Source organism: Patiria miniata, unplaced genomic scaffold (assembly GCF_015706575.1).
Source record: "Patiria miniata isolate m_02_andy unplaced genomic scaffold, ASM1570657v1 HiC_scaffold_8, whole genome shotgun sequence".
Taxonomy (NCBI): domain Eukaryota; kingdom Metazoa; phylum Echinodermata; class Asteroidea; order Valvatida; family Asterinidae; genus Patiria; species Patiria miniata.
The window spans coordinates 11,737,847-11,857,779 of record NW_024037075.1 but is presented as its reverse complement, the minus strand read 5'-3'; the positions used below and the strand labels follow the sequence as shown (position 1 = coordinate 11,857,779).

The 119,933-nt window shown below is 40.8% G+C and overlaps 4 protein-coding genes and 1 non-coding gene across 17 annotated transcripts; 3 read left to right on the top strand and 2 right to left on the bottom strand.

Moving 5' to 3' along the window:
- Positions 1 to 27,852: 27,852 nt before the first annotated feature.
- LOC119719169 (histone deacetylase 4-like) lies at positions 27,853 to 97,360 on the top strand. 8 transcript variants are annotated; one of them, XM_038188511.1, is made up of 27 exons: positions 27,853 to 28,136; positions 56,149 to 56,358; positions 68,661 to 68,753; positions 71,916 to 71,984; positions 73,082 to 73,287; positions 74,390 to 74,546; positions 76,676 to 76,921; positions 77,896 to 78,021; positions 78,397 to 78,497; positions 81,008 to 81,148; positions 82,722 to 82,824; positions 84,095 to 84,209; positions 86,310 to 86,478; positions 86,645 to 86,800; positions 87,452 to 87,509; positions 88,623 to 88,826; positions 89,534 to 89,667; positions 90,042 to 90,091; positions 90,302 to 90,369; positions 90,495 to 90,598; positions 91,151 to 91,348; positions 91,791 to 91,910; positions 92,192 to 92,289; positions 93,019 to 93,137; positions 93,684 to 93,902; positions 94,013 to 94,154; positions 94,520 to 97,360. In XM_038188511.1, exons 2-27 carry the CDS (start codon positions 56,343 to 56,345, stop codon positions 94,557 to 94,559), a joined length of 3,252 nt encoding a protein of 1,083 aa, XP_038044439.1. In that variant the 5' UTR covers positions 27,853 to 28,136; positions 56,149 to 56,342; the 3' UTR covers positions 94,560 to 97,360. The 8 variants fall into 8 exon arrangements, with proteins under 8 accessions (XP_038044439.1, XP_038044440.1, XP_038044438.1 ...); XM_038188512.1 differs by having other exon boundaries at positions 27,854 to 28,136; positions 74,417 to 74,546; positions 86,298 to 86,478; XM_038188510.1 differs by having other exon boundaries at positions 27,854 to 28,136; positions 86,298 to 86,478; positions 86,648 to 86,800.
- Positions 97,361 to 99,513: 2,153 nt separating this feature from the next.
- LOC119719276 (RNA-binding protein 45-like) lies at positions 99,514 to 106,179 on the bottom strand. Of its 2 annotated transcripts, XM_038188666.1 has the most exons (11): positions 105,849 to 106,179; positions 104,981 to 105,197; positions 104,579 to 104,705; positions 103,809 to 103,934; positions 103,136 to 103,333; positions 102,736 to 102,879; positions 102,479 to 102,614; positions 102,273 to 102,374; positions 101,723 to 101,865; positions 101,472 to 101,617; positions 99,514 to 100,987 (listed from the first exon to the last, which is right to left on the bottom strand). In XM_038188666.1, the coding sequence occupies exons 1-10, from the start codon at positions 106,025 to 106,027 to the stop codon at positions 101,493 to 101,495; spliced, it is 1,497 nt and encodes a 498-aa protein (XP_038044594.1). In that variant the 5' UTR covers positions 106,028 to 106,179; the 3' UTR covers positions 99,514 to 100,987; positions 101,472 to 101,492. The 2 variants fall into 2 exon arrangements, with proteins under 2 accessions (XP_038044594.1, XP_038044593.1); XM_038188665.1 differs by having other exon boundaries at positions 99,514 to 101,617.
- LOC119719277 (tRNA N(3)-methylcytidine methyltransferase METTL2-like) lies at positions 102,299 to 113,240 on the top strand. Of its 3 annotated transcripts, XM_038188667.1 has the most exons (9): positions 106,297 to 106,434; positions 107,629 to 107,792; positions 110,238 to 110,329; positions 110,539 to 111,175; positions 111,270 to 111,330; positions 111,515 to 111,654; positions 112,058 to 112,164; positions 112,332 to 112,397; positions 112,754 to 113,240. In XM_038188667.1, exons 2-9 carry the CDS (start codon positions 107,650 to 107,652, stop codon positions 112,933 to 112,935), a joined length of 1,428 nt encoding a protein of 475 aa, XP_038044595.1. In that variant the 5' UTR covers positions 106,297 to 106,434; positions 107,629 to 107,649; the 3' UTR covers positions 112,936 to 113,240. The 3 variants fall into 3 exon arrangements, with proteins under 3 accessions (XP_038044598.1, XP_038044596.1, XP_038044595.1); XM_038188670.1 differs by lacking the exons at positions 106,297 to 106,434; positions 107,629 to 107,792 and adding an exon at positions 102,299 to 102,385; XM_038188668.1 differs by lacking the exon at positions 107,629 to 107,792 and having other exon boundaries at positions 106,264 to 106,434.
- Positions 113,241 to 113,937: 697 nt separating this feature from the next.
- Positions 113,938 to 114,010, top strand: Trnas-aga. Its single transcript has one exon. It is a non-coding gene; the product is annotated as a tRNA-Ser (tRNA).
- A 51-nt stretch (positions 114,011 to 114,061) lies between these two features.
- Positions 114,062 to 119,693, bottom strand: LOC119719550. 3 transcript variants are annotated; one of them, XM_038189018.1, is made up of 7 exons: positions 119,655 to 119,693; positions 118,029 to 118,234; positions 117,546 to 117,926; positions 117,062 to 117,179; positions 116,829 to 116,943; positions 116,491 to 116,586; positions 114,062 to 116,301 (listed from the first exon to the last, which is right to left on the bottom strand). In XM_038189018.1, exons 2-7 carry the CDS (start codon positions 118,195 to 118,197, stop codon positions 115,009 to 115,011), a joined length of 2,172 nt encoding a protein of 723 aa, XP_038044946.1. In that variant the 5' UTR covers positions 118,198 to 118,234; positions 119,655 to 119,693; the 3' UTR covers positions 114,062 to 115,008. The 3 variants fall into 3 exon arrangements, with proteins under 3 accessions (XP_038044946.1, XP_038044945.1, XP_038044947.1); XM_038189017.1 differs by lacking the exon at positions 119,655 to 119,693 and adding an exon at positions 119,426 to 119,543; XM_038189019.1 differs by lacking the exon at positions 119,655 to 119,693 and adding an exon at positions 119,437 to 119,543.
- Positions 119,694 to 119,933: the final 240 nt, after the last annotated feature.

Sequence of the window (119,933 nt, the reverse complement as noted above, 5' to 3'; positions counted from 1 at the left end):
ACAACCAACTCATTCACGTACCTCGACGCGAGCATACAAATTGAAAGTGGAAATAAATCCATTAGCAGTATTCCCTTGTCCAATTATTAGCTTTAGAATTAAAATAAACCAGCAGTAAAGAGTTCATTGTACTGAGAAAAAAAGGTTGTTTTCGCATGTGCATTTCCCATCTTTTAACAAAGAAAGCATACTTCATATCCGGTTACGCGTGCATTCGGTTTCTAAGAATCATACTCTATTGAACTTCAGGTGCAATCATTAAAAATTCATCCCTGTCCCGTATACAGTTATTCTCTCGATCAACTTTACACAAATATTATCATTTTTCCAGTGTCCAGTTGCATGGCCTGCTCTGAACTGAAGAGGTCGCTTTTGTCTTCCTTGAGCAGTGATGCGGTGCATTTTGTGTTACCAACGCTCACTGTCCAGGCATGTTCATTGGGCGTTCATTATCAGCACTGATCTTTTGCAGAAGTCCCATTGATTAGTAATTTGTGTGCGTGTGTTGTGAGACGTTAGATTGATTAGATCCGGACGACAGAGGGCGTCGTCTGCTTTGCCGGTAGTCTCGACCCGGACGGACACGCACGGTTCGTTGCGTTGTGTAGTATTGCGCTCATTTTATACCTAATGCGGCGTGAAATTAAAAAACCCCCATTAATCTCATATCATTTTCCGAACCTGGATGATTTTGGAATGAAAAATGACATAATTGTCCTTCGTGGTACTTGGTTATAATATTAACTAACATTTCTGGGGGAAACAGACTAGGCTAAGTAATAAGAGTTGATTTCCTTGCTACATATTCGATGCACTTTAATTGAAATTGTTGTAATAGCCTATGCTAATAACTGAAAACAAATATGGAATAAAAGGCTATTCAAGGGAGAATAATTTAAACACTTTTTTTCTAACATGGACACATCTTAGGTATTTTTTAATTCCATAACTGTTTTGATTCAAAACAGGATATCACAAAAGAATCATTTTCTTCCCATTTAGTCACTGATACGTATAAAACATCCACCACAACCATACCTTAATTCTCTTTTTTTCCCTATTTTTTTTGGGGGGTGAAAACAAATATTGTTGAAATTGCTGATGCAAGCGCACGTACACATATAGCGGCGATTAAATCGATACTCCCCCGCATCCGGCATAACGGGAACTGCGCGAATTGCGCCGGCATTGAGCCTCGCTAACAAACTGGAAAGGAATCAATTTTTAATTTTGCATAATTATATTAATTTCTCTCGCGTGAACTATTTAACACCTCAAGAACACACATTTGTCCGGTAGTATTCTGGCAATTCGCTTTCTTCGACACGACCTGGATTTATCTTTCTTTTTTTGAAGGATTGTTTTTGTTAGGTTTTCATGCTGTGTAAATATTGTGTAAAGTAGTTCGAGTTTCGATATTAATTCCGCCATTTTGTTTTACACGTCATTGGCAATTGGCATGCTCCGTTCATAGCAAATGCTTCATTTTGGTTGCTTCAGCACGATCTGGATTATTGTTTTTGGAAAGATTGTTTTTGTTGGGTTTTCCTGCTGTGTACGTTTTGTGTAAGATATAGTTCGGGTTTCGATATTAATTCCGCCATTTTGTTTTACACGTCATGGGCAATTGGCATGCTCCGGTCAAGATGTGTTTTTAATTTCTCGTCATTTCTGGCAGTTTCATTTTGGTTACTTCAGCACGACCTGGATTATTGTTTTTGGAAAGATTGTTTTTGTTGGGTTTTCCTGCTGTGTACGTTTTGTGTAAGATATAGTTCGGGTGTCGATATAAATTCCGCCATTTTGTTTTACACGTCATTGGCAATTGGCATGCTCCGTTCAAGATGTGTTATTAATTTCTCGTCATTTCTGGCAGTTTCATTTTGGTTACTTCAGCGCGATCTGGATTATTGTTTTTGGAAAGATTGTTTTTGTTGGGTTTTCCTGCTGTGTACGTATTGTGTAAGATATAGTTCGGGTTTCGATATTAATTCCGCCATTTTGTTTTACACGTCATTGGCAATGGGCATGCTCCGTTCAAGATGTGTTTTTAATTTCTCGCCATTTCTGGCAGTTTCATTTTGGTTATTGCAGCACGATCTGGATTATTGTTTTTGGAAAGATTGTTTTTCTTGGGTTTTCCTGCTGTGTATATTGTGTAAGATTCAGTTCGGGTTTCGATATTAATTCCGCCATTTTGTTTTACACGTCATTGGCAATGGGCATGCTCCGTTCAAGATGTGTTTTTAATATTTCGCCTTTTCTGGCAGTTTCATTTTGGTTACTTCAGCACGACCTGGATTATTGTTTTTGGAAAGATTGTTTTTGTTGGGTTTTCCTGCTGTGTACGTATTGTGTAAGATATAGTTCGGGTGTCGATATCAATTCCGCCATTTTGTTTTACACGTCATTGGCAATTGGCATGCTCCGTTCAAGATGTGTTTTTAATTTCTCGTCATTTCTGGCAGTTTCATTTTGGTTACTTCAGCGCGATCTGGATTATTGTTTTTGGAAAGATTGTTTTTGTTGGGTTTTCCTGCTGTGTACATATTGTGTAAGATATAGTTCGGGTGTCGATATTAATTCCGCCATTTTGTTTTACACGTCAGTGGCAATTGGCATGCTCCGTTCAAGATGTGTTATTAATTTCTCGTCATTTCTAGCAAATGCTTCATTTTGGTTGCTTCAGCACGACCTGGATTATTGTTTTGGGAAAGATTGTTTTTGTTGGGTTTTCCTGCTGTGTACGTATTGTGTAAGATATAGTTCGGGTTTCGATATTAATTCCGCCATTTTGTTTTACACGTCAGTGGCAATTGGCATGCTCCGTTCAAGATGTGTTATTAATTTCTCGTCATTTTTAGCAAATGCTTAAAACATGCACACGTGCCCTGTGACGTCATACTGCCAACCGACAGGCAACCAAACATCTATAAGCATCTTTGCATGCTATTTGGCCCACATTAAACATTGTGTGGAAACACTCTTAAACCACTCATATTTCAAGAGATATACATGCAGTGCGGAAGAGACCATTGGCTGAAAGATGGCATCACGTGACCACAACATCGCATTTGTAAACAAAATGGCGCATGGTCTATAGATAGTATAGAATGTAGCATTACATCAGGTTCTTGTCAAAACCTATTTCAGTTAAACTGCCAACGTGTTAAGTCCGCGAAACTGAGGAACAAAATCATATAGTGGCATTTTAAAAGACTGTCCGTGTACAAACAAAAATCACCTTCAAATTTGTTTATGAGAAATGGATTTTGTGGAGAATGTACTTGGACGGAGGTTCACTTTTTATAACAATATTATTGACCAATAAAATTCCTCCTCAATAAAATTTATTTCATGACACAGATGACGTAAAAGACCACGTGAATCTCAAAATATAGGACAAGTATCTTTCATAAAAAAACTGTTCACCATTTTATAAAGTTCTTTTAAACTAACCGATATTTTTTTTTTAAAGTGCATTTGTATGAAATTGCTGAAAGGCACCGCCATAGCAATTTGCCATACAATAAGCCGCGATCACCATATCAAAACAACTTTAATTACATGTGTTCGGGTTCATTTTGATGGCATTAAGTGAGAAATTGATTTTAGTCGACAATGACCAGTCCAGATGTTAAGCAATTAACATATTACGATTTCAATTCGTTCGGTCTGATTCTATACCGACGCAGCCGCCCAGAACAAGGCGAGATATTGTGACCTTACATGCCTGATCCTTTGAACCCCCAAAAAACAATGCAACAAAAGCAATATACACGCGCTGGGAATCCATCATCATTACAAATCATTCGATAATACAACTGCGTATAAATTAAGAGTTAACGTTGGTCGTGATACTTCTACCGTACATATTAAAACTTCCTCTGTTTTTCTCCCTTGATTCTTGTTACATGAACCGCATTTCTTGTTCGGTGTTTCAGTCGGGGTCTAGGCCACCCGATGTTCCGCAACTAAGTACCTATGTTCCCCAATACTGATGTTCCCTGAAATCCTTAGGATTAGGGTTAGGGTTAGGGTTGGGGGAACATCGGTATTGGGCAACATAGGTATATGCACCCGTTTCAGTCGGTGATTTGGTCGATTCTGTTCTCGAATTCGACAAGTTTGCAGAAAGCATGGAAACCTGGATAGTTATGGTCTGAGCAGTCGATTATTGAGATCCAAGTAATTGGACAAAATTAGTCGCTGCTGAAAATGTCCCAGTCAAGTGCGGATCCAAGGGGTGGCTGAGTGGCCAACCGCCCCCCCCCCCTCTCCGCCCCTCCTCGTAGGACTCATTTTAATAATGTTGAAAACACTGGAAAACACTCCCAAAGTTCATTAAATCCCTGAACAACGTAATCAATCAACAGGGCAAATCTTGAGTCACTGCTCATAGTGCTCAAGGGCGGGTCCAGAACACAATTTTTTGGGGCCAACATTTTTTAAGGGGCCTGAAATTTGTTTGGATTCTAGATGCTCTGTGGTGCGATCTGAGGCAGTTTCTGACCACTTTAAACAAATTTTTGTGAGGAAAAGATGGTGGTGTACGCAGTGCCTGCCTTTTATGCGACGTCATTTAAAAACAATGAGTGTTTTTTTTTTGGGGGGGGGCATGGCCCTCGTTGCCCCCCCCCCGATCCGCCCCTTTATGCCTTTGGCCTTTGGATTCATCGACTGAAAAGCCTCTACGTCCCCTTTCACCCTGGAAGAACCCTGTACCTCAACACCCTATAGCTATACCCCCTTTTGGAAAACCCGGAATCCATCACCGCAAGTGTTATTCAAAAGGACTCCAATTCGAGTCAATTTCTTTGAATCTAACGGTCAAGTGTTGTCTATAACGGTCCTCTTGCTTCACCCTTGCCTCCTCTTTCCACCCCCTCCCCCCCCCCTCCTCCCGCCCAGACCACATTTCCTTCCCAACTGTCACACTCACTCGCTTAATTATTTATAAATGTGAGATCCGGGCTCAGAAAATCCATATGTTCGTCCCCTTGTGTGTGAGAGGCCAACAGTTTGCGATGTCCTTCTCACAATACAAACTACTACACGAACAGATTTGGATCAATAATATTTGTGATGCCCCGAGTTTTTTTGGGGGGGAGATTTTTGTTTCACCCTCGTTGTCTCTCTATAGGATTGAGGGGAAAGACTGTGACGTTGTTTTAGTGGGAATGAAACATGTGGGAAGCAGCAGGCGTGTTCCCAGTCAGGACATGACGGGGACAAATGGCCCATCCCTCGTGGCACATTGATTTCTAGTTTTGAGGTACACCAAATCTTTCGATAAAGGAAGTGATGTGATTGCTCTGTTCCCGAGATCACACACATTTGTTGTCTTCAGGCAAGAACTTGACTGCAACGACTTTTTTTTAAGTATCCGTGCCGAAAAAAAGGCCGAATCCGCCGTTTGGCGATTCCGGAGCTTGAAACAGATGTTTCAAAGTCCAGCTGCGAATGGTCCAAGCTTTGGCTGTCTTCAGATCAAATGCCACAGGATATACACGGAGTTGAAAGGTTTTCTGTAAGTCGTTTGTTGAAAGCACTTGGAATTTTGCGTACATCCTGTTGGTGTTTCCTTGGGCGTTGTTTCTTGTTGTCGATCTTTTAAAACTGGGTTAGTAGTCTGAACGTTCGTTTTGCTTTAGTGAAGTCGTTGGAGAAATGCACCATGCAATATTCATCCGGCATTTCATTGTGGAAACAATTCCTCAATTTTAATATGTTTGGTTTGTTCTGGTTCTGGTTTTTTTTTCAATTTTGGCTCGGTTCGGTCTGAATTAGTTCGGTTGTGTTGAGTTGAGTTTGGCTCCAGATCGGTTAAGGTTCGGCTCTGCCTTGGTTTTGTTCACGGTTGGCTAGCTTTGCTTCGGCTTAGTTCGGATATAGGCTCAGTTCTGTTCGGTAACCAACCAGAACTCGAAGTGACATACTCATTCACGACTACACACATTAAACATTTGCTCCTTAACCATTACTAATCAGAAGCCATGAAGATTTATCAATTTCACCAAGACACACTGACAACAAAACTTGACAAACTTCTTGCCCCTCGAAATTGATTAACGTCTTACCCACTAATGATAAAATACCGATGTTGGCCTCCCGCCAAAATGACGAATAAAAGCCCAAATCCCATCAAATCCTCAAACTCTTTTTTTCCCACGAAACTTTGTCCTTTCATCACCCAAGGTAATCCTGTCAGAGTATATAATTCCTAACGGTTCTGTGGGCTCAGAAATTCTCTCTTCCCCAAAAGAAGTCTTAATTTTCTCCTTCTTTTTCCTTTCCCGTTCTATCTCCGAGAGCTGGGCTGTGGAGAGAGATACGATCGAACATTACTAGCCAGAGATCGATGGCATCGATCCAAGCGCACAACGGGGCCTTCTGTTGACGGGGGCCCGACGCGGATTTTGCGGTGCCTCGTCGATCGATCGCCGCGCTCGTGCTTAACAAGTGTCGGAATTGCGGTTGCAAACTTTTTTTGAAAGAAACATCGGTATAACGGTTTCCTTGCTACATCTCTTTCGCAGTTCCTTCCTCGGGGTCACGACCCTGGAAATTTGGAAATTCCCAGGGTCTCAATATGTTTTGTTGAGAATTGCTGTTTTTATTGTTGCCATAAATAAAAACTAGGTTACCCATAGGTCTACGACATCTTAAATTCTGATCGAAGTTCTGTTCTTTTGTCAGAGCTATTTTTGTTTTCATGGTTGCAAAATTCCAAATTTAAATTTTCATCTCCGCAACGCGAAATCCCATAACTGTATGGTTTAAATTTGTATCCTCTTCTAATCCACACTGGGAACGCAATTTTCACGGTACATTTAACAAGACAATAACATCTGAAATTTTGATGTTTGAAAGTTTGGGACGTGACCACGGAGATGCCCCAGCTGGGACCAGACAAACCTCAGACCAGGCAACCGTTACAAACGTCCTTCCCCCGGCACCTTTACCGGGCCCAACGCGCGCTCCACCGCCGGGGGACCGACGGCGCAGCCTGCCCGGCAACACGCCGGTCTGCCCGCCCGTGTAAACGCTCCATTTACACGCAGCGTTCCCGTTTATGTACCGTACTGTGGGAAAATGTGTAGCTCTTTAGCGCATAATGGAGGTAGTGTTACCCCAAGGTCGGATATTTTCACGCCAGATTTTGATGATTCTGTATATTATATAGTATTGTTAATCTGGGCTGCGGTCTCGTCCAAGGACTGTTTACTTAACAGGTTTTTGTCTGCGTGATTTCTATTCATAGGGATTTCTGCATGTATAGATCTCTTGGGCATCCTTCGTAATTTTAGTAATTGGGTCAAGTCCAAACCTAGTTTCACAGGCTTTGGTTTTTATGCTTTGTTTTCGTGAGAACATCGGTATTTCTGGGCATTTTTCCCTATGAGAGGACATTGCAAAGCCCAAGACCAAGTTTTACCAGGGTTTTGCTAGTAGTCATATTACTGTGTATGACTTGGACAACCCAATTTATCAGAATGAATCCCGCAATTAAGAGTTAGCGTTTTCGTCTGACTACCGGGGGGGGGGGGGGCACCGGCTTCGAATGGGGAAGGGCCTTGCACCCCCCCCCCTCCACCCCCCCCCCTCCACCCCCCCCCTCCACCCCCCCCCCCCGTGTGTCCTGTTTATGCTACGCATGGGCGACAGTCTTTGTCCCTTGATTGTATACTGGCAATGGGACTCTATAGTCGGGCCATTTAAACACGCATTAATATGGCCGATCTGACATTTGCATTTTCACAATAAACTCGATTACACTCGGAGATGACCCCACAACAAAAGATGGCATTTTTACAACCATTTTGACAACTCATTAAAATTACACCTTCTCTCCGTTCATATGTATTTCAATATTCAATTTTTTGGACAAAGACTGACCAAGCAGTTGTGTCAGGGAGTCCGGTTTTATGAGCTTTGTCCAGCAGGCGACACCGTGTTTCGCTCGGGTGATGTACGGGGAGAGTCTTGCTCAATGTACGGTATGTGTGGACGGTCCTGTTGGATGTTTACTGTCATAATACGGTCCCAATTTCTCGACTCGTGGCTAACAGGTTTTACCACCAACACACTGATTGTACATAATGTGGTCTATGTAGCATCAGGTCATTCCACAGTGCGTTTAGCACTCGGGCGAAATGGTCCTTATTTTTGAAAATGACAGAAATCCCGTAGATCTTAGCGCATTGGATAGAAGGCGATGTTGATCACAGCACGCAACTGCGACATAAGTGGCCGCGACACGATCTCAAGTGCTCCAGATCGTCACACTCGAGCTTAATTACTGTCAATTTGTCGATGGAGTACCGTCCAGAAAATGCCCCCCCCCCCCTTTCCCCTTCCCTCTTTGCTTGATGAAAAGGATGCCACCATCCCAGCCGAAGTGCTCCAAAACGCGACCATGCATATTACGGACAATGCGTCAGATTTTGGCTGTCCGGAGTGAGGGATGGGCGTTAGCGGGCGGCGCGGCTGGTTTTAATGGGGGAAGAGACGGCCACTTGACGGCACTAAGTGCCTCCTCCGGCCTGGTATGGTTGTAAACGCGTGTCCGACATTATTAAAAATAGAGCTCGTGTGGTTTTTTTTAATCAAAGTCTCTCTTTGTCCCTGTCAAATGTTACATTTTATTGGTCTGTTTCCGGGGACCTTTGGACGAGTCAAGGTGGATATTGGTTTTTTGCTTTTAATTTTGGTTTTTTAATTTTTTTCTTTGGCCGTCTGAAGCGTTCATCTCAATGTGGATCATGTCTTTGGATGGCAACATTGTGATGCAAGAACAATTAAGATTGAGCGCATTTTTTGAAATTCTCGGATTAACAGTTAAGAGATTGGTGGTCTCCAAACCGGCTTAGCAATTTGCATGGATCCCGCATCTTTTTTTTTACACCAAATTCCCATTGTTTTTGGTTCTCGTCTTCCTGTCCTTTGAATCTGATGAAAAAAATCCCTTCTTAAAGGAACCAAGTTTCTTTTTCCCTATTCATAGGTTATCCCGTCGCATCCGGCTTTACTCAACACCAAATCCTCCAATGAAATTGAACCCGTATCCCATCACAAAAACTCTTAAAAAGTAATTCCCCCAAGCTCGCACTGCCCTCAGGCCAAATTCTCCTCTTTTTTTCGTCTGTTCACTTTTCTACCAGCCAGAGACCCAATCCCCCGGGCAAAAATTATCTTCCCAACGGCTCAGGATCATGCCCCCCTTCCTTTAAACCCCTGTTTGATCCAGACAACCATAGTTTTGACAAGATCGATTGAGCTCCCATTTTTTTGTGAGTGGCGAGAAAGGTAGCTAACTTCTTAAGTCCAAAAAAAGACTTAGCGGGGTTCTGTGGCTAAACGTTGTCTTATATAAAACTCCCCGGGGATGGTCTACCGGTGATTGTGGTGAACATCAGCTTACGCGGATTATCCTTTACACAACACCTCAATGTCGGCTAAGCTGAGTAAATGGCTTTTTTTTTTTTACCTAAAGCTGTCAAGTAATTATTGTACAGAAATGTTCGTTATTTTGACCTTTGTGGGACTGGCAGTGGCTAGTCTACAAAGTTGCGTTTGCATGAAAAAAACTTTCTGTTTTCTATCATTACGAAATAAAATTCAAAAAGTGACATCAAACTTCATGTTTTGAGATCGTGCCCTCATCTTTATCACCGTGGATGTTCATCTAATATGAATTAATTAAACACTCAAAGAACAATGTTGTCTCATGAATAGATCGTGTCGTGCCATTGTCATGGAGCTTCTAAAAGCAGGAAACGCTGCTTATAGTTTTTGGGTAAGCAAAAAACATTAGGTCAGGAATCATCCTCCAATTGCATCTGACAAAAGGAGCAGGAACTATGGGCACAGGCCATAGTGGAGAAAAATGCCCCCCCCCCAAAAAAAAAAAATACAAGGGAGATTTAGTTTTTTTCGATTTTCAGATTTATTCATATTTATAACCTTTAATATGTCTACAATACATATTTTAAAGACATTGTATAAAAATCGCGGAATATAAGTGTTTTTAAGGAAAACCAGTTGGCATCTTTCATTAATTTGCACGACTGCAAAATTTGAAACCATTAAAGTCCTTTTTCTCAGTATTTTACTTTGTGACATGTCGGCAAGTGCAAACTTTAAACAGCCATAACTTGTCGATGGAATGTCCGATGGATACAAACAGTATTGTGAGGAGAGTTATATTCTCTTTTCTCATGCAAACCCTGCACTTCGACCTCTGCCCAGTTCTGTCGCATTTTGTGAGAACGCCTCACAAATATCATTTGACGTTTGTCGTTAAACGTCATTTCATATTCAGGTTGTAGACCAGTAAATCGGTCCGAAATTGCCTACGCCGGCCAAATCACGATTTGCATGCCCTCAAAGTCTTCAGTATTTGAGCATGCTGTGGGCCATGAACTTGAGGGTTTGTAAAAAATATGGGTGGAAGCCGTGCACAGGACTGTGAGCTTGTAGTTCCGTTCAATTTGGATGAAATTGGGGCCCTTAAAGCGCTCTATTTTGCAATGGAGTGTAGGCATCGTTTTTCAAAATGGCGATGGGCTTCATGACTAATTTCAGGGGTGATCATCTTCGGATGGAAATTTCTCCTAAAAAACATCAGTTGACCCCCAAAAAATTGAAAAGAAAATGAAAGATGATGAAATAAGCTTTAATTTGATGTGTGTCTCGAACACCTTGGAGAGTTGTGAGTATTTTTCCCGAATTTCTGAAGTGTGAGCATTTACCATTGGGGTCTATGGAAGTTTATTTACTGGTCTGCAACCTTCAGGCCCTGCAGCGAAACCCACTGGCTAATTCCCTGCTATGGCACGCAAGTGTAACCATTGCAAGAGTTTCATATCGCTTAATTCGGCTGTCAATTAAAGTTGGTTATCGTATCAGTGTTTTTGGAATAGGATTACGTGGTCAAAATTACCGCTCCCACTCGTATCGCACACTTCCCCCGATAGCAGAATCCCCCGACACTGTTTTGCCAGTCACAACTTTGTTTCTAAAATAAAAAAGAACACGACAATATTTGTCCAAATCATTATACTGTATTTAGAACGGCAAGTGTTTGATTTGCGATATGAAATGTGCGTCAATGCGTGAGATAGTGTACCGTAATCGGACACGTTTGGCAGGGGGAAACGCATCCTTTTTTTGTCTCGCGAGTGTGAGAAATTTGACGGTAAAACTTTCCCACCCGTCCGCTCTCGGCATACCCATGGATTGGGTTTAAATATAGCAGAAAGACAATGAGAATTCGAGCTGAAATCTTTTCAGGATTATAGATTTTTGTATTTTAATCCCGCCCAATCTTGATTATCGTATATCATATTTCATTCAGGAGATACAGAATACTTTCGAGCTACGAAATTCGAGTGATCCAAATTAGGAATTTTGATAAGATAACTGAAGAACTTCCCGCGTGGTTTGAACTACATGTCTTTTTCCCATGCATTTTATAACACGCTAAACTCTTGATTTCGTAAGCGATATTTTACTAGAATAAAGAGAAACTACAAAAAGTTACAGTATTTATTAAATAAGATTTGAATGTTTGCATTGTGGAGATAGCAATATTTTTTAAAGGTTTATGGTAGCACCATGTGACAAATCTCTTTTGTGAGTTTGTGGGGTTCTTAAAAGAACCGGGGGAACTCAACGTTTCGGACAGTATACTCTGCCCGTCATCAGGAGACTGAGGCATTCCAACGCTTCCAGTCACATTACATAACAACCCTTGACCGTTGGAATCCCTCAGTCTCCTGACGACGGGCAGAGTCTACTGTCCGAAACATTGAGTTTCCCTCGGTCCTTTTGCAGAAACTCACAAACTCACAAAAAAGATTTGATACACGGTGCTACCGTATAAAATCTTTATTGATTAATTCATTTATTACCTCTTGTAACCTTAGGCATAATTGTATACTATGGTCTGCAGTTACAACTTCTTGCCCACCTTTTGGTAAATACGTTCACTTGCCTTTGCATTGGGGAATATTTATACCAAAAAGTTGTTAACATTTCACTGGCGAAGCAAGTTGCTCAAAATGTGACCCATTTTGTATTTAACAGTGTATTCTCCTATACGTCTTATTGACGGAATTTGGGTATTAAAATTGGAGACACCCCACGCAAAGAGATTAGCACAATATTTACATGTATTACACGCCGCTACACGGCAACCAACAATAGGTATAATCGTGGACCGTTGTCCGGATATCTGTACGAGCACAAAAACCCAACGCAGCGTACGGCGCGGTGAGAGCCCGCCGTCCTCCCGACGGAATCCTCGGCGCGCCCTTTGGTGTCATCGCCCGCTGTAATCCGTGACCATCTACTCCGCGCGGTGGAGTATGATTACCACTGACGCTCTTCCGTTGAATGGAACAAAAACGGGGGCCTCAATCGGATTAGCTTTGGCTTAGGATAAGCAAAGTTGCTGGGGGTAAAAAAAATGAAATGCCGCTCATTAAAAGAAAGTTCACGGGTGCACCGTGCAAGATGACTTCACCAAAGTAGTCACTCAGTATAGGCCTAAACTCAGAGAAACGTAAGTGGTTTGATGAGGAAAAGTGTTTGCGACAATTGCACACACAAATTCGTTTAAGGAACGGTCACTCAAAATAATGGACTATTTTGGTTTGCTGGGTTATGTGTCCGACCATGGTCCGATTCATGTCCGTCCTTGTCCTTGTGCAATCTGGTATAGCGCCACCATCTGTCGCCTTGTAGTTAGTCAAGCGCATTATCTCATTATCTACGCACACAATGTAAGATCTTTATTCCCGCATAACTCCGGTTTAACACTATCCGTTAAGTTAAAGGCTTATAAAAAGATTTGGCACATTGTCTGCCAATTTTACTTGGACTGTGTCTTAAAATTTCGTTAAATTATTCATGAAATTCCAAATTTCTTTGCCAGTATTTTTTTTCCAATTTGTTGAGTAGGCCTACACGTATAATGATTGGATGGAGCGACACTCGCAACCTATTGTAAACACAGAAATGTATATCTTTTTTTTCTGTTTTACTAATAATATCTTTTTCATGAAATATTCCCCTATACATAGAGTTTGTTTTTGTCATATGTGACATCGGGTGTAGGACCAATATTGAGCATCGCATTGTATATAGGTGCTGCGCTAAATGTCGGTCGACCCAGAAAACGCCACTAAACAAATAAAGTTCGTCAACAGACGTAATGAGGGATTAAATAAAAAATTAAAAGAATTTAAAATAAAACCTCCCAAAAAAAATCCCAAAACTCAACCATCTGTTGTTCTTCTCGTTCTCTCAACCGTTTACTGCGCTGGAATTGAATCAATAATCATTTTTGTTCCAACGCCATTTTCATCCTCTCCCAAGCGTGGCAATATTGATTCTTTCCATTTCGACTCCTATTTTGTATTTTTAGTATTTCGGTGTTAGCGAATTGGAAAAAATCCCATGTATTCCAACAGATGCGCTAGTGGGCTTGGCGCGCGTGCACGCATGCTTCGTGTCTGTCTACGTCTGGACCACACAATTTAAATATCATTAATATCAATTAAACACAACAGGTGACGAGTGCCAGAACTTCAATTAACCTTCCGGATAAAAAAGGCCACAACAATTTTAACAGCTCTTTCTTTGAATCCAGTCAAAATGTCTCGCTTGTTGGTTGTGTCCCGTTATACAGCAGTCATATTCTTTAAAGGTCATATAATGTCGCTTTCCTATGGGAGCTTGGCGGATCTTGTCTCCACCTGGCTCCCATATAGGAAAGCGCACATGTAAACAAAGCGTGACGTCATTATGTCTTAGGACTATTGGTTTGAGGTTGGCGCTAAAAGGAGTTATATTATTATTACCCCTGCTCATCGGGCCATTGACGCTTTCTATAAAATACACTCTCTGTTTTCTGTAGAGTAGGCCTATGTAGCTTGGTGCTGCCATTTCTGCGCAAAAAAAAGAAGAAAAAAGGCTACTTCAAACACTGTGATGCACCTGATTATTTTACAGTGCCTTCACCTGATTATTTACTTACGTAATTGCGGAACGAGTACATGTGCTCCTTAATCCGGTTTCACTGTATCCCTTGGAATTTGATTATATAACCCAGCCGTATTAATTCTGTATAAAACCCACGGTCTGGCCCCACGCTGGTTGTCTGTGTTCCAGAGGAGTGTGGTCACCATAGCTCCCTGTAGACTGCAGTTTGTGTATTTATGGATTCGGTCTTGTTCTGTTTAATTAATAAATTATTTGAGTACGGAAAAAGTCTGTGTTCACCGTCTTTAATTTACCGAGTCCTTCATAGTTAAAATTGTCAACTTGAATCCCGGATGGCCGATTGAAGTTCGTCCATCACAACACAACAAACTTGGTGTCCCCCGCGGGTATCAGTGTTATACTGTCGAGGGAAACGCAATTCATGACAAAGTGTCGTGCCCATGGACACACGCACCCCAAACTCTCAGGACGGACTCAACCCGAGTATATGAATAAGTATGCCCACATAACTTGCGCTTCAGGTACCATGCAGTTATGATGCACTTGATTTCGTTTTCGCTGCAATTTATTTTCACTGCAGCCTATCATTCACAATAAATATTCGAACATTGAGTTTTCTCCAAGAGCTATATGTCTTGTTAGTTGGAATAAATTATGTATGTCAAGTTGCGAAATAGGCTTACGGCCTCCTTCGCACCTGCCTGAATAAATATACCAATTGCTGATATACAAAGCAACTGAAAACATGTCTCATTCGGAATATGAAATTTGCGAATAATATAACAGGCCCATAAAACCGCAAGTTATTATGTACGATTCTCGTCTTTAGTAGAAATTGGCCTGTCTATATTCAAGCAGCTTCGGTCTCTTTTCATGTTCGCGTGGGGCTGCCTCAAAGCTCAACAATTAAAACATGATTCGAACATCGTTTCGAACATGGAACATCGTCTCGTTTGTGTAAACTTCAATGGGCCATGTCAGTGGGCTGGTTAAGATAGATGAGTATGTATTAGCAGTTAAGAAACGGCGTTTTGGTTTTTTTTATTTGGTATTGTCTCGCGTGAACTGCACGCGTTCGAGATACTAAACGCTCGACTAAACACGAATCGTGAGGGGGGATGGGGGGGGGAGGCTCTGCACAAAAACATTTTCCATGTGCTCGATTCAATTAGAAGAATACGACACAGATGTCCTTCGTCCTTCGGTACAATGCGGCCTACTTTTTAAAATAGGGTATAACTCTGGTCGAGGGAAAGTCATTTTTCAGTGTTGTAGCACTCGTACTCGGTACACATACTCGAGTACTACTCAAGTACTTTGTTTCAGAGTATTCGAACTCGAACTCGAATGTCAAAGTACTCGTACTCGACGTGTCGAAATTGTACACGATCATCAAAGTACTCGTACTCGAATGGCAGTACTCGAAAAAAAATATGGCATTTATAGCTTGACTTACCACGGCCTTATTTTATTGTCGATATTTTCAGTTGGAAATGGTTGATCGGCTTGTAGAGAAGTCCAAGTTTCCTGATTTTTCTCTGTGCATGTCCGGACAAACGCATTTACTAGCTAGCCGTGAGTGGGTCTGTATATTGGTTTGACTGGGCCTGGGCCAATTACGCACAATGAACCATTTGCTGTTTGGCCGTATTCGGAAATAGAAGTACTCGTACTCGTACCCAGAATACAACTCGTACTCGGAAGAACCAGTACTCGCACTCGGAGACCTGCTGAACATGTACTCGGAAATACAAGTACTCGTACTCGGTAACCTAAGTACTCGGCAGTACTCGGTACTCGGAAAAAGAGTACTCGACTACAACACTGTCATTTTTACGTCATGCAAACACCTGTAGGCCCTATACTGAAACCTTATTGAGAAATACAACGAGACTATTGCAGAATGGACAAGTGATAAGCATTAAAGGCTCCATGAGATACAATTTTCTTAGGAACACATTTTGTGCAACTTTCTACCCCTCTTAGACATAACTTTTTGGTTCATTTTATTGAAAAGTGCACTTGAATCTATTAAAAATTCTCCATGCTTTTCCGGACAACTGAGGGCGCTATTGCTGTGATGTCATTTGAGGAAGACACTGTTCAGTTTTAGGGGTTTTCTGTGCAAGTTGTGAACCCCAAAAATGTGCTCATTGAAAACATTTATGAGAAAAGTTTGCTCATTGGCTTACTGCCTTGTACATGCACTGACACAACCACGAATCACCAAAGAACAGAAAATTCACGACAGCAAAATATCCCAAATTCTGGCAACTTTTGGTGCTGAAATAACTGTAACATTGAGGTTTCTGCCTGAAATGACATCGCACTTTTGCTCATGAAAATGTAAATATATATTCTAACATAAAAACCAAAAAAGGCACCAAAATACCCTTGGAAATGGCAAAACAAAAATTGAAAATCAGGTGCTATGGAACACAAAGGTGCATTTTCAAGGATTGCATTAAAAAAAAATGACATTGCATGGCCCTTTAAGTTATGTCTTGATAAACAATGCCTTTGAGCAAAGAAACGGAATAACATAAAGATGAACAAAGTGATAAAAATAAATTCAGAAATGACCAAGGAAATATTTGTTTTCAAAGAAATCTGACCGAATTGTCGTTTCTTTATCACAGACGGTCAAAGCCGACCGTGCGAGACCTTGGGCAGCCGAACTGCACGCACCTAGAGTAGAGGGCCACACAAAAAAAGCAAATTAATTCATGTCAATATTATCTTATTCTGAATATTTCAGCAGTTCCCTCCGCTGTGCTCGTCCCGTAACCGATATCTCCCAAAGACCGAGGAATAAGGAACACTCGCCTCGACTTTACACTCAAAAATATTGATTACTGTACCGGGAGCTATTGACTCGATAGTCGGCGAGGAGCGCGCGCGCGTACACGGGGCGAGGCGACTGACTTTTGGCAGGCAATAGTTTTTTTTTATTTGCGCGCGCGAATTTATTGCCGCTCAATGATTGAAAACAAAATAGCCCGCACGTGGGTCGAATTGCCTCCGATGGACTTATAGGTGATGCTTTGTGGTCGGGCCTGCGGTTTTTTATTATTTCATTATATTGTCTCCGAACCATCGTTGATTATTAATAATTTCTGAAGGTTTTAATTGCCGGCCCGTTGTAGAGGAATAAACAACGGGGGCTTGGCACGAGCTAGAGCCGGGGCGGTTTTGAAAAGAAAGCGGGGTGGGGAATAAACAAACCTCGAAGTGGCCGCGCACGTCGAATTTTCCGTCTTGGTGCTCCAAAACAAAGGGAAAACTGAAGGGGGAAATTCTTCTGGTGATAGGCTACTGGCAGGGGGGGGGGGTGTCATGTCATGGAACTAAAAACAATATGACAAGCGGGTTGTGTGTTATTGTACAATCGGTTGAGTTAACAAAAAGAAAAAAAATACGGGAATTATTAATTGCAGTTTGTTAATCATGAGGGTTTATGATATGGGATGTTGGACTTGGACAATGGGGAGCTGGAGGGTTTCTGTAGCCACTCGCGCGCCGGCCGGGGGAGGACATTCCCGGGCTAAGACAATGCCCTGCCAAAAAAAGATGCCAAGAAAAGAGCAGTGTCAACGCCGTCGGTCGCCGCTTAGAACGGCCGTGGTATAGACGGCGTGTTTGAAGGGCGAGGTCTTCCAAAGCGAGCCCCGGCGAGACGATATATTTGCCTGGTAATTACTATATCAATCGATAGATGAGGTTGGAACTGACATCGCACGTGCACCAACCCATCAAGGGATGTGTATATCTTTCCTCTTATCTGCATGTAATGTATATGAGCACCAATAGTTTTCACCCCCGTAATTAATATTTCCTCGTAGGATAATGTATTAATTTTTTTTCTCCGCACCGCACCGCACCGGGCCGGACGGCGAGACTAAAGCTGGTTCGATACCGGCGCGCCGCAGCGCGACAGAGGCGGTGAAAGTCACGGGAGAAACGCGTCGCGCGTGCGGCCGTACTCCAAAAAGAAAAAAAAAAGGGGGATGGGCCCAATCACATAACACGGGATTAGCGGTAATAAAAGTCCCGATGATTACGATCCTATTCCGCCGGTCGCGTGCAGGCGGGAGGTTTCTGGAGTACCCTGAGGGGAGAGACGGAACATCAACAAGATACGGGGAGGGGGAAAAAGTACCAACTTTCAAGACAATTATTGCCGCTGAATCAACAAGGAAAACACGCCCTGCTCCGATCTTTGAAGTTTTTGCTGAGCCGTCCCGGGCCCATATCGGGAGCTTGACTTGTGATCTCTCTGAACTGGCAGGTGCCAATTTTTAATTTGTTGCTAGTTAACACAATGAAACCCCCGAGGGCATTCATATTATGAATATAGATATCCTTTTAATTCGCGGATATTTTTTTCTCTCGAACCTGGTGTACTTTTTTTTTCAAGAAGCTGAATTCATGCCAGTTTAATAACTAACATTCCCCATTTATTTAATTTATTCAATAAAAGGAAAAGCATTAAATCTGATAGTGCTTGTCTCTCGAACGATTGTCCTGATTATAAAATTTGAGACCGTAGCTTAGATGGCTCATCAAGCCGATCTTTATCTGTAGATTTCTTTGTAACTGAGAACATGTTTTCCCCCAGATGGGATGCCTGCAGTCCATCGCAGGTTTCTCCCAGTATCCACGGTCAACTCTGTCCCAAACCAACTCAGTCCGAGTCAACCCGGTCCAAGGTCAACTCGGTCCCATGTCAACTCGGTCCCAGCTCAACTCGGTCCCAAATCAACTCGGACCGAGTTGGTTTGGGACCGAGTTGACCTGCTCCCCGGTTATGCCAGTGCTCGTTTGACCCTTCTCCACCCTATACGGGCGGGGCCTGAGAGGCAAATGAGGGTAAAGTGGCTTGCTCATGGACACCAGCTTGATTGACTCGAGCACCTGACCATCAAATAACGAGTAACAAAACTCGTAACCATTTTACCACAGTCCTTTTTGTTATAGGAGTGTGCTCCAATGTTAGGGACCGACTCTCACAGCCACCAGTTGCAGCTCGGTATCGAAACATTATCCTATAATCAACGGATAAAACATTGCGTTTGAAGAAACTACCCCTTTCTCAATAATCACTATTACATTAGTTACAAAAAGACGGCTTGTACACAAGGGCGGATCCGGGGGGGGGGGGGCAACGGGGGCCAAGCCCCTCCCCCCCCAAAAAAAAAAACGAACCCAATTTTTTTTTTTTAATGACGCCGCGCCGCAATAAAGAGAGGCACTGCGTACACCACCATCTTTCCCTAAAAAAAAATGATCAAAGTGGTCAGAAATTGCCCCAGATCGCACCACAGAGCATCTAAAATCCAAAAAAAATTCGGGGCCCTTAAGCGGGCCCCGAACCCCTCGCCGTAATATTTTGGACCCACTTTTTGGGGGACCAAAGTTTGTTTCCCCCCCCCCCCAAAAATTGTGTTCTGGATCCGCCCTTGCTGGTTCACGGTCACGCGGAGGCAGCTGGAAGTTGCTTTGACCATTTTTACCCAATTTCTACGCAAAGGTTGCGATTTTTACCCCGTACACCTCAATGTCGATTCCTTTGTCCAAGCGCGTTAGGTAACGACCGAACTTATAACACCCCCCGAAAAAACTTCTTCATTGTTTAGTGATATCTGCCCATTAATGTTATCTCAAGTTAAGCTCGATGCCATGACCACATCCAATCTACTAACAATCTCGTAATCATAAAATCCCAGAGTTAAAAAAACCACAGGGGTACAATTCATTCGTGTGCCGGGCACGCGACTATCGAAACCATACCCACGCGACTGGAACAAGCGATCCCTTACCGGTAATTAAAAACCACCTTCGTCCTTCATTAAATTATCTTAAGACTATCTCTTAAGTACCTGCAGTCATGTGTGCTTACATTTTTGGCGGTAGGCCCCTAAAATGTTGTGGTCGGCTGAACCGACAATAATGCCTCAATTACGAAAACAGATTTTCTCACCCCGTATGGAGCGTGTCGGAAAACAAACAGAATGTGTGAGATATTGATATAAGAAAAGCGATAACGCGCGCGGCGCGCCATATCATTGATTAAACGTATTTAAAATATATACGAAGAGATAAGGTAATTTTCTAGTAACACGTTTCATCTGCATGTAAGATGATAAAGAATGATTTAAGATGGTGGCTTGGAACTAGGATGGAAAGGTCAAGGTTTTTTGGCACAACTCAATGTTTTTCCAGCAAGCTACGAGCCCTAAACTTAGTCCATGCAGAACTTTCGAACAATGTTGTGAGGGTCTTTGGATGTTGAAAGTTTGGGGAATCGGGTTGGCACAATGATAATGCTTTACGAAATTAATGTCTAAACTATCAGTTTGCAACAGCATGGTCTCGCACCAAAGTCAGATTTTCGTAGCCACAGTAACTGGAAACTCCAGTGAGATATAACATGACCGAGTGCTAGCCTGGATAATAAAGTGCGCCCTCTTGCGGGTGGTAATAGCCTCACCATGAACCATGCAACAAAACACTCACGAGCTGGACGACGAACGCCATGTGTGGATTTTTGTAAAAAAAAATCACAAACCCTTAAAAATAATCTTCTGTGACTATAAATAATGAGCTATGTGTGCATTGTTTTAAAGCATTAAACCTGGCCAACCTTATGCGAAAACATTGGGGGAAAATCATCGAAAGATCAGAAATAAGTTGGTATAAGAGAATCGGAAAGCGACGATCAGTTTTGCCATATGAGGCGTCGTTATGAAAACTGAAAAACAAAGTTTCATTTTACAGTTTGCTGGGTCGAAAAATAAGGTACGTGAGAAAATTATCACTTGTGTCTAACGCCCCCCACAACCACGCCCACGGATAGTCTACCATATTCGGTACACTGTAGACTCATCTACAAGGTGGAAATAACTAGTTTGAGAAGTAGGTTCGAGGATGGGGTTTTATGGGAAATCGACCTCATTTACAATCCAAAAGGGTGGATCGGACCATGATCGGACCATCGGATGGCCCCCGCCACACGCGGGCCTGTGACACATCACCGGGCCCGCACGCGAGCGCGACCCCACTGCAATGGCCAGTGCTGCGCTGCTGGTCTGCGGAGTATGAGTAAAGCAGAAAAAAAAGACCGAGAACGGGCTGCCCACGCGCTCTTGTGATAGAAGGACCGGCTACAGACCTTGCGTCAACTTTGCGTGGCCGGGGCTTTGTTAGGTCGCGTGCCGCGGTGGGTGTTTGTTTTCCGGGCGACGGGGCGGCCGTTCAAGAAAGAAAAGGTTTCGGGAGAGAGGATGGCATCATTTTTGTCTCGGAATTGAACTAGAGGGGGTAGGGTACATTTAGCTGTGTTTAAGCCACAGGTCCATAGATTATTTGTGCAGTAATCCCTTTTTATTGGACCAATAATGTGTGACGTAAAAATTAAGTGTTTTTTTTTTAAACTTGAAAGGTCATGGATTTCAAGAAACCATCTCTGTATTTCGTGTTGACCTTGTCATGGTTCTTTGGGTGTCCGTGTGCGCGCGTGTTTTTTTTTTTAGCCCACAATGAAACTCGAATCGGGTTATGCACGGTCCAATGTTTGCATTCACATGAACTATCATCCTGCGTGTGTGTGTGTTCCTATACATAATGCATTCTGTCAAGCCGACACAATTTCATTTACATGAAGTATGCACGGGCCGGACAAACGATTGCCTGCGTCTAAAATGCACAATTTGTTTAGACAGATTTACGATAAATTAATTATAATGTTGGAAAAAGGTCCCTATTGTTGTAGAAATGTGAGCTGTTTTTATTTATTTTGTCCCTGCAAGACACGAGTGTTTGCTGGCACCAAGAAAAATGAAGGAAACATGGGAATAATATAATTTCAAAAACACCCGCATGATTGGTGGCGCCCTTCACAAAATATGGAAGGCTTTGGTGCATGCTCGAGCAGTATGCAAATTATGCCCATCTAACTTCCCTCAAATCCCCGAAAATTTCATGTTTTGAATTGTTTTCTTATCCTATTTCAAACGGGTCTGGTTGAGAGGAAACTAACCTAATGTCTTACAGTTCCCGAGAAAAGACGAAACTGAACAACCCCGGTTGTTTACATCGGACGCGGCGGACATTTTGTGGCATAAGCATACGTATTTCAAGCCGTCAACATTATGAACTGTACACGTTGTGTGTGTGTCACATGATACACACAGCACCAATACACACATATTGTTTCTTACACGTCCGCAGAATGCGAAAAACTGTGCGGCAGGATTCACTACTAGCACTCAACAGCTCGATTTTTCGATGTCAAAATAATTGTGACCCCCGAATTTCGTCCTCGCATGGTTCTCGCAAGAATAACCCAAAAAGCGGCCCATTTTTGAAAGAATGGATGTGTGGACGTTTATATCCTACTTTTAAATGCTCTTTCCAATAAAAATAATTTCGTTTAAAGCGCGGTTTGCAGCCCAATTGGGCGCCTTCCAGGCCGTACTATCCCTTCAAACTTGCCCGATGACCCCCCTACCAAGCCCAAACCCTCTTATATGGTCCCCTCACACGCGCACTCAAGTTTTGTTTGCACACGGAAGGCGAGAAATAAAAGATGCCATGCCAACCTAACAAGATAAGAGATAAAAAAAAAATGAAGCGAGAATAAAATCCTCAAGTGGTGAGTGTCAAGCGGCACACTCCCGGTTGGGTCAGAACAAAAGGCGGTAGCTTTTTTCCCTCGCCTGCTGACAACTTTCCGGAGATAAGCATAGACATATTGGTTTGTTTTTGTGTGTTGAAATTGTGTGCATTCCTCCGGTGCTTAGAATGAACAATTGAACAAGCGAACCAGACTATTCATTTGAATCTTTTTTTAGGAGTGATTATAATTATTGAAAGTCAAAAACAAAACAATTTTAACAGTGAAAGTTAGGTATCAGACAGAAATTGAAGATAAATAGGCGAAGTAAGAAAGAGTTATAAAGCAGTTTTCAGCCGTATATAGGACCAGTGCGTTCTTGGAGCCCATCATTTTATGAGATGACTTTTGTTAATGCGAGCCTTTTCGGGTCTCCATACTTTCTCGATCTCCTTGCGGGGGCAGCAATGAGCGCATGGAAGCAAGCCCATCTGCATTAACGCCTCATTGTTTCCATCCGGAACCCTCCCCCACCCGATATTTGATCAGTAATCGGACACGGTCCTTACGAGCCTATAACCGCTTTTCAAAAACCCTCTCCGTGGAAGGCGAGTTTACCGAGCCATTCAACGAAGGGTCTCCTTCAGTTCAGAAACGATCATCACTGGTCGCCGCGACGAGGGATGTACGAATGCAGGAGCGAAGCGTCGAGCAAGAACGGCGAGGCAACTAGTACCCTTGGTCTTGTCTACACACCCGCTTTTCGCCACCCCCCCCTCCCCGCCTCCCGTGGCCCCCGCTGCGCCCTTTAGAGCATACAAGCGGCAGCTGCCAGCAATCGCTAATGAGACTTTGACTGGTAGTGTTTAAAAAATGACCGGCTTCAGCGCTTACGCGGGGGCAACTCGGGGCCGGTGCTTCCCGGACCCTTACGCCCTGCGCGCACCGCTTGGTTCAGAGCCCCTACTCGCTGCTCTCAGTGAAAGTGCCGGTGAATAAAACAAATCTACGCCCCTCTTGTTTGATGGGCAAACAAGCTCAGGCCGGCCCGAGTTGCCACGGACCCGGGCGAAAGACGGCAGCTCATTAGGGTAAGCATCCCATTTATTTTCGGCCTCTCGAGGTACCCCCTTTTGAAGGGGCCTCTCCGAAAATGCGTATGAAAACTCAATTTATATGCAATTTTTTTCTCTGTAAGGACCAGGCTGCATTTTTTCCTGATTAAATATTAAATATATTTTGTGGACGGCCGGCCGGTGTGATGTGGTTTGTTTTGTTAAGCTTGAAACCACTCATAATTATGACGCCCGAAAGATCTGCACATTTTTTCTCTCTCGTTGAATTGTGTAAAAACACCAAAACTTCACAGTTGTTAAATTTAAAAAAAACCCAGAAATTGAACAAGATATTGATGCCACAAAACAATCTTGACTTCTTTCTTTCACATGTGGAACGCTGCATCAGTGGTCCGTTAACGTATAGGGAAATAATGTAAAACAGTGGCGGGGGGGGGGGGGGGGCTTGCTAGAAACCTGTCCGGCTGTGTTCCCGCTTGAAACCCAGGTTCAGAATTTGGAGAAGGTAAGGATGAGCTTTTAATGAGCTCCTCCATCCTGCAATTTTGACCCCTTTACGCCACTGATGTAAAAAAAAAGAAGATATGACGACATTAACCACTAAACATGAATGTTTTACCCACCTTGTTTACACGTTACGGTTGTCCCTGTTTGTGGGCTTTAGACGGGCCACGTGTCCGTAAACCATCAACATGGACACGCTAACACCTTGTTTTGTCCGTTTGCAAAATGTCAAATGTATTCTCAGCACTGACCCTGTCGCATTTCCCCTTTTGGTTTTCCCTGCCTCTCCCAGTCTACTCGGGGCTGTCATCCCGAGTAGCCCATCGCCACCCCTTCTATCCCCCTCCCCTCCCCCGCAGTGAATTCTTCTCAAGAGGAACCCCTTTCCTGACGGAGACGGATCTGAAATCAAAGACACTGTTTTCAAGATGTTTAAAACCTTGTACATGTATTAAGGTTGAATTCATAGCTGGATTTGAAATAATACTCTGCCGGACTACCGTACACTGTTGCCAGTTCTGGGCATTGGGGGGGGGGGGGGGGGGGGGGGGGCTCAGTACAAACTAGAGGGGGGGGGGGCACACCACAAGAAAAAAGCACGGCATGTGTATAATTTATACACATGATTTTTGCCGATTGGGGGGGGGGGGGACAGTTGCTCGTCACGGGGGCAAGGGGGGGGGGGGGGGCTGGGTCCCCCTTGACGACGGCGGTACCGTAAATTGCTGTACCAACTTGCTTACCTACATTCATTTCATGGGTTGGTGCTGGCGAGATCCCAACTCGTCAGTGTCTTCGTTATAGATGAAGGCCCCCTTTCCTTCAAAGGCGACAACATTGTACCTCTGCTATTATAATTATATTGTGCAAACCTATACTGCCCCATGAACGGGGACCTCCGTGATAGAAGTGATGGCGCGACCGGATTGATCAAAACGTTCCTATTTTTTTTGTAGACATCAGCTTTTCGACAGGGCGTATTTTGATATTTCAAAGTCAAGCCCCACTCGATAAAACATGCAGTCAACCGAAAGAGGGCGTTGTAGTAAGCTGCTGATGCGACCACGGATGCGACTGTTGGTTGTCCATTAAATTGATGTAGCGCCCTCGCACGGTTTGTGAACTATGTATTTTTGTTGTTGCAAGTTTAATTCGTAATTTCAAATCAAACAATGCCTCATCAAATCGCCTTGATGTTTAATTTTGCCTCGTTTATCAGTGCATGCACGTCGTATCGCGAAGGAAACGGTTCAGAACAAGGCTTTCCCATAGCTGATGCCGTGTGGCCCGTGTAGATGCGCGGCACGTTAATCCTATAGGGCGCCCCCATTCGGGGAATGCAAATGCCCTTACATTTTTGTGCATGTTGTACAGTATAGTGGAGAGTATCGAAAAATGAGAATGATAAAATCGCACGACGATGTTCCATGTCTGTTTACCTTGTTTACTTGAGAAATACAATGCCTGAAGCACTTAGATATAATCCAATGATGATGTATCACGAAAGCTACAGCTGTTTTGGGGGAAGGGAAAAACTTTTTTCCTCGAAACTACTCGTAGGCTTACGGTCGGAAAAAGTCCACCGACACCAAACATTAACTGAAAATCAAATATTTTGTAACCATTATCTCAAATGTGTCCAGCTGCACTTAGCACCACGTTAAATCAATTAAATACCTCGCGATACATCATCTGCGATTTAAACGACATTTTATTTTTGCCTGATCACGATTCAGAGGTCAAAGATCAGATTTTGATGACGGTGTAACGACACTGTGCTTAAAAGCTTGAAATGGCCTCGTTTTTGTTTTTTCCCTTCCCACTTCCGCTCTCCTTGGCTTACGTAGGGAAGCATCTTGCAATTTGCATATCTTTTTTTTTTTAGCCAGCAGAGGGACCTCAGTTGAAAAAAAAATATTACTATGATGACCATGGTTGAAGGAGATAATGATGAGGTGCCATGGCAACCAAGAACTGCTTGTTAAAAACAATCACTTCAGAAATGAGAAAAACACAACCAAAATGCATGCCCCAGCTTCATTTACCAATTCACATGTCGTGAAAAGCAAAAAACGGGTAAGGACACAACATTATAACACCGAGCTGGCCTGGGCAACGGAATCACCTGTCAATATCATTAGTGGATTTCCATAGCAACAGCCCGGATTTTTATTTCCCTCCATAGTGGCCCGGTGGTGACGCAATTCGGACATTGACGTCACACTGCCATAGCAACCGCCCGGGCCCGGCAAACAACAGGTCCAGTAAACATGGCTTATTGAATGTACAGGAAAAAACATATATATGGACTGTTGATGAGAGCTTGGAGCATGATTAGCACAATATTATTATTTGAACATGCCAAAGCTGAAGTTGTTTTCAAAAAAATCTGAACGAGGTGACGTAAAAGATATTAACTATTTAGATTGAATGTCACGGGGGCTTGGTCTTGACTGAACCCTAAACAGTATTCCTACAATATTTGCAAAAAGCCATGGTTACATCGTTATGACAAAGGTAAATGTTGAGGTTAAACCAGATAAAAGTTAGGTCATAATGACCGTGTCGCAAGCCAAGTGATTTAAAGGTTTTTTGGCGAGACATTAAGTAAAAAAAATAAAGTGTTAGAGCTGAAGCATGGAAGTAATTATTTTGTAGTTATTTTTCGTTCTGCCTCATCTCGGCTAAATTGTTACAAATTGAGTTCTGTTTCAGCGCAATTCGAAGACATCTGTGAAAAAAGTAACAAAGTAAGTGTAAAACTTGGACTTTAAATGTATTAGCTGTTGCAGGTTCACAATACTATAAATATACTTTAGTCAGGCGATCCCTGAATAAATGTTGAAGTTCCAACGATCTTTTAACAGAAATACACTTTCATAGGTACCGTGATGCATACAGGTAAGGTGTTGACCTGTCTCAGTTCGCAGTGGCAAGTTTCGTTGTCAAATCACGGACGAAGTAAAAACAAAAACAACTTATTTTACTGTGACCTCAAACCAAGCTAAAAAATAATAAACTAAAATTTAGGATTGACAAAAAAAGATACTGTTCACAACTTGTAAAAACTCTTGCAAATTATAGTGCAGTATAAGGCGCAAAAGACGATGCAAATCTCACATTTAAAAAAGAAAGAACAAGTATTAAAGAATAAGATAATTCTAGTTCCTGAAACCGGTAAGCTTAGTTAAACTTAATCAGGCATAATAAACAAAATATGCTGGATAAAAGTTGGGGCTATTTTTGTAGACTACTTCCGGATAATATGAGTTTCCGTTCATTTTTATTTAGTATTTAATGAGGCATGATAAACCGATACACATGCGTGCTGTTTTTACTTTCGCAAAATAACACCTGAAACTGACATGTTTTGCTGTTTATAGCAAAGCTTAAAGGCGGCAAAACATTCTTGTAACAAAATACTGCGCCAAAATAAAATCACAAACGAAAGTATTATTCGGGCCGTACGCCAACACATAACAACACGAACATGTTGACCGTGCCCGCCCCAAGGGGAAGTGCATGTGGCTAAAAATAGACCGCGAAACTTTACTTGATTGGATCGAGTTGATCACGTGATATCATCACTTGGAAATGTTTGAAGGATATATCAACGTGCAGATGGTGACAGTTGCATTCGATTTAAAATGTGAGGAGCAAAAAGTCTTTGGCTGTAGTTATGTTGACTAAAATAGATTATTGAAATAGATTGGACTCTGATTTGTTCCAAATAACATCAACATTTTGATGATGAATTCGAAGCATGTAAATACGAACTACACGTTAAAAAAATAAACGAGAAATATCAGGGTTCAAGATGGCGTGTAGAGTTCATCCGTGAATGTCCTGTCCGATCGAAAGGGGGAAAGTTTTCATCACAATAATTCTCACGTCTACCGTACAGGTTTCCAGGGCCCGTTGTCTCTCTCAGGGTGAGTTCATACGCTAGGTGTGCTGTGTCATCTCTCTTGCCGGTTAAATTGTGGCAGAAAATTGTCCGTAATGTGCTGAGAAGTGACACAGTGTCTGGCGTATTTTTGCAGACTTCACCGCGTTTGAGTAGTGCGGTAAGATTATTGTTGAGTGTAACGTTGTGTGTTATGTTGTGTGCTTTGCTTTGCATTGACGCGTCTCGTGTTCCATAAATATCCGAACGTAAGCCTGCACGTACTTTTGATGTAGGCCTGTGATGTACATATACATTGAGCCGAGTAGACCTGTAATATAATAGGGCCTATATTTTTTTTTCCGTATTTGTCATGTTTGTAATTGTAGGCGAACGTTGTAGAATTGTCTGAATTTATGTTATTATATTTATGAGATGGAATTTATGACGTTACTTTTTAATGTTACTCATTGTTAGGCAGGCTAGGGAAGACATCCCGAATATCGGCATCATAAGAGTTGATTATTATTTTTCGACATTATGCAATATCGATGGCGATCGTGTAGTGTAGGGCCCCTGTTTTGTTTTGATGAAATTAGAGACAAACATTTTTTTTATTGCTCAAAAATCAACTTTACAATCAAAAGCAGACTTTTCTCAATTCTAATGACACCTGTTTTGCAATTTTGAACAGTTTCTTGGGGTAGAAATCATGATTTTCCTGTGCGGTTTGTGCCTTGCGATTCAGCGCGCCGTGCGTGCTCACGTACATCGCGCGGTGATTGCCATCTTTATTTTCGGGTTGCGTGTTGTCGCCGCGCTGTCACCGTCATTTAACCCTAAATTTCCCTTAAAAAATCAAAACCCTGCCCTTTATCTATGACATACTTGTTAATTGAGAATGTAGCCAACTAGTTTGGTCGGTCTAATAAATTTAAAGTGGATTTTGTTCCCTTATATTATAGGAACCGGGCCCTACACACAGCACTTAGGCATAGCACATGTTGCGATACTATAACTAAATCGATCCCGTACCTGCTTTGGTAATGTCACGTGACTTTGTAAGATGTTCGTGTTGTCCGGAAATTCGACACAGAATTCAGCATCCTGTGCGTATTAAAGTTCGGCATTGCGTCATGTGCATGCAGATCACGTGCTTCTGCCATTGGTGGCACCATTTTTTTCAGCGCGCAGGGGTAAGGCTACGTTACGCGCACGTTTAGTTGCGTAGGTTTGTATATTTATGCCCGTAAAAGTTATATTTTTGACCTGTATTAGTTATGTCTCCAACAAATTTCAAAATATATTATTATTATATATTTTATTATAATATTGATAAATATTGATTTTGTGAGTTGTTTACCACGTGTCGAAATTCGGGTCACTGTCCGAACCCTGTTGTGCGTAATTTCGTCATCCCCCTAGGACTACACACCACCACGTAGAAACGATCTTCCACTGACAGCGGCAAAAACCGCAACCAACGTCAGAAAAAACTTTCCCATGCCTAACGGCGGGCCGTCTGACATTGTATGGTCGCATCGCACACCTTTGAAGCTGACTTAAACGCCATTGATTTTGTTGTGTGATTCTCTTTTCAGTAATACAAAAATTGCATAAGATTTCTTAATAAAAATGAAATTCACTGGACTCCTAATGCATCGTCACTCAGTCATTCATGCCATGCATGTACATGTAGGTAACATCAATGTTAAAACTGCACAATTGTACTCTCTTAAAAATGCGTCGTGTTGCGAGTATGTGGAAATCTTTGACATGTTTGACATTTGAAATGTGTTTAAAGGGAAAATACAACATTTGCAAACATCAAAAAATAAAACTACCAAATCATTTTGAAATACCTTGCTGGACTGTTAGTGAATGACAGTGTAAAGCATCCTGTAAATCATGGCACCTGGTATACTGTCATTTTCAAGAAAAGTGGTATTTTTGTATCAATTTCCAACGCTGATCGGCCGATCAGCGTTGGAAACAACTGGCTTTTTTTCAAATACTGGCCCCAATTGACCATCGCACTTGTTTGCAATCGATTACAAACCTATGAACGGGTACGAGCCAGCTAGACTGGTTCCTTGACCTTACAATTCCCCAATGTATGTAAACTGCTCTGTTTCTTCTTATATGGAGTCAGGGAACCAGACTACAGGAAAGTGATCGTTTTTCTTGGTTTTTATAGCATTTTCGAACCCAAAACCTCAAAAAAGTCAGTGTAACTATATTTGCTATATATTTCCAACCCCCCAATTCCATCCATTTCTGAAAATTACAGCAAAAGCAAATGATGTGTATTCCCTTTAACCTTAACTTGTTACGCCATTGTCATTATCAAACAGGGCCAAAAGTCTACCGTAAATGTAGTCACCTGTACTGTGTTACAGTTGCATAGCCTGTATGAAACCCCTGTCTTGAGCTCCCCACCCCCTCTCCGACCCCACCCCACCCCCTCCCCCTCCCCAAGTGACTATGGGACATCAAAGTGTTAAATTTCTTCTGTTTGATATTATTGCGACAGATCTATTATTGTGCTTAAATCTTGTACAAAAAAAAGGTAACTCAAGCAAAAGGAAATTTAACCCCAACTTCCTGGGCATTTTTTGCTAGAATGTAACCTCAATCCTGTAAAATCCTCCGACTGCCTCCATGTTAAAATTGCATGCAGCATCAATCCTGCAAAATCCTCCGTTATTTCTTGAATCTGGTCCTTGGAAGGGTGACCACTGCCTCAATCCTGCGAAATCCTCCGGCAATCAATGTCAATATGTTGAGGCAGAGTTAGTGACTTTCGGAGCAGAGCGGAGGATTCAGTATAAAAGGCCTATAGGCCTAGATTTATGTACGGCTGAGCATAAACAACACAGGGTCCTGCCTAAGACACAAAGTGCATCCTCCAAAATCAGCCGCACACTTTTGCCAATTGCCATATAGCCTCATTCCAGCAAAATCATCCATTTTGCACAGAGAATTTTGGAGAATTCGGGGAAAGTTAGGGTTAATTGCCATTTTTGGCATGTGTTTTGAAAATATATTGGATTTTTGCCTTTTTGCGTTTTGATGTCAAGTATAAAAAAAGCTTCCAAGCAGAACATTTTATGAACAAAGCAAAAATTATTTGAGAATGAGTCTTTACAATGTGAGTATTTGTACAGTGTATAACATTTTGGCTGGAGGCCTTTCTTTGCTAACTAAATATTGTCTTTGCTTGTAACAATCTTTTTGTGCTTAGTATCCCCCGTGAAATTGGCCCGTGATATTGGGAGTTAAAAATCTCTGCGTGAATCAGGTCATCCGTTCCGATTTTAATTTTGGCCCCGCTGGTCCTACCAGTCTCCCCCTGGGATCTGTTACTCTAGTGAACTTTGCTTCAAACCAGCAGCCAACTGTTTCACACACTTGAAAAAAAAATCTTGAATTGATATGAACGGAAGGCCACTTGTTGTTATGATGGAATTTCTGGAGACTGTGGTCAAACTGTTTCTCACACAAGTTAGTACGAGATTCTTCATGTTGAATTATTGATTTGGAAGATAATCTTATAGAGGGATTGTTTAAAGAAGCACCTGGATTTAAAAAAATAATCCTTAAACCTAAGGCCAAAAAAAAAAAAGTCTCCGGTTTCTGGTATGCGCGCGCGTCGCCGTAGCCATGCGCATCGGCAAAATGAAAAAGTTTTTTTTTCAATGAAAGATGACGTCTCAAAACCGCCAAACTCACTGGTTTGACTGGAATCCTGCTGCTGCACAATTTTAACGTGTTTTTAGATGGGGTTATGATCGAGAAGAAGCTTTATGTGGCCTCTCTGGTCTCCCATAATATTTGCACAACATGTAAGTTTAGTCGGGCACCATTTGCAGTCATCAGCTGACATTTGAAGCAAAAAAAACGGGTAAAAAAAAAAAAAAAACGTGTCGCCGCACCACTTTTTGGGCAAGCTCCATACCAGAAACCGGAGACTTTTTTTTTTGGCCTAACAGTCCTGATTTTTCTCCCAATTTTAGAAGGTTTTTCACACACCCTTTGGGATTAAACTTTAAAGCGTTTAAGGTGATTACCCTAGTTTGGAAAAAAAAAATTAAGACCTTTCCAGGGTGAAAAAAGAAGAAGTTCAACTCAAAATCTTTCACTTTCTCTTCTGTTTTTGTGGTATTCCCGTCCAAATTAAAGAAGCCCTCGGATTTAGAGTTGAAACCAAATTTGAAAAGTGTCTATCTTAAAAAAATTACGGAAGAATGTTGCAACTACCTGGTACGTATGCAACAGAATCTGTGAAAACGGCAAATTTCATGACGTCCAGTTGTCGACCAGTTGTTGACAAATGTAGAACTTTTTGTTATGACGTTTGTTAAATTACACTTTAAATTTGATTCGCTCTATAATTTGCATGACGTATGAGTTGGACCTCAGGGCACACTCTTCTGAGTGTACAAGAGTATCTCAAACTCTTCATGTACTTTGAAATTCTGAATTAATTCGGTTGTAAACATCTCATCTCTGTCTCTAAACACTTAACAATCAAGACCTGTCTATTTGCTCAGAAAGAGAGACACTTGTCGCAGTTTATGTACGTGTAGTTGATGTCGTTGATCTGCATGCAGTTCGCAGATACACGCAATGACAAGGAAATGCTCAACCTGGCAGACAGTACCTGCAAGATGTTTTTTATTGTGTTTAATGTTTTCATAATCTACAACGCAAAAAAAACAAAAGAAAAAGAAAAAACGAAAACGTAGTTTCTAAATGTGTATCATTGTACATGTGTATACATGTATGCACATACCTGTACTTTGTTAAACATTTATGAGTTACGGTGGTCAAGATATTTTGTTCACTTATTACAACTACAACATGTACAACATGTACTATGTATCTCCAATCAACAGAGAAATCCCTAACAGTCCTGAATCTTCCAATTTCAATTTGATTTTGCACACCCCTAGGGAGTTAGGGTCAGGGTTTATCCTCTTCCACCCCCCCTGTCTCCCAGCCCCCCCCCCCCCCCAATTTTTAGTTTGTTTTACCATGTCATGCATTATATTTGTTTGTTCGTGAACTCCGTCTTTCTTACTGAAACACCCTCTTGTTTGTGAAAAAAAAAATCATTTGACCATTTTGATTATTTATAAATAGCAGTTGAGTTACCAAACAATTGCTGGTATGCAAGTTCAATTTAGCCATTCACCGACCCATTTTTAGAAGAAAAAAGAAAAAAAAAAAGCTGCGTTTTTATATAAACCCATTCAATTTACCTCGGACCATGGCATCCAAATTCACTTTCACGGACAAAGGCAGAGGCCACGTCCATTGAAAAGTTAACAAAGACGTGAAGAATTTGAACTTGTCACTGGCCTTGCTCAGGCTCCATATTTCTCTCAATTTTGTGGTTATTCAACACAAGATTATTGTTGTGGCCGTACCATGACCCACATAACCGTCGTCCTTGTCCTTAAAATAAAGGAGGTGTTTAAACCTAGAAGGGACGGTAAATGCATTATGTTTGGACCTGTACCGAGGCTATTTTCGTGGACTCACTTCGTGGCTAGTGAAACTGAAAAGATTGGGCCGACCTTAGTGCATGTCAGAGCCTAAACGACATGTACATGTACTCGCGTATTTATTGCTTACTGTTCATTCTTGCCATTACTTCTGTTACTCCCATCCATCTAAACAGATAAAGATTATGCCAACAAAACAAATCAAAAAACCTCAAGAACAATGCTACATAGAGTTAGTAATGTGCATGGTACAAATGTATGTGTACTGTCCTTGACAAAGAAGAAAGAAAACTTCTACAGAAGTCAATATCTGTCATTGGAATGGCTTATCAGGAGTTGAGGTTTTTATTAATTTTTTTTATGACCGTTTCCACCAACTCCCACGCGAAAATACCATCAAACGAGACATTTCCACCACGATCCATAAACTTTTATTCTTTGAAACAAAGGTAATTAAATTATTCATTTCAATAAAGTCATGTAAATGGTAAACAGCCTTTTGTCTGTCTGGACGCTTTTTATGTATTTTTTCACCAGGATCCATAAATTTTCAGTTCCTTAAAAAAAAAAAAAATAAATAAATATTGTCAGAAATTATGGCTCGTCAGTTCTCGGCCATAGATTTTAATGGCACAAACATAGTCATAAATTTTAAATAATGCATGACATTGCATGAAAGCAGAGATATTGTGAGCATCTGTTTTCCATAGAAAATAAAAAAAAATACAAATTTTGTACACGTGTGCGAGACAGTTTATGGTGATGCAACCTCGTCCCCAGTGCTTACTTTATTTCCAACCTCGTTTCCAATAGTAAGCCCATTTGAATGAGTGTCAGTAGACAACTGGAGCTAATTTGTTATAGATTGAGGCATAGCGTTCTGCCGCCTTACAAAAAATACCATATTGATAAAAAGAAAAGAAAAGGGCAAACAGATCATATCAATCATACGCTTACGAAATTACGGACCGGAAAAACGAACAATTTCTCATGTGCTTTGCTGCGAATTTGTTGACCATCTCCCACAATGCACTGGGAAAAATGAACTCTCCGTGGCAAACCCTTGGTGGCGCACTGCATTGTGAATCGCCCAAATTGCTTAAAGGTATTTGCTTTTTGTGCAATTTTTTTTCGTTTGAAGCAACAAAATTGCTCCAAATCTGAAGAAGGGTGCATTGAACCACTAACTTGTTGAAGGTTCAGTAGATACAAAACATTTTTAGAAAACAGTGAAAACGTCTATATGCACAGCTTTGGGTTCTCATGGATTCCATTGCTAACGTGCAGTGTTCTAACCAGGCATCAAATAGCGCTAGCACCCGCTACGCTTTCGGAAATGAGCGCTACGCTTAAATCGCTACGCTACCGCTACGCTACCGCTACGCTATAAATTTTGGTTGCGAAAAAAAATATCTGCCGTTTGTTCATATACAAGCGCAGCGACTTTGAGCATTGCGCACTGGCCGTACGACACAGCGAAAAATAAACAACGATAAGTAACGTGTGTAAAAAACTTTGCCTGCCGGCACACTTTTTTAAACCTCCACAGGGTACATTTGTATATGGTACCTGTCCTGTCTTCACCAGTTTTGAACAGGGATTTCTCTTTAAATCGGTAGGTACAATGTACGTTTCCGGGTCATTACGACAATTCCTACAAGGTTGGCTTGTTCCGAGCAATGACTACTGGTAGATTATTAGAACCCTGGACAGCGATTGCACATTTTGAAGAAATAAATCCCCACCGTGCTCTCTGATCCATGTACACTGTAGACCTGCAACCAAAGTTGAACTCTTTGAAGTGCTTAGTCACTCGCCTTTGTTCGCTGACATTGATAGAAAATCTCTGAGCCAAAGTGAAAGCCGAACTTGCCACAAAAAAAAAAAAAAGCGGTGGTTATTTTTATCCCTCCCATTGTTGCAGTCGGTGCTCGGTGGTACTGAGTTCCAGTCTTGACTGAAACCGAAACTTGATTTGAGGGAAGGAGACTTTAAAAAAAAATGTGGGGATCGGAGGAGAAGTTCGAAGCACGTTTGGGTGAAAAAAGGACGGATTGAATTTAGTTGCCATGGCTAATAATAGCGCTAATTGCTGGGTTTGTTTTTGTGCTACGTTGATAAGATCGGGAGAGGTCAAAAGTGATACTGAAACAAGACCACGTAATTGCGAGAGTATAGTATGCAGTGATATTATGAGTCTTCCACATTTATGCGGGAGTACATGTGTCTTGCATAAGCCATGACAACGACTTGTTTTGAGCTATTGTGTAGGTCTTTATCAGTCACAGCTAAAATGGGCAAAAAACTGACAACACGTAGATTCAAACACCTGTTTCTGACACTGCCTTAATCCCAGTTTATAGTCGGTCACGCGACGATAAACGTCCGATGCTGATGGTCGCTGAATGCTAAACCCTTTGTAAGAATACGCGCAACGGTTGGAAGCATACCGGTATGTGCATCATACGCACTACGCGCACAATTCAACTGTGAAGTGTGTGACGATCAAGCATCCCCATTACTGAACAAAATATTACTATTTCTCACTCTGGCATTTGTTGTTTCATGTTACATTTGTTAAAAACGCAGGTTATAAACGAATAACATTTATTTATCATTGATTTCTGATGTTTCGTTCTTCAGCATCAGGTACAAATTTAGTTTTCGAGAAGTATTTGCTGGAAATTTTGTAAAGAATATTTGGTGTGAATTTTTGATTCAGTCACCAGCCCGCTAAATAACAAAATACCGGGAAATTGCTTTACAAAATGTTGCTCGTCCCCACAGCCTTAACTTAAGGACGGACGTCCATAAAATACCAGTGTCATATTTGCATATATATTCATTATGTCGTATGGATCAAGCAAGCCCATTGGTCAACTGATTACAATCGAGGTCAGCGACCATGTCAAAGTTCAGTTATTTGAAATCTGTAGCTACATGTACGTCGCCAGCGTCCTTCAGTGACTAGTCGCTGCGGCTTCAGCGACGACTGTAAACTGCGTTTACATTGTAAAATGATCGCGCATCAGTTTTTCAGTCGTGCAACCATCGCACGACCGACTATAAATTCACCATGCTTTTTATACTGGTCAGCACTTCCAGCACTGATGGTTCATACTTGCATGTATACATGTACATTGTACATTGTACATAGACTTTGGAATATGAAATCATGCACTGTACATGTTACAAGTATGTATTTCATAAAACTTCAATCATTTTTATTAATTTTTTTTGGGTCAATTACTTACTAACAATGATTTGATATTGTGTTATTTGTCTGGTAACTACATGTACCAAGTCTATTTATGGACCGATGACCTTCACAACAGTTGATTAGTTTAAATTAAATAAAAAAAAAATTAAAAAAAATTAAGCAACTAAGAAAAAAACAGCGTGGTTCCACCAGCCCACTCCCGTACATACCGTAAATCCATTTCCAGCTTGGGTGTTTGCGCGGGGTGTCGTATTACACAAGAGTTAGAGAAAGAGCAGCATTGATTTGGCCCCAGATCTAGTTTGCCGTTTTCCAAACGAAGAAGAAGAGGGAATAAAATAGACTAGAAAAATAGATTACCTAGATACATGTATGTGCACACGCCAAGCCTTTGACATATCGGAGACCATGTTTTCGTATGCGAAACGATGTTTTTGTTAAATTTTGTGTTTGGACCTTCTGATCATTGATCTCTCATCCATAAAAATATGATATTTAGCTGTGCAGTGTGAAATCTGTGGTTAGTCATGTCACGTGTTCTAATGGTAAATGGAATACAAATGAACTACATACATTGTGTGCTAGTTTTATCCGTGTTACATTGCACGTACATGTACTCCATATCAATTGAGGCTTTTTCTGAGAATTAGGTACTGAATTTTTAAATTTTTTTTACGGATATATGTAAATTAAAAAAATAGCTTTATTCTACATTTAAACTGAAAGGAATGCGTGTTATTAAAATACTGGCCGGGATTGAAGGTGATTTTTAGTTTTATTAATAATATGAAAAAAACGCACCACTTTTTTGTTCCAGGAGCCTTTTTAACCAGTTCGCGCCGGGATTATTTTGGCATCGACCGGACTCAGGCACGGGATTGTTTTAACGAACCTCGATGCCAGATGGGTTCAAGCCGTCATCTGCGGGTAGCACACCCTGATATTTCCGGCCTCACTCGCTGTGAGCGGGTCGCTGACAGATATTTCCAGCCTCGCTCGTTGCGTGTTTATCCGTCATCCGTTCCGAATACCGCAAAACTTTTGCGTGTGAACTGGGCCCAATTTCACGGCGCTGCTAAGCACAAAAATTTGCTTAGCACAAAAATTTCTGGCTTATAAAAGCAGGTTACCAGCCAAAACCCCATTTGTTTTTTATGCTAAGCAAACAACAGCTGAATTACTAATCACAAGCAACATACATGTACATTCCGTGGAGTTTTGGCTGGTAACCTGCTTTTATAAGCCAGCCTTTTTTGTGCTAAGCACAATTTTGTGCTTAGCAGCGCCGTGAAATTGGCCCCTGGTTAAATTGACAAAATCCTACCCAATTGTAAAATTGTTGCCTTTGAGAAAGGTCTTGCTTAAGACTGAAACATAAGGCCAGCTAATTTTGTCAATCCAGTCAGTTGGTAGTTTGCAAAAGTTTTAATTCATTTTCATAAAATAATTCAAATGAACATAATTAGGACATAAATCCTCATGTGAAGTTGTGTCGCCGGTTGTTACTACATTTTGTAGTATTTTAATTGAAGGACACACTTGAGATAATTCCATGTACACTGTACCAAAAACGTGTGTTCATCAAATATTAAACAGAGCTCACCTCCAGTTTCCAATTCCTAGAAAAACCTTAGCGTGACTTCGCTTGAGAACACCTATTGTCCGCTAAAACAATGCCTGCACACTTTCCGTGTCTGCACCATCTATTTTTAGTCCTTGAAAAACACATCTGTATCGATTTGTTCATTGCGAAAAAAAGAATCCCTTGTCTGTAATGTTGCGCCAGACAATCCTCATTGATTTGCTTTTTTTCCCTTCTCTGTTAAGTTGTTGTTCGTGATGTTCTGACATAAAGGCATTCTTATCACCGGATGAACGCAAGAAAAGAAAACGGGTTCAGGGCATCTCGGGCCAGCCTTGCTGTGATCCATTGATTTCATAATCTCTCTGTGAAAGCGATCCTTGTAAAAGCTGTTGGACAAATGAAACCTCTGGGATCTCAAAAAGCGGTCGAATTTTTGTTGTCATCATTTGTGGTTTTTGTTTCGTATATGTGTTTTGTTTTAGTAATTGACTCATAAACTGGTACGTACATAGAACTGCTTTAACTGGCCACTTCGACATAATATAGGCCTACTTTTGCAAATAAGGTTTTCTCCAGGGGCCATTCTATAAATTTGAGGTCCACTTTTTTTCTTTCCCTTGTACAATACGCCTGACATCTATGATTTTATTATTCTGGATGCAATCCTTAAATTAATATGTTTAATGCAGTCATCCTCCAAGAGTGATTATGAAAAGTAAACTACCCACCCAACAAATATAAAATTGTTTGAAGTCATTCGTAATTGAGGCCCCCCCAAAAAAAATAGTTCTGCTTCCTGTTTCCCTACCTACATGTACCCTATTCTGACAGCCCCTACTCTATTTTTTTATGGGAAAAATGAGAAAAACACACCCAAAACAATCAATCACTACCTTTTACCCTTGACTACACGCAGACACCTCCATATGATCGTACACAAAAAAATTGCCCCCCCCCCCCACAAAAAAAATCCCTACCTTCCTAACCCTGTTTTTGAATGCCATGTAATCGGAAGCAGAAGTTTTTTGGGGGGCATTATGATACTTGGATGGCAAATTACAAAGCTCCAAGGTAACAAGGACAGGAAGAATGTCACACTTTTGAAGCCTAAATTTATGGAATGACCCAAATGTAATATTGTACCGGTACAACAGCTTTTAACCACTCTTGAATGTTGTTGCATTTTGGCAGTTTTAGTATGAAATTTCAAACATCCATGGATGTATAAGTACATGCACATGTCCTCAAAATATAACACACTAAATTAATTACCCATCTCAAATGATAATTCATTTTTTTTCTAAGGCCAAAAAAATAATAGTTCTGCTTCCAGTTACCCTACCTACACATGTACCCTATTTTGACAGCTCCTACCCTAATATTTTTTGGGGGGAAAATGAGGGAAAAACCCCGAAAATCATCAATTACTACCTTTTACCCTTGACTACACGCAGACACCTCCATATGAAACAAATTGCCAAAAAAATAATAATAAAATTGCCAACAAATAAAATGCCAACAAAAAAGCCGAAAACGATACTTAAAATAATTTCCCTACCTTCAATGTACCTACCCTATTTTCAAATGCCATGTAATCGGAAGCAGAACTATTTTTTTTTTTGCCTAAGCGAGGAGGGGGTCTCTGTGTCTTAGCAACTACAAGCGACTCGGATCACTGATTTTCATAAATCCATTCCAAGCAAACATGAACCTTTCAACCATCAGTTGCCCACTGAAAGATCCCGGGCCCCCGTCTCTGAAAATCATTACACTTGTTTGGTTTTAACAGTTAAAATCTAGGTCGGGTGAGGATCTACAATTTTTTTTTTTTTTGGTTTTTGCTCTTGCCTACATGTATAGGGCGCCGTGTTGTCCATTTTGCACGGGGTAATGGAAGCCTACTCTACTTGCCTTATTTTTTTTTTTATGTATTTTGTATTTATTTATTTATTTATTCATTTTTTTGGGGGGGGGGGTGGTTGAAGTATTGCGATGGATAACAAAAATGTATGTCGAGTGAAGTTTGAGTCGGGTGTACATGCACATTAAACATTCCTCAATCCCGCAATTGTAACTTTTCCACGGTTACTCACGTTACATTTTCATAACGTGAGTAACCGATTTTGTGTGTCTTGTTTATCATGCATAACACATTTTTCTGGATGTCATCTTTGGTGCTTAGTTAGGTCTAGGTCTACTCTATATACCATGGGGATAACAGTTATTAAACCTTTCAGTAAAGGTAATTACAGCCCAAGGAAACTCAAAAATTTTACTTTTTTACTTTTTTATTGCATTGTTGCTTTCATTTTATATATATGTATTACCATCCGTTTTTTGCAACTCCATTTTTAACACACTTGAATGAATTGTCATCGATTACTTCAAATATATGTATTACCATCCGTTTTTTGCAACTCTTTTTAATATTTTTATACCGTCATCACTTCTCTCCAAATTTATTTTCTTTCATGTGAGTTTTTATTATTTTTATTTCTGTAACAAAACTCTTGCTATCTTGTTTTTTCTTAGATAGTGTATTTTTTTCTTACTTTTTTGTTCTGTTTTCCCTTGGTCAGTTTGTTCTGTTGTGCTTGGTTTGGATTTTTGTTTTGTTTTGTTCTGTCTTGCTCTGTTTGTTTTTTTTTTACTTTGTTTTCCTTGTCTTGTCTTGTTTTGTTTTGTTTAGTTACGTTTGTTGTTTTGTTTCACTCTCCTTTTTTTCTCTTCTTTTTGTTATTTTGTTTTGTTTGTTTTGTTGTTGTCTTTGTGTTTGTCTCAAGTATATGTGCGTTGTGTCTTCTTTTTTTTTTTTTTTTTTTTTTTTTTTTTTTTTTATCCATTACTTTTTTGCATTTTTATATATCTGTATAAGCATATCCAATGAAATCATCTCCTATCACATAATTCACAGTGCTCGTTTCATCCCTATATACATATAATTTGTTTTTAATTTGTTTTTATATCATCAATATATATTTTTTATAATGATTCTTTTTGATCATATTTGTGTACATATATATATATATATTTTTTTTAATAATTGTATAATATTTTTTAACCAGTCCTGTAATTGGCGGTTTATTCTGCTGTTGGATGTGGATAATAAATAAAAATACATCCAATTGTAACTTATGGGCAATTCCACGGTTACTCACGTTACATTTTCGTAACGTGAGTAACTGATTTTGTGTGTCTTGTTTATCATGCATAACACATTTTTCTGGATGTCATCTTTGGTGCTTAGTTAGGTCTAGGTCTACTCTATCTACCAACAGGTATTAAACCTTTTTAGTAAGGTAATTACAGCCCAAGGAAACTCAAAAATACATCAAAAATGTAACGTGAGTAACCGCGGAATTGCCCTTATGCGTTATTCCTCCCCAAACATTCCTTTCCCTCACTCAAGCCCTAACCATCCCATATGGAAGCAAATTTAAAAGCTTGAAAGTGTATTTCTTGTATTGCAATTGATCTATATAGCCACATAATCCTTTTCACTCAAGCGTAAAAAACCCAACATATTTATTATCCATATCCTGCACTTCATTCTTTGCGCAGGGCAATAAAATCACTGAAAAATAAATTGTCTTCAATTAACTCGCATTCTCATTTTTGTTAACAAATGAAAAATTAGGTTTGCCGTCCTAAATATTAACAAATGTGTGTACACACGCGTTACATTAGTAAGGTTAAACTAACAAGGATTGCGTGCCATTTCTAAATGACCGGGGGAAAAAAAAAACGAGGAAATATTAAATCTATACTAAAACAAACAGCCACTGACGATACAGTATTTTCGTTATTAGTGGTTTGTGTTTGTTGTTTTATTTGGATAGTAATTAAAAACATTTGTGGTCTTTGGATACAGTGTAAAAACAGCTGCTAAGGCCAAAAAAAAAAGTCTCCGGTTTCTGGTATGCGCGCGCGTCGCCGTAGCCATGCGCGTCGGCAAAATGAAAAAGTTTTTTTTCAATAAAAGATGATGTCTCAAAACCGCCAAACTCACTGGTTTGACTGGAATCCTGCTGCTGCACAATTTTAACGTGTTGTTAGATTGGGTTATGGTCAAGAATAAGCTTTATGTGGCCCACTCTGGACTCCCATATATTTGCACTAAGTTTAGTCAGGCACCATTTGCAGTCATCAGCCAACATTTGAAGCAAAAACATCAGGTAAAAAAAAGAAGAAGAAGCTGCGTCGCCGCACCACTTTTTGGGCAAGCTCCATACCAGAAACCGGAGACTTTTTTTTTGGCCTAATGGTTGGATAAAGCCTGAACCTATGGTATATACATAGATTATTAAAACATTGAATATCTCATCATGTAAATTTCCCAAATATTGGGTTCCTTTGTTTTTATTGATGGTAACATGCCCAAAAAGTTGACATTATACAAAAGCAAATCTTGATGTAGAATAATGGAGGTTCGTGTATTTCAGCCTCTTCGTTGCTTGAACACGCACCGGCACATACATGTATGTATTGCACCTCTACATTGTAGGTTAAAAAGTGAGATATTTCCTTTTTTTTTGCATTGCAAATGCAATGCAATTAAAAAAAAAACCAATTTCACAAATACCTGAAACACAAAATATGTTGTATGTCACAGAGCCCCTCCCCAGAAAGTGATATATGAATTTTTTGACACAATTTATTTTTCATTTTTTAATTTGGTAATACCGATTAATTGAACCCAAAAATATGATCAAAAAAGCGAACTTTTAAATTCATAACCGATAAATTCCTTGCAAGTCTATAATGCATGGGAATGTACACGGTATATGCATGATGTACGTGTGTACCAGAACGTAACCACTTGCATGTTTTGTACGTGTTTACGGATTAAGATAGCAAGTGTCAATGTCCCCTGTACATGTATTCATTCCAACAGCGCGGGGGGAAAAAAAGAAAGAAAGAAAGAAAAGATATCGGAAAAGCTGTGAATTGCATGAAAATTATCGAGTCTGCATGTAAGTGATTAATATTAACTCTCGTGGCTCCCTGTGAGACCTCGCGCCTGAATTCAGCGCAGGCTGCCAGCATCAATAAAAAAAGAGAAAGATTCAACCGGCCCGTCCAAAAATAGTAACACTCATTTATTTTTAGAATAAATAAGCTAGTATTTTCTGCCCAGGCACGCACGCACATGCACACGCAGGCCTGAGCATGTTTTTTTTTTTTATCAGGCACTGGTGCGTAGGCCTATCGACAGTGAAAGGGGAAAAAAAACATTGAACGAGAGGATATAAAAAGGGATAGGTAGGGGATAGAAAAGGGTTCCGTGTTTTTTTTCTTCCTCGTGTTATTTTTTACGCAATGAGTTGTTGCAATGGTGTTTTTGATTAGAGCTGCCGCTGTGGTTTATTTTTGGCGCAATCACGACACATGTACAAAAACATGTTGATTTTGGGTGCCTTGTTTTTCCCCTTCCTTTTATGAGTTCAAACAAAAGATTAGTTCCGGCTGGCTCGTGACGGCGTGGTACGGGTATGTTATGCTATAGGCGGGAAAAAAAACATTAAATGGTTTGGTGTTTCATGATACCGAAGTGCATGAAACATGACAGCAGGTTTTTTTGTTGCTCAGGTTATGTAATTTTTTTACGTGTGTACGTGAAAAGGAGTAATTGCCGAGATCAGAAAGAAGTGAATTAGTTAACAAGCAGGTCTTATACACGTACATTTGTACCGTGTCAGTAATGTACAATTGTCATTTATGCACATGGGAGGTTTTTCAAACTTGAAAAATGCCCATCGTGTTTCATGTGGACATGAAATTCTTCAGTTTGTTGGTTCTAAGATGTTCGAACGAAGGAGAAGCTTGATTCAGTTTCTACAATTTGAAAATGTTAAACACAATTTCAAAGCATCCTCTGATCCTTGTCACTTTTGTACACACCTTCAGATTTTGTCTCTCCCCCTCCCCAGCCCCGCCCCCTTTTTTCATGGGATGTTTATTTTGAACTCAAAATATATGGGATTGAGGGCCTGACCTTTTGTGAAGTACAGCATTGTAACTGAAAAGTCTGTGAGGAAACAACAAAAGCAAATAAACAGAGTTTAGCAGTGGCCAGGAAATTCTCCGATATTCTATTTTTATTTAAGTACATTGTGCCATGATGTTTACGGGGGCCTAAATTGCCTTTGACCCCTAGTCGCACACAGGTGAACGGAACTACCGTTAGGTGTGAAAGGCTGTGCAGCGTACAATGTACAAACTCCAGACCTGAAAAAATTGTATATCAGTTTCATATCTTGCATAGGATACTGCCATATTATTGTCAGTGCAGAGAATTCATGACTCGCTCTTCGAACATAAAAAAAAACAAGTTGTCTCGTTGCATTTGATTGCCCCCAATAAGGGTTGCCAAATTTCGCCTACAGGAAGCGCTTTTTCAAACAACAAGTTATTTAAAGCTCCCACAAAGATTCTCTTAATGCCCGCAATTTATTCAAAGCCAAGCAAAACATGTTTTTGTCCCTCCGCGCCTAATTACTGGAATATGAAAGCAGCTCAAAATAACTCCACTAAAAAAAAGAGAAATAAAAAATACAACCCCGTGCCTTGAAATCCAGCGAGACGAAAGCATGTCATCATCTCCCTGACAAAGGACCGGAGAACTCGCAAAGGCCAAATAGACAGAGCCGGAGATAAATATAGCTCGGCCGTGCTATATTTAGACTGATTAAGAGGCTTGTGTTTCCCCCTTGTCCATCCAGGGCACTCGCTAGTCGCACTGGCTCAGTCCAGGGCAGTCAAGGGAAGCGATAGCGCGGCGAGAGTGAGAGAGATAGGTGAACCTTCTCCGACTCGTGTCTCTCAGCCCTGGTATGCAGGGCGACTGGCTTGGAAAGCGGATACGAATCTAGTATGTAAACATCACGGCACTTTTTTTTTTTTTTTTGTGCATCCATTTTTTTTCCCAGGCTGCATCACTCTGTTGAAGAAGATTGCTTCATTTTGCCATTTTTTAGAATAAAGTCCATTCTTTTTGCTTCCCTTATTTTTGCATTGTACTGTAACAATACTTGTTGTGGGATAGCCTATGGTCTGTATACTGTACACTTTTTTTAATTTTGTTCAAGGAAAATACTGTGGCAATTTTAGTATGTACAGGGTGATTAAAAAAACCCCGAAACCCAAATGTTGGGACCATTGTTTTAGGGAAGTTCTGCATGTAGCATTTTCAAAATCTAGGATATATGAAAGCCCAATTCATAAGCTTTCTTTTAGTACAAGAATCATTTAAATCACTTACATGTAGGCCTACAACTTTCAAGTTACGGAATTTTAAACACAACCACTGTTTTCAGGTTCTGTCCACGGACCACACAAAAGGTGTGCGTTCTTTCAGCAAAACGAAAACAATTCACACACATCCCTATGTGATTTTTTTTCCGTTTTGCTGAAAGAACACTGAACTTTTTTTGTGATCCGTGGACAGAACCTTAAAACGGTGGTTGTGTTTAAAATTCTGTAACTTGAAAAGTACATGAGTGATTTGAATGATTCTTGTACTAAAAAAAAGCTGATGAATTGGGCTTTCATATCCTAGATTTTGACAATGCTACATGCAGAACTTCCTTAAAACAATGGTCCCAACATTTGGGTTCCGTTTTTTCTGACTCACCCTGTATTTTAGGACAACTCCGTCTCCCAGAATGGAGCACCAACAATCCACTTGACTAAGCATACTTTTGTACATCATTACTAAAGTCTACCACAAAGTGTTAAGTTTGCTCTACCCATGCTCTTCAACATGTAATTTCATTCTCCTAACAAATTTTCAATTTGTATGTTACATTTAAACTGGAAATTTAATTTTTTCTATTCCTGTTTTGGACATTTTCAACCCTCTGGAAATACACTTTTATTTTTGGTTACATTTACACCCATAACGCACAAAAAGATATGCCCGAATTATTGTCCGGCCGCAAATTTTTTGCAGTTTGCAAAGTAAATATCCTGTGAACAAACCTTTTGTATTAATGCTAGAAAAATAGCTATGTAAAAATGTGCACATACATGTACATGTACCGGTACACCGTTAAAGGGACACTAGGTCCTGGAACAGCCCAATTGGGCTACAAAACGCGCTTCGAACGAGATGATGATAATCAGAAATAACTTTTAAAAGTAGGATATAAACATCCGCACAACTATCCTTTCAAATCTGGGCGTTTTTGTGTTATTCCTGTATTATGTGTGCGAGAACAAATTTCGGGGTCCACTTTTGCGACCCCATAAATTCGAGCTGTTTGGATGCTAGTTGTGATTTCATTCATATGCGCGAAGTGTTCGCCTTTTGCGGACGTTGAAGAAACCACAATTTTTTGCATTGGTGATTGGTCACCCTGCGCTGTTCCCGAGACACACAACGTGTATAGCGTACATGAGAACGACACGAAAAACGTATTCGTACTCCGTCATGTCCGATGTAAACAAGCAGGTTTTTTTTGTCTTTTCTCGGGGAACGGTAAGACATTAGGTTGATTTCCTTTCAACCAGATGCTTGAAATAAACAATCCAAAACATAACATTTTCGGGGATTTCAGGACCTAGTGCCCCTTTAATGTACACATAAAAATGAACACATGTACATGTATAATTGCACATTGTACACTGTTCATGTATGTACTACTATCATGCAATAAATTCAGAATATGAGCTAATCAAACTTTGGCATACATTTCTCTTCTGGACAGACTGTTTCGTACCATGTGTACTACTATGTAAATATCATAACAGGTCCACATACATACATGTACATGTATATGTACATGTGAAGTGTACATGTACATACTGTACATTGTACAAAACATGGTATTTTGACAAAATACATACATACATGTACATACATACATGTACCGGTACATTATATGTGCTACACCTTCACATGTACATGTACATGTCAACAGCAAGAAGTCAATCTGGTGTTTTAATTAAGCATAATGACTTCCTTTCCTTGCGCCGTTATCAAATGCAAATGAGATGCACAACAACCCGAGAGAGAGCTAGCTGACGGACTAGAGGGCCACTAGATCTAAAATTAGAATCCTTGATAAATAATTGAATAATCTGTGTGTGTTGTTGTTTGTGCGTAATTCCCCATGGCCCCCTGCTGCCTTGTCTGTGCAGGATGGAGGTGTGTTGTGTGTTGATTCAGATCATGGGTAATGGATTGGGACTTAGGCTGGTGCCTGGACCTCGAATGGCGTCATTTTGGGAAAAATTAGTTTATAAAAAAAGAAGGCTTGTGCCGGTATACTGTACATACATGTACATGTACCGGTATATGAATTATTGTATAAGACCATATGTTGTGCAGGAGTATGACTGCCGACAGAAAGTACTGGTACCTGTATCATGTACATGTACACGTTATGTACGGTACCGGGTACATGATTTACCATAGAAGCCCCATATATATATATTAGATACCGGTACATACATGCGTGTGTAAGATGTACATCACTAAATGTTCAAGTATTGCATAAACGTGTACATGCACATGTGCACATGAACAATTCCTATTCTTGTAAATGAACATGTACATGTATGTGTACAGTATTGTCTTGTACATGTACCGGTATGTTGTCAATGATGATACTGGTAGATGTACATCATTACATGTTCAAGTATAGAGTATTGCATAAACGTGTACATGTACTGTATGTATGTGTGCACTGTACATGAACAATTCCTGTTCTTATGAACATGATCTGATACACCGTGCCCTCTGGAGACGTGCACGCAATATGGAACAAAAAATTGTATACGTCTCCACAGGGCAATTTCTATAGATGAATACATGTACGTCTCCACAAGGTTTTCACGAAATAGATATATGGATTGAACTCAAAAACTAGGAATTTCCAAGGTGGGTTGATCTATCATAAACGGAAGAGTTTTAGAAAAGGGATAGGCCTATATTAAGTCCGAATTTCAGCCAAGGAAATTAATTCTAGTTAAAATAAGAGCATTTTGAAACTTCACTTTCAAACTCGAAAACTTTACTACACGAGAACAAAGAAATGTCTCCACAAGGATACAAATTTCAGCATGTGTGTACATGTACGTGTACATGTATGTTGTCAATGACATCAAAAACAATCTGCATGAAAATGTACACGTGTCTTGCCGCTTTTGCCTATAGTGCATTAACTAACTACAGCACAACATACATTGTATAAATCAGGTAGAACGATAATATTACACGAACATGTACCGGTACTGTACACTTGTAGTAGACAGGTACATGTAGGCTTGGGAAACAATGCACCAAATTTGAACTACATGTAGATCAGTTTGGAATCAGAATCACGACTCCTTTTTGTCAGACCTCGACTCTCTTGTAATAGAGAATAAATTTAAGTCGGTACTCAACTTTTCTAAACATGGGCCGACATTTGTACATGCTCATTATTCATGTAAAACGACAATGTATAAAGTACATGTATTGTTTATTATAGTCTTTTTTCTGAATAACTGAGCACACGTACCACCTGTTTTGTGCCTTGTGTATAAATTTTATTTTATTCCATATGCATGATTGAGTATTTGATTACACCCTAATGAATAAACATTTATTGACGGACGTTATGTCTTGTCATTAAGTTAATGGAGCCTGCAGCCACAAGTTTGGCCATCTAAATTTATTGTGTAGTTTGCCTTGAAAAGTTGGCATTTTTCCCTGTGGCATGCAAAAATCTATAAAAGTGCAATTGGGCAGAACGATCACCTGTTGGTGCATGTGTTCTGTGACATCCTGTATCAAAAGATATAATCCATGCATTTAAAGCAGGAGATGGTGTGGTTTTGCATCTCAGGGTTTGCCTCTAGGGTTTGCCCTCTCTTTTCTACCCAATTTGCTCACTGAAGTGGCTTGGGTCCAAGCTCTGCTTAAGTTGACTGCTTTGCATTGGTTTGCAACTGGGCCTACTTTCAAATCTCTGCTCTCCATTTTAAGCTAAGAAATTCCCAAGAAAACAAGCTTTTACCCTAACTCCTTAGGCGTTTTTGCTAGGATGCAACCTCAATCCTGCGAAATCCTCCAACTGCCTCCATGTAATTGCATACAGCCTCAATCCTGCAAAATTCTCCGTTATTTCTTGAATGTGGTCCTTGTCAGGGGTGACCACTGCCTCAATCCTGCGAAATCCTCCAGCAAGCACTGCCAATATGTTGAGGCAGAACCAGTGACGGCCTGGAGCAGTGTGAAGGAATATCAGTATAATTTTAGGCCTAAATTTATGCACGGCTGAGCATAAACAACACAAGGTCCGGCATAAGACCTTGACACAGTACATCCTCCAAAACCAGCCACACGCTTTTGGCCTCATAGCCTCAATCCTGCAAAATCCTCAATTTTTTCAAAGAGGATTTTGCAGGATTTGGGAAGGTTATGGTTCATAGCAAAGAATTTTACATAGCAAAGAATTTTGATATTAGTGTGCATGGATGAATAATAATGGGGTGCTTGTGTAAAGAGTGCACCAAAGTCTTAAAGCGCTTCACAATTATTACCCCTACAGTGCGTGAAATTACAGTCGGACATCGGACATTTTCCGACCACTTTCGTGGTTTGTCCGACCAAATGCAGATGTGCTCGGACAAAATGTCCGAGCGATTTATGTATTCTTTGTGGAGTTGTCTTTTTCAGAAGTATGAAATAAACGCTTGCACTCAAAAGTATTTTGTTCTTTATTTCCGATGATCCGGTCTGTAATAATACTTACCGTACGCTGAGCGGCTGCCCCCTAACTACATGTACGTGTTGTCTTATATTCACGCAATAGATGCAACGCGTTTACACCCCAATCATTACACAGTCTAGTACAGCGCGGCGTGCACAACCGCTGCGATAGATTGGCATTCGTACGTACGTGCCGTTTGCCAAAAAATAGACGTGAAATCAAGTCAATAAATTGTGTTTCGATCAGCAGTCTTCGTGTTTCTTCTACAAATCAGTTAAAACAACTTTTTGTACTTTTCAAGTCATTTTATGGAAATGAGCAGTGGCCGTTTGTGGAATTCCCAGTTAATTTCTATTGGGCAAAAGTGTTAAATTTGACCTGATTCAACCTCTATTCCTTGCTATAATGATTCGATCGAGCCTCTTTGGACATATTCAGTACTGCAATTTCACCCAGTTTAAGTTATGTGTTCTGCAGACTTGAATCGAGTCTGTATAGTGACGAGTCTAAGGACATTGACGCGCATACATGTAACGAGAATTTAGCAAGATCAAAGTACGTTGTGTTGCGCGGTATGCTTCAAGTGCGTGATTGTTACTAAATTCTCACAACGTGGCTTACTACAGAAACGAGCGCGTGAATGCCCGGCGCTTGTCATTGCAACTACATAGTGTGTATTATGGATACGTACGTACGTAAACATACATACTGTACATGTACACACGTGTATGTACCGTCTACGTGTTTGAAGTATAGTAAACGCGGCCTTTTGAAAGTTCGTCTCGCAAGGTTTCACAGAGTAATTTACTTGGGAAAAAGGACGCATTTCAAGTTTTCAATCATGAAGAGAGCACTATCTACAGCCGATACTGAGAAAGCCAAGAGACGGAAAGTCAAGCATGATACTTTTAAGAAATGGGTGTCACAGTACGATCGTGATTCCCAGACCATGACGTGGCTTGACTGCGAGACAGAGGTCGAGGGAAATTTGGAACGCTAAATGGCAGATCAAAACTTGACAATGGCAGAACACTTTTGATTGTGCTCGGACATTTTGTCCGACCACTTCCCTATTCAACAGGCCATGAGAACATTTTTCTACAGCAGGTCAAGATCATTGTAATCTGGTCTCAACCTTCACAGGTACCCATTGTACTCCGGGGTGGAGGGAAGCATTTGTAGTAAAGTGTCTTGCCCAAGAACACTAGCACCATGTTCCCCACCAGGGTTTGGACCCACGTACATGTATGTACCACATACATAAGTACATGTACATGTACATGTACCGTGGCAAACACGAGTCCAACAAGTAACAATTGGACCAAACCGTTCCACACAGTGTTGCAAATAAGAAATTTTCGCTTACAGGGTAAGTGCAGACTTTCTAAGCAGACATGTAAGCAAGAATTCCATGATTAGCACAGCCGTAAATGACTTAATTAGTCAGAACAGAAGTGAATATTATCTTCATTTGTGCTGGTTCCTTAAAGGGAATGTGCATCATTGGCTTTTGCTGTAATTTTTTAGAAATGAAGTATTTGGGGAGTTAGTATAATAGATCAAATATTGTTACACTGACATGTTTGAAGTTTTGTGTTCGAAAATGCTGGAAAAACCAAGAAAAACAAAAATATTCAAGTAGTCTGGCTCCCTGACTCCACTAAAGATGAAATGGATCAAAAATACCAGAAAATTGTAAGGTAAGGGAACCAGTCTAGCTGGCCTGCAACCCGTTCATGAACATGGAACCAATAGCTAGCAAAACAAAATTTAGACTAAAAAAAATTGGTAAATTTGGAGCAGTAATTGAAAAATAGTTAGGTTTTTCCAACGGTGGTCGGCCGACCATGAGCGTTGGAAATGTATACAAATATACCATTTTCTTGAAAAAGGCTTCACACCAGGTGCCATAATTTTACAGGATGCTTAAGCATGTCATTTACCAACATCCTAGTAAGGTATTTCGTAACAACTTGGTAGTTTTATTTTTCGATGTTTGCAAATGTTGTATTTTCCCTTTAATTTTTTTCAAATTCTAGTGCAAACTTTTCCAGCCTTTGAAGAGAATACATGAAGGCGTACATATGTACAACCCAAATGCCAAAGGGTTCACACAAACATAACCTCAACATGGTCAGGGATGTCTATTTCATTCATCTCAGAGATGCCACAGCACGACCTTCCCTTGCCCTCCCCCCCTCCCCCCCCCAACTAATCTGGGTCTCGTTGAAATGTCAGCGTCTAAATTTAGCCTCCCGTCACGGCTTGATTCTCGTTAGGCACTGCAGGTGAGATCGGATGAATAGCCAATCGGCACTAGAACAATTAAAACCATGCATGTCTACTAGTCTGGTGCTGGCCTCGTCGGCTAGTCACCAGGGTACATTGTACATGTGTTTCAGTACACATGAAGTTTTACGAGACCTAGGGAAGTTGTGAATATCCATCTTTTTTTGTCATGACTTAAAACCCTAACCCTGCTGAATTCAACAGGATCCAACCACATGTACATGTATGTCATACTCGATGGAGCCTGTTGGATTGAGCAGTAAACCCCTTGTGTACATTCCTGATGCAAAATGTTGGATTCAGCTGGCAACTGAAAATAAGGCACAGTGGATTGAGCGAGAAACTCCGGTTGGACTCGGTTGGATTTAGCAGGGTAGTCCTAAGGAACTACTAGGGGGTTAGGGTCACAGTTTGATGGGATAAAGAAATGTTTTTGGTTTAGTTCTTGAGCCCCCTGAGCATCTTATTAGAAGCATAGAGGAAGGATATTAGAAGTCAATTTGAATTTACAGTCCTGCAAAGGTTAAAGATATAGTCCATCATTTGTAATTTGTGCATTTTGTTCGTTTGAAGCAACAAAAGTGCTCAAAATCTAATGAAGGATACTGAACAACTAACCTGATGAAGTTTCAGCTCAGCTTCAGCTGTATATTCCGAGAAAAACAGCATTCTAGGATCTCAATTTCAAATCAAAAGTTGCTGAATCATGTTTTGAATCGTGTTGAATTGCAGAGCATTGTATACGCGATGTCGCGCACTGATCCAAATTATAGCAACCGTGTGCGCCTGTGCGTCGTGCCAATGCTTGTGCGCGCTGCGCCGAATAACAAAACGAACTACATGTACTAATTTAAATTTTCCTATGGTGCGTCTAAAGACGCACCGTTGGAAAGGCCTTCTTTCGTTGATTACTTCAAAATGATAGCTTGCCAGAAAGATTAATTTCACAGGGAGTTTAGTCCACTTACTATCTTTCAACCAAGTACATGTATGTTTTTCAAAAATAATACGGCAGTTACTTTTTCGGATGGCTGCAAATGATGGACTATACATGTAGCTTTAATGAATGAGACATCTTATCAAAGTCACAGGAAGCCTGGATAACAGTTGAGAATTTTAGATGAAAATTGTCTTGTTATCTAGTGTTGCCTGAATGCTATTGTCAACATTTTGTAATGTGAGTCGATTATGTGACATTTTACAATGCTGTTGTGCACCACTCTATAATAAACTCCTAGCAAATACTGTGCGTCATGCCCCACAGCAGTGCCATTTCCCTCAGACACTGACGGCGCTTTTACGCTCTCTCCGTGTACACAGCAATCACCTTAAAAGACAGCAAGGGACAATATGATGCCGCGCAGTCGCCGGTCCGGCAGGAACGAGTTCCTGTCATAAACGCAAGTTGGCGTCTTAAATTTCCTCGTCGCCTCGCACACTCTCTGCGTATCCTCGGCCCGTGCGTCAGCAGCCTTTTGAAACGGAAGCCGGGGAGGTAACTGGACAAAAGGAGAGACCGCGTCCAGCCTCAATTTAGCCGAAGTTTATTTTGGCTCCCATTGTCCAGGGTTCTTAAATTTCCCAGAGTGTGGAATGGAATGTTTTTTAGCTATTTTTGGCTTCAAAGTATTGAGTGGAGTAGAGGGGGGGGGGGGGGGGGTTGTGCATGCTATCAATTGTTTTCTTCAATGATTGCATTCACGAAATAAGTTACCTGTTCGCGTACTTATTTTATACAAATCTCCATTATTGTTTTTTTGGCTATAAAAAACATTAAAATAAGAGCACAAATGGGACAAATTTGTGTCTGTTTAGTGTTTTGCCAGTTTGTCTGTTTAGTGTTTTTTGGTTTAATATATGTACCATAACTAATTTTTATCTAGAGAATTTCCATTTACATGTACAGGCATGCAACTTGTTCTCATGAATGTCATTACAAATTGAAAAACACTGTACAAAGTCTTGTGCGCTTTGGAATTTCCTGGTTTTATCTAAATTCCAAGTTGCATGCCTGCATTTACCAAGGTAATTCCATATTACCTTTCAAAAATTGGTTGATATAAAAAAAAACACCACGATTTACATACTGTAGGCCTATATTAATAACAGGAAAACAGGCCTGGTGAATTTATCAATATACAATGTGGCTTGAATAATATGAATAATTTTTGAATAATTCACATACACGTTTGAATAATTTTTAGTCATAAAACCTCTTGTCGCATACTTGTCCATACATCAATGATGCCAATTTATATACGTAGAAAGTTCCTAAGATTCTAACATTTACATTAGGGTTTGTAAATAGAAACTGAATTATATTGTTTCTGCATATAAATGTTAAAAATCACCCTTTTTTCTGTGTGGAAAAAAGGAACCGGTGGAAGTGGTTATTAACCAAATAAACAAAAAAAAAGTGAAGAAATAGTGTGACAGGATATCCCTCCTAGTTGAAAAGATCCGTCCTACGATCCTTCCAGGAAAGCTGGCTTAGCTTTTTTGTTCTTTTGTCCCCCTGTGCTGACAATTGTTTGGCACACTCCCAAAACCACGATTTCCTTTAGGAAAGAAAGCCAAGGTTACAATGTGAGGGATTTTCCGATTGGTTTGAAACCAAGATTGGCCCGTGTTGGTTTCATTCATTCATACATGTAGTTTGTCTGATTGCAACAAAGTCTGTGCTTTATTTACTCAGCACTATTACGTTGTTGGATCACACAAAGTGGGGACCCCTGCTCAAGTAATTCCATTTCAACAATAAAAATGCAAAACACTTTGGCCTTGACATCAGAAACTGGTACCAATTGTGCAACTTGTGATCAAATGCATACACATGGACATTACATGGCATTTGAACCATAGAGTAGGGCTGTCCAGCATGTGTAACGAATAATAAAATATTCGATCTTCGACCCGATGTTTGAATAGCTTTTTGCTGGTTTGAATAATGAAAATAATATTATAATAAATAAACTGCACACGCACGCATGACTGTTGCGTTATTATAATCGTAATGTTGGGCGCTTTATTGCCAGATGCCACTTTGTTTTGTCGGCGATAACTTTTTGTGTCGACTTCAATTCATTGTTCCTATCCTTTAAGCATGTTAAAACCCTTGGCAGCTACCGGTACCTGTACATGTATAAAATACTGCAAAAAAATCCAGCGGCCCATAATATCGCTCGCCTCAATTTTTTTACTGACATGCTTTGCGTGCAACTTTAGACCGCCGGGCACGGCAAGCAGTTGCAGCTGGGGCGTGTAGAAATTGATTGGCGAGTTTCGAATAGTCGAATGCTCAAGTATTAAAAAATGAACAGCCCTACCCATTGAGATGAGCTTTCATTTCCAGACTGGTTCCCTACCCCTCTTAGCAGAGTTCTTAATGTAGTGGGGAACTTGGAACCAGCCTACTTAGGTCTCATTGGTAAACAAATGTTTGCCTTCCCTGGTACCCGCGCACCGATTACTAAATGTTCCCAATCGGCTTAATAGCAAAATGTAAGGCGGTGTCTGCATTACTTGGCTAAGCCTGGAAATAACGCACATGTCTATGGGAAGTGGCTGTAACGGCTTCCATAGGCGCATGTACAAGAAAATGTAGCCATAGCCACAAAAATTCAGGCACAGCATATATCAGCCTTACCCTCATTACTAGATTGCATAGTGCCCTCGTTAAACCATGCACAAGAGTCCTAAATGCAATTTTAAACTAACTTTTTTTTTCTCCCCGCTTTATTTTGCATTTTATCTAGTGGCCGCACACATGCATACAGCCTCATGGTAATGGGGAAATGGAGTGGTTTCCTGTAGTAATTCACAAGTGAGAGACTACCAAAGGAAGACAAAGAAACGACACAAAAAAAATCCCCACTGTTTGGAACCATTTGCCGCCCTTGTAATTCTTCCGACTTTCCTGGGTCAAAGGTCAAGAGCTTCCAGTACCACCATGTCCCAACCCAGAGGTAAGGAGATATTTTTTATCATCAACGACCAAAGTTAATTGTGGCAAGTAATTTTTGTTTTAGCAAATTTCACCTTTTTGAGCTGAACTGTATTTTTTTTTTCTCTCAAAAAAAATGAGCAAAAAACCTGTATAGGATAAAACAAAAACAGAAGTTAAACACTTCATTTCGCGTATTGAGGCAGAGGAATCAACAAAATGTTCCCCATTTGTAAAAAGCACCTGTTTTGCCCCAAGCATCTGCTCGGACCAAGATTTTGGCATTAAGGTGTCATCGTTGCAGAAATCTCTCTCAAATTCTAACCTTTTTTTTATTAATCCGCACCTCGAAGGGCCAAATTTGCAAATCAGCTCGTAATGCGAACAGTAGGCGTAGATCAAGCCAAAAGTAAAGGCTTGTGAGTTTTCTTTAGGTCGGTTGACCTTTTTTCAAAAGATGCTGGTACTACATGTCGTAACATCCTTGCCCTTTTGCCTCGCAGTTTTCGTACCCACATTTTGTCTTCAAAAGAGGAAGGGCGGAAGGGAAATTGATCATCCAGATTGTTTTCTGTTTTCCAGTGCTTGACTTGTGAGTGAAGAAAGAAATTAACAAAGATCAAGAAGTATCCCTTGGAGAAATTGTGATTGCTTGCAAGGGTCTGGCGCCCTCTGTTGTTTAAAAGAAGCAGGTCCTTGTAGACCTTTTATGCCCACAATTATTTGAAGATTTGAAAATTGTCCCATTGTTTTATCAGTGCAGTAAATAAAACCTGTTTATTACTCATATTCCTCTGTATGGGTACGCATTTTACACTTTTTTGATATTTTGCTGTCAGTAAATCACCTTTTCTGGTTTTCTTTTACTTTTCTTCTTTTGGTCGAGAAAAAAATAAAGATAATTTTAAAAAGTGCATTGGTTGGCTACAAGCTTGACAATTTGAAATCCTAGGTACATGTAATAGGAATGAATGACAGTAATTAAGTCTTCATGTGAAAATATTGCCCAGCTCAGTTTATGGCAAACAAATCGTAGAGCTTCCAGCTCCTATCAATAAAATTCAAATCTTTCCGATTCCCGTCTCTCATCCAAATCCATACCAAACTGGCGCTGGCAAAAAAAAAAGACACGTGCGTTTGTTTCACGTGGCTGCTGGCTTCCGTCATAACGAGTTTGACATTAACGCAGAGTGCGTCTGGGGATTGTATTGATGGGGCAGATCATTAGCCTCTCCGGTACGAGTCTAAAAATACGTCAAGAAAGAAGCGAGACCAACAACACAACACTCGTCTTTAAAAAAAATCTGTGTATGATTTATAAATATTGATAGCCCTCGAGCAAAAGTACATGTTTTTAAGCTTTACCAGTAGATTTGAGGTGAAAAGCCACTAAGATGTGTACCTTGAGCTCCCCCCCCCTTTTAGTTACAGTGTACATAGTACAGTAGGTTAGTTTTGCTGAATTAGAGTTCAGAAATATTTAGATAGAAGAAGACGTGGGGAAGGGGGGTGGGTTCAAAATACATGTAAAGGAGAATATTTTTGGACTTTGTTACTGCCAGCAATTTTTGACTAATTTGCTTGAGAAGAGAAAACCCATATTTGCCTGTGCAAAACAACCTGTGCTTAAAGGGAAGATACAACATTTGCAAACATCAAAAAACAAAATGATCACATTATCACGAAATATTTTACTCGATTGTTAGGGAATGACAGTCTAAAGCATCCTGTAAAATTGTGGCTCCTGGTGGGCTGTCATTTTCAAGAAAAACTGCATTTTCCCAACGTTGGTCGGCCGACCAGCGTTGGAAAAAAACTGGCTTTTTTTCAAAAACTGCTCCAAATTTTTCATATTTAGTTATTCCATATTTTCTTTGCAATTGATTACACACCTGTGAAGGGGTATAAGCCATGCTAGACTGATTCTCTGACCTTACAATTCCCAAAGTCTATAAATTGCTCCATTTTATCTTAAGTGTGGTCAGGGAGCCAGACTACAAGAACATGATTGGTTTTCTTGGTTTTCCAGAATCTACAAGCTTGCCCAAAACGTGAAATAAGTCAGTTTAACAATATTTGCTATAACATACTAATCCTCCAAATCCGTTTATTTCTTAAAATTGCAGCAAAAACAAATGTTGTACATTCCCTTTAAATAAGCCCAAACTGGTACATTTACACTATGCGGTACATGTACCGGTAGATCCATTTATAAACATGTTGTTGTGGTTTTTCAAAATTTGTTTTTGTGCATCTAGTACATGTATGATAGCATCATATGCTGGGCTTGTCCCCGAGAACAAGTACCCCCTGAACACTTACAAAGAGAGTAACTCGGGAACTCTGGAACACATTTCTGTCATTTTCCTGGCCAGGCGCTCGCACAGAGATGCTGTGGGTTTGTGTGCATTCAGACGAAAGTTGGTTGTGTGTACTTCGAGTTTAATACGTCTGTGAACCAGTGAACGGTCGCGATGTGTCCCGCATGTACACTTACAGCTCGCTCTCTCTCTCTCGAGCGATTGCAAAACGTCAACTACGATTAACCCTTACCCTACTTGACCCTCCAATGCATGCCAATTGTGCCTCAAGAAAATCTCCTATGTTTTTTGCATGGCCCTCCAATATCTGCCATGTCATTTCAAGGGTAACTGGACAGGCACTCCAATACATGCCACAGAGAACAATGAGAGTCCTCTGATAACAAAGTGAGTGCCCCCAGCTGGTCAGTATCAGGCACCCTCCAGGGCCTCCAACTCCTGCCAATTGGAGCCTTCACTGTTAAGACTTGTTATCTGCCAAATAACTGCAGCTGGAGGGCATTGGCATAACCAACTGACATGCAGTAAACTACCCTCAGAGAGTAAGGGTTAATGCACCGAGTCCAGAGTGTTCACTTAAGTACTGTTCTTTTTTTGTGATGTGTATTGCATCTGCCTTCAGTGCACACACTCTCGTTTTACTATACTCCCTAGGACAATGCCTTGTGTTTCCCTTTGTCCCTGTAATATAACACTCTCCCATAGACTAAGCACATGAACCTACTACGGAGGACCGTTTTGAACAAAAGACCCAACTCCCGAGGACTGAAAGGATCTGTTGTTCTCCCTTTGTGTGTCTGTCCTTGGGGGCTATGTAGAACACGTACATGTTCATAATCACGGAGGTTAATACACACAAACAAACCTTGTGTACACTTCTATTAACAGTTTCCAATCAAAGATGACTCACGACCGTTGTTAGAGTTAATCCTATCATATGTCTATGGAAAGCACCCTACCGTATTCTACTAAATTATGGGTGAATAAACTTTTCCAATGTACATAAAGTTTGCAGGAGGAAGCAAATCTGATGAAACGTTTCCGGCATCTGAGCTGGAAGGAATTAGATTACAGACATAATTAATTTTTTCTGCATTTACGGAAAACATTGCTGAATAAATAGAAGAATAAATTTACTGTTTCAGGTATACATGTACAATAGTCTAAACAGGTTATGACACATGCCTCTATACAAATACTTGTATGGTAGTTTGTGTACAGTCCAATGTTCATCAAACGTACATTTTTAAGCGATCCTACTTTTTGTTATCTTTCCGAATCTTTATTCAGTGCCCAAAATAGTTTCTGATACCGTATCTTTCAAGCCCTACACCCAAAGCCATAAAGGAGTGCTACTCATTCAGAAATAGCTTTGAATAAACAACAAATTTGGTAACTTTTTTCTTTTGCCAACAAATGCCTTTACAAACCGCATACTATTAAAGAAAAATTACCCTGCATTTTCCCGTTTGGAAATCCCCAACTAACCCCCCCCCCCAAAAAAAATACCCTGTCGCTTTGCTATTTTTGATTCTGATCAACCTAAAAGTGGACATCCTAGGACTTTTCCTGTGTGGCATACCTTGTACCTTGTTCGGTCACACTTTAACCGCCTAATCCTTATTTGATTAAAAAACACTCCTCATGTGACCTTGCCATGTTGCATGAGTCGTATCGACGCGCCAAACTGCTCAAAAGACTAGGAAGTCTTCACTCAGACCGACATCCCCCATTCCCCCCAAACCCCCCTACACCCCCCCCCCACCTCATTCGCCCTCTCATCCCCCACACCCCACACCCCCCACACTCGTCCTCCAAAACGCACCTCTCCAGACCCAAATATATCCTGTCTTAATTTCAGTTTATTTTGGGGTCTCGCTCCAGATTGTTTTTTTCCCCCCTCTCTACCTCTCTCGTCTGAAAATAGAAGCTGAATTCATCAATTGACTGACAATGTTATTGTCGGACCTGACAAGGTGCAGCTATAAATAGGCAAGCTTTAAGAATCTGAAATGAGTGACATCCTTTTTTATCTAATCAACACAGTGCCATATTGTACTGGGAATAGGCTATGTGGTTTTGTAATAATTTTTCTATATTTGAAGAGAAATTTAATTATCGTCTTTGCATGCGCATATACTTTTTCTCTGGGGGGGGGGGTATTATTTTGCCTGTAAAACTTTTTAATACATGAATCTTGTAAAAGTGACAATGCAGTGACAAAATTACAAAAAAACAAAACACACACCAAAAAAAAACATTTAAAAAAACCCAAAGCGCACACACTCACATAAACACACAAATTCAATTGATTTTGTTCTATTTTTTTAGAAAATGATCGTATCCATATTGAGGTCAGTGCTATCGTCACTGTCGTTAAAAATATCACACCTCAGCGCCAAGTCTCAATTTGTTCGGATAAACAATATTTCCCTCAGCCCTGAGTCACTCAATTAGAGGAGCCTTTTGTATTGTTTCAAAACCCCCAAACAGAGAGAACTTCCCCCTTTACACATAAACAAGACGCAATACTGCGCTGCCCCGGACATCAGCGATTCCCTCGATCCAGGCAGTGACTCGTTCCTTTCTACCTAGCTGCTCCCCCCCCCCCCCCACGCAAACCGCCAAGCCAATGTGCCGAGCCAAGCAGGGAAGCGAGCGAATCACGGCTATTTTTATCCCACCCCGAGGCCAGTAAACGTAGAGCTGGACCTAAATATAGCTCGCTCCCCTTCGCTAAAGCTTGATTATCCCGAGCGCGTGACGTGCGCACGCATTACTTCCCCCCCCCCCCTCTCTGTTGCCCAGCTCGGGTTTCTTTCCCTCGGCTGACTCGCTTGCCTTCAGTTCATCCTCTCGCCTGTCGGCCGACGCAAACAACCAATTTGAGCTCCGTGATTGGTCCCCGCGCAAGACACATTGATCGGCCGTTTACGGTGACCTGAGTGTATTTGTGAGGCTGTTGTTTTGTTCATTTTTTTCCCCCTCTGCTATTGAGTATCGGCAGACTCTCGGACGGTCACGGCAAGTCAACGGTGGTTGTCTGGCTCTGTCTTCGACTAGATTTGCGTTTAAGAACTCATACGTCCTTCCAAAAATTTGGATCCTGCTGAATACTTTTCTGGCCTACTTTATGGTTTTGAAATTTCTGCGGGTGTGAAGCGACTGAGTTTACTAATTGGAGTTGTCACCGAGGTATGTTATGTCAGATTACAAATTAATTCCAGTAATTACAGGGATAAGGGTATTTTTGTCTCTCTCAAAGCTAATATTCCAAGTTTTGTTGTGACATCTTGAAATATTGTGGCTACTTGTTGATTTCAGTTTACAATTCTGAAATAACTCTATGTTTTTTTTTAAATTTTAAATCCTCGTTGACTGTAAACACTTCTTGAATCTTCATTGTGCTGACTTATTTGACTAAATATTTTATAAACTGTATTTCATTATTGACTGGAGTTTATTTGATAATGTAAATTTTAAGTGTATCGTCATATTCATCTAGGCATTTTTTCCTTGTCTTCGCAACTGTTTTTGTCAAGTGATTTCATATTGGGGGGGGGAAAGGACCAGCCTTTATTTGTTCATAAAAACATGCTAATTTTGTTGGCAGTTAGCGAGTTATAGTTCACTGACATTTCTAAACTCAATAAAGTTGCGTACCTTCACTTAATAGAATTGTTTACCTACACTTGAAAATTGATACAATTTGAATATGTGATTACAACAGAATTAGATTCATCGCTGTTTGTATCAGAGAACAAAGGTTTCTTTCGAGGGATACGCTGTCGTCATCGCTCCAGTAAGACAAGACAAAACAGGAAGTTACTGGTACTTCTATTTAGAGGGGCGATTATTATAAGACATGACATCAGTTGGTGCGTAGAAAAGTGATCTAGCGCTTTTCTGTATTGACAGCGATTTGGAAGAAATGACTCACAAGATTTTTGTGTCTGTGATTGGACGTCTGTCAGTATTATTGGCACATGTCCATCTTTTGGTTTAGAAAAAAACCGAAACTTTGTACAGAGATTTGGAGGTAGAGAAACGAATCAAAACATGTTTTGGTTGTGAAGCGTTTGTTTACCTGACGTTCAATGTCCGTTTATCCACTGGATCAGTGCGGAAGTGCATGAGGAAATTTCCTAGAAATTGAAATAGTGAGCTAAAGGGTATCATGTACACGTGTAGGTTTTTGACATAAGGCAGTGTTAGGGCGAAATGTGTATTGATTATTTTCTTTTTTTCTAAACCAAACGATGGACATGTTCCAAGTGCATAATACTAGCAGTTGGTGAGCGGGAATCAAATTGTGAAATTTGAGATTTAAATGTGTCTTGGTGATCAGATCATTTCCTTTGTATGGAGATACACATAATAATAATTGTAGAATATGTGCGTGTTCTTGTTTGTGTAAAATTGTCAAAATATGGTAATATTTGTATACCACATATTTGAATATTCAATCATCAACCGAATATTCAAATGGCTTTTTGCCGCTTTGAATGTTCGAAAAAGAAAAAACACGTGCGCACAAGACTCTAGTATCATTTTAAAGTTGCATTTTTTATTGTCGGATGCCAGTTTTTTTATCGACGGTAACTTTCTTGTCGATGCCAATTCATTGGTGCCATTCTTTTAGCTAGGGAAAGTCCCTTGACAGTTAAACAGTATTTACTGCAAAAACACTCCAGTGGCCATAATAGCCATCGCCGCATGCAAATTTTTAACCGGCGCGCTTTGTATGCAACTTTTGACCAGCAAGGAAGGCAACTGCGGCTGGCGTGTGTAAAACTTTATCGGCGAGTTTCGAATATTCGGTCAAGTACAGTTTTGCATAATCGAATATTGTAAATTGTTCGACACTGGACAGCCCAGAAACTTCTGTCTAAAAAACCAATCCGCTAAAAAGACAGGATATTAACAAGCCTAAAATATCACCGGTGCTTCCCGGCGCTGCCAATTTGGCACAAAACAAATTGATCAGTCATTCACCGCAAGGATCACATCAATGAGCACCCAGAGGAAAACATCTTAGTTTAAGACACATGTGCGCGCTATGCACGCAAGCTGCTTTGAGTCTTATCTCGATAATTAATCCTCACGGAGGTTCTGGCTGGGGAGATGCCGCTAATTGTCTTCTCCACCCGATGAGGCCAATTTCCTATTTTTAGATTTATTCCCCCCCCCCCCATACATACTGGTACGGTATTAGTACTATTACTAACTTTGTTCCTTCTTTTTTTTGTCTTCTTTTTTTTGAGCTTTGTCTAGTTTCCTATACTGTGCGGAATACAATGCCATACGGAACGTGTACTAGCAGTTACCGGTACTGTACATGTACACTTTAATACCCGGTATGTGTTCTTAGTAAAACATCATCATTTGTACAAACATGTTCTTGTACATGTACACAAGCAGTTGAGAAAAGAACATGAGAGACTACATGCACTGGTATGCTGTTATTTGAAACATTTTCTTGGATCTAGCGACCTGTGGAATGAAGTGGTTTCTATCGGACATGACCTGCCAGTACCATAGGTGTTACAACGCTCAATCAAAGGTCATACCAATATGCTCTTTCTAATAACAGCATACTGGTATGTTACTGAGATATTCCCAACATTTGTGCAAAGTTTGGTAACACAAGGAATCTTTTAAAATTCCATGATAAACTTTAATATCGTTACACTGTACGTACAATCTACATTCCCAAAAAGTTAACTTTTTTTTTTTTAGCTGAGCCAGCTTTATAAAACAGCACTCCTCCAAAGGCAGCAGCTAAAAACAGAAGAAAAAAGAAGAAGAAAGGAATATGAAAGGGGGGGGGGGAAAGAAATCTAAAAATAGGAAATTAGCCTCATCGGGTGGAGAAGACAAGAAGGGAAATTAGCGGCATCTCCCCAGCCAGAACCTCCGTGAGGATTAATTATCGAGACGAGACTCAAAGCACGTGCGTAGCGTGCACATGTGTCTTAAACTAAGATGTTTTCCTCTGGGTACTCATTAATGTGATCCTTGCGGTGAATGACTGATCAATTTGTTTTGCGCCAAATTAGCAGCGCCGGGAGGCGCCGGCAATATTTTAGGCTCGTTAATATCCTGTATTTTTTAGCAGATGGTTTTTTTTAGACAGTAGTTTCTTGAAATACTTTTTTGTTGTTAGGGATTCGCCTTTTTATTTTTACTCATCACCTGAGTTCAGACATGTACGTTGGTTCAAAACTTTGTTGGTTTCTTTACATAAAATCTGTAATACAAAGTAACCCTCACTCTATAGGTTTTTGGTCTACACGTATACATGTCCTTGTTCTAATCTTACATTGTAAACTTTCTTTACTGAGTGTCAACAATTTAAAAAGTAATTTTACAGGCCTTCCAAGCATTTCGTCTAAGTATTGAATTACACTGCTGGTTATTACTGGAAATTGTACCTGTGCTTACAATTAAAACTAATGTTATCCATTTTGAAAAATGAAAAACCAAGACCTAATTTTTTTTTAATGTCTCGAACGTAGACCAGCTTGCATGACATGAACCCATTCATGAAAATTCCTGAAGCTGATGGGTGTTAAAAATAACCCAGTTTTTAAACGAGTCCCGCACGCACCGAATTCCCCTTCCCAAGCCTGGGAATAAGAATCCACTGAATTCCCTTCCTCTGAAAAAACACCGGCGGTGAGAAGAGCCAGGCTAACCCGTCTCACGGACAGGCTGTTGCAATCACCGCCCTTCCTCCCTTCCCTCCGTTGTCTCGAGCCCTGCAAATTAGGGGGATAATAATAGCAATGCTTCCTGCATTAGTCGACCGAAATAGACGGCCGTTTTGAGGGTATTAATGGTTCGTCTCCACATATTCCTCCCTTCCCTACCCCCCCTATGGACCTTCACTCCGTTCTTGAGTGCATATACCAGAAAGACACCCCCCCCCCCTTTTTGGTCTCGAGCGATGCACAGCAATGCGGCTGTATCAGTGTTGACGCTTGAAGAATTTGATTCACGCTGGCGCACGTGCAGTTTTATCTGTGGTGTTGTATGCAGTTGTCTGTGTAAGATGTAGGTTTAGCGTGAGTGGACAACTAGTTTGACAGATGACAGTGTGTTTAATGAGATGCTGGCAAGTACTCTTGTAAATTTCTTCAGCTTTGTTGGGTTTTACTCCTAGTGCAGTTTTCTTTCATGTTCGGGTACATACATGTACATGTACGTCTCTCAGTTCATGCGCAGTTCTTCTGACAAATTATCCATGTCATTAGTTTTGCCATGAGTGTGTTGACCAGTGACCTAGAAATATGGGTGACTGCCCTATGGAAGTCGACCTACATGTACATGTACACGTATGATATAATCTTAGATAACAGGGTATAGATGGATATATAAGACCAGGCTAAAAATAGCCCATCCAAGGACACTAGTTTATGAGTCCACTAACAAAACAGATGAGGGTCATGTTGAAAAGTACCTGCAATAATATAAGTCCTTCAGCACATATGCATTGTACAAAAGTTACAAGAATGTTTATGGGCTCCGTGCACAAGTACCCCCTCAACGGCAAGAAAGGGAGAGTTGGGGTAGACCACTTGGAGCTAGACATTCAAATTCAATGCCGACGACACCTGACGCTCACGCAAAGACTCGCATGGTTTTGTGCACATTCAGAATGAAATAAGCGGTGCATACTTTGCGCGATACGCATGCGAACCAGTGCGCACGCACGTGATGTGTCGACTGGTCTCTCGAAAGTGGTCAAAAGCGCCCTCTCTTGTTTGCGGACGGAGTCCATGCATGTGGCACACAGTTACTTTTTGTATCGAACTGGACCCGATTTCATGAAAATGCTGAGCATAAAATACTGCAAAATTTGGTCTGTGCTTACCAACTTTGCTATTATATTAAAGGGAAAATACAACATTTGCAAACGTCAAAAAAAAAAATACCAAATCAGTTTGAAATACCTTGCTGGACTGTTAGTGAATGACAGTGTAAAGCATCCTGTAAAATCATGGCACCTGGTATACTGTCATTTTCAAGAAAAGGGTATTTTTGTATCAATTTCCAACGCTGATCGGCCGATCAGCGTTGGAAACAACTGGCTTTTTTTTCAAATACTGGCCCCAATTGACCATCGCACTTGTTTGCAATCGATTGCAAACCTATGAACGGGTACGAGCCAGCTAGACTGGTTCCCTGACCTTACAATTCCCCAATGTATGTAAACTGCTCTGTTTCTTCTTATATTGAGTCAGGGAACCAGACTACAGGAAAATGATCGTTTTTCTTGGTTTTTATAGCATTTTCGAACCCAAAACCTCATAAAAGTCAGTGTAACTATATTTGCTATATATTTCTAACCCCCCAATTCCATCCATTTCTGAAAATTACAGCAAAAGCAAATGATGTATATTCCCTTTAATAGAAGATAAGTTGACCTGCTTTCGTATATATTGGATGATGACCTACCGTTCTCGGTCCAATAAACATATAGCGCATGTTAGAGTCATTGATAAAGACGTACCCTTTTTGACAACCTTCAGTAGACATTGCTGGGAAAAACCCCCTGAGTTGTCCTGTGCTACGTTCGGTGATTTCCATTGATCTGATACATGTTTTTGTTCCACAGAATTTCATGTAGTATACATGTTGCACGATCAATCGTGTTTGTACATGTACACATGTACATGTATACGTGTATCTCCACAACTTTAAAAAACTTAACAACCGAACAAAACAGACAAAAACAAATAATACAAAAAAACAAGTGCTGCGGACAGAAATATTCATTCATATTTATAGATGGGCGGTTGTGGGCGGGGCTGTGACGTATGTGCTTTTTATCTTTTCTGTTGATAAGTTCCTTTATTGCCGATTTTTTCTTCTATTCTTGTTTAATAATAACATTCAAGTTATTCCCAGTTTTGTTGGGTTCGAAGTGGCAGATTATCTGATGCAAAGTCCCACTCGGTTGTCAACGTCAGCCTACTTCAAGCCTTAATCAAATAACTTTTTGGCTTTGTTGTTTGTTTTGGGCTGAATATATCGGTCGGGGTAACAGCGAGTGAAGGTTCACTAAGTGCTGTGGGTACATGTACCGGTTACATGTAGTTTGTTCAAAAGCAGTGACGTCAGAGCCTTCGGGCTACATGTATCGGTATTTCTAGAATTTTGAGCAGTACAATGGGGAGAATTGTTAACAAGAGTGAACTGTTTTGTACCTAAACCAAATATAGAACTAAAGTTCCTGAGGGTACCAGAATGTTCCTGTCAGAACCAGTATCTCGGTGCTTAAAACTGTCCAATTCCCATGGCAACCAGATCCTGATTCACAGGTTCCAACTTTCCCCCTTTATCTATTTTTGTTTCATTTGTCCTTCCTACAATTTACCAGTCGCCTTCCCAATCCTTGACACCCTGACCCCACCGAAAGGTGACACAAACTAGGACCGTTCCGCAGTCCTTCCTATTATTATTTTTGCCCTTAAAAAAACTCCATTCTCTAGAGTTTGCCCAAAAGGGAAACACACAACACTCGACAATGCAACAATAGTTTCTATCGGCTGGATTCTATTGGTCCGTCAACACTCGTCGGTGATTCCAAAGTTCACTGGGGCCTCTTGATCATTGATCAGTTCCAGTTATAGCACACTTGATCCTAAACAATCGTCCACACTAACAATTGACTGTACACACTGTGTAGCTCTATTTGATTCCACGTAAACCTGCTCACCAGATCTGTGTGTGTGTGTGCGTGTTGCGGTACAGTCCAATTCAGTTCAACTTCCCTGTTCAGATGTTGTGTTTCGCCGATGAATTTGCGCCTCTGCGTGCAGAAGCTTAGACATCAAATCCACGAAAGGCGATCTTTTTCGACAATCTCCTTCGTTGGAATTTTTTCAACGATTACCGAAGCAGTCTTTTGGTAGAACAACACACTGTTTGCAGGACTGGAATCGTGTGGAAGTTTTTAATTTCTTAGTTTGCCCCATCGGGACGAATATGTTTTTAGATTCTGCGATGCTGTCAGTCGCTCCGTACTGTGATGATGACAGGCCGCGGGCCCGGTCTATGCCCGAGGCGAGAACGCTCCCTATTATTAAGGGTAAGAGTGTTTTTCTACTGTAATCCACATTTCAGTGTAATCCATTTCATGTCATGGATTTTATTCATAGCTAACTGACAACATGATTTCATGTACTAAAATACTGCACTGCGGACATTTACAGCTTGCAAAGTAAATAGGGTGGCGTTCCAAAATTTTCATCAGTATCGAGCTATGTATTCCACTGGGTTGAATGAGACAGATTGAGGAAAAGTGGCTTGCCCAAGGACACATCCCATGAGTAGTAGCTGGGTTCAAACTCCAGCCCAGTCTTTTCACACACAGTAAACTGTATGCCATGCTTACCATGAAAAATGAGTTGATAGAAATTTTACACATAAGTATTTCTTAGATTTCATAACTTAAAAGAAAGTTAGGGAAAAAGTTACCGTAGAAGTCATCGTCTTTGTCATTTTTATAAAAAAAAAATTATTTTAAATTTTGAATTGTGTCCAGAGAAAATGAGAGCGAGCACGCTACCTATCATCAGTGGTAAGATTTTTACCGTGAATCCTTTCCATTCCACAGACACAACAGAACATACATGTAGAAACAAAGGGACAGAAACATTTGGGTATCGCTGAAGTGGCTTAGAACTGGAAGAGTGCCAAGTTGGAGGGGAACAATGTACACATGTACGGGTATGCTATTGACAATGTCATGAATAAAACATACCGTACGGTTACCAGAAAAGTAAATATTTTTTTAGCCTTATCAACTAGAAATGTCAGGATGTAATGACGTAGTGGAATTTTGCATACATTGATCTTCCTTTTTGGGGGGGGGGGGGTGTTAGACTGATAAAGAGATTTTAAAATCTACTTTGGAAAACTTTTTCACAAGCTTGCAGAGTTTTTAACTGTGAAAAAAAGTAAGACTGCTGCAAACTGCTTACTGACTGGATGGACCTGAAATATATAAATCTAAAAATTAATGTGGCCTGACGTTGCGAACTTAGCAAGTTCTTCTTCAGAGGCTAAAACAAAAAGTTTTTAACTGTGGTAGAGTTAGGTTTTGCTAGATCAGAAAGGGCTAAATATAGGTGTCATCATCAGAAGTGTTGCCAAAATTCTTATAGAAGATACATGAACATACAGTTTAACCACAACCACGCAACAAACTAAATCGTCATTTCTTTATTTAGACCACAGTTTCAAAAATCACTGAACCATCCACCAATTCACTCGTCCTCAAAAAAGTTCATTTGAACCAGATCATTGAACCATGGCCAGCACAATCACACGTTATTCACAAACGGCGGTTAAACGCATTCTAAAGACCCCTCACCTGAAACCCTTCCATTTCCTGAACAGCACACACGCTATTCAGTCTCAGCGGCTATTCATTCTATTATTATCACAACGTTAAACACCGTGCTGTAGACAAACAAGGCATTCCACGCTGCGTATTAACCGCTTGTGACTTGGTCGAGGGTTGTACCGTATTTTGTCTAAAAATAGACCCCAACCGCCGCTCGGATGACAAGCAATTGGCCACACCGCCGTATCGAATATATATATACTCCTCACTCCCGACCCGGCTAGCTTGACGCACGCAGTAGCGCGCCCACTTAAGGATTGCGTCTAAAAATTGCTCGCCCCGCGACAAAAACAAGGCATCGCTGTTGCCGCGTTGCGTCTTCTCGCACTGTTGTTGTTTGCGAAGGCGTTTTTGGGGTATTATTTTTGGATTGTTTTCGGAAATCACGACCTGATGTGTATTAGTGGGTGTTTGCGTTTCCTGACCCAAATTTGTGTGGGATTGTTGTAGATTTCAGTAGCGCCAAGCCTAATTTAAATTGAAAAGTCTGTTTTTCCTCATAAGTGTACATGTATAATGTACATGTACGCACTAAATACATGTACACATTCATCATACATATTGACATGTGCAACACAATGACAACACACATCCATTATCATCAGCTTTACCTTCAATCCATGTATTTATACACACGCAGAATTCCACAGCCCATTCATACGCCGAATGTTGTTTGTCGTGAATCCCTGTGCAAATTGTTATCTATTTTTATCTCCGGACGTCCTTCAAACCCTTGGCAGGCCCAATCATTCCTACCGTACCCTTGGCCCGTTCTATTCATAGGCTGTTTTTGCAATGACAGGGTACCTGTCCCTGTGCGCAGCGGCGACAACACCCGATATTATTTTTTTCCCCCGGCCTCTTACCCACATTCTATTTTTGTCGGAGATGCTATCGGGCCGGAGTGTTGTGTATTTTTAGACGGGATAGTTCAGTTTCATATCTCACAGTGGATGCTTTACGGCGCTAGCATCGCGCAAGCAATCTGCTTTTGGAAATGATTTCTTCCTGATCGAATGATAGAGTTGGATCGTGGGGTATTTTTTGCTTCGGAAATCTATGCTTCGCTTTTGTTTTGATCAGAGTGGAATTTTGACTGGGTGGATCCAGTGTCGGCGAACAGAGAGATTGTCAAATTTGCCTGGGTGTGTAGTGTCGTGAAATTCAGCTTCAATTGATTGGATTGATTTGATTTGAGCCTCTACAAAAAAAATATTGACTGGTCGGAGAATCACTACACAGGGCTGTGCAAAGTCACTTTGGTCGAGCCACCGGAAATGCATTGTGAAGGTCTCGGATTCACATCCAGACGTACATGTAAGTTGACTGTGATTTGTGAGAAAACCAGCAGTAGTCTTTTGATGACATGTATGGATTCGAACCCGGGACGTCTGTTGAGTATCTATCTGCCAGTTCTTGAGTGTACTGCAACAGGAGGCGTTCAATTGTGAGATGTTCAAGTTGCATTTTCTGCACCGCATCATACATTGACCCTGCCCTTTTTAAAATACCAACTTCATGATAGAAGTCCATCTCCATTTATTCATAGCATTATCCATTGCCTATGGAAATCATGAAACACAAAAAGAATTGCTTAAAGAAAACCCAGGATACAAGCCAATATATCATGTGAGGATACATTTCTTTGACTGGTTCTCGTCGTTTCTTTGCAAAGCATTTTTTTTCAGCAAGCTCCGTCATCAAGTCATCCAGACGTTCTCCCTACTCATCGGGTTGTCTTCGGTTTCTTTTTAACAGATTGCCACAGAGCACATCACAGTGTAAACACTGTTAAGGAATTATTTGACGATCAGTTTTACTTTTTTTGTTGTCTGTTTACAGAGTCTACTATCGGAGGAAGCCACGAATCTGTGAACATTGAGGCCCATTTCAACAGCATGCATCTGAAAGGTACGTCAAAATATCCCAACCCCAGGACAGAAATTTGCTAAGCGTGAAAATTGTACGTTTAGCAAAATCAGGGTACCAGCCAACACATCATTCACTATGTGTTTCCCGTGATTGGTTACCAGTTGATTTATGCTCAGCATGCAGAATTAGCTTAACGGTTATTTTTTTGCGTAGCAAGGTCTGTGAAATTGGGCCCGGCTTGCTGTCGGTACAATTCTGGAGAAACCCAACACCTAGACTCTGTTTTTGCATTTTCCCACCGGAGAACATTGACTTCCTTGTTTTTGTTTTTTATTTCCAAGTAGAATAACCTGGACTGAGTACTGATGATCGATGATAATACATTGCGTGAATGTCATTTGATCCAAACTAGGTCGTATAAATATCACATTACTGATCTCAACCGGAATTTTTGAAACTTGACACTTCCAAAAAAAAGTGATCACACCATAGAAAAATATCTCCTCTTGGAGTAACATGCAACGTCGACATAAATGCTTGGAGTAAAGCTAACAATTCTAAGTACTTCTTGAAGGTGGCCATTTTAAGAAACCAATTGAGATGTCTTGACATATTTGTAGGTCTTAACGAAAAAATAAATGCTGCAATTATTGCCAATATGTGAAACTGCCTGAAACCTGAAACTTTTCATGTGTTCTATTTTAGTTTTCAAACTTTTCAAATAATCCAGAAAGGAGAATGGACTAGGTGCAGCTTGTCAGTTTCTCTTCATGGTTTATTTGAAAGTTTGTAACAAAAAGCCGCATCCTCTTTGAGTGATCCCCTTTGCAGCATTGCTTATGTTGCTTGCATCGTGACTTTGGGCGTGATCCCTGGCTACATGGCAAATGCAGGCTTATGGCTTCTGACTAGCACCCCTTGAACAAAGACATTGACAAATTGGGGAACTGCCAACAAAGGGTTGGATAGCTCAGTTGGTAGAGCACCAGAACGGCAATCTGGAGGTCGCAGGTTCAAACCCCGCTCCAGTGAATTTTTGTTGTTCAATTTAAATAAAAAGCCATTATTTTCCGTTAGGTGCAGGTTACCACATCAACTCATCAAGTTTTTCCCTCTTTTTTTTGCCATTGGAGCAGAAGATGTGGCCAGTGGTCAGGTACCCGCTGGGCCCGGTGAGCTGCCCAGCCGGCTGAACCCAGAGGCTGCCCGGCAGCTGCAGAACGAGCTGATTGAGCTGCAGCAACAGCAGCAGTGGCAGCAGCAGCTGCTGATCAGTCAGTTCAAGCAGCGACAGGAACAGCTAGCCAAGCAGCATCAACAGCAGCAGCATGAACTCATACGGGTGAGATGATGAAACTCCAATCTGGTTTGACTTTCCAACCCTAGTACCTTTTTTTAATTTCATTGAATTCTGATTTTAACTGGGTAGCCCATTCAGTGAAATCCACTGGTCTCCCATGGGGCCCAGTCAAGAGAAGACAATGTGAAGAAATTACAGTTTTAGATGTGGGAGGAAAACCCCAGAAGAATATTCTGAGGCAAACCCACGGAATCAGGCAGGGACTGAAAACCCAATCCACATATTGGCCCAGGCAGGAATCGAACCCGGGCCACAGCGGTAGAAAGCGAGGAAAGTACCGCCACGCCAACCTGACTCCCTTCTTCTTAATTTTCTAAGTTATTTTTTTTTAATCCCTGATCACTAGTCATCTCACATCCTTCAAACTGTACCAGAAAATTGAAGAGGATATTTCAGGATTGAAGAAAAATGTTCCATTCTTCATTTTAACAATATATCAAGTGATCACACGTGCTTAAATTCATTCCATGCTTACATGTACTTAAAAAAGAATCTCTTTAATACTGTTTGATCCATGGTAAATTTTTCTGAATGGTCTCTCTATTTCTAAATTCTTCTTGCGCAGTCTGAAAGACTTAACGGTTCTTTTCACCCAAAGCTTTCATTGTCATAGCAGCGACAGCAGCAGCTCTGCATGCCACATTTCACAGCAGCTTGTATGACCTTTGACTTACAAGCACAAGCGTTTACCATCGCTAGTTGCCTCACTGTTAGTGTTTATCCATTTGTGAACTCTCCAAAATAGATGCCATTCTAGCACATTGCAGTTTGAAAAATTTCTTCCCCGTTCAGTATTTAGAATAAGTCTTGTTAATTAGTACCTATTGGTAACGTAATTATGCATTACATTCATTTGTCTATGAGGACCTCTCAATGTTAATGTGCGTGCTTGCAAGGCAAGATAAAAATAGTGAGACTACAGCTTTCTTGAAAACATCTGCATCTACACCAACTGCAGCGGCAACAACGCAGCAGCAGCAGCAGCAGCAGCAGCAGCAGCAGCGATCATTTCACCACTAACAGTTTCTCTCCCCTCCTTTAACCCTTCTTTTAACACCCCTTCGCAACGTTTGTGTCCTTACAGTTTCCCCTTGTCCAATTTGCATCACAGCAACAAATCCAGCACGACCGCATGATCCTGGCGCAGCAGCAACAGCAGCAGCAGCAGCAGCTGGAGGCCCAGAAGGCCCAGCAGAAGCAGCAGCAGCTGAAACAACTGCTGGCCAAGAAAGACAAACCAAGTAAGTTTGGCCCGCGGCTAAAAAGACCAAATCCAAAGTATATGGCTGCAGCTTGCAATTATGCATGCGCCTATGGAAGCCGCTTAAGCCGCTTAAGCAACTTCCATAACCATGTGTGTAACTACTAGACGAAGCCTCGTGTAATTCAAACGCGGCCTTACCCTTACCCCCCAAACATCCTTCAAAAATCAATCTGGAGGTTTTGAAGGATTTTTCGTAAGATTTGCCTAGAGAGATAAAACAACTTTAAAGTTTGCTCTTAATCGTCTAACCCTTAACCTTATATATCCTTCAAATTCAAATCGGGAGGTTTTTGGACGATTTAGTAAAATTGAGAAGAGTTACTGCCTGGCCACGATTACTTTACATGACGTTTGGTGCTCTCACAAGTAAATGTGAAAATATGTTAAGTTGTCGATTTTTAAAGAAATTCCAGAAGCCTTTTGTTTTATTCAACTCTGTTAGTAAAAACAAGGGATACTTGATACAACATAAACTAAAGATGTTGCCTTCAGCGATAATTAAACATAATTCCAAAAAAAATTGCTTTTTAAATTATTCATTCTGCCTGTTTGTGTGGTTTTACTTGTATCTGGGGCATACTGCTTTGGTAGAAAAAAAAATGTTCCTTAATTTGTCGGTTTCCTCCTCAGGTAACGGGGTCCGTTGATGTTTTTCCACGGATGTTTTTTTTTGGCTCGTAATGTAAAATATATTCTCTTTCGGTTGAATGTCAAGCCGACCTTGGCTCTAATTTAGGCATGGATTTGGCATTTCAGCTCATCTCATTCCTCCCACTCAAAAATGATCGACGATAATTGTTCTGAGAGAGAGAGACAGAGAGAGAGAAATAAAAAAAAAACGTATTTCCTTTTTTCCCATGTGGCTGAAGCCTGAAGCAGTCAAGTATGCCCTTTAGTTCTTTAAAAAAAAAGAAGTTTTTATTGGGGGAGGATGTTAGAACAGGCTTGAATATTATCGTGTTTTACATCCAATGTTAATGGAAAAACCCTTATCACATTTACCCAGACAACGAAGTGAACACGATCGCCGTAATTAATCTTATAGACAGTTCTTTATTTTGTATTCCTTCTGATGGGGATAGCTTTACGCAAGGCTCCCCCGTACTGTATCTAATCACAGGAAAGACGTAGTATTACGTCGGCTGGTGCTAAGTTTTAGCGTTGAACATTTGTTAAAAACTCATTATTATTTGAAATTTGCACCTGGCTTGATTACATGTCACAAAGGGGGTGTTTTTTTTCCCCCAACAATTGTTCCATTAAAAAAAAACCACCTGTTTTTCCCATTGTGGTTCCTCCGACATGTACTTAACCAAGTTAAAGAAATATTATTTCATTGCATAAATGCTTGTGGTGGACTTTTGTTTAATGAAATAACTATTGCAAAAGGAAATTAAAACGGAAACCAACCATTTTAGTCTAGTTTTTTTTTAACTGCCAGCTGGCATCAGCACATACGGCCATTGCAGTTTATGTCTTTTATTGTTTGGTGGTTTTACAGTAAAAATTCCACAATATCAATTAGACTACATGTGTCATTCTGCTGGGAAGCTTACATTTCTATTTTAATGGCTTACCTAGCAATGTTTACTCGGATAAGAGATTCGCAGTAAGCATGTCTCAGTATTCATTGAAATTCAACTCTTGACGGTATGACGTGAGTTGTTGAGGAGGGAAACAGGCAAATCTGTTATTATGCTGGTTTTTCAGAAATGGTCTTCTGTACATTTTAAACCCATTACTGAGCACTCAGAATTTCCAGAAATTTCTGAGAAAAAAACCCAGGTAATTATTCACTGACCTTGAGCAGATTTGAAAAAATGTCTTCATTTGTATTAAATTTAACGTCCCTGACGTACAGTCTTTTGTTGCTTAAAATTATGTTTCGATATGAACCCAACCCTTCAAAATCTGCCCAAATTCAAATGCAGTTTTGGTTATAAGTTAACGTATCTTTTAAAACTTGAGTGAGATGTGAACCTGCAACCTCCGGAACAGATTGCAGGTGCTGTACCAACTGAACTATCTAGCCCTATGTAGGAGGTTGCCCAATCTTGAGTGACACACAAACCTTTTGTAAACTTGTTGGATAAATGTACCCAACAGGCGCCAACCCGTCCGAAGAAGTCAAGGAGAAGCTGCAGAAGTTCCTGCTGGACCGCAAGCAGCGTAGCGAGATGGCCGCCAGCGGGGGTCACAACCACTCCCCACCCCAGGCCTACCGCCAGTGGTCCATGGCCAACCGTAGCCCCCACGGCTCCATGGATCACCACTCCCCTCCCCATAACATCTCCGCCCACTACCAGCCCATGTTTGGACAGTACGACAGTAACTTCCCACTGCGAAAGACAGGTAAACCGAAAAATGTAAAAACGAAATTATATTTACCAATGCCTGCGTCACTCAATTAGAATTTCCTATTTTAATATCCCTAAGTGCTGCCATGCCAAAATTAAATTCCTAAGCCCACTCAGCTGATGGAAATGTGGAGGTCTATTTTTAGAAACTTGGCGCCGGGCGGGGTTCAAAATGCGGTCAAGTGACGGCACATGTACTTATTTCCCCCATTGAACTTTGTTCAACGCAGCGAGCATTGACTGCATAAGTGGTGCCGTCAAAATTTTTACAACTGCTGGATTTGTAATTCAATTTACATGTTCAACGACTGTCGTGGGTAAGGTACCCTTACATGTATGATGAAAGTACATTCAACAGTTCAACACGACATTTATAATTAAACAACACCTGACTTAATCCCTGTCATCTAATTGGTGGGTCGTTGATCACATGTCGTTGAATTATTCGTCTCAAGCATGGCGCGGCGGCACAGCAAAAATAGAATTTCCATTCCACGGTAAATTGAACTTCCATTGCACGGTCACACTTTTGGCAGCTTTGACCAATCAGATGACAAGGATTTAATCAGGTGTGGTGTAAAACATATAATGAATGTTTCATATTTGTGCAATTTGTTTCATTAGGTGACAGATGGAATGTTCCATTCCTCTCAGCTTGGCCTCCTTGAATGGAACATTCCATCCGTCACCTCATGAAATTATTCTTACCATTGCACTCACAAACATTATTTGTATACCATAGCACATGCGTGTAAATATTAAAATTGCAATCAAAGTTAGAGGCCGGATGTTTCATTTCTAAGTTAAACTGTTCTATTTTTGTATGCGACACAGATTCTAAAAGGATAAAAACATTAAGTCCTGTAACATTTCAGGTAAGCTTAGTTCACAATAACAAAAAGAGTACGGACTTAAAATACCACAGACTAAATGTTGTTGATGTGTGTTTTTTCCATTGTGGACGTCTAGCCTCGGACTCCAACCTGAAGGTTCGTTCCCGCCTGAAGGAGAAGGTAACCGAGAGGCGGAGCCACGGCAGCCCCCTCCCACGTCGACGGGACGGGTCCGGAAGCCTCAAGAGGAAGCCATTAACAGGTGGGTGGGCGGGGCTAATGAAAAAAAAGGGTTTTGATAAAAATGAAAAAACATAGGGAACCTTTTCTAAAAACAAGTCTGGTAGCTATGGCCCAACTTTTATGTTTGATTCTTCAAAATCCAATGAGAGGTTTAGAAGGACTTAGCAAGATTTAGAAAAATCGGAAACAAAGTTGTCTGTGGCTTAGTGTTAAAGAGTGAGTACAAATTAAAGAAGCCGCAGCCTTTGACAAAAATTCCTGCAGCGGCTCACTGACAAGGGTGACTTTCTTTTAAGCAAGTAGTTCCCCATGTGGTGTCTTCAGGGAACCATACCAATATGGCTGCTCATGATATGTACTTTATTTCCTTCTTTTTATGTCTGGTACCCTACAGTTGACACCTCTCCATCAAGTAGTACTCCTGGCTCGGGGCCCAGCTCACCCCTCAGTGGCGGCGACGGAGCCAATGGTCTTGCAGCAGCTGCCATGCCAGAGGTAAGACCCCCTAGGTTCCTAATATTTTTTTTTGTTTCTCAAGAAGTTTTACTTTTTTCTGCAGATGATGTCAATAAGAGCTGTCAGTTGAAAAATAGTAATAAAGAAATGTGTGCAAGAATGTGGATTGGTCCTACATCTGAAAATGTGTTGCAAAATATCTGAATTACTTTGTTAGTATTTTTTGCCTTTTTTTTATTACCGAGTTTTTTCCTGCTGTTTCTGGCTGCATTTTTTTTTCTGACCAGCTTCCATTTCTCATTCCTCAAATGTGAGCTACATTGTTCTTCCTATGGCATTTCACCTACATGTACCCCGTGTTGGAATATGGCAGAAAATATAAGGATTGGAACAAAGCCAAATGGGGTTTATAAAATTTTAAAAAAAAAGAAGAAGATATAATCAGGGAAAAATGTATTTGTCGGAATGGTATGACATGTTTGTCCTTTGTTTTAGGGTTCGTTGTAGACTGTGAGAATATGATGAGTTGTAGAATGACACTAAGTATCTTGTTTCTTATTTTTCAACCTATTTTCGGTTTCGACAAGAACTGACTTGAATCTTGTGCATGAGGCAGCATTGAGCATATCGGCATTTGGTATTTGGATGGCATGCGCTTTACTTGGCATTGTTTTAAAAATGACTTGGATCTTTGACCTTTCAAGACTCTAGTTCATCGTTTACTTTCAACCCAAAGGCAAGGACAAGAAAAAAAGCAATTCCACAGCAGGAAGTAATATGCTTATGAGGGGCTTGCCAAGCCGTCACATTTAGGCTATTCTTCATCCCCAGTTAATACTCGCTTCGCATTTTGGAATTGGGCCAAGACTTCTAGGAAACGTTTACTCATGCAAGACTCCCCTTACGTATAGTAAATATATTGGCGGAAATCGTGTATTTTTATAAGGGAGGGGGGAAACCGACTTGGTTAGGCGGAAAATGGAAAATCACATGCGTCCAAGTATAGGCCCCATTGGGATTTGAACCTAAATCTTGAGGCTGCCGGTTAAAATGTAACATGATTTGATTGCCACTGACTGGTCCTCAGTCGATAGGTTTCTTGGTTACATTAATATTTTCGTTAGCTTTTTTTGGCCCATAAAAAGTTTTCGTTGTCAAAGCATGTGGAAAAAATATGTTTACATACAAAAAAGAAGTCAATAACATTAAAAAAAAAAGGAACTAGCACACTTAAAAATTATTTTGGTTGTTGATCATCAATATTCATTTCTCTTTTTAAAAATTTTTTTTTTACAGTTTGCGATTATTTTTCAGTTGTAGTTTGTGGTATTAACAAGAATATAGTCACTAGACCAGTGTTGCATTTTAAAGTGCACAAACTTTGATTGAAACTTCTAAATGTGTTGGATGTTAAATTTGTGTGCAGTTCTCCAAAATCGACTTCATCTACATGTAGCAGACATGTTGCACAACGCCCACAGCTAACCCGTGATATTTCCAGCTGCAATTTGTGGGTTTCCTCATTAGGGCAACTTCCTGCAAAAACAACCCCCTTAATTGGGACTCCGCCTATTACCGGGATCGGCGGGATCGTTTGCTAGACTTTCCTCCGGGGGGAGGGAGGGAGCGGGGCGGGGGAGGGAGAGGTGGATACAAAAGGAACATTTATAGTGCAAGCACTAATTGCTGATTTGAGTGCCCAGGCAAGGAATCTTTGTGGAAAAAGTTGCTCCCTTGGATACAAAAGAGGTCTGGTTCCCATCTTGTGCCCATGTGTGTGGCTTATTCAGCTGCACAAGCTGCAAAATCAATCAAGTGACGTTTTTAAAAGTTTAAGAATTCCTTTGTTAGTTTGCTACAGCCATGCTTTGACTGTAGGTGATTGATCGTGTATGCCAGCTGTACCTAATGATTGCCTCTTCTGTCTGCTGACGGAATTTGACTCGTCAGTGTTTACACGAACGTGATCTGACTTTTTTTTGGTACTAGTCTGTATACAAAATGCATGGTAGGGGAAGTGGAAGAGATTTTTTGACTGTCTTTGAATGATCAAACAATCGGAGGGATTCATTTTATGTGAAATACAACACATTGTAGGATTGAGGATTGTAGAATTAAACCATTAGTACTTAACAAGGGGCGTGACACCCCCTCCAAAATGTCATTACAGAGAATGTGTCATCGGTTTCATGCACAGTGGTAAATTTTGGAGGAAGATTTAATAAAAAAGAAAGAAAGACGTTTCCTTACTTCGAATTTTATGTCGATTCCCTGCTAAGCGCTCAATCATTTGTAAGAGAACCATTGTTCATTTTGTGTAGAGAACAGGCAGTAAGCATGGTAAGCAGAACAAACTCGCTTAACAGTATATCCTGCCCAGCAGGTTTGAAAGTCCTGTGCTGGGGTCATTTTACCATGATATTGGGCCCTGGTTCGGAAGTAAAAAAGTAAACTCCCCCAGATGCTGATAAACGAACGCATGCTACTTGGATGACTGTCCAGCCCCGCTCTGATCGTATAACCGTTTCTCTTGGCACTGTTTTTTGCAGGACGTAAGCAGCTACCTGCTGCTGAAGCGCATGTACAGCAACAGCACCAGCGACGTCAACCTCTACACCTCGCCGTCCCTGCCCAACATCTCCCTGGGCCTGCCGCCGCCCGCCGGCTCATCCCAGCACTCGCCGCAGATGGTAGGTACAAACCTCAAATCTGAGTGCAAGTTCTGCTGAGTTTCAGTACTGAGTGCTGAGTCCCAAGTGTTTCGTCTGAGTGACGAGTGTTTATTCTGAGTCTCGAGCGTTGAGTTTTAGCCCCACGTGCTGAGTTTTATTTCCCGGGGTAGAGTTTTAGGTGCAAGTGTCTAGTCCGAGTCTTTGAGCTGAGCGTTGAGTTTCGTTCTTGAGTGTCTAGTCTCAGTTATATGTACTAGTGCCTAGTGTGCATTCTGAGTGTGAGTCATGAGTGTGAGTCATGAGTGTGAGTCATGAGTGTGAGTCCTGAGTGTTGAGTCCTGAGTGTCTAGTCTAAGTGACAGCTGCCTTGACTGAGTTTCAAATGTTGAGTGTGCTGTTCTTACTCTTTGAATGGCTGACTAATTTGTAGTTTGCTCTGCTCGATTGTGTTGGCTGCTTTTGTAAATGGTCAAATGCAAAAATGCAGTGGTTCCATTTACATCTCTACCAATGACCAGGTTTTACTCTTTAACTTGTGCTTTTGACCTCACTTTAAATCCAAAGCATCCGTCTCTGTATCTCCTAGTACCGTCACTCCCATTCCAATCGTTTTCCATCACTTCCCTTCAATTTTCAAAAACTCCCTTCATATCCCAACAATTCCCTTCATATCCCAACAACTCCCTTCATTTCCCAACAACTCCCTTCATATCCCAACAACTCCCTTCATATCCCAACAACTCCCTTCATATCCCAACAACTCCCTTCATACCCCAACAACTCCTTTCATATTCCAACAACTCCCTTCATATCCCAACAACTCCCTTCATATCCCAACAACTCCCTTCATATCCCAACAACTCCCTTCATATCCCAACAACTCCCTTCATATCCCAACATCTCCCTTCGTCTCCACCCCCGTAACTTGACACCCCTCTGCCACCCGGTTCATAGTTGCCTGTCGCTTCTGTCTCCTGTAGAAGAAAATCCTGCGTGCCCAGTGCCGTCGTTACAGGGTGCGGTCCTGTCGGTCCCTCGGCGCCGTGTCGCGCTTTGAAGACATCAGTGAACAAGTATAACGCCCTTAGCATCCCGCGAATATGCTGAATGCCGAACGCCTGTCTGCCTTGCGTTACCCTTGTGCATGCTATGCATGGTAGACACAGTGCCCAAAAGCATGCAGTAAAGACCTTTAAAAACCTGCATGGCATCTTGTATTGTATCGAGGTCGAAGGTCATTGTAGCCTCCCACCAGTCTGAAGTTTACACAAATATTATGAGGTAAGGTCTGGCAACCCGACTTCACTAAATAGAATGAATGCACTACCGTGGACAGTTTTACCCGAACCAGGATTTAAAACATTTCCAGACTTGTCACCTCGGCTGAAATGTCAAATATATGGATTTGCAAAGTCAAATTATTAAAAGAGATGTCGTCAAGGCCTGGCTGAAACACGGAAGTCTTCATTGAGACAAATTTGCTCCTGGACCAATAAGGAATAGCGACCATGTAGAAATCTCACAAAAGTTGCCGTTTAAGAATCTCATCCCTACTCTAAGAGCGTCTCTCTCCTTCCTTTTCTTCTCCTAGCAAACCGCAGGCAAGCCACCGATGAACGACGGGATGCGTATCAAGAACCCGCTGCCAGGCGGACCGGTCATCGCCCCTGCCTTCATACCCACCGCACAGCCAGGTATGAAAATGCACATTTTATTTTTGGTTAATTCTTTCGGATAAACAAACACAGGGTTTTTAAAAACTGGACAGGCACTTAAAAGCCGAAGAAACTTTGTGCACGGGCTAAGCACTGGAAGCAGAAGACAATGCAACATGTAACAAACTTGGAGACAGGATGAAACTTTTGAATTTTTTTTTTTTTAATTTTTTTGGGAGGGGGGAGATAAACCCTGAAACAAAATTTCATGGGAACAGCAGAATTTGGCAGTGATTGCGAACCCAGTCAACATATTGATTGTAGGATTTAAAGGTATAGTCCATCATTTGTAATTTGTGCATTTTGTTCGTTTGAAGCAACAATAGTGCTCAAAATCTAATGAAGGATACTGAACAACTAACCTGATGAAGTTTCAGCTCAGCTTCAGCTGTATATTCCGAGAAAAACAGCATTCTAGGATCTCGATTTCAAATCAAAAGTTGCTGAATCATGTTTTGAATTGGGCCTGAATTCAGCGCCCGAGACACGCTGTCACTGAGCCGATCGCAGCTACGTGATGTCGCGCACCGATCCGACGAATTATAGCAACCGCGCGCGCGTGTGTGTCGTGCCAACGCTTGCGCGCACTTCGCCTATTGAAAAAAACGAACTACTAACGGAAATTTCCAACGGTGCTTCTTAAGACGCACCGTGGGAAAGGCCTTCTTTTGCTGATTTCTTCAGAATGACAGCTTGCCTGAAAGAATAATTTCACAGGGAGTTTAGTCCCCTTACTATCTTTCAACCAAGTATGTTTTTCAACTATAAACACGCCAGTTATTTTTTGGATAGCTGCAAATGATGGACTCTAGCTTTAAACATTGGTTGTAGAAGTTGTAGGGAAAAAATGTTTCACCAAATGATCATTAAAGTAATGCGGCTTCTGTGAGACAGCATCCTGTGTGCTTCAAGTATATCCCTCTTTGGAATGAGATAGCTCCTGAAGATTGTTGTGAAATTCCAACCATCTATTATCATAGGAGGACGCATTTTAGTCCTATCGCTATCTTGTGCCTAAACTCCTGTGTTAGTTTCATCACATGATACACGCTGTGAGTCTGTTTTGATTCAGTTGGAAATAGGCAGTGCGCGCTGAGTGCTATTCAGGAATGAGCATTGATGTTGACATGAGATCAAGAATTTTTGAGGTCTTGACTCTGTGCAGATCCTTCTGTAGTTGGTCAGTTGGGATTAATTGAAATCAACCAGCTATTTTGATGAATATTCATGTCTTATCTTGTGATGTCAGGTACCATTCTGCCCACCGGCGTGCCGCCAGCAGCCATGCTGGGTGGTATGCCCCTTCATGAGGCCAACTCCATGAGTTTGTTAGGAGGTGGTGCCGTCGCCCAGAGATTAATAAGGTAAGATCACCCACCCCGTCCCACCCCCTATCCCCACTCCCACCCCCCACCCCAACCCCCCACCCCTACCTCACTCTCCCTCCCCCACCTCGACCCCTCCCCCACCTCAACCCCTTCCCCAGGAAGGCCCTTCCACACCCTTGCCACGCCCTTGCCACGCCCTTGCCACACCCTTGCCATGCCCTTGCCACACCCTTGCCAAGCCCTCATTCCCAATTATCCCGTCTCTTAGCTATTTCAAGTCCTAAAGTTCTGTTTGAAAAATCATCCAAATTTCATTGATATCTATGCAATTTCCAGTTCTCATACAGTCCAGAGTCTTTGTTTTTTCTTTTTTTGATGTATTCATTTCTCATCCACATCTGTAGTCATTTGCCGTGTTGAATGCAAGGGTCTGTATGCAAAATGTGAATTGTACATGTTTAGCAATATAATTGAGTTGTCTGGAGTACAGTACAACAATTTTCAAAATGTTTTATACATGTAAGCATCTTCCTCTTGTCGCGTGTACTTATTTAGGTCTATTCTGTACAGTATTTCCCCCAAAAAGTGTCCGTCTGACTATTTTTAAAATCGCTACAAAACCACGAAGTCAATTTTGAAATTTGTTGGTTGTGTAGATACTCCTAAGCCTTGGCCTCAACCCCTGTGAGTTTCATTTCATTTCAGTCACGCATCACTGCACAATTGTCAATTGATCACAACAACATTTTTGGACACTGTAACTGACTTCCTTGCCTTAATGAATTTCAGTGCTGTGTTATGTAAGCTGTGTAAAATCCTGCATGTTGTGAAAAGGGCTGCAGTTGGGATTGGAATCATTTGCCTGGCTACCAGTCATCATGGCTAGACATCAGTTTAATGCTCAAGTGCAAATGATTCCAATCCCAAACCACATCAGCCTTTTTTTTCACAACATGCAGGATTTTACACAGCTTACATAACACAGCACTAAAATTGATTGCAGAGTTATCATTCGCTAAAAAAAGGAGTGTGGAAACAACAAACTATCAAGTTTGTATTTTTGACAAGTAATTTTTTTTCAAATAACTTTGTAGCGAAGAAAACAAAAATCAGGAATTCAGGGTGAACCAAGTCCAAACAATCTTTTGAATACCAAAAAGGGCACATTCTTCAAAACAGCCCTATTGACGTAGGCCCGGGTTTTGATAAAGCCGATCACATTTCATCACATAGTTGTACAACGTGAATTTGATCACCGAAGGTTATCACTTGAGCGGAGGTTATCTCATAGTGACGCCAGCACAGCTTCACACTATCTTTACCCTGGGAAGTGCCTGGTTTTAGACTCAGCTCAAGTCTGACTTTACGCTAGAAACCAGGTCGATACAAAAATATACATTCCTTTGAAGAACATCCTTCAAATAAAATGCTTGTCCTTGGAAATGCCATATTCACACAATCCTCAGTTCTAGATTATAAAGTGCAGTTTGTATTCTACAGCTGTTAATGACTATGATCAGAATTGTGCAAGTCTATGTATCACTGTCTACCATATTTCGATTTAAATCCATTACAGTTTATACTGCTCTTCAAATTGGTTTTGAATATCTATTGAATTAAATAATAATAATAATAACAGGTTCTTATATAGCGCTTTTAACTAAGATCAAAGCGCTTTCCATTATTATTACCCCTAATCATTGGGCCAATTAAACATTCCATATACCATCTCAGCTCCCTGGGGAGTATACAGCTCGATGCAGCCTGTTAGGCGCAAGGAAGCTAATTCAATCACAATAACCATCTCTGCCCTCACAGGTACCCATTTACTCCTGGGTGGAGAGAAGCAATGAGTGACAAAGTGCCTTGCCCAAGGGCACACGCACCATGACCCCGGCTGGACTCGAACCCACAACCTGCAGCTTTACCCGCAGACCACGAATCAGTGCCCTTAACCACGAGGCCACAGCACTCCATCGCTTGACCATTTGATCATTATGTAGTACGCCACCAGACTTTCCACTTGTTTGTTTTCAAATCATAAACGTGTCATCGTCATTTGCATCTGTCATCATGTGGTATCACCATGCCCCTGTTTTCCCCCTTTATACTTAACCACTCCAGACCTATCCACAGGCCCCTAGCCCGGACCCAGTCGGCCCCCTTACCCACCAGCCAGCAACGCGCCCAGCTGCACCCGCAGCAGCAGCAGCAGATTATGATGCAGCAGCAACACCAACACCAGCAGCATCAGCAGTTCCTGCAGCAGCAGCAGCAGCAACTCATGGCGCTGCAGCAAAGACAGGTGAGTCGGCGCCATCTGCAATTTTGATTTTAACTTTTGCTTTTGTTTAGCTAAAATTTTAGTGTTATAGTGAAACATTTGCATATATGCATATTCGTATCCAATGCCTATTGGATTTATTATTATTTTGACCTCATTTGCATACATGCATATTCAATCTCTTTAGCAGCAGGAGGATGCGGCTGCCGAGAAGGAGGCAGAGGAGGCGGAGCACAAGCAGGTGCAGAGCCTGCCGCTCAAGAACATCACGGAGATCAAGCAGGAACCTATAGACATAGAGGAAGAAGATGAGGAGGAAGAGGAACGCTTACAACTACAACAGGTCAGACGTCAAAAACCCTCAAAAGACGTCAAAAATCCTCAAAAGACGTCAAAATCCTCAAAGATGTCAAAAATCCTCAAAAGACGTCAAAATCCTCAAAGATGTCAAAAATCCTCAAAGATGTCAAAATCCTCAAAGATGTCAAAAATCCTCAAAGATGTCAAAAATCCTCAAAAGACGTCAAAATTCTCAAAAGATGTCAAAAATCCTCAAAAGACGTTAAAATCCTCAAAGATGTCAAAAATCCTCAAAAGACGTCAAAAACCCACAAAAGACGTCAAAAATCCTCAAAAGACGTCAAAATCCTCAAAGATGTTAAAAACCCTTAAAAGACGTCAAAAATCCTCAAAAGACGTCAAAATCCTCAAAGATGTCAAAAATCCTCAAAAGACGTCAAAATCCTCAAAGATGTCAAAAATCCTCAAAGATGTTAAAAACCCTTAAAAGACGTTAAAATCCTCAAAGATGTCAAGAATCCTCAAAAGACGTCAAAAATCCTCAAGCAGACTAAGGAATCTAACCTAACTCATTAGATATAGACTGAATCATTTAGCCCCTCCTATCATATTTTTTTGACCAATCACAATAGAGGTCAGATGTTGTAGCCCCAGTCTGAACTATCTTTCCTTACTTGTGTTTATCGTTTTTTAGGAGCAAGAAGAATTAATGCGACAACAATCACTCGGATGCCTGCGTCTGACAGGAACAGGTAGGTCTTCCCAAGATTTGTTGCTTTCCTTCTCTGGTGTGTGGTTCATTCATCATCGGTTGTCCCTTTTTCATCCTTGATGTGAAGTTAGTCTGAGGTCAGAAGTCGAACATTGTACATCTATGGGGAGCCAAATGTGACAAACAGTTTCCAAACCAATTTTTTTGGACAGTAGCTTCTCCGATAGTCAGAGCATACTGACTGGAACATCGAGTTCATACCTCTGGTTCTTTTCACAACCATTCTCTTAGTTGAGAAATTATTCGCACATGGTGTTTCCGCAAACCTTTCATTATTTAGTATCTCCACCATGCAAAGCCTCAAATCTTACTTTTCTCCGATAGTGATTGCCGACACCTGACCTTTGACCTCAGGTCACCTGACAAATGGCAAATGGGACAATCAGTGATAAATAATGTGTTTCTAGTAACCTTTAATGGATCCAAGAATACATAGGGGGCACTCATGCCAAAATTTGAGAAATGTAAAAATCTTTAGTCTGCAAATCCAAATTGCAAAAGGTACTTTTTTAGTGTACCGCCCCCTATTTTGCTATTCTGGATCCGCCCCTTGCTAGTAACCCCTCTCTGTGTGATGTGTATATTGCAAGCATTCGCCTGCTGTTATCCCTCACGATTGGTGTCAGTGCGCGTAACTTTTGAGGGCGCTCTAAATCTGAATCATGTGACACATCCCGGCCAATCGGGGCTCAGTGTGTCGCTTGGATGATGCAGTAGTTTACCAGAATAGAGCGCCCTCATTGTTGTAACGGTTGAAGGCTGTTAATCCCTCCTGTACCTTTCCTTCGCACAAATGAATGTGTGTTTCTTTTTTTTTTATGACCCCTTCTCCATTTCCTACCCAATCAACATGCCTTTGCAGAAACGATGTGTTTATTTTTTATGACACCCCCCCTTTCATCATCCGTTATCCTGTCAGTATTCCCGTTTTCAATTCCTTGCCAGCACACCAGTGACATTCCCCCCAAAAAACGATATTCAAAAAATTAATCCAAAAAGTTGAAACTCTGCATGTGTCCTGAACACACAAAAAATCCCTTGAACAAATGGAGGAGTTGAGACGTCCCAATCACGTCAGTTCATTCCCCAACAGAAATGTTGCCCGGTAGCCGGCCCACCGGTGGTAGCCGGCCCGCCGGTAGCGGGCACCGGCCCCTGTCCCGAGCCCAGAGCTCCCCGGCCGCAGCCAATCATCCGGCCGCGCTGGGACCCACGGACCACCATCTCCATCTCCACCATCACCACCAACACAACCTTCCCCTACATCACCACCACATCAAACATTTGTTCACCACAGGTACGCATTTACCCCTAACCCCTAGCGCCCCCCTTCCCTACCGAAGAGTTTTGTGATAAAAGTGTCGTTCCTCCGACAGTGGCTGTCACGCTTGTAGTCTTTTGGGGATTTGTTTTTCTTTTTTGTGGTTCTTGTGACAGTATTTTTCTGCCCTGCATTGTGGATGTTCAGTACTTTTCCCCAGTATTATTTCCTTATAGTTGGCCTTGTCGTGAATCTAGTTGCTTCTATTTCTTTCTTAAAGAAAAAAAAGAAGGGTCTTTGTTTCAAATAACTGTTAGAATTTTGAGGTGGTAGATATTTCATGCAATTAATATTTGGTTACCCATTGAATACTAACAGCTTAAAAGTCTTACACAATTTGAGTAATACAATTTTGGTTCTTTATTATTAAACTGCTTTTTCTCTAATAAAAAAAGTGACTTCTAAAACTGTCCAAAGTGCTTAGCTCGAGAAGCATTCCCTGAAATGTAGTAATTTATGTTCTTATCTCAAAACTGGTACTTACAAGAAGTAGCAGTTACACTAGTTTTCACGTCTTCATATCACTAAAAAGCCAATTGTTAGCCAACGCAAATGCTTTGTTAGCAGGAAGTAGGCTTTTGAAACTCACATTAAAATAAATCTGACCGATACTTCTTATTGCTGTTTCTGAGAAAGACTTGTTTACAAATTCCCCCGATTGTTGTTGTTTACTACATTGACAGGCCTTGCCTACGATACACTGATGTTGAAGCATCAGTGTACGTGCGGCAACAACGCCGCACATCCCGAACACCCTGGGAGGTTGCAGAGCATCTGGGCACGTCTACAGGAGACGGGCATCGCCAATAGATGCGAGGTCAGTAAGACCTATCGTTTATCCGCTCCGCTCTCTTTAACCCTAAAATCCTTTGCCTTTCTTCCTCAGAATATATTCCTGAATACTGTCTGTTTGCAGGGGCCCAGTGGTAATTTTTGTCCTTCAACTTCTTCATGGAATCCAATCTGGTGAAAGAATGACTCGACTCCACTTTTCACAATCTTGCAAATTCTCAATCCTCTCAGTCGATCTGGGAGGGTTAGCACCAATGATACTAAAACTTGATAGATTTTCTTGTTACTGTTACGAGCGTATTGTGTTCAGTTGTTTTTCCTGATAACTGTTGTTTTGAATGTAACTTGTATTAGCCCAAAATTCACATTTTCCATATTTGTTTTCCTTTTACTTCACAGCGCATTCGAACCAGAAAAGCTACTTTAGATGAACTCCAGTCTTGCCATAGGTAGGTGCCCAGTAGTCTTGTTTCTGAACTCCCCCTCCTCCTTCCAACCAAAAAGGGGAACAAAAATTATTAAATTTTTGTCATCTTTTCCACATCCATCTGTATTTATCAAGGAACAGTTTATCATCTTCCCGTGGTACATTTCCTTTCAATTTGAGTTTCCAAAAAATTTCAAGAGAGAGTTAACGATAATTCCTTCTTTTTTTTCAGTGAGGGTTACGTCCTATTTTACGGCACCAGCCAACCCAACAGATCCAAGATAGACAGCAAGAAACTAGGTAGGTCATCCTTTATATTCTTCCAAATCTTTAACCTGAATTCTGCAGTCCTAAACCATCAGCATGTTCTACCTCGACGTTCTGTAGTCCTTGAGAATTGATGTCCCGTTTTCTCTACCCCACAGCCTGTATTCCTAAGCTGAACTTTACCTGGCTGCCCTGCGGAGGCTTGGGTGTCGACAACGACACTGTCTGGAACGACATGCACTCACCGAGTGCTGCCAGAATTGTAAGTAACACCCAGTAATTAACTAATCGTAGGGTTTGACCCAAAATAGTTGAAATCATTTGTAATCTGATAATATTGATTGTGTGCTTTGAAAAGCAAACCTGACTCATTCTCGATCCATGTGCCATGGTATGTGGATTCGAACTCTGACGAGGAACTTGGGTCCTTGGGCAAGACACTTGACTACAATTGCCTCTCTCCACCCAGGAGTATGAATGGGTACCAGATTGCACTGATCTCCTTGCAGAAAAGTGGTCTCGTGGCCTATCGAACAGGAGTGATAATTGAAACCTACAGTTGTTGGAAAGTGCCTAATAAGCATCATGATTATCTTTCCCATCCCCAGGCGGCTGACTCCATCATTGAGCCTAATAAGCATCATGATTATCTTTCCCTAATAAGCATCATTGAGCCTAATAAGCATCATGATTAACTTACCCATCCCCCAGGCAGCTGGCTCCATCATTGAGCCTAATAAGCATCATGATTATCTTTCCCTAATAAGCATCATTGAGCCTAATAAGCATCATGGTTATCTTTCCCGTCCCCCAGGCTGCTGGCTCCGTCATTGAGCTAGCATTCAAGGTCGCCGCCGGTGAGCTCAAGAACGGTTTTGCCGTGGTGCGTCCGCCGGGCCACCACGCCGAGACCTCCCAGGCCATGGGATTTTGCTTCTTCAACTCCGTGGCCGTGGCCGCCAAGCAGCTGCGCCTCAAGCTCAAGCTCAACAAGATCTTGATTGTGGATTGGGTAAGGGCTGGGTCACGTGACTGGAATCCTTGTATCCGATTGGATGAGATGCATCATGTGATTGAAAGCTCTGTCCCTGATTGGGTGCAATGTATCATGTGGTTACAAATCTTGCTTGTGATCATGTGGTTCAGTGTTTATTGGCTTGGGATGGATGATCACGATTCAAATTCTGATTGCTGATTGGGTGAAATTAATCACACGACTCAAATCCATCTTAATGGGTACTATGTAAAACCAGCTCTGATTGTTCATTGGTTAAAATTAATCATGTGATTAAAATCTTTTAAGTTAATTTGTTGGAAGTGTAAAATCTTAAATCAAAAAAAAAAAAATAAAATTGTATTTTTACCTCAACTTATGGTGTTTTAACCCAGAATCAAATTGATTTTAAAGTCAACAAAAAGTTATTAATATTTCTCCCAAATTGCCAATTGTTTAGGATGTTCACCATGGCAACTCGACCCAGAAGATTTTCTACGAGGATCCCCACGTTCTCTACATCTCCTTGCATCGTCACGACGAGGGCAACTTCTTCCCGGGGACTGGCGCTCCGGACGAGGTAAAAGAACCCAATCAATTAGGCTTCCACATTTTCCGTCTTTGTAAACGCACCGTTTGAGGCTATTGTTCCGAAGCATACTCGTTTGTAAATTTCAATTCATAAATACCTCAGACAGTCTAGCTATTCCTATTGGTCGAGAGCTGATCATTACCCTCGCCTCCGGCTCGGGTAATTATCAGCATCCAGACTCTAAGTAGTCTTAAACAGAGTGATAAAAACCTCCGGAGCACACATTTATTCCCTTATTCATTCTTGGGTTTTTCTTCCTTTGGTTACAGTGCGGATGTGGTGCTGGCCTGGGCTACAACGTCAACATTGCCTTCCACGGCAACTTGGACCCGCCGATGGGCGACACAGAATACTTGGCCGCATTCAGGTCAGTTTACTCAAACGTTGTCGGCACAAATCGAACAAATGTCTTTGTGTCATCAAACTTTAAAGGGAAGATACAACATTTGCAAACATCTCAAAACGAAATGATCAAATTATCACAAAATACCTTACTGGATTGTTAGGGAATGACAGTCTAAAGCATCCTGTAAAATCGTGGCTCCTGGTGTGCTAACATTTTCAAGAAAAAATGTATTTTTCCAACGCTGGTCGGCCAACCAGCGTTGGAGAAAACTGGTTTTTTTTTCAAAAACTGCTTGCAAACTCTTTGCTGCAAAAACTGCAAAAACTATTTGCAATCGATTACACACCTGTGAAGGGGTACAAGCCTGCTAGACTGATTCTCTGAACTTACAATTCCCCCAAAGTCTATAAATTCTCCGTTTCATCTTAAGTGGGGTCAGGGAACCAAACTACAAGAAAATGTATGGTTTTTCCAGCATCTACAAGCCCGAAACGTGAAACAAGTCATTTTAATAATATTTGCTATAACATACTAATCCTCCAAATACATTTATTTCTGAAAATTGAAGCAAAAGCAAATGTTGTACATTCCCTTTAAGGACTGTCGGGTGATGTCCTAAAACTTTATTTCAAGAAGGCCCGAGTACAGTCTCTTTTGGGGAGGGATGAGGCACAGAGTTATAAAACGGTGGACAAGTTCCCTTTCAGCTCAAGACTTAGAGTGATATTTCTTGTTGATTTTTTTTGGTAGGTCTGTGGTGCTACCTATTGCCCGCGAGTTCTCCCCTGATGTGGTCCTGGTCTCGGCAGGGTTTGACGCCGCTGAGGGACACGCTAACCCCCTAGGGGGCTACCTGGTCACCCCTGCCTGTACGTTCAATTCCATACATATTTTTTTTTAACCTATGAAGAACAAAACCTTCATTTTGATGTGAGAAAAATCAGAGATACAAGTTAGAAAAGCCACAACTTCTATGACTTTTTAAGCAATTGGTAAATTGAAAAATTAGTAAATTGAAAAATTTACAAATGTTTTTTTTTAAAAAGGTCAGCAACTTTGATGAGAAACTCTGAGAAAATCTGTGCTCTTGTCAAAAGAGGGAGATTCGTATGGGGAAAATCCTAAATATTTACTGGTAAAATGTGTGATTTCTTAGCGGTATTTGCCTTTAAATCCACCGACACAATCTTTTTTTGCCGAAAATGGGGAAAAGTAATAGTCACAGGGTTCCAAATGTGTTCATTCAGTCAAAAGAATGAAAAAATGGGTGTTGGGTTTTTGGCAATTTTGTTGGTTAAATGAGGATTGAGTGCCAAGACAGCAATGTCATGAAAACCCCCACAGATTTAGGCAAACTGTTTCCAGGTACCTCAAGGAAATGCCGACCAATCGCTCTCTCTCGCTCTCTCTCTCAGGTTTTGGCTACATGACGCGTCAGCTGATGACCCTAGCCGGCGGCCGGGTGGTCCTAGCCCTAGAAGGCGGCTACGACCTGCCGGCCATCTGCGACTCATCGGAGGTCTGCTCACAGGTCCTGCTCGGGGAGGAGGGACCGCAGCTGAGCGAACGAGCCATGAAATCACTGCCCAACGACAAGGCGGTGGAGTGTCTGCAGCGCGTCATACAAACACAATGTAAGTAGCCTATGTCTACATCTTGGACAGCACTTAGCATGTAGTACTTATGGTAGTACTTTATTGAAGGGAAAGACCCAATACTACTATTATTATTATTTGTTTTTTAGCTGAGTACTGGACCAGCGTGCGAGCCATGGGTCCCTTAGTCACCTGCTCAGCCCAGGAATCCAACCAGCTACTCCAACGAGAGAAAGACGAAGCTGAGACTGTCACTGCCATGGCGTTACTCTCAGTCCGACAGAAAGCAAGGTATGTTAGCCAGCCAAGCACTCGAGTACTACTCAAGTACCAACTTTTAGTACCCGAGACACAATCAAGTGCTAAGTTTTGGCATTAAGTATTCAGATAATAGTACTGACATTTAGTACCTGAACTTCAGTCAAGTGCTATTTCTCAAGTTTTGGCATCAAGTATTCAGATAATACTATAAGTACTAACATATTTAGTACCTAAGCTTTAAACAAGTGCTATTTTTCAAGTGTCTTGCATTCAATACTCATCCACTGCTTGAGTATTAAAACTTAGTACCTCAGCTACAGTCAGGTGTTATTTCTCAATTTTTGACCTTGCGAGTTGACCCATTTATAAGAACCTTATTTGTTTTTGCCTTGTAGATCAGAGCCAATGGAGGAAGACTACAAAGATGAGTCGTAGTCAATCACTGTCAGAAGGTGAAACACCGCCCTCTAGTGTTGGGCAGTAGCCAGTCGGCTTATCGTTGCTGATGTAAAGAGTTTCAGAGACCGTTCTGAAACAGTTTGAGTACCTCAAGGAAGCTGCAGTCACGCCTCAGTGGATGGTTGTCAAATGCCGTTTCATGCGTGGTTCAGTCCTGATGAAATCTGTACACGAAACAGCTTTGAAGAGTTTTCATCATCAGATGCCTGTTTGTGCAGATGATAAACTTTTCAGGTTAAAATCGTCATGACAAACCAATCCTACCTGGGGTAGAGAGAAACTCGTGTTATTTATGTTGTGGGGACCAATATTTTTGCAGTGTACCACGGGAAACTACACTTGTTTTAAAAAAAGTAAACGTATATTTTGAAATATGTCTTGTCATAAACACAAAGTGACCTCCGTGCTCGTTGAACGTATCGTAATGAGTTTTATCATTGTGTGATGCTGTTGGTACGATTGTACAAAAAAAACACCAAAATTATGAATCGTGTTTACGCTTGTGCTGTATCAAATAATGGTCGTTGAATAAAAAAAAAAGTATTACAAATATTTACATATAAACTTGTTTCTTCGGCTGTGTGTATAGATATATTCTGATATTTTTCGCTGTGTCCGCATGTAAGTGCTGCAACATAATCGTGCCCAATTTGTCATTTTTTCTTTTCTTTTTTCCCTCATCTTCAGAGGGAAAAAATGTTAAATGTGTTGTATGATAGGAAAGCAGTGATTTGCTTCTCGTGTATGTAATGTATAAATGGAGATGATTCAATGCTGAATTCTATTGCAGTCCAACTTGTTATGGTGGCCGCCAGAATTTGGAGGCCAGCGGCCAATTGTGGCCTGCATTTTGTAGTCCTAAATAAAGACTCAAATTTAGTGACCTTGCCTTTTTTGACAACTGGCCATTATCATTATCCACTTTGCATTTTTGGCCACCTTCAGAATTGCTGGCCAGCTTAAAAGTGTCGGCCAACTTATGGCCACCAGGCCAAATTTTGCCACAGTTACTGGCCACGTTGGCCGCTGGTTGCCAAAAGTGAAGCCATTAATATTCTGTCGCTTCAGAGCCGTTCTGAACGTCAGTGCACTGTTGGTCGCCGCCTGGCCACTTTTAGACAAAAATGCATTATTGGCCACTTTAATAGCCATTATTTGCTTACAGGCCAAAGTGGCCTTCAACTGGCCACTGTGGGCCACCAGACCTAAGTTGGACTTTAAAAATCCTACTGTACAGATATCTTAAATCTATTTTTTTCTCTTTCTCCATCTAAATGCTGTACAGTCCCCCGACGTACACTATTCCGGGGTGAACTGTCTTCTTTAAAACTATTTTTGTTTTCTTCGGATATTTTAACAAAAGATTTAAAAAAAACAAAAAGACTGTAAATAGTGTTGTACATATGTCTTATGAAGGCCGTACTTTTTGATGGAAAACTTTGTGCTGCTGACGAAAAAAAAAAGCTTAACTGAAAAGTACTAAAATTAAAGTTTAGAAGAAAGAAAAACCACGGCAGCAGATTCTATCCAGAAAGTGTGGCCAGATGCGGACACTCTCAAAAGAATTAAATAATTATTTGCATCTAATGACACTGAGCAAGCTGACTTTGATTTGGTTTGGAGCTCGTGTTTCTGCATGTGCATAGTTTTTCAGCTTTCGTGTGGATATACGAAAAAAGCTACTACATGTACCGATGTTCAAGTTTACTTAAAACAGAAAAGGAATACACCACCTCTAGATTTTTTTAAAAAATGCAACTGGCTAAGAAACATTGATTCATTATTTTTTGAAGTGAGATATTGGATCTGGAAGAAGTGTGTTCAAGCACTTTTTAGTAAAGGAATCATTCACTCGAAATAGAAAAAAGATTTGAATTGAAGAATTGTTTCTAATGTGTCAAACCCATGTTGCTTTGGAAATCTGAAAACGGTAAATTTTGGGAGTAAAACTCATCCAAAAAAAGGGAAAACAACTAAAGAGTCACACTTTTGCTCTTGAATGATTTGAACCAGACAACAATGCAAGCGTTGAATATACCATCCAGACAACTTTACTAACTTGGCAAAAGTCAGAATAAAAAACTGAAATTGATGCGTGTTGTAGGACTCAAGCATGCACAAACTACATGACTGGGTTTTTTTTTATTAAGTATAATAAAATTCAACAGTAAAACTTTTGACTTTGTGGCTTGAAAATGTGTGGTTAATAATTATAAGTGTTTTCTGAACCTTTTCAAACCTGGAAAAAAAAGAAGATTTTTATCGTAATTATTTTTGGAGAATTATTTGAAATGTTTGTGTTGCCGTCTTGAAATACACCTTTTTATTGTCCCTGTATGTTGTAAAGTTTTATCCCCTACGAATGTTATGTGTTTAATACGTTATGTTGTGAATTAGTGCATCATGTATGCAGGCATTGAAGGAAAAAACAGGGTCATGAAATAGTTGCAGGGAATTTTTTCCAAACTCTGACAAGCCTGTCAAGTTTTAATCATGAACGGAAAAATATCTTAATAATTTCCTCCTGTTTGAAAAGATATTTCCATTAGTTTCGAAAATGTTTCATTGGCTTCCATTCTATACTTTTGTTAAAACCTAGAAATGAATGTCAGACTTTACCCTTTTCGTTGAGGGAAAACGTTTGATTTTAACTTCAGTGGTTTTTACCCTAAATTTATTTTAAAAAACCCAGTTAGGTAAAAAATGAAGTCACAGTTTCTGTCCAACATCAATACTCTGATAAGCTGGTATGTTGCAAATTTTAAAATTAATTTGCCCCCCAAAATAGGTTTCTCCACCATTATGTGATGTCTTTGTTTCAAAGACCAGAAAGTCATCTTGAGTGATGCCTGATGTATTTTTTTTTTGGGGGGGGGGGTCCAGCCTTGAATATTTCCGGCTTAAAGGGAAAATACAACATTTGCAAACATCAAAAAATAAAACTACCAAATCATTTTGAAATACCTTGCTGGACTGTTAGTGAATGACAGTGTAAAGCATCCTGTAAAATCATGGCACCTGGTATACTGTCATTTTCAAGAAAAGTGGTATTTTTGTATCAATTTCCAACGCTGATCGGCCGATCAGCGTTGGAAAAAACTGGCTTTTTTCAAATACTGGCCCCAGTTGACCATCGCACTTGTTTGCAATCGATTACACACCTATGAACGGGTACAAGCCAGCTAGACTGGTTCCCTGACCTTACAATTCCCTAATGTATGTAAACTGCTCTGTTTCTTCTTAAATGGAGTCAGGGAACCAGACTACAGAAAAATGATTGTTTTTCTTGGTTTTTATAGCATTTTAGAACCCAAAACCTCAAAAAAGTCAGTGAAACTATATTTGCTATATATTTCCAACCCCCCAATTCCATCCATTTCTGAAAATTACAGCAAAAGCAAATGATGTATATTCCCTTTAACTAAAAGTGGAAGTTTTATAATGAGAATGGAAATCCTATAAAATGAATGCATTTGTTGCAGTATCACTTTGAATTTTTTTTCTCATCAAGTTGTTCATCTGAGTAACCTGTCTTCAGGATTCTCCGACAGCATTTCATGAACTTCCAACATCTTTAAAGGAAAAAAAAAACTGTCAACCAAAAATTGTAAGAAATAGATAATTGCTGTGATGTTTATGTACAAAATTTATTGTAGATAAAAAAAAAAGGTCTTCTATAATGTGAAACGAAAATTGCCTATAGAGTATGTTGAATATTATAAAACTGTATCGCTATATAAGCATTACTGTTTAAATTACTATTGGTTTGAATCCTAGATTTTAACTTTCTTCTTGTGATGTGCGTGTGTGCGTGTGCGCGTGTACATTGTTTTAAAAAAATGTTCCCCGGTCTTCGGACGGAATATGGATCTCGGAAACAGGCATGCCCGTTGTTTCACTCGTACTTGTTTTAAGAAATGTACAATGTCGTCAGCTATTTTGTATCCCACTTTCTGTGGCTGAAAAAATGTAAAAATTAAAAAACCACCAAAAAAATGGACAAAAGCATGAGATTGTGTCATATTGTGTTATCCATCTATTGTAGTCGATCCCGTTGTTGAGAATTTCAATATTTTTTTACCACTTAAAGGCTTTGTGGTTTCACTGGGTAAAGGTGCTGGACTCTAAATCGAAAGGTTCGGGTTCGAATCCAACCAGCCAGAGAGGCAACTTTGTGTGTTATCTTGCCTCTTTATATGACAAAGCCGAGAGTAAAATGAGTTCTCATGGCTTACAAAACCCACAATGAAATAAACTTTTTTTATTTAAATGGGGATTCTGGGCTGATTTATAAACATCAGACCTAGAAAAAAATGAAGAAACAAAAGCATTTTGTTCTATTTTCTTCTCAAGTTTTTATTAGGTAACATGTATCACATCCAATTGTTCACACTTATCCTGAAATAAAAGTACAAAACAGAGAAGTAAAAAATTCCCTCCTTAAAATTTTTTTTTTCACTATCATTTGCTCCATATTTTGTATTAATTAAGGGTAACTTAACATGGAACTGAAACACGCAAATACACAAAGGACGAGTTGCCAGCACCAGAAAAAAAATGATAAGGCCCAAAAAAAAAAAAAAATCTCGGTCTCTGGTCAGACCAAAGTTCCAGAATTGATGCAGCGATGCGACTTTTTTTTTCCAAGCTTGGATTGTACAGACAAGGTGGGGAACTATTTTTGCTTTTTTTGTGTTTTCATGTTCATTGGTGTCCTCCATAATTTGCCTTGGTGCCCTCGATCATTTGCCTTGGTGCAATTTCCCATTGCTTGGTGCTCCTTGGTACACAAATTTTAGGAGGTGCGACAATAGAGGGCGCTGTTGGATCTACCGCGGAAAATTTGGAAAAAAAGAAGAAGATTGACGCGCATGATTAAAATCGACGCATGCGCTGACCAGAGACCGACTATTTTTTTTTGGGGGGGGGGGGGCCTAAAACTCTGAGCAGTGTATACGGGCGCTGATTAGTGTCCAAATTCAGTCCTTGCGATATTGAATTTTAGTTTGACTCGACGCATCCATTCGAAATCCAAAATTTTATTTTGTCATTAAATTTTTGCCCCAAGCTGTAGCCAATTAGAACTGTCAAAATACAGAAACTGTAATGTCTTGTTTATGATTACGAGTTAGCCACACCCATAAAACAGTTGCCATGGTACTAACAATTGAGTGCAATGCAGAATAAGTTTAGTTGGTAAACAGTTCACGGTTGTGTATATGAAGTAATGCACGGGGCGTAAAAATTCACTGGTTCTCCTCACCCAAGACCAAACAGAGTATAAGCGAGTAAGCGATAGATAGTAATTATATTTAAGCCTGCGATAAGCTTCAAAATCTTGGAGGCAAAACACTTGTCAGTCAAAAAAAAAATCAAAAGTTCAGCTGAATACAGAGAAACAAATTTTGACCAGTCTACTATTTATCGATTCTGTTCATCAAGTCCAAACATGTCATTTCGTTGCCTGAAAGTCTAACGGTTTTCAAAGAAAAAGAGACAAACTGCACAAAAATCTGCTGTTTATATGCAACAATGAAAAAGAAAACGGTCCACAAACAACATTTCTGTATGTACACTTTAGTGTGGTAAATGATTGCTGTATGTACAGTTTAGTGGGTCACAAGGTCATTCAAATGGTCTAAGTTTGAGGTCAGATACTTAAGTGGGTCAAATGGTTTCCCATGAACGTTGACAGTCGTCCTCTGTCAAGCGGTTTGTAATCCTGTGCTGGTTGTGTCTTCCACGTTTGTTCGTGTCAGCAGAACTCCGCTCCGATTTATGCACGTGATTGTTTTTTTCGTTGTTGTCGCAGCGTGAAAGTGCTCCTGTTTACGTCAGAAAAGCCATCTGGTCGCATCTGTGTCGTCTTGTGGCAGATTGGGTTCGTTGGGTTTCGAGTCAGCGAGTCATGGCGTTTCAAAGTTCGGGAGGTGTTCCGCAAAATAACAGTGCATGGTTACGTCTTGCGTTGTCGTCGCTACAGCATCTCCAGTCAAAAGTAAAATCAGGCGTTGGTTTTTTTGCAATGTCTCTCTGCTTGGTCGGGTCACGCTTTGTCCAGTCGCTGGTGTTTCCTTTGAGTGCCTTCGACCGACTTCTGTTTTTCAGTTCATGTCAGCGTCTGCTTTGTTGACGTTGTCATGGTAACAAGTTCCTCCGTTTATGTCTTTATCCTCAATTTAGCTGACGTTTTCCCGACAGCCAGTCTCGTGTCATCCAGCGACTGCTTTTCTGTCTCCAGAATTTTGTTTTCTTTTTCCTTATCATCAGGTCATCGGGTCAAGTGTCAAATGTGACTGTCTTGCGGGGTCAATCACTTGCGAAGGTCAAAGGTGAGGGAGGTCGGTAGTTGGGGTCAGTGGGGTTTGCTTGTTTTTTTTGTTTTTTTTAGTCAGTCTCCTTGTCTGTGTGTGGAAAGGAATGAAAGTGGTCAGTACACAAAGTCAAAATGGAACAAGCTTTGGTGCAAGACAGGTATGTAATATTTTGGAATTAATATCCAAGTCCTTTTGCTGTAGGTATGGAACTAAGGAAAATCGTTGCTGATAAGGTTAGTTTTGTGTTCAAAGTGAACTTAACTGTTTTCATTTGTAAGTACAGTGAAAATGTTCCTGTCTTTGTATAGTTAGTGAAAGTTGTCAATTTGTCAGTTAACCAAACCAAAGTTTCAAATGTTTATGTCAAAAAAACAAACATTGGTTTCATCAAAACACTGGAAATTTAGTCAGCTGCTCTGGAAAAGTAAATATAGCATTTTCATAATTTTACAAAAATATATGCAATATCAAAATCAATCACTGGATAAAAATAGTAATTTTGGAAATTTACAATTTTCTGTTCAGTAAATTTTCGCTTAGAGTTACCGTTGGAAGACATTGATATACTTACCTCATCCACTGCGGTTTGGCCTTAGGTGGTGCGGGGTCGTTTGCGCGTGTCGTTGGTCTGGGGGTCGGCCACCATGACCTTAAAGCGTATCCCAGAAACCTCCTGGCCGTGGATCATCTCAATGGCCTTGAGGGCGCTGCTCTTATCTGCGAAACAACGAGACAACACACACAGAAGATATCTTTAGTAGGTAAAAATTTGCTGACTTACTGATTGGCAAATTTAAGTCTATAGACTGGCAGAGTTTTTACCTGCATATTTGGCGTAGCCAAAGTTCCGGTTGTTGAGCATGTAGCACTCGATCAGGTTGCCAAAGCGACAGAAGATGTCCGTCAAGACCGCAGGAGGCGGGGCCACAGGATTGCAGACAATGAACAGTCTCTCCATGCACTCACTGCATAGGACAAAACACGCATTATTCAACAGGTAATTTGAATATAAAATGAACGTCAAGACTGCAGGAGGCGGGGCCACAGGATTGCAGACAATGAACAGTCCCTCCATGCACTCACTGCACAGGAGGAAGCATGCATTATTCAACAGGTAATTTGAATATAAAATGAACGTCAAGACCGCAGGAGGCGGGGCCACAGGATTGCAGACAATGAACAGTCTCTCCATGCACTCACTGCACAGGAGGAAACATGCATTATTCAACAGGTAATTTGAATATAAAACGAACTATGAATTGAGCTAGGTTTGAAAATGATAGGAAAGTGTCGTTAATTTCTACAGATACACTAATTGTGGAGTTAGAGTTGCTGCGATTTGTAATTTGAATATTTGTCTTTTCTATCTTACGAGTCGATGTGGACCAGCGGTTGTTGGGCCGGAAGACGTAACATGGTAGGGTCCATGGCGTAACTCGGCAACTGTGCCTGCCCCTGCTGGACTTGCGCTCGTCTGAAAATCAGGTAAGACAAAATTGAAATCATTTATGCCAAATAAACAAACTAGTTCAAATGTTGGTATATGTTTTTGTAGCAAGATGAAAGAGTATAACGTACACAGTGTCCGTCGGTGAGCCTGGCTCCTCGACAAACTTCACCGACAGCGGGCAACTGGGCGGGTACTCAAAACGGTCCAACTTTTGCTTTGCGTAAACCGCTGAAACGGCCGTACTGTAACGCACGTAGGCAATACCTGTACATGAAACCAAACACGTAAATACCTCTTCACCTTGTCATAAAAACAATCAACAAAATTCTTCAAGGCTTGCAAATATTAATAACAAAAAATATGGAAATTAGATTTTTGTTTGTACCCTTGACTCCAAAATCGCTTCGCTCCTGTCTCAGGTCGCAGTATTCGAGTCCGGGTACCAGATCGAACAGCGCCCTCAGTTGACTTTCGGTGACGCTGCCGTTAACAACTACGTAGAGCTTGGGCGAGATTTGTGGATCTGTCACTAGTTGGGGGAAGCAGGAAAAAATTTTTTTTACGGAAATTGGAACTGCAGAACAAGATTAATTTTCATTTGCTAAGCGAGTGCCAGTCATCAGCACTACACAACAAACAACGTTTTGGCTGGTTTTCATGCTAAGCACAATTCTTGACTGTCAAGAGATATTAACAATGCAATAAAGAGTGACTGAATATCACCAAAAAAAATTTCCCTTGGACAAAATTCGCCCTAACACCCCTAAGCCCCACCCCCATCTCACCTGTGGCAGGGTGGTGGTAGGAGTTAGGCTCGTAGGTGTGGAACCCCCCACCCACGGGAGAGGCAAAGCTGGACCGTGGATCAAAGGCGGAGTCGGGCCGGAATCCTCCCCCGGTGAAAGCGGATTCGTGCATCTGACCCGGCATTGGTTCGTCGCGATTCCGATGGCCTTTAGGTTCTGCTAATATAGCCTTGAATCCTAAAAAAAAATTAAAAAAATTGAACATAAAATGTACTTCTATGAAATCAAATTAGATTTTTGAAGGTAAACTTGTTTCTCGTGATTTGTACAATGACTATAAATACATGCCTGGTGATTAAAAAATTATAAAATAAACAGTGAAATCTAGTAAACCTTGTCAGTCTGGCTTTGTCTTTTAAATAAAGATTTGTAATGAAAAGTCACATCGTCTCTGAGCGATCTCTGTTTGCTATTTTCCGGGTTTGCAGCATTGCTAATGTTGCTAGCATCGTAACTTTAGTGCGATCCTTTTATATATGGCCTAAACATGTACGGAGTTCATGGCTTCTGACAAAGAAAATAACAAAATGGGGAATAAGGCTCGATAGCTCAGGTTGGTTGAGCACCAGAACAGCAATCTGGTGGTCGCAGGTTCAAAACCTGCTCATGACAATTATAATGAAACCTTTTTAAAAATTCACATTGGACAAACCTCGATCAGAGCTCTCGATAGCGACAGCCGCACTGGAAACTTTGCGGAATTTTACGTAAGCGAATCCTTTGTTCTCCCCGGACCGCCTGTCCTTCAGTAAGTTAATATGGTCAATCTCACCATAAACTGTCGGAGAAGAAATGCCAGATACACATTAGTCTTTCTTTAACCCTAACCATCCCAAATCCTCCAAAATCCTTTTTGCAAATTGGAGAAATTGAGGTTACATGGCAAAAGTGCATTGCTGATTTCGGAGGACACACTGTGTCAAGGTCTTGGGCCAGACCTTGTATTGCTCAGCCTAGCATAAATTTAGTCCTTGATTATACTTAAAATCCTCCATACTGCTCCAGGATGTCACTGCCTCTGCCTCAACCTATTGACAGTCATAGCTGGAGGATTTGGAGGATTCAGGCAGTGGTCACCTCTCCGTGGACCATATTCAAGAAATAATGGAGGAATTTGCAGGATTGAGGCTATATGCTATTTTTCCATGAGGCCAGTTGGAGGATTTTGCAGGATTGAGGCTACATCCTAGCAATAAGGCCTAGGGAGTAATTAGGGTTAACAAATGATACTCACTCATGAATGAACTTGAGAGATATGTCCTAATGTGCAAAACTGATTCTTAACCTCTTTGTGTTTAACCGCCCATTTTCCAACATTATCAAGATTTAAGATTTTGATATTTCAGCATGTTTACATGTATTGCAAATATTGTTAGAATTAAAGGATAACTTCGTTTTGACATGGTCTTTGTGAAAGCATACCTTGGAATTTTTCTCGGACGTCATCGTCCGTGTAGATCTTAGGGACCATGATGAAGATACGCATAAGCTCCTTCTGTCCGTCGATGTCTTGCTTGCTTCCTGAACGTCGGGAGTTGGCAATCAAAACCTGGAGAACAATTCAAACAAAAGAAAGTTGCTGGGCAGAAAATTGAAGCACCTCAATTTGCTCAGTAGTGTTCTTTGTTTTAGTAGTTCCATGAATTGGGGCCTTCAATTATTCTCACTAAATTTAAAATATCTTCTGTGACTTCTTTTATTCTTTGCTATTCTTTCAACTTTGTATCCTATACTTTTTACCTTGAGTTTGGGAGAAACCTGCTGGAAAAAACTTTGCAATTAACAGTTTTAGGAACTTCAGTCTCATAACTGTCAGGTTTATACCTTGAGTGGTTTAGGGTCGGACCCGATGCATTTGTTGTCTGTTTCCTCCATGGCGATGGCCGCCTCGGAGGCCTTGGTGTACTTGATGTAAGCCACTCCTTTGCTCTCATTGGTGGATCTGTTCTTGACCAGCCATACGTCATCGATCGTGCCAAATCGCTCAAAGTGCTCCTTAAGCTCCGCCTCCGTGTGGTTCCTCCCACAGACGATGAAGAGTCTGAAAGTCAGAAATGAGAATAAATCACATCTTAAAATGCTTCAGTCAGGCTGGGGAACATTGATCAGATAGTTACATCACTGACTCTGTGATGACAAAATATGGATGGAAATTTAAATACATGTTGTAGGGAGTGAAGTTTAATATTTATAGTTTATCAAAATTTTCATTTTTTTTTTTACATCCAGACGCCACTTCTTTGGTTGTGTACAAAGTCCATGGAGAGTCGAGTGCATTTTCAAAGTTTTTTCTACCAAAAATTGGAAATGTTTCTCACTATCTCACTCTCAGTTCCAGATTCACATCTTTTCAACATTTTTGCAATGAGTTGAGTGACCTTCACCTTCATTGAGATAATGATGAAAAAAAGTGCCATCAGGAAGCAACGTTTCTTTAAACATGTTTAAGGGCTCATTTTAAATAGAAAAAGATCAAATAAAAAAACTCAACCTTTTAAAATTATATTTTTTTGTGAAAATTGTATTTTGCAATTGCATGTTTACATTTTGACATTTTTAAAACATGTTTAACTTCATTTAATAACTTTTTAATATTTGTACAAGAGTTTTCAATATGTTTGATATTTATAAATGTATTTATCGCATTTTAAAAAAAACCTTAAATAATTATTTTGTTGACCATCAAAATTACCTGCTGTTTGGCGGTTTGTCCATGTCGACTCGGCCGGATCCCGACCGCTCTCCGCGGTCCCGATCCCGCCCGGCGAACCCGAACCTTCCCCCGCGATCGCGATCATCGTCCCGATCGCCAGCCGGACCAGACTGATCGGACCATCCGCCACCGTAGTAAGACTCGCTTCTTGACGACATCCTCTCCAAACAGCAAAACTTCCAAGGAAAATCGTTATATTTTCCCCTTAAAAATCTACAAAATATTTTGTTCACTTCGAGTGCGATCTTTCGGCACAAAAACACAATGAAGATTACGCTGGGCTACTAATATCGCCCAAAGGATTCGCGAAAACATTGAGTTAGTAAAGATCAACAGCGCCCAATTCTCTTTATTTTGTAAGGTGAAGGATGCCCCCATTTCACGCCCAATAAGGCGCGTATTTATTTTGTCATGGAGCAACAACAGAGGGCGCACTTGATGAAGAAACAGGCGGAGAAAATTTCAACATGTCCAACAACATGTGTTCCGCAGAAAATGACAAGAGACCGCAGTTTGGGAACAGATTTCTGACGGACACTGACAAAGTCTTTCAACATAATGCGTGGTAAATTGAAAATCCTAGAACTAGGGTAGTAGGCCTACGTGATGTTTCCGTGCAGTGGCGTAGCCAGGAATTTTTCAGTGGGGGGGCGCTGGGGGGGGGGGGGGGGGGGGGCTGGAACATTTCATCATTCATGTGGGGCGTCATGTAGATCAATGATAATTTTTTTAGAAACTCAAAATCTCAGTGGGTGGGGGGGGGGCGACAAGGTTTCATGGGGGGCTGTCGCCCCCCCCCCCACGCTCCCCCGTGGCTACGCCACTGTTTCCGTGACCTTACTCGTGGAGTGCCCCAAATTCTCGCTGCCACTGCCCTAGCCCCATAAATGTGGCCTATTTACTGGACTGCCTCCGTAAACATAGGCCACACATCCACATGTACAAAAATCGTGTCGACGGAGCCAAATTTTGATTTTCACATTTAGGCTTAGTTTGTAGGTTTTTTTTGCTTTAGAAGCATACTCACCCTCTTTACAGGCTAATCAGAAAGTGCTGCCTTTTTCAGATGTCTAATTTTTGTGAAATTTCATGTTGAAATTTTGATACACAAACGTGTAAAAATGAATCTGGAAATTTCACGAAAAATATACATCTGAAAAAGGCAGCACTTTCTGATTAGCCTATAAAGAGGGTGAGTATGCTTCTAAAGCAAAAAAACCCTACAAACTAAGCCTAAATGTGAAAATCAAAATTTGGCTCCGTCGACACGATTTTTGTACATGTGGATGTGTGGCCTATGTTTACGGAGGCAGTCCAGTAAATAGGCCACATTTATGGGGCTACCACTGCCCAAGTACAATATTCGCGCAAATGAATAGATTTTTTTCATCGGATAACGTAATCCCGTCCTCACCTGTAAACAATCTATCACATTTTTACTTTTTGTCATTGGTTGTCATCGTTGTCATTGGCATTGGGAATGTCATTTGTCATGTCAAACAATGACAGTCATACAATGTCATATGACATCACTATACATGTATATTATCAGTTTAGGGGCCTACATGGTTACTTTAAAATGACGATGTCTGGATATTTTCTAAATAGTCATTATCATCATCTTGTCAGAAAATGTCTATGTCATCAATTGCCATGCATGGTTACCAACCTTTCAATCATAATTTACCAGATTACTCTCCTCATGCTTATGTATTGCTTTCCCACGTTTTGACAATTTTACAATTTTTTTGCCCCGCAGAAATGAACAAATCCGGCTGTCATGCAAACACTCATGAATTTGATCTCTAAATTTCGGCGGCTGCTGGTTTTTCACGACAGCACAGCTCACTATCTAAGAAAGCCACTGGTTCCCAGCTTCGCCTGCAGGCTCTCAGACAGCGCGCCAGTACACCACAAACTGTGGTAAGTCTGAGTACCAGTTGCAGTGGCTGGGAACCAGCTCAACAGTGGTCCCTAAAAATTATGAAAGGGTTTTAAAGGGAAAATACAACATTTGCAAACATCAAACAATAAAACTACCAAATCATTTTGAAATACCTTGCTGGACTGTTAGCAGGCGCGGATCCAGGATTTCTTTAGACGGGGGGCAAACTTTTAGAGCATTTTGCTCTGAATAATAATGCGAGCGCGGAGCGCGAAGCCCTTACGGCGTGGGGTCCGGGGCCCGCTTAAGGGCCCCGGGAAATTTTGGATTCTAGATGCTCTGTGGTGCAATCTGAGGCGACTTCTGGCCCCCTTCCCCCTGAATTATTTGAGCAAAAGTTGTTAAGCTTACAAGGATTCAAAAAAATATATACTCTTGTTTTTACAAAATTTAATGTTAAGCTACTGTGTACTTTAAATGTGCAAACCATGTATTTTCGTCTTCATAATTTCTTGCATTGTATTTAAAAAAAAAAAGGAATTGTATTGATTCAGATTGTAAACTGTTGCAACGGGCGATGGGCTGGGACCAAGGACTAATGCGAACGCGGTGCAGTGTCTTACGGCGTGAGGTTCGGGGCGTGGGCCCACTGAAGGGCCCCGGGAAATTTTTGATTCCAGAAATGCTCTGTGGTGCAATCTGAAGCGATTCCTGGCCCCATTTCAGCAACATGTTGTGAAGATTGGAGGATTTTTTTTTCATTATCGCTTCGGTTTGTGGTAACACCATGTGTTTTTTTGATTTTTTGTTCATTGGTTTAAAATTGTACTCTTGTATTTCTTAATACAAGCCTAGTTAAGTTTCTTCTGTTCTTCACTCGATAACCAGGTATTTTCGACTGCATAATAATTTTCTTGCATGTTATTCGGAAAAGGAATTGGATAGGCTTAGTTTGTAAACTGTTTTAAGGATGCGTAGGGAGATCTGTCCCGAGGACTAATAATGCGGATTGCACATGCGAATGTCTTTCGGCGTGGGGTCGGGGCCCGCTTAAGGGCCCCGGGAAATTTTTGATAATTGGATGCTCTGTGGTGCAATCTGAGGCGATTCCTGGCCCCTCTTTTCCTGAGTTATTTGAGCAAAATTTTTAAAGTTAAATAAGCATTTTTTTCATTGGTTTAATATACACTCTTGCTTTAACAAGCCTTTTAAGTTTATTCTGTTTTTCACTTGATAACCATTTTCGTCTGCATAATTGTTTTCGTGCATTTTATTTTTGGAACGGAATTGTATAGACTTAGTTTGTAAACTTTTGCATGCTTTCTAATGTTTTGTATCAAGTTTAAATTATCAGTTTATCAATAAGATAAGATTTTCTACGGAAATTTTCTACGGAAACTGACATGTTTTGGACTCCTTGAAAGCGCGTGGAAGAAATGCTGGCAAATTGTTCTTACGAAAACACACCCCTTTACTAATAGTGTGGTCCAAAGAGCAGCGTACAACGTGTATGTTGCGCTCAGACACGAGCGTGTTTTTCATACCGGTACATACGCTCATAATGAATCGCATTTCATAAACCGATATACTATGCAGGGTTACGTATGGAGTACGTACGGTGGGATCGCGGTTTATTTCGAAGCTTCTCGAGTTCCCAGTACTGTGTCATACGGCCAGTACACAATTTTTGCATGCCGCTGATGTTTAATATCGGCGCCGGTATTTTTGTTAGAAGGTTGCCCTCCTCCTTCCCTCCTTTTCTCTCTCCTCCACCTCTTTTTCCCCCTGTTTTATTCATTTTATTATTTTGTGGACTAAATTTGACGGGGGGCACGTGCCCCCGCGGCCCACCCCTGGATCCGCGCCTGGTTAGTGAATGACAGTGTAAAGCATCCTGTAAAATCATGGCACCTGGTATACTGTCATTTTCAAGAAAAGTGGTATTTTTGTATCAATTTCCAACGCTTGTCGGCCGACCAGCGTTGGAAAAAACTGGCTTTTTTCAAATACTGGCCCCAATTGACCATCGCACTTGTTTGCAATCGATTACACACCTATGAACGGGTACAAGCCAGCTAGACTGGTTCCCTGACCTTACGATTCCCCAATGTATGTACACTGCTCTGTTTCTTCTTATATGGAGTCAGGGAACCAGACTACAGGAAAATGATTGTTTTTCTTTGTTTTTATAGCATTTTCGAACCCAAAACCTCAAAAAAGTCAGTGTAACTATATTTGCTATATATTTCCAACCCCCCAATTCCATCCATTTCTGAAAATTATAGCAAAAGCAAATGATGTATATTCCCTTTAATTAAGGAACAGACTTGTGATAATCATTGAAATAAAAATATGCAAAGCAAAAAGGTTAACTTTAGCCAAAGCTAATACTAATACATGTAGTACTAAATTTCACTCAAATACATGTACTTTGTACTTGAATATTTTTACATCTCTGTTTCTTTTTGCTCTTTTGTTTTAAGGGATAATGTGGTTTGGAGCGAAGCCCAGATATGTGAAGCACAAAAGAAAGTGGAAGCCAATTCTTGCGAATACATGAAGCCAGATCTCAGAGGTAAATATTTTTAAAACTATTTCAAAATGTTCCAAAAAGATAAAAGAAAAGAAAAGAAAAGAAAAGAAAAAAAGTGTTTCTACCATAGTTGAAATTGCTGTGAAATATGCCAGTAGCAGTCTGTGTACTAATCGTCGACACAAATCAATCATCAAAGTTTATCAAAGTTAAAGACATTCTTATGGTCTTATTTAATTTTCAATCCACAGACAAATTAGAAGCCGAAGCTGATAGTCAGTGGGACGGCTTCTACTCCCAGCATCAGAACCGCTTTTTCAAAGATCGTCACTGGCTTTTCACGGAGTTCCCAGAACTCGCCACCACGTCACCCTCCTCTAGACCAATCCAACAGGACAGCTCCCCACCCACGGAAAAACAAAGCACCCCAGGAACCCAACCAGACTTGGAACGGTCTCCAAAAGAACCAAGTTCTGAGGACTTTCCGAAGTTGTCAGAAAGTGCAGAAGGAACAAATCGCTTGGAAAATGAGGGCAATGCATCTGCTAAAACCCAACTAAGTGAATTTGGCAACGTCACTGCCAAAGTTGATGATCGGTTGATTGAAGGTGTCGTTGAGGAAACTAAAGTTCCTCGTAGAGCCGACACAGATTCACCACAGAGAAATGAGGCTGCCACTAGAATTTCTGAGGAATGTGGCGCCAGAGAGTTTGCAGGAAATTTGAATTTAGTTGACGGTTCTTTGGAAGAGAGAACTAGCGGTAATTTGACAAATCCGCAAAAAGAATCGGATGGGGAAAAGTTTCCAGGTTGGAGTGCGAAGACCCGGATTCTGGAAGTTGGGTGCGGAGTCGGAAACACTATTTTTCCAATTCTTCAAACCAATATGTGAGTATCATTGTTTTTTTTGCATGTTTGAAACATGACCTATATTGACCACATCTGATTATTTTGAGTAAATTCTTTTTCCATTTTTCTTCAGTGACCCAGGTTTGTTTGTTTACGGCTGTGACTTCTCCAGTGTGGCAATAGACATTGTTAAGGTACATTTTAAAGACCAACATTTCTGTAACGCTTAAGTTCGCAAGAAATATCTTAAATTCTGACTCTACAAAAATTGTAGTACACAAATGTAGAACAGATCAAATGAATAATTTATAAAAATGTAAATATAAAAAAATAAAAAATTCTGTTGTTTCATTTTCCTAATGTGTATTTTTTCTTCAGCAACACCACGAGTACAGCCCTGAACGATGCCACGCCTTTGTCTGTGACATCACAGATGAGGGTGCAGCTTTGCCATTTCCAGAGGGCAGTTTGGACATAGTCATTCTCATATTTGTGCTGTCGGCAATCCACCCGGAAAAGTAAGAGCCACATGTCTGATCAAACATTGTTGATTTTTTGGTATTTAAAAATAAAAACATCCATAAGAATTTCCATCAAACTTTCTTTAACCCTAACTCCCCAGCCTAATTTACTAGGAACCATACCCATTCAGGCAAATTCCAACACCCACATGGGAAATTGTACACACACACTGTTGGACTTAGTTTCTGGAGGTATGCCAACCCCAGTGTAAAAGACCATGTGTTTAGGGGAACTGTACCTATCCCAACAGATTTAAACACTAACCTACTGTTGGAGTTTGATTGGTTATGGGCAGTTAGGGTTAATTAACCTAGTTCAAAGTATTGTGTTTATTAACATTTTGAGATGCCATTTTTGTCAATTTAAAAATATGAATTAATTTCACAATTTTTATTTCAGAATGCAGAAATCGTTGCATAGATTAGCCAGCTATCTCAAGCCAGGTGGGCTGATCTTGCTGAGGGATTACGGACGCTACGACATGGCACAGCTACGCTTTAAAAAAGGTTTGTAAGCAGTTGCCTGCCTGGTCCTCATAGACTTGGTTTAATAAAAAGAAAACAGTTATGCTGTAAACAGCTCCCTCAAACAAACAAAAACCGTAACATATTACATGACACCATAAATCATCGTTCATGATTTCATGACTTTTTTGTTTGTAATTTTTTTTTAGGGCGATGTTTGTCGGATCACTTCTATGCCAGAGGTGATGGAACCCTGGTTTATTTTTTCACGCAAGGTGAGGCAATTTGTCCTTTTTCTTAAAATAAAAGAGATTTATCTCTTTGAGTAAATGGATTTTGAAAAGGTTATTCTAACTCCCGTAGTTTATTAGCTGGTTTGTTTTCTAAGCATTTTGAAAATGTCAGCATTTTGAAGTTTTTCTTAAATCAGTTACCACAATAATTTCACAAGAGTCATAGCTAAGGATGTTTATGAAAAAAAACTTAGTGCTGAAAATTCTCATCTTAATAGTTCTTCAGAATTTTGAACTACAGTATTCTTAAAAACTCATGAACTTTTCAGTGTTCATTCAATCAATTTGCACAAAGTTTAATTTCTTCCGCTGACTATATTCTTCCTTCCAAAATCCAGACGAGTTACGGACTCTCTTCACCGGAGCCGGTCTAGTGGAGGAGCAGAACATCGTGGACCATCGTCTGCAGGTGAACCGGGGACGTCAGCTGACCATGTATCGGGTCTGGATGCAGTGCAAGTACAGAAAGCCAACGCAGGCCGATGGACAGACGGACCAAAGATGTGTAATGTCTGAATGAGTCGTCTCAAAAAAAATTGGTGATCATACACAAATATTCCAATTTCATGAGTTTCTTTGGAAAGTAGAAAACTGTTAAGCAGATTTTCTTGGCTGAGCAAAAGTTTACTGGGAGCCAGTCACTGGCAAAATATACATTGCATGGCATTTTGGCTGGTGACCTGTTTTAGATGAGCAAATATTTTTTGCACTTGGTAAATTTCTGTGCTTAGCAGCTGCACGAAATTTGGCTCTTATCCCTGAATGATTTAGGGCGCTGTTTCACTCACATTTTGGGGCCTCAGAGGTGAACACACTTTTGTGGAAGTAACTTTACACATTTGCACTTGTCCCCACAAAATAAAAGTTTACTATTAACCTGTAACTATATGATATTTTAGACTTGATTTTAAACTTACCTCGGTGGCATTTTAAAAATGTTTGGAATTTTTGTTTTTTAACAAGCTGATAAATTTGGGATATCAAATTTTTAACCCCTTGCCCCGAGTTTTCACGCCTCACTGCACATACTTGTAAGCATCACTGCATAGTAGCCTCCATTGCAGCTGCCTAGCTGGTGAGGAGGGGTTAACAGGTAGCATTTTTGCTTGCTTGGTTTAAGTAACAATCATTGTACAATTGAAATGTTATGGGAATTAAAAATATGCATGCAAGACAAAGAAAGAATTCAAAAGGGTCGTCTTTTATTTCAGTGTGAAATTTTAATAAATTATTATTAAAATCAATTTCAAACGGCTCAATTACATAATTTTTACAGTGTGATGCCACATTAAATGCAGTAGTTAGAATCATTATGTCATACATATATTTCGTTTTGTATTAAGTTGTTATAAGATGGAATTTTGCGTCGGGATGATATAAATCAAATTAGGCTTTGCCCTTCACCGACGTTTAAACACTATTTATATCACCCCGACGCAAATTCCATCTTATAATAGTTTATGCAGTATCTGCTGCTATGTACAAATGTTCATCAGATTCGAACCAGCCAACCGATTCCGTTAGCTTGGTGGTCGAGTGGTAAGACATCTAGACTAGAAAGCAGGAGGTCGTGGGTTCGAGTCCCACCTGAGTGATTTTTTTCCAACTTTCACTCGGGAGGTAACACACCGAGTATACGGTGCTTAAATGTCGGTGAAGGGCAAAACCTAATTTGATTTATTGAGTTCTTCACATGACATTGATGCAATTGTATAAGAATTATGGCTGAACAAGTACTTAAAACAAACTTGATGATTAAACCACTGGAAATATTTAGTGGCACCTGACAAGTAACTTTCATTATCATTTTAGAAGAAACTGGGCAAAAGGTTAAACACTAAAGCGGTTAAATGCTGGTTTTTATGGTTTACAAATATTTTGAAGGAATCCTTGATTTCATTTTCAAAAAATTAACAGGGAACTATCATTGGCAATCAGAAGTCAAGAAGTACAAGCCGTTTCAAAACACCATGATATGATTTACAAAGGTTAATAATAGGCCATAATTCTTGGTTAAAAACTCAAATCTTTGAAGCAGGCAACTAGTACATGTACACTGAAGATTTTGCAAACTGTAACATGGCAGAGTTTTGCAGAGAATTGATGCATTTTTAGGGAAACGGAGTGTACTCACTAGGGGGTGTGCAAAATTATATTGAAATTGGAGGATTCAGGACTGTTAGGGTTAGTGAAAATGCTTCATTGATAAACAGTAGTTTCTGAAAAGATGTAGCACAAGATGATATTCCGTTCACCATCATAGCTGAGCCCCACAAAATTGCCTGAATTTTGAACATGTACTTCAAATTTACAAAATGTATGTTTCAGTGGTTTGAAATTTCCCAAAGTGAATTGATGTCTTTTTTTGACATTTTTCAGGAATTACAAAAAAATTCACATCGTAGCTGTCTGAAAACTTTATGGATCAATATACTACAAGAAGACATAAGTATTCTGAATGTGCACATGGCCATAGTGTCTTACTGTTAAGGGGTACTTGTACACGGAGCCAATAAGGAGTTCAAGAGATTAGCCGACACGGGGTGCTTTCGGATGCGTTGGTGGGCACCAGTAAACAACTTGTCTTCAATACTTAATTGATGTAGCTGATGATTGCTTTATTGACATCCATATTTGCCTTCATGAGGCACTCCCTAGCTTCCACAATGTCCTCGCATGCCGTCACGTCCATGAACTGCACGAGCAGCACGTCAAGCACCTCCTGGACTCCGTCGTCTTCTTCAACCTCCTGGTAACCGAGCGATTGCAAGTTGTCCGTTACTCCCGGTGATCTTCCCTGTTCTTTATATCTCTGCTGTTCTAGCTCCTCTGCCCTCCGGTCGGCATGAACCTTCTCCCTCACCTTAGAGAGCAGTTTCTGCTGCTCTGCATACTCTCCCGGAGTCCACGCGGCTGCCAGGTCTTCCCGCACCCAGCGTGGAGTCTTGCGCTCAGAGGAACTCTGAGTTCGTTTCATCTGGCCCTGCTGCTCCATCTCTTTCTCTTTCTTCCGCGACTCCTGGACCCGCTCCCGCACCTCCAGGATCAAGGGGAGGAACTCGGGCGCGATGCTTTCCTTCTTGTGTCTCCGGGATTCCCCCAGTTGGTTCACAGTGATACCCGGGTCACTGGCTGACTTAGGAAGCTGTGCTGGCCTCTGCGGGACAACCTTGCCTCCCTTATTTGCTACATTAGTTGGATCACTCCCTCTTACTGTTAATTCTTCCGAGCGTTCCTCCTGCAATTGGTTCACGATGACACCATGAGGTTCTTCTCTAGGTCTCTCCTTCCTTCCAGCATGTCCCCGCTCCTTCTGTCTCTCCATCTCCTCTTTTTCTCGCTTCTGCTTTTGGATTGCCTCCAAGATCTCCTTCTGATGCAGCTGCTCGTAGACATCTCCTTCTTCCTCCAACTCCGGATGATTGTCCTCCAACTCTGGATGTTTGTCCTTGCTTCCCACCCCAAGTCTCTCCGACCCCTCTGCTGTCAGTTCCATGCTCATTTCCTCATCTTCCACCATCTCAACTTCTTCCCCCTCAACATTTCCTTTTGGCGGTCCCAGTGCCCCAGCTTCAAGTTCCGCACTGATTTCCTCATCCGCTCCTCCGTATAAATCTTCCTCAAGATTTTCTCTCCTCCCATTAGCATCTCTCACAGGCCGTCTCAGAGCTCCTGCCTCAAGCTCCGCGCTCACTTCCTCCTGATCCAAGCCGCCGTACAAATCCTCATCTCTTCTGTCCTTGTGATTGGTCGATGCAACGACCGTCGGTGCAGTCAGAGAATCTTGGCTGGAAGACGTGACTGGCAAGAAGCAGGAGATGACGTACTCTGGCATGACACGCTCACTCTTGTAGAGAATGAATTCATCATACTGCTTGACATGACCCTGACAAACAGAATAATATTACTTATTATGACATTGTGCCATACAAATCATCACAGAATAGGAAGTCCTCCTTTTTTAATTGTGGCCCCTAAAGCTTTATGTGGAATCATCTAGGATTGTGAATGATAAGCCCAGTCGCTATTACAGTTCTGATAGGGTTAATAGCTCCAAAGAAATGTTGAGAATCACCTTGACAGAATCGTAGTATTTTGGGCCCCCTGGCTCTTGGTTTTCCACTTCCGGTTCTCTCTTGAGGGTCTTGGCATGCTGTCCAGGAGGGTAGACCTAACAAACAGAGAAAAAAGTCCAGCAAAGAGGTCACCAATGGCCAAAATGTTTGTTTCTCACCTCCTGGCATACTGTGTACAAACCAATGGGGGTCTTGACTAATATTGACCCAAGTAGTAACCAGGCTGACAATGCATGTTTCCATAGGAGGGTAAAGGGGCATCAAAACACCCAACAATCTAACAAAGCAAAGAGAAAAAAAAATCAATCCTCAAGCTTGAATGCCCCAACTGACAAACCTTCATATTTCCCAGCAATGCTCGGCATTTGTAGATGGTGCAGGTTGTCTGTAGAGAGGTCTGGGGATTCGCCTTGTCGCTCTGCGTGTAAGACACGCACTTCCGCGGATCATTGCTGAAAAGAAAAGAAGAACCAAACTGAGTTAGGTCCGTCAGTGGGTGTGTGGCTGTCAGTCTGTCTGTCTCTTTGTCTGTCGCTGTCTTGACAATCTCTCCAAGGAAAATCTACTCACCTGAAGTAGATGCCTCGTCCAAAGTACCCAATCCTGCTCAGACGTTGGTCCAACCCCTCGTGGCAGATCTGCTCCTTGTCAGCTGTTGTCCCATGAAACAAGTACACTTCGTTCACCTCTGTTTACAAAGATTTGGTAATATTTCAACATGAACATTTCATCTTTGCAAACTGTTCTAGTCGATTTCTTAAAGAAGATGTTTGAAATTTTGTCTTAGGAGATGCCTTCATTCATACTTTGGAGTCTGTTCCCTTCTTTTGCATTAATGAAGAGTCTCCATTTTATTAAAAGTTTTGAGTAATGAATAAATGAGGTATGCAAGTTATGGGCATTGTGCTGTGTGGGCTCCAGAAATATCACGGGCCGGCTTTTCCCCCTTCCAAAATCGATCTTTTCTTAGTTTGCTCCCAAATGCACTTCTCTGCTCTTCCTCCATCTTGTCTCCATCTCTCCCCCCCACCTTCTTCCCCTAAGCCACGCCCACCTGTTGTATTCTTCTGCATCCTATTCCTCTCGAACTCAAACTTCTCCCACAGGTCCTTGTTCTCTACGCGCTCGATCTTCTTCACTGTCAAGTCCGCCGCGGTGAATTCAGCCAAGATACTCTGGAACTCCCAGCTCTGCTTGTTGAGCATGACCAGACAGAACGGCACGGCCCCGGACAGGGTGCAGTCACTCCAGCTGCTTGGTAACTGGTTCCCCGCCTTGGGGAACGGCTGCAGCCCCGGCATAGATATCTCCAATGGGGAGACCACTGACGATGTATCGGAGAATGTCATTGACTTGTTTGTCGCTCTCTGTTGGTCGGACGAGGCGCTGCCTGCCATGGCACCATTTGGTTCGGGATTTGCCACATTGCCAGTCTCTGCCAAAATCAGTGAACAAATAAATCAGTTTAAGTAACACAAAAAAATGTGCTAAGCAATGCTTGTTTAAAACTTTGTTGATTATTATGCTTAAATTTTACCTTCGTTTGTTGACAAGTTATCAGAACTTTGGAGTTGTTGTAACAGTCGAGCTTGTTCACTCTTCAACTGATCCAAACTGGCTCCACTCTGGTTTGGACCGGTCTGATCTGGATCCATCGACCCATCCGTCTGAAGATCATCGGCAGGTCTCTGATAGGAAGCCATCATTTAAATTGAAGCAGAATCTCCTTTAGCTACATGTGATCTACAGCCAAATTATAAAAAGAGAAAGGAAATTTCGATTACTCTTCAAAAATAATGTTTGGGAATGTGCATGATATAGCAAATTGCAATTGAACTTAAATACAATCCGTACAAAAGTTCTAAACCTAAATTTCTTCTGTTTCATTTTCCTTTTATTAGATTTGCTACAATTGAATACAGTATTACATGTATTTAACTTGATACCAATGACACACATGTACATAAATAGACCTTTTGTTCATTTCTGGATTTACAATAGTAAGAAAATCCCACTTACGTACATGGCTACCATGCAGAAGTTCTATTTTCCCACCACCACTACCATTAAATAAATTTCTGTATGAAATAAAAATACTGTATGAAAACACCGACAAACTGCAGCATTTTATATCCATTACCCAGCACAGATTTATTTTAGTCACAATTACAGTATTCATTATGACGTTTTCAACCTTTCCCGTAATTTTTGTCTGGTATTATAACTTATCTTTTGGGGATCAAATTCCATACCAGCATCTTCACATCCTTTGATATGAACGCTGTATTTTCTCAGGTTTCGTCACACTTCATGTGACTTTGACCAGGCTATTAAGTAATAAATCTAAAGGCTATCATCTTTCCCTTTTAAAGGGCGGAGCCTATGTTACTCCCTCCAAAAGGGCCAGAAAGTTAATTGTATTTACAGCACAATATAACAAACATAATAAAGTACAAAAATATATATGAAAAAAAAAATATAATTATAAAGTGAAAGGAACACAAATTTGGTCATGTTGGTTTCAAAAATTAATAAACTTCATCTTGTTAAGAGGTGCTGGGAACTGGAGGACATTGGTCTAACAATCTGACAATGAAAGAAACACCATTCCCATGAAGTTAAATGAAAAAATCGTTGTCAACATTACCTTCTTACAAAAATGTTAAAGAGTAGACAAGTCGTTTGCAAAACAAAGTTTATTCATACATGAATACCACTTGAAATTAAACTGGAACTCAAGAGGTCATGCAAAATCATTTAAACTATGAAAACATCAACTTGTATGGCATGAGAAAAACAGGAGGAGGGGTCATCGCAACAAAGGGCATGAAGGGGATTCCCCAAAATCCAAATACGAAAGAAAATTCGAAAAGACAATTTGCATGATTTGAAATTACAAGTGAAATACTTTCTAAATTCTATGTTGAACGGTACCTACTCTTCACCTAAATCACAAGAATATTAGTTTTCGTGAAATTCATTTCTGCCTGTTCTTTCAGCAATAAAATCCACGGCAACGCGAAGCTCTTTTATTTTAAGCAGAAAAACAGATCGCCCTAGCTCTCTCGGCAGCGCAGCGCAGCGAGTCGGCAGCTCGATTCCCGATTTCCGTAATATCTTGGGTCAAGTAGACGGGTGCTCTTTGACCTCCTTTCAGTCGTACCTTTGGTGATAGAGGGAGAGCAGGGCCCAGACGTCATTGGTATGGATATGTGAGAAAAAAAACCTGAGTGAACCTGGCCGCGTATTCGGCCAGATACCACAGCCGCGTATTCAGCCGTGTATTCAGCCGCGTATTCATCAACTACGGAGGCCAATAAAAAACATTATTGATGTGATAAATATTTATATATTTAATGCGGATTTCATCGAGGAGTGTACCGAAAATGAAGGACGTCAGTTTTATGTTTGATAATCAGTTATTTAGGTCTCGTGGCTTCCT

Bases quoted from the DNA above. Each gene is read 5' to 3' on its own strand.
- LOC119719277 (XM_038188667.1), top strand. From the start codon at position 107,650: ATGCAAACACTCATGAATTTGATCTCTAAATTTCGGCGGCTGCTGGTT. The intron at 107,793-110,237 runs GTAAGTCTGAGT...TTTTGTTTTAAG, and splicing joins CCAGTACACCACAAACTGTG to GGATAATGTGGTTTGGAGCG. The intron at 112,398-112,753 runs GTGAGGCAATTT...TCCAAAATCCAG, and splicing joins GGTTTATTTTTTCACGCAAG to ACGAGTTACGGACTCTCTTC.
- LOC119719169 (XM_038188509.1), top strand. The intron at 82,825-84,094 runs GTATGAAAATGC...TTGTGATGTCAG, and splicing joins CATACCCACCGCACAGCCAG to GTACCATTCTGCCCACCGGC. The intron at 84,210-86,297 runs GTAAGATCACCC...TAACCACTCCAG, and splicing joins GTCGCCCAGAGATTAATAAG to ACCTATCCACAGGCCCCTAG.
- LOC119719276 (XM_038188665.1), bottom strand. From the start codon at position 106,027: ATGTCGTCAAGAAGCGAGTCTTACTACGGTGGCGGATGGTCCGATCAG. The intron at 103,935-104,578 runs GTATGCTTTCAC...CTTCTCCGACAG, and splicing joins CGTCCGAGAAAAATTCCAAG to TTTATGGTGAGATTGACCAT. The intron at 101,618-101,722 runs GTAAAAACTCTG...GTTGTTTCGCAG, and splicing joins TGGCTACGCCAAATATGCAG to ATAAGAGCAGCGCCCTCAAG.
- LOC119719550 (XM_038189018.1), bottom strand. From the start codon at position 118,197: ATGATGGCTTCCTATCAGAGACCTGCCGATGATCTTCAGACGGATGGG. The intron at 117,927-118,028 runs GTAAAATTTAAG...TGATTTTGGCAG, and splicing joins TAACTTGTCAACAAACGAAG to AGACTGGCAATGTGGCAAAT. The intron at 116,302-116,490 runs GTGATTCTCAAC...TCTGTTTGTCAG, and splicing joins AATACTACGATTCTGTCAAG to GGTCATGTCAAGCAGTATGA.